Source organism: Bradysia coprophila, unplaced genomic scaffold, assembly GCF_014529535.1.
Source record: "Bradysia coprophila strain Holo2 unplaced genomic scaffold, BU_Bcop_v1 contig_193, whole genome shotgun sequence".
Classification (NCBI taxonomy): domain Eukaryota; kingdom Metazoa; phylum Arthropoda; class Insecta; order Diptera; family Sciaridae; genus Bradysia; species Bradysia coprophila.
The window spans coordinates 1,949,040-2,054,327 of NW_023503456.1; the positions used below are offsets into that span (position 1 = coordinate 1,949,040).

The 105,288-nt window shown below is 38.5% G+C and overlaps 4 protein-coding genes and 1 long non-coding RNA gene across 6 annotated transcripts; 3 read left to right on the forward strand and 2 right to left on the reverse strand.

Annotated features, from left to right (window-relative positions):
• The first annotated feature begins 3,647 nt into the window (after positions 1–3,647).
• Positions 3,648–78,423, forward strand: LOC119075216. The gene is made up of 9 exons (XM_037181601.1): positions 3,648–3,835; positions 23,390–23,543; positions 75,317–75,627; positions 75,703–76,623; positions 76,781–77,183; positions 77,248–77,450; positions 77,512–77,668; positions 77,866–78,002; positions 78,062–78,423. Exons 2-9 carry the CDS (start codon positions 23,463–23,465, stop codon positions 78,234–78,236), a joined length of 2,388 nt encoding a protein of 795 aa, XP_037037496.1. The 5' UTR covers positions 3,648–3,835; positions 23,390–23,462; the 3' UTR covers positions 78,237–78,423.
• Positions 66,735–78,916, reverse strand: LOC119075218. Its single transcript, XR_005087338.1, has 3 exons — positions 78,885–78,916; positions 66,972–66,974; positions 66,735–66,910 (listed from the first exon to the last, which is right to left on the reverse strand). It is a non-coding gene; the product is annotated as an uncharacterized LOC119075218 (long non-coding RNA).
• A 6,561-nt stretch (positions 78,917–85,477) lies between these two features.
• Positions 85,478–85,975, forward strand: LOC119075258 (large-conductance mechanosensitive channel-like). Its single transcript, XM_037181656.1, has one exon. The coding sequence runs from the start codon at positions 85,478–85,480 to the stop codon at positions 85,973–85,975; it is 498 nt and encodes a 165-aa protein (XP_037037551.1).
• A 2,090-nt stretch (positions 85,976–88,065) lies between these two features.
• On the forward strand, positions 88,066–101,135 carry LOC119075219 (probable NADH dehydrogenase). Of its 2 annotated transcripts, XM_037181605.1 has the most exons (7): positions 88,066–88,277; positions 97,913–97,919; positions 98,591–98,813; positions 99,019–99,112; positions 99,209–99,746; positions 99,809–100,425; positions 100,493–101,135. In XM_037181605.1, the coding sequence occupies exons 3-7, from the start codon at positions 98,615–98,617 to the stop codon at positions 100,581–100,583; spliced, it is 1,539 nt and encodes a 512-aa protein (XP_037037500.1). In that variant the 5' UTR covers positions 88,066–88,277; positions 97,913–97,919; positions 98,591–98,614; the 3' UTR covers positions 100,584–101,135. The 2 variants fall into 2 exon arrangements, with proteins under 2 accessions (XP_037037500.1, XP_037037499.1); XM_037181604.1 differs by lacking the exon at positions 97,913–97,919 and having other exon boundaries at positions 88,066–88,296; positions 98,595–98,813.
• Positions 93,197–94,529, reverse strand: LOC119075220 (regucalcin-like). Its single transcript, XM_037181606.1, has 4 exons — positions 94,470–94,529; positions 93,804–94,404; positions 93,615–93,741; positions 93,197–93,542 (listed from the first exon to the last, which is right to left on the reverse strand). Exons 1-4 carry the CDS (start codon positions 94,515–94,517, stop codon positions 93,311–93,313), a joined length of 1,008 nt encoding a protein of 335 aa, XP_037037501.1. The 5' UTR covers positions 94,518–94,529; the 3' UTR covers positions 93,197–93,310.
• Positions 101,136–105,288: the final 4,153 nt, after the last annotated feature.

Consider the following 105,288-nt stretch of genomic DNA (forward strand, 5'->3'; position numbering starts at 1 on the left):
CGACTATGGTTGATTCTTCTATAGATACGAGGTGCAATGTATCTACATTTGTTGAATTTTCAACCACCAGATGACTAAGTCATCAATTATATGTGGTTGAATCGAATGCTAAGCATTCAGCACATCAGCAACGAATCCGTGCCATTAGACAGGAAACAATGTCGAATCCAACATAAGACATTCGACCACTGTTTCGATCTGAGAGAAAATTTAAATACGTCTTTCGACGTTTTGCATTAATATGCAGTTCAAAAATACCATCAGGCCATCTGTCAAAAATCGTATGCGATAGTATCGCATTGCAATACATCAAATGAAAGGTATTGACGAGATGAGGCCGAATATTAGGAAAATCGAGTCGGTCGATCAGTAGTTATATACGAGAAAGCAAGCCAAACAACGTGTTTTGCTTGTTTTTCACTGGTTTTCAAGCATATCTCCGAATGTTTTTGCTCAAAGATCGTGTGCGATATGTGAACTGAAAGGTATTGACAAGTAACAGTAACAGCTATTGTTATGCTGCTTTTTAGGTCTTTTTTCTTTTAGAAAAAAAACCCTATTGTGGACACTTCATCTGTCCGTCTGTCCGTCCATGTGTAGTCACAAATCAAAAATGAGACGATAACAGTCTTGATTCAAAATTGCAATGCTACTATGAGCAAATCAACACCGGGCAAATAATAATTATTTGTTATCTGATAACCAATCGCTCGTAGTTGGCTAGAGCTTTGCGGGCGTAACTAATTTTTATGCCCGTCGACCGTGACCGATGTTAACCAGTGAAACAAATGCCCGTCCGCCCGACGCCTGACAATTTTTTGACGCCCGCCTGATGCTCGCCCATTTTCTTTTCAAGTTTTTGGCGCCCGCCTGATGACCGCCCAATTTTTTTTTAGGTGACCAAAATTGTTCAGTAGGCCTTCTTTATGCAATATTATCAAATCAACAGAATCAAAATAAAACACAACTGCCGATCATGCAATGTTCTATCGCTGTTGGTCGATTTCATTACGCAGTATTTCGTCGAATTTAATTTGCTTGCAATTGTATCCAAACAAGATGTTGTTTTTGAGAATTTATAAAGCCCGTTCTAGCCCGACGCCCGATTAATTTTCAATGCCCGCCCGAAATATAGTTACCCGTTGTTGCGCCCGAAAAATTTAGGCCCGCCCGTGCCTGGAGCGAGAGGGTGGTAGCTAAGAGCTAACTACCAATATTATAATTGTCTACCAAACGAAATTTTCGGCAGAGATGTTTACTATTCGAGAACTGCGCACTGACTGTCGAAATTATTCTGCCTGCTTGCCTATTTAAAGCTTGAATTTTTGGTAGTTGACTACCAAACTGTTAGTTGACTGCCATGCTGATAGAGAGGTGGTAGAGATGTTAACTGTTTGAGAGCTGCATACAGACTGATGAAATTATTTAGGCTGCTTGCCTATTTACAACTTATTTGGTAGTTGGTAGCTCCAGAATTGAGAAAATTGTGAGAAAGAAAAAAGACCTCACTAGGCTTATAGCCGGTCTATTCTTGTTTATATTTTTATTGCCTGCCCCATTCGAAAATTGACTATTACACGGCTGTTTACCCCCTGCGAAAGTGATCCATTACACTAGGGATATTAGGGGTTTATTTCAAGTTGACAGTTCTTTCAAGTAAAATTTGCCTTGCTTTCATTTTATCTTTTTTGTTGAATGAATCGATCGATCGAAAAAGAATGTAAGAAATGTCGCTAAAATAACATTTTTTTGGTAAAAATATTGATCGATGAACACAGTTATTTCAGAAAAACTTGTTACGCAAGTAATCTGGTTACAACATACTTTTAGAAGAATTCGCAACACAGAATTGTCGGCCATATTTATTGTAACAATAATTTTGATGTTCCGACGTAACACTTTAGGGCCACACATTTCGTTGTATTTTTCACTTGTAACACTAAATGCTTTTGCTTATAGTACACTACACTTTGTTGCACATTTTTTTGAAAACATTAAAAAGGACTAACAAAATAATAGCACAAACAATGCGTCTTCATCGATACTAACTGCGAAAAACTATTCAATGTTAACATGTCACCAACGCAATTGTAACTACTACTCGCCTTCGGCTCGGATATGCAAACTCTACACTTGCCTCGAAAACAGTTACCGAAGCTTGTTGCTCAAAAACTTACTCGTGAGTTTGCTCGTATCACAAAATTGTGTCCTTGTGTAATGAATTACTTTCGCAGCATCCAACGTAATCTACTATTAATGTTAATTTTACTGTCGTAATCCTTCTCTCGTTGTTGAGGCTCTATTTGTTTATTACGCTAATCATGTGTAATTCTTCTTTTTTTGTTAATCTACTGTTATGAAAAGTCTATGAACATTTGTATCAGAACCTACCTTGTTCTTCTGATGAATAAACCAAATAAAATTAAATTAAATTGGTGAGAAAGCAAGAGAAACTGCATATTTGTCTACTTTTCCTGTTTTTCTACACCTCCTTTGTTACTAAATAAAAATGATGAAAGATCATACTACGTTGGTTAAGACCAGCTGTTCGGAATGTTGATACATATACCCACTGGGCCTATTTTTGAGTCCTGACTTTTCTCTGATTTCCCCAAATTTTCTGGGAAATATTTTTCGAAAAATTCAAGAAAAATTCGAGAAGGAGTCCCCCAAATGTCTTTATTGTAATTCCCACATATTTTCGAGAATTACATTTGCGCATCATGACCATTCCCAATTATTTCCTACGTAAATGATGGTTTTTCTTACGAGATCGAGTACCGGTGCGTTTTGTTTAGTGTCCAAATATTAACCGAGCTATATACGAAGTCAAAGCACATACGCACTGTTTGGTGAAAAACTACTCGTGAGAGAGATTATATCAACAAAATGAGAAACATTTTCAACCGAAACTGTAAAAGAGAAACAAAAAACATTTGAAAAGCTAAAATCAAAACCGTTGTCTCAACGATATCAATTAAATGAATGGAAAGCTTTCCTCTCTCCACAAAAACCATGTGCTCCGTTGATACCTACATTATATCGATATATATACACACTTTATCACTCACATTCAGTGTTCTGTGTTTGATCTCTTATTCACTATACAATAACAATTCGAGGCATAGATCATTTTTTGTAGATTTTGCGATCGTAACAACGTTCAGTTGTTAATTTTCCACTGATTCGGAATGTTGTGCATGGGAATGTAAACTTAAATTAAAAATTAAAGTTCGAAAAAATTTTTTGTTTTTTTTTCTGTTAGTCTCAGTCATAAAATGATATAAATTCTTCCCATTCGTTGTGTACACAGTTTTTTTTTTGGATAAATTATTTCAATAAATTTGTTTTCAGTTAAATAAATTATTTTTCGAATATATTTTAACCGAAATCTTCTTTTTCATTATAAATCTGAAATGAAGAAGATGAATAAATAAACTCGCTGGATTTGTTGTTTCTGTTTTTTTTTCTACTTTCGAGTAGTTTGTTTGTTTTGCATTTGAAAATGTGAGATTTGTGATGTCTTTTTGGTGATAGGATTTAAAAAAAAATTGAATCGTTGAACATTTCAAGAAAACAATTAAGTAAAAGAAATGCATTTTGAGGAGGCGCACGAGTGACGAGAAATTTTGAGTGTAATTTTGAAAATTAAATTTCTCATAAAAACTAAAAACTATAAAACTACAAACTGTGTTACAGAAACAACTGATCGTGTAAAATGAGTGAATGAATTTATGAACGACAATCTCTAGTTTGCGCATAAACACACTGTATTAACAATATAACCACACACAAGATAATGGTAATAATATTGGATACGAAAATTGGAGCTTTTGTAAGTAAAGAAAAAAAAATTATTTTAATAATTTTGGGCCCCATACGAAGTACTTGGGCCTTGTTAGACCGCTATGTCGTTTGTAACACGTTCAGTTCGAAGCAGACGGTAAGAGTGACGATGGTTTATAGATCCACAAAAACAAGGCATCAGAACAGTCGGAGTGTTTGCTTAGCCCCGTACAACCCGTAAATCTATTTTTCCGTAGCCCTAATAAGCCCGTAACCCTTATTCGTCCGTTATCAAAATGCTTCCGTAATCTTATGGCGTACTTGACATTATTGCCTATTTTTGCAAATTAACTGTAAGTGTTCATCTTTAAAATTGCGCTTAGCGCAATTACAAAAGCCCGTACGAAGTACTTCTCAAGTATAAAACAAAATTTTACGAAGTAATTTTAGGAATCCGAATTTACAACTTTTTTATCAATTTTCTTTCGGTATTGAATTATCTGTCAAACGAAACAAAGCAAAGTTTGATGAAATATTCTCGATTTATGTGCAAAAAACACTTAGGGCCGAGTAGCGGCCTTAGTCCAAGGGCCCAAATTTGAAACTTTTTTCGCCACGTTCTTTTCGGTATTCAATTATCTCTCAAACGAAACAAAAACTAGCAAAATCGGATGAGATTTACTCGATTTATGTGCAAAAAACACTTAGGGCCGAGTAACGACCTTTGAGCCCTCCCAACAAGCCCACGTTGCATCTTACCCAAAAACAATGTTCTACTCGTCAATACCTTTCATTTGATATATCACAAGCAGCTATGGCGTGCGTATTTCGGTAGATATCGTCGAAAGACTGAAAAACACCTATAGGACCCTTGCTCTGGAAGGGCCCTACCATGCCCATTTTCGAACTTGACCTTACTTTTGTCGATACCAATCGGGGAAATTTTTTTTTTTGGAAAAATGTTACAATCGGTTCACTGGACCAAGACCTTGAGCTCTCAAAGTGACCGTAGAACGCGCAACTAGGCCGCAGAATTGCAGCGAAATCCGGTTTTCATAATTTATTTTTCGGAATTTGGAATTATTGAGGTAAAATGTGAGTTCACAAAGTTAAAGTACTTCACATAGTCCACCATCTTCTCAGTTCTAAATCTTTAGGATTTTGAAGTATTTCTGAGGTTTTTCTTGAGTTCCCTTCTTTTGGCATTACTGAGGTATTAGCTTGGTTCCCAAATTTCTGGTACCACACGTGGTTCAACACCTTCCAATTTCTCGAACTTCAGAATTTTGAAAGATTTCTGAGATTTTTTGGGTTCCCGTTCAAGAATTCAAGGAATTTGAATGATTTGTGAATGATTGCTTTTTTGGATCCATTCTGGACTTCTGGGATTATTGTGGTGGTAGCATATTGCTTCCCAAAATTCCAGCACTTCACAGGGTCCACCATCTTCCCAGTATAACTTCAGGATTTTGAGGAATTTTTCATATATTTTTTCGGTAACATTCTGGACTTTTGGTATCATGGTCGTGGTAGTAGGTTGGTTCATAACATTCATCAATATATTTAGGACCCCAAGTGATTTTTGCTGGAAAATTTCTAGGCAGCCAATAGAGTTACTGACTAAGTGTTAGGCACGCCAGTCACTCTTTGCTTTCTGCCCTAAGGATTAGCTGATCATTTTGGTAACTAATCATAGGGATCAGTTTGCTCGCCTGGAGTGGTTCGTGAAGAACGTAAGGCAATAGGTTGAGAAGGAGATGAGGTCCACAAAGGATCCCATGATCTGTGTGCACTGATCAGAAATGATCACCCTAACTGATGAATCTAGAAGTGTTAAGCACGCACTAGTATTACGCGAACGCAGTAAGGCTAAGGACGCAATAGGGTTGTGAACGCATTAGTATTGCGGACGTACTAGAATCTCGTACGCAATACGGGTCGTACGGGGCTCAGTCGCAGCTATAATTTAATTGATGGCTAGTGTTCCATAAATTCTTACCTATCGATATTCATACCTACGTGGTATACACATATTATTTCCACAAAATCAAAGCTAATTACCATGTTAGCTGGCTGATTTATTAGCTTAACGACTTAATTCACAAACTGTTTTAAAAACTGTAATGTGTATTCGGAACATAATGCCCTTGAATAACTTGTAAAATGATTGCAGAGAACTTTTTTTTTATTATTTCCAATTTATATCTACTCGCATTCTGATGGCTCTCTCGACAATATACACTACAATATTTACGCATTTTTAGTGTCATCTTATTGATGATCTTTATCAATATTTGACCCGATACACAATTTAGTTTTCAAGGCCTATCTGCTTCGCTTTATTTATATGGCTCGCACGAGATATTCATATTTGAATATTTTAAACCACCAGAACGGACTTAGCATTAACATTTAAATAATGAAATCTTCGTTAGAGTTTACTTTTTGGAATTTATGTTATTACTGTGTGTAGATATTATGTCAACGCCGTAGGACGTTTGGAGATTTAAAATAATTGGAAGACTTTGATCGTTTCTAGACTGGTTAATTAGCGCAAGTCTTCTTAATCCAGCCACGAAAAGTTGTGGAACAAAATTTTTCCGGAAAATGGAAAATCGTTTTTCCGGCCGCAAAAGAAATTCTGATGAAAACTTACGAAGTCGAATATCTCCAAATAAAAAAAGACTTTTAAAAAAAATTTTGTTGTGGAAAATATGGCTCGTTACCAAGGAAGAACTTTTTTTTTGAGTATCCCGGAAAATTCATCTATTTTGAAGCCAGGGAAAATCTTCTTCTTCTTCTTCTTTTTCAGCCTGTTTCTATCCACTGCTGGATGTAGGCCTCTCCAACTTCTTTCCATTTCGTACGATCCATTGCCATTTGCTGCCAGTTTGTACCTGCAATAGTCTTAATTCCGTTTGTCCATCTCTCTGGTGGTCTACCTATAGCTCGTCTTTTATATGGTCGCCAGTTCATGATCTTTTTGGTCCAACGTTCGTCTGTCCTTCTTGCAATATGTCCCGCCCAGCTCCATTTCAGAAATGCTATTCTTTCCATGACATCAACGACCCTGGTTTGTTGTCGAACCCATTGATTCGTCATTCTGTCTCTGAGTGTTATTCCAAGCATACTCCGTTCCATGGCTCTTTGTGTCACTCTCAATTTATCTTCGGATGCTTTCGTTAAAGTTAACGTTTCCGCTCCATAAGTGAGCACTGGAAAGACACAAGTGTCGAACACTTTGCGTTTCAGACTATTATTCATTTTGCTTTTGAAAATGAGTCTGAGTTTTCCGAACGCTGCCCATGCAAGACCAATCCTACGTCTTATTTCTGCAGTTTGGTTGTCCAGACCTAACTTCAGTTTATGTCCTAGATATACGTAGCTGTCGACTCGTTCAATGACACAGTGTCACCAATTTTGATCTCTCTATCGTCCCCAATGTTGGTCATGACTTTCGTTTTCGATAAGTTCATCTTGAGGCCAACTTTGCTCGCCTCTTCACTTAACTGTTGTAGCATAAGCTGAGCCTGACCTAGATTCGCTGCTATCGGTACAATGTCATCAGCGAAGCGGAGATTGCTCAAGTACTCTCCATTTATATTTATTCCCATTTTACTCCAGTTTAACTTCCTAAAAACACTCTGCAGAATCGCCGTGCATAATTTCGGTGAAATGGTGTCACCCTCCCTTACACCTCGACCGATTCTGAATTTCTACGTGCTCTTATGAAGTTGTGTTGGAGTACCTTGAGTCTACTCTACATTCGTCTAATGCGTCCAATATCGACCATGTTTCCACTGAATCGAAAGCTTTTTCGAAGTCTACGAATAGCAAGACTATGTCGATGTTGTATTCACGACACTTCTCAATAAGCGTTCTCATCACCTGCAAATGGTCGTTTGTGCTGAAACCAGATCTGAAAGCAGCTTGTTCAACAGGTTGGTAGAAGTCGAACTTGTTAGTGTTCCTCTTCGTAATGATTTTCATAAACAACTTGTAGAGTGTTGACAATAGGCTTATGGGTCGGTAATTTTCCAGCTTTGTTATGTCTCCTTTTTTATGCAGCAATGTAATTACCACATTTTCCCAGGCTGCTGGTACTTCTTCCCATTGGATACATTGATTAAACAAAGCCGTGATTACCTTTAATAAGGAGTCTCCACCTAGTTTAATGACTTCCACTGGCACAACATCTTCTCCGGTAGACTTTTTTTTTTAATCTCGGCTACTGCGGCCTTGACTTCATCAACAGTTATGTCGGGCATATCCTCCGATCCCACGTTTCTTATTATTGGTCTATATTCGGTTTCTTCCATTGGACTCTGTCTTGCTGAATGTCTTAGAATGACTACTAGAATCTACTCCCAAAATTTCAAGAAATTCTAAGACTTTTGGAGGAACTCGTACGGACGCCTAGTTTTTTTATAAAGCTTATTTGGAATCATTTGGATTTGAATTGTAGAGCTTTAAAAAAAACTAGGCGTCCGTACGAGTTCAACGAGCTATCACACGTTCTTGTAGCTTAAAATTTGGCCACGCAATAAATCTTCCAGGAAGCCCCATTTCCATACATTTTGATCAATTTAAACGAAATGAAAAAATCCTACGTTACTTTGTTAGTCCGTCCGTCCGTGTTTCCTATCTTCTAAAGTCTTCTTTAGAATTTCTTGAAATTTTGGGAGTAGATTCTAGTCGTCATTCTAAGACATTCCAGAAAAAAAAATTTGGGGGAAACCGGCCTCGTTTTTCAAAAATTCCAAAAATTTGTAAAAATTTTCAATTTTTTAAATTTGTTAAAATTTTTCTAATTTTTTGAAAAATTTTCAAAGTTTTTGAAAATTTTCAAAAGTTTTTTTTTTTAAATTTTTTCAATTTTTTTTATGAAAAGCATTTTAAAGGAAAATGAGATAATCGAGATTTTTATGGATTTATTTTTTTTAGGTATTCAGAAGTACTTTTGTAATTAATAGAGTGTGCAACGGTTATTTTAGACCAATAATAAGAAACGTGGGATCGGAGGATATGCCCGACATAACTGTCGGTGAAGTCAAAGCCGCAGTAGCCGAGATGAAAAACAAAAAGTCTCCCGGAGAAGATGGTGTTCCAGTGGAAACCATTAAACTGGGTGGAAACTCCTTATTAAAGGCAATCACGGATTTGTTCAATCAATGTCTCCAATGGGAAGAAGTACCAGAAGCCTGGGAAAATGCGGTAATTACATTGCTGCATATATATATATTAAGGATAGTTGTTCCGCTAGTCTAGAGATAGGTCTAGAGTAGAAGAACGCGCACGGAGGCCTCCGTTGGGCCTATTGTGCTACTATTTAGTTAAATTAGGCATACGCTACGTCTTGGAACCTTTCTGTACTCACTATGTAGTTCAGAATGTCCTTGGGTTGCATATGTTTGATCGCCTGGTATTTTATGATATAACCGCCAAAATGCTTACACCTGTTCATAATGTAAGCTGGGCAGTCACACAGAAAATGCTCGGCTGTGTCCGAGTGGTGTCCACACTGATCACAGCTTGGATCTGTTCGTAGTCCGATATTAGTGAGATGAGTATTGAAGCCGTAATGTCCTGTTACAACTCCTGTATATAGTTTCAGTCTTGTACGGCTTACATTTACTAGGTACTTGGTATTATTATTGTTGATGCGAATGCATTCTTTAGCCTGTCGGCATGACTGCACGTTATTCCAGTGTTCTTGAAACTTTAGTTTTTGTAACGATAGCAACTTTCGTCTTTTCGAAGAATGAGGAACCTTAATTATAGGTTCGGGTCCGGAAATGTTGCTCAAAGCTGCAGCTTTAGCTAATGTGTCTGCCGATTCGTTGCCCTCGATGCCGGAATGGGCTGGAACCCATACCAGCTTCACGTTGTTGTTTTTAGCCACCTGATTTACTATTTTCCAACATTCTAGTGATAAAGCTGATGTTTGTACATATGCTCTTAAGGCCTTTAGGGCGGCCTGGCTGTCAACACATATATAGACCATCTCGTCCTTGCAATCCTTATCCAACAGCGTATGACAAGCAGCAATAATTGCCCGTAATTCAGCGAGAAATATATCGGCATAGCTTCCGAGTGGTATCGATATTTCCATATTAAGCTTGGAGCAGTACATCCCTGCCCCTGCAGAGTCATTTATAACGGAGCCGTCAGTGTATAAGACAATGCCTTGCTTGGGTGGAAGATCCCCATTAAGCCATTCATTCCTGTCAGGAATGACAACTTCAAAATTTTTATCCATTGTGAAGGTTTTATTAATTTTGTCCGACGGCATAGACAAGATCGGTAGTAGTGTAGTCGCCTCAAACCAGGCCTCGGTGTGGTCAGTCTGTCTTATGACACACTCTCCTTGAGATGCTAGTCGGTCTATGACTTTTACTGCTTCCGATTGGATCAAAATGTGCAGCGGGGGAAGATTGAGGATAACTTCTAAAGCGTCCGAGGGTGTGGATTTCCAGGCACCCGTAATTGATTTGCATGCTAGCCTTTGGAATTTCTTTAGCTTCTTTTGGATATGTTTGTGTTTGCTTATGTGGTTCCAAACAAATGAGCCGTACAGTAGGATGGGTCTAATCACAGTAGTGTAAATCCAATACATAACCTTGGGAGATAAGCCCCACTTGGTCCCGTAGGCCCTTCGACATTGCCACAGGGCAATAGTTGCTTTGTCTAGGCGGTGTTCAAGATTAAGAACCCAGAGTAGTTTACAGTCAAGAATAATTCCTAGATATTTAACCCATTCGGCTAATTTTATTGGAACTCCTTTGATTTTCGGAATATATAGGCCCTCGACACTACGTTTTCTGGTGAATAGGACCATCGTTGTTTTATCCGGGTTGATACTAAGTTCATTTTTATCACACCATGCAGACACTATGTTTAGTGAAGTTTGCAACAGGCCGCATAACGTATTTACACATATGCCTCTAATGATAGTGGCTAAGTCGTCGGAAAATCCTTCGGTCTGGAGATGCAAGTTGTTCAGCTCCGTCAAAAGTTCATCTATTACTAGACACCACAAGAGTGGAGGTAAAACTCCACCTTGTGGGCATCCTTTTGTTGTGATTATACAGATAGATAGTCCATTAAAATGTACAGAGACCACCCTACTGCGCAGCATGAATTCGATCCAACCAGTGATGCCAGGGTCAATGCCGAAATTATTGCATGCTCGCTTAATTGCTCTGTAAGTTATGTAGTTGAAGGCTCCGGCAATATCAATGAAACAACCTAAGGCGTATTCATTAGATAGTAGAGACAGCTCTAAGGTCTGGACAATATTGTGCAGTGCATTTTCGGTAGATTTCCCTGGTTGATATGCATGTTGTTTTTTGTTTAATTTAGTTACTGAAAGAGGTCCGTCCCTGATGTATCTATCAACTAGTTTCTCTAATGTTTTCAACATAAAAGAGGTCAGGCTTATCGGTCTGTAGTTTTCTGCTAAGGAGTAGTCACTCTTGCCCGGTTTGATGATGAACACTACTTTTACGCTGCGCCAGCAACTTGGAATATGTTTTAGAAGTAAGCTTGCTTTGAAGATATCTATAATCACCGAATTGATGAGTCCTACAGATTGTTGTAGCATAGCAGGTATTATTTTGTCTAGGCCTGCCGACTTAAAAGGTGTAAATGTATTTATCGCCCATCTAATTCTGTCATTAGTGACTATTTCGTCAATAAGTTCAGAATTTACCTCGCCCTCCATTTCAGGTAGTGACAGTCCCCCATGAGTTTCATCTTTGCCAATAATCTTACATTCTGGGAAGTGAACCTTCATTAAGTGCTCGTACGTTTCGGTCTGATTTCTCGTATAATTTCCTGATGGTAACAGCAGCGAACCGACTGCCTGAGCAGGATCCTTCGATAGTATTTTAAATAACTTGGCTGAATCGTGGATACTGTTGATAGAGCTGCATTGATCTCTCCATGCCGATCTTTCTTTGCGTCTCAGATTTCTATTATACTCTCTTAGTTCGCTGTAGTAAACCTCAAAGTTGCCAGAAATTTTACACGCATTGAATGTTTTCCTGACGTTCTTTCGCTTAATTCTATCCTCATGAGAGTAATAAGGTACCGTGTTGCCTGCACTGTGAGAACGTATAGGACACGCTATATCAAAGGCGTTGTTCATTACTATCTGAAACGAATATGCCAAATCGTCCAAATCTTTTTTGTTTTGCGGTATTCCTGAGTGATATAACTTGTCCAAATTTTCCATTATTGCTTCTCGAAAGGCGTTCCAGTTTGTAGAGGATGGGTTTCTGAATTGTAACGGCGGTAATTCATCTAGACTGAGTTTAAAGTGAATACAGCGATGGTCAGATGTCAGAATATACTCTGTGACTTGCCACTCCGTGATGAACGTAAGAATATTCTTTGAGCAAAGAGTTAAGTCCAGGACTTCCCTTCTTCTTTTGTTTACAAAAGTGGGCTTGCTACCTCTATTAAGAATGGTTAAATCTGTTGTGATGAGAAATTCTGACAAACTGTCGCCTCTGGCATTGGTGTTTGTACTGCCCCACGTTAGATGATGGGAATTAGAGTCTAAGCCCGAAAGTAGGGACACATTATTATCCTTACAGTACTCAACTAGCTTTACAAATTCGTTTGTGGGAGGTGCACTTACAGAATCATGCGGGAAGTAGGATGAGCAAACAACGATATTTTTGTCAGCACCTTTAATCTTTATAGATAGTAGCCCTACAGCTTGGTCATTAGTACTGAGGTGATACAGTGGATGGATTGCTAAATTGTTCGAATGGTATATAGCTGCCCTGGGTTTTACATTTCCGCCTGCCTGAATAACGTTACCTCTTTTCCTGTCTAAACCCTTAATGACACTAATCCTGGCCGCGGGTTCTTGTATCAAAGCGATGAAAGAATTTTTCGAGTTCAGAAGTTGATTTAATTCAAAGGTGGGAACTCGTGATCTGTGCAGATTTATCTGGAAAAATTCTAACTCCCTAACCATGGCAGAACACTGTGCTTACCTTATAATGCCTGTCGGCTCTGTTGCTACTCTGGAGGGAACTAGTCCTGGTTGTCGTTAAGAAAATGTGCTGCTGGGCAGTGTGTAGAGGTAAACACATGTATTTGATGCAATTTGAAAAAGTTTTTATTAAAGAAATTGAGTTGAGCCTATAATCCGATGCCTTGGTTTCCTTTGCCATTATTTCTTATATTCCACTGTTACCTTAGACCTACCGGTTTCATAGTACGGTCGGAAACCAATATTTTTGTGTACAGCAATGCTACTTCATGTATAAGACTTCATAAAAGAGCACGGAGAAATTCAGAATCAGCCGAGGTGTAAGGCAGGGTGACACCATTTCACCGAAATTGGACTAAAATGGGAATAAAGATAAATGGAGAGTACCTGAGCGATCTCCGCTTCGCTGATGACATTGTACCGATAGCAGCGAATCTAGGTCAGGCTCAGCTTATGGTACAACAGTTAAGTGAAGAGGCAAGCAAAGTTGGCCTCAAGATGAACTTATCGAAAACAAAAGTCATGACCAACATCGGGGACGATAGAGAAATCAAAATTGGTGACACTGTGTCATTGAATGAGTCGACAGCTACGTATATCTAGGACATAAACTGAAGTTAGGTCTGGACAACCAGACTGCAGAAATAAGACGTAGGATTGGTCTTGCATGGGCAGCGTTCGGAAGACTCAGACTCATTTTCAAAAGCAAAATGAATAATAGTCTGAAACGCAAAGTTTTCGACACTTGTGTCCTTCCAGTGCTCACTTATGGAGCGGAAACGTTAACTTTAACGAAAGCATCCGAAGATAAATTGAGAGTGACACAAAGAGCCATGGAACGGAGTATGCTTGGAATAACACTCAGAGACAGAATGACGAATCAATGGATTCGACAACAAACCAGGGTCGTTGATGTCATGGAAAGAATAGCATCTCTGAAATGGAGCTGGGCGGGACATATTGCAAGAAGAACAGACGAACGTTGGACCAAAAAGATCATGAACTGGCGACCATATAAAAGACGAGCTATAGGTAGAGATGGACAAACGGAATTAAGAATATTGCAGGTACAAACTGGCAGCAAATGGCAATGGATCGTACGAAATGGAAAGAAGTTGGAGAGGCCTACATCCAGCAGTGGATAGAAACAGGCTGAAAAAGAAGAAGAAGAAGAAACGGTTATTGCTTTTTGGGAAAAAGTGTGATCGCGAAATTTCGCGGTTTTCGGACGGAAGACATAGAGGATATAAATTGCGACCAAATAACATAACAGAAAATCAAACCAAACTTCCAAAACAACCGATATCGCTGTAGGTGACGCATTCTGCGCTTGTACGCAAAAATTGTCAAAGCACAAATTAGGCCAAAAAAATTCTAGAAGAAAAATTTTACCAAAAAAATTTGCGTCACAAGTGGCAGCGTTTTTGACTGATCCATTTTTTCACCTGTTAACCGGAAGAATTTAAACGGTGAACGAAATTTCTATTTTTTTTTTGTGTTTTTGAAAATATCTCAATCAAAATGCCAAACACAAGAAGTTGGTAATACTCTAAAAATAGGTTTATTCGTTGATGATCATGTTGGTAATGACTGTTTCCCCTTAATGCACTGATAACAAATTCGCGTAACATAAAAAACAACAACTTGTTATTTATGGGCCACATATCTTTAAGAGCAGCGCTTTGCAAATAAATCTAAAAAATTTTGTTTACAACTTTCATTAACAGTTTTTTTTTCTCGTTTAATGAGATTTGAATAAGAAAAATGATTAATTTGACACATTCCCAGATAGTTGAATTGCTCAAATTCAATTATTATTATTATTATTACTTATGGTGTGGTGGTATGGTGGTTTTTATATGCACATAATATAAAATAATTTATTTCACTTTCTTATCAAAGGAGCGTTACATAAAATGTTACGTGCGTCGGTTCAGTACTTATATTATGCGAGAATGATAAGTTCTTATAAAATTATAGCAACTATTTATGGCCAGCATCATAACATCAATTATTTGAATGTTTGTTTTTCATTCTGCAAAGGTTTGTTTCACATTGCTTCACATTGCCATTTAACTGGTCATCTATGTGTGTCTTTTACCTCAGATACACATAAATATGTTTTATGTAATTTATGATAATAATTAGCATTATTGAGCCGAGTTAATGAGAAAATAAATATTTTAATTTTGTTTTGCTGGTTGAAACTCGATTTCTTTTTCAAATTTATCGCCAATTAAGTTCAAACATTTTACTACTTGAGAATTATAAATAAATAAATCAACCACACAGTCAAGTCGGTCCACAGAGTGGCGTGTTATGCAAACGGTTTTTATTCTCAAAATGTAGACGAAACACTCTTCAAACATTGATGAATTTTGCTCATGTCGGAATGCTTTAAAATTCCCACTAACTGATGGGTTCGGCTATGATGAGGAAATTGGTAACCGTTTCAGTTCTATTCAGTTGCAATGACATTACAATTGAACTCGTTAATTAGATGAGGTGACATAACTACACGGTCAATATCGTCAGGAACGATAGTATCGTTTAAAAAAACGATAATATCGTTTTTAAACGATAATATCGTTTTTTTTGATGATCTTCTTCTTCTTCTTCTTCTTTTTCAGCCTGTTTCTATCCACTGCTGGATGTAGGCCTCTCCAACTTCTTTCCATTTCGTACGATCCATTGCCATTTGCTGCCAGTTTGTACCTGCAATATTCTTAATTCCGTTTGTCCATCTCTCTGGTGGTCTACCTATAGCTCGTCTTTTATATGGTCGCCAGTTCATGATCTTTTTGGTCCAACGTTCGTCTGTCCTTCTTGCAATATGTCCCGCCCAGCTCCATTTCAGAGATGCTATTCTTTCCATGACATCAACGACCCTGGTTTGTTGTCGAATCCATTGATTCGTCATTCTGTCTCTGAGTGTTATTCCAAGCATACTCCGTTCCATGGCTCTTTGTGTCACTCTCAATTTTTCTTCGGATGCTTTCGTTAAAGTTAACGTTTCCGCTCCATAAGTGAGCACTGGAAGGACACAAGTGTCGAAAACTTTGCGTTTCAGACTATTATTCATTTTGCTTTTGAAAATTAGTCTGAGTTTTCCGAACGCTGCCCATGCAAGACCAATCCTACGTCTTATTTCTGCAGTTTGGTTGTCCAGACCTAACTTCAGCTTATGTCCTAAATATACGTAGCTGTCGACTCGTTCAATGACAGTGTCACCAATTTTGATTTCTCTATCGTCCCCGATGTTGGTCATGACTTTTGTTTTCGATAAGTTCATCTTGAGGCCAACTTTGTTTGCCTCTTCACTTAACTGTTGTAGCATAAGCTGAGCCTGACCTAGATTAGCTGCTATCGGTACAATGTCATCAGCGAAGCGGAGATTGCTCAGGTACTCTCCATTTATCTTTATTCCCATTTTACTCCAGTTTAACTTCCTAAAAACACTCTGCAGAATCGCCGTGAATAATTTCGGTGAAATGGTGTCACCCTGCCTTACACCTCGGCCAATTCTGAATTTCTCCGTGCTCTTATGAAGTTTTATACATGAAGTAGCATTGCTGTACACACATCGAATTGTGTTGGAGTACCTTGAGTCTACTCTACATTCGTCTAATGCGTCCAATATCGACCATGTTTCCACTGAATCGAAAGCTTTTTCGAAGTCTATGAATAGCAAGACTATGTCGATGTTGTATTCACGACACTTCTCAATAAGCGTTCTCATCACCTGCAAATGGTCGTTTGTGCTGAAACCAGATCTGAAAGCAGCTTGTTCAACAGGTTGGTAGAAGTCAAACTTGTTAGTGTTCCTTTTCGTAATGATTTTCATAAATAACTTGTAGAGTGTTGACAATAGGCTTATGGGTCGGTAATTTTCCAGCTTTGTTATGTCTCCTTTTTTATGCAGCAATGTAATTACCGCATTTTCCCAAGCTTCTGGTACTTCTTCCCATTGGAGACATTGATTAAACAAAGCCGTGATTGCCTTTAATAAGGAGTCTCCACCTAGTTTAATGGCTTCCACTGGAACACCATCTTCTCCTGGAGACCTTTTGTTTTTCATCTCGGCTACTGCGGCCTTGACTTCATCAACAGTTATGTCGGGCATATCATCCGATCCCACGTTTCTTATTATTGGTCTATCTTCGGTTTCTTCCGTTGGACTCTGTCTTGCTGAAGAAAACAAATTCTCATAAAATTCTGTTGCAATATTTAATATCGCATTTCGATCCGTTTGGATCGTTCCTGTTTTGTCTCGTAATTTGAAGATTTCTTTTTTGGCGTTTGTCATTTTTCTCCGTAGGACTTTCATATTGCAGTTAGCTTCAATTATGTTTTGAGCCAATTGGACATTATATTTTCTTTCATCTGATCTCCTTGCTCTGTTGATACTTTTAGACAGGTTCCGGTATTCCACCGAATCTCGTCCTCCGTTTTTTACCAACTCTGCTCTGCTTGCGATCAGGTCTAATGTTTCTCTGCTGAGTTTTGATTCTTTCCCTTGGACGGATTTGCATTTGGATTTCATGAAACCCATTATTGTATCGACGATTTTGGTATTCAATTCGTCCAATGTTTCACATTGATTGTTGACGTTATCTAATTCGGCAGTCATTTTCGTAGCAAATTCTTCATTTTGTGTGTAAAGCCGTTGTACGTCAATCCTTTCACTTTTTTGAACTAGTTGTGATCTTTGAAATCTGGTATTTAACGTGACTCTTGCACGAACCATTCGGTGATCACTGCCTGTTGAAAAATTGTTTAGGACCGTAACGTTCTTAACGGTTGACTTACAGCCAGTTATGATGTAATCGATCTCATTTTTTGTTGCACCATCTGCACTAGCCCAAGTCCATTTCCGTTGAGGCTTTCCTGCAAAAAATGAATTCATTGCGTACAAATTGTGTTGCTGTAGGAAGTTGAGTAAAACATTTCCACGCTCATTTCTTTGGTCGTTGCTAAAACTGCCAATAGAAACTTCGGAGTCTTCTTCTCGTTTTCCCAGCTTCGCATTGAAATCACCGATGAGATATTGGTAATGTGAAGGGTTTTCGTCCAGAGCTTTCTCGACATCTTCATAGAATCTTTCTACTTCTTCGTCATCATGGGTGGACGTGGGTGCGTAAACCTGAATTAATTTGACACTGTATCTGTTATTTATCTTCAGGCTTACGTATATCACTCGATCGGATATGCTTTTCGTGTGAGTTATGCGATCCGACCACCGCTTGTTTATGAACAATCCGACACCGTGCATCAGCATCTGACTGTCACTTCCTCGGTAGAAGAATGTATGCCCTGATTGTAATTTCAGGCATTCCTCTCCAGGTTTTCTCACTTCGCTCACTCCCACAACATCCCATTTTATCTTTTCTAGCTCTTCTTCCATTTCTTGCATTTTTTGTCTTGACGACATTTTGTTTTGATGATACTATCGTCTAAAAAACGATATTATCGTCCAAAAAAATTTCATCCAGGACGATAATATCGTCTAAAATTATAAATTTTAAAATATTTTCAGGATGATTTTATCGTTTTTTTGACGATAATATCGTCCTGGATGAAAATATCAGCTGGACGATATTATCGTTATTTTCTTTTTCTGAACAAATTTATCGTTATTTTGGACGATATTATCGTCCTGGGCGATAATTTTTGGGACGATAATATCGTTCTGGACGATAGTATCGTCCAGAACGATAATGTCGTTTTTAATTAATTTATTTTTTTAAATTTGAGATGATAATATCGTCCAGGACGATAATATCGTTTTTAATTTATTTAAAATAAAAATTCTAGACGATAATATCGTTCTGGGCGATATTATCGTTCTGGATGGTTGTTGAAGACGAAACACAAAATCTTGTAGATAAACATTGTTTTATAGAGACGGCAAATATATATTAAAAATTGGTTCATTTGGTTCCGTAAATTTAAATTTTATATAGAAAAATTACACAGACTAATTATGAGACGATGCGAGAAAAAAAAAATTAACTCCTAAGTTCCGACACCGTTCCGGCGCCCGGCTCGCATTGCGGCCCTCCGCTTCGCTCCGGGGCAATGGGCCGGATCGCTCGGCGTGTTAAAACGCTTTTTATGTACAATCAAAGTTGGTATTCATTTCGTAAAAAGATGAATTATTTAGGGACGAACTAAACGCCTTTTTTAAACACTGATGTGTAGGTGATTTCCTCTGACAATTGTTTTTCGATATTTTGGAAGAGAATTCGGTTCTTGCTGCACCTCTGAGTAAAATTGAGTCCTGGACAATATTACCACCCAAAACTAAACGATAATATCGTCCTGGGCGATATTATCGTTTTTTAAACGATAGTATCGTCCTGGACGATATTATCGTTTAAGAAAACGATAATATCGCCCAGGACGATATTATCGTTTTGGACGATATTATCGTACAGAAAACGAAAATATCCATTAGATTTTCTAGAACGGTAATATCGTCCAGAAAACGATAATATCGTCCAGACAATATTTTAGAATTTTTCAATTTAGACGATATTATCGTCCTGGATGAAAATTTTTTGGGCGATAATATCGTTTTTTTGGACGATAGTATCGTTTTTTAGACGATAGTATCGTCCAAAAAAACGATAATATCGTTCCTGACGATATTGACGGTGTGGAAATGTCCCGCCACCTTGGAATTAATAAAACTAAAACGTCAGCAAGCATATAAAAAGGACCATGGTTTTTCAACCAAAAAGTCAACTTCAAGGAATGACAGGGCACACCACATAAACTTTTCGAAATCTCTGTTGAATATACTCGGGTGATCGTGTTCAAGGTTTAACATTGAGTTTTGTTTTGGTCGAGAAAACACTGACAGAATGGAGATCTCGTCACATGATTGTGTCATTTCAAAGCAACAACACTATTTACTCTAGTCAACAGTAATGGAAAATTTTTGGGAAATCATTTACTCAAATTTTCAACTGACAGTTGCACAAAACAACGCTAAGTCTGAATTCACAGTCATCCGTTTTGCCTCCGAGTACATGACATGTGACATTACAAACAATAGGTCACATAAGCGTTAAAATGACTAGCTGTGCGGTATGTTTTGAAATAGAAGGTGCACTTACGGCCTGACTTAGGAATAATTCGAGAAAGCTTGTGAAAATAAGCGAAAATGTTTTCCCAAAAATAGGTGTTGAGACAAATAGAGCCGGCGACTTTGAAATAAGTTCGTTTCAGCGGTTTTTCAGCTGGTCCACTGATACAAATAAAACTTCTATTCCGCTTTATACGGTTTTATCGCGTGTGCATAAGTATCGTATCGTTTCAACCGTAAAAGCTTTATTTTCATAAATCCAAAATGGCGGCTTTTAGCCATTTTGTGAGGGAAAAAGATTATCCTTTTGCTATTTTATTGCTATACTTTTCAAATAATCCTGTCAAATTTACTTATTTGATGGGCGAAAAGTCCTTATTTGTAGTCAAGTTATACTGAAAACTCGGAAAATTCTTACGGAAATTTGAAAATTTAAGAATTCCTAAGCCAACAAAGAGTGGGGATCAATACCTTTAATTTGAGCCATCGCACGCTATCTTTTGTTGCACAGAACTCGGTTAATACAAAACCAGTCTCCGTTCACCAACAAAAATCTTGAAAATGGATGTAAATTTCATTTTATCGTGTGACTTGTGGCCCTCGCTACGCTCGAAATGAAATTTCCAACTTTTCTTCCCTCTGTTAACAAATAACTATTGTTTATATGAGTGGTTCAGCTGAAGAACGGCTGAAATGAGCCATGTATTTCGAAGTCACCGGCTGTACTTCTTCTGTAAAAAACATCTCTGAACCATTTTGCACAATATCAGGGCGGAAAGGCGTTTTAAAAAAGTCAAACGTAACATTCGACCCAGTGTGAAGGTGGAATATGAATCGAAAATTTCGCGAAGTTGTTTTTGACTGACTTCTTCTACAACCAGATTTTATGACAATTTCCTGTGTGAATTAATACATGACTCGGGAACAATGTCTATAATCTGCTAAAAGTGGTGTAGGCGTCGCTTCTTGTTTATGTTTGCAAAATCAAAAGAGAAACTGAATACACAATCAGAGTTTACAAAGTCAATTAACGACTCGTTAAATGTGTTTCTATGTTCATCACTTTTGATGAATCAAACAATCGCAAAACAATAAGCTATTATCAGACGCAACGACGCACTGTTTCATGTTATTTATAATTATCCGATGATTCTATCATAATTCGTCGTTTCAATTGCAAATAGAAATGAAATATTCCGCCTTGATACTTCCAGCTAAAAGAACTAAATAATTTTTACAGCTCCAGAAAATTGCGTCAATTAATATTTTTTTTCGTTCTGTTTGCTTTTAATTTCTCATGAAAGTAATTAAAAAATAATTTATTTTTACGTACGCAACGAATGTTCTTTTTATAGGAGGACAAACCAGCGAACATTATACTTTTTGTTGCATATAAAATTCAAAGCAAAATTTCAAAAATCGCATCATGTCGCGGTGGATTTATAACTTATAGAAGTTTGTTTCTCGCATATGACAAAAATAGAACCGCTTTTCTATGCGAACTCGCATTTTCATTTAACATCAAAATGTTTGATTTTATAATTTTGATTTTTTTTTGTTGTTAAATAGTCCAGGTGCTTGTGTCAGAAAAAGTAGCTCCGCTCGCAACATGACTTTTGAGTTTTAGCCCCGTACGAAGTACAAAGGGGTTTATAGGATTACGATGCCGTGTGTAATTGATGGAATTCGAAGCAGACGGTAAGGGCAAAGTGTTTGCCTGTGTTCATAGATGACGAATCCGCAATAAAAATTTTGTCTGTCCGTCCGTCCGTCCCGTCGATATCTTGAGTAAATCAAATCCGATTTCGAAATTGTGAGACTAAGTTCGAAGATAGGCATATTCGAGTCGGCCCCTCGTGAGTTAGGGCCATCTAAGTGTTTTAAGGTCTTTTGGGGATATCTTCGGCATAATAAACGATGGAAATGTAAATGAAACGGCAAACGATAGGTATTGTCGATACCAAATCAAGGAAAAAAAAATTCATTAAAATCGGTTGAATGGACCGTGAGTTAGGGCCCGAGTAAAAGGCTACTTGGCCCTAAGTGTTTTTTGCATTTAAGTCGAGTAAATTTTATCCGTTTTTCCAAATTTTTGTTTCATTTGAAAAGGAATCGAACACAGAATAGGATGTTGTTGAAAAAAAAATTGGGGTCTTGGACTAAGGCCTCTACTAGAGTCCTATGTGTATTTTGCATATAACTCGAGTAAATTTCATACGTTTTTCCTAATTTTTGTTTCATTTGACTAAGGTTGCTACCGAGGGGTAATCACTTTCTCATATAATCCCATGTAATCCTTGTCATAAAATCAGTGATTTACCCCTCAGTTGCTACTAGGGCCCTATGTGTATGTATGCTCAATAAATCAAAATTTTAAGGCTATTTGAAATTATTGTTACATTTGAAAGTAACATCGTACGGGGCTTCGTAATTGCGCTATGCACAATTTCTAAGATGTACACATTTCATAATAATTTTGCTTTAACTGCATTAACGGGCGCAATAGGCTTACGATCAAAGTAGGGTGAAATAATAATTATCTGTTATCTGATAACCGATAGCTCGCAGTTACCAATGCAATTTGAAAATTTGGTAGTTGGTAGCTAACTACCAAGGCTAATTGAACACCAAGCGTAATTTTTGGAGAACAACACGACGACTGACAAAATTATTCTACATGCTAGTCTATTTAAAGCTTTATTTTTGGTAGTTTACTACCAAACTGGTAGCTGACTACCAAACTGGTAGCTGACTACCAAACTGGTAGTTGACTACCAAACTGGTAGTTGACTACCAAACTGGTAGTTGACTACCAAACTGGTAGTTGACGACCATGCTGATAGAGATGAAATTATTTAGGCTGCTTGCCTATTTATTTATAATTCGATAATTGGTAAAAGTTGGTGGAGATGTTTGTTTTTCAACAGCTGCATATCGACTAATGAAACTATTCTTCCTGCTTGCCTATGAAAAAATCGAGAAAAAGAAAAAAAAACCTCATCAGGCTTTAGCCGGTCTATTCTTGTCTTTTTTCTGGAATAGTTGATCCAATACCGATATTTTGTGGAACAACTTTTTGTTCGATAAAATAAAATGGCGGCGATATTGAAGTTTCCTAAAAAAGTCACCTGGAAAATTCCTTGGAGAGTTGATCACTCTCCATCCCGAAATCTTTAGTTATTTCTTCCCTGTTCAAGAACCTAGAAATTTGACGAATCTTTACCAGATTTCTTCAAAAAATGCAATTATTGAGGTCAGTTTCTATGAGTTGATCACTCTCCATTTCGAAGTCTTACAGTTATTGGTCACATCTAGCGCACAAAACCCCCCATTTACTAACTAGTCAGGAAAATAGCTATTTATCGAAACTCGAAAGTTACTCTGCGAACGGAATGACACATACAGCCGTACTATAGATGAATGGGGGAAAAATAGCTGTAAGTTATGTTATGTTATGATAATATGCGGTTTTAACGTTTCAATGTTTTTGTCTGTTTCACTTGCAGAACCGTGTACTTCACATCAAACAAACCATCCAGTGACCTTCAATGTCTTTAATCAAACAAAAGAAATGCTCTAATGATGGATTACAAAAACACAATAGCAAGGATATTACATTTATTGATGATTATCACACAGATTACAGCTGTACGATATGAGGTGAGTTTATTATTGACCAAAAATTTTTATTTTTATTTTTCAATTTAAAATCAATTTATTAGAGATCACTGTCACTGTTATAATCAAAGAAAAACCAAAATGCTTAGACAATTGTATCTGATCGTTATTCCAACAAAGCATTCAAATAAACATTTCAATTCTTATACAAAAGACATTATTCAAATGTTGTTGGTTTTGGAGCTTGTTCCGGCTTTATTAACCATATCAATATGTAATGACTAAATTAACAATTGTTGTTTCGATAAAGAAGTAGAAAGGAAAGTATAACTCAATCAATCGTTGATTTACTGTGCTTTTACATATTCTTGGGTTAAACACCAAGGTTTTTATGTGGTGGTTACGCAGTCCGCCATTATTTCACTGGGGTCGTTGTCGTATGCAAACATGTTTCTCTACACGTACCTCTGTTTATTTTTCTAATTTTGATTTTCTGAGAGAATAAGAATAAGAATCCATGAAATAGTGCCCTAATCATATCATGTCCGGAGCGATAGCGGAGGACTTGACGCAGTCTAACTTCCAAAAAAAGAACAAAGAAATTTTGTTGAGACGCGGCAACTATATATATCCGAACATTTCAGTTACTGTCTTTGGTTTATATCACCACAAAACATATTCTATCATATTCTCGCTTCAAATACGAGCAAAACGAGCTATCACTCGACTATGCAGGTTTAAAATTGCCGGAGATACATCGTTTTGAAGTTGGTCATTATTCGTAGAAAATACACCAAATTGACTTTTCCCAAACAATCAAAATCCTTCAACTTACTCTGTACGGTTCTGTCTATCTATCTATCGACGGTCGATCTCGGAAACTAGTCAGCCAATCTCCATGAAATTTTGCAGGAACCTCAGGGTGGGCATAAAAATGAAAATGTGATACGCCATTACCCCAGGAAAAACCAGAATTTTGGTTTATTGGCCTCGAAGTGGTTTCTGAGTGTGATTTTCGAGGGTCGGGAACGCGTTTTCGGCTGTAGCTGAGCTGTTTTGAAACCTACTGAGGCGTGAGACTCATCAAATGAAAGGTATTTGCCACACGAAGTGGTCAGAGTGACCAAATTTTGAGCTACTCGAGCGTAGGATGAAAGGACTAATATTTTTTGGCTTATGATAGATAGAGAGTTACTTTCTTCGGCAAAGTCTCAGAGTTTTACGAGTAGAACAGATTGGCATATGTGAAAAATGACAAAAATTGGAAATGGGTGGGTTAATTAGGATTTTAGAGCAATTTCTTGAATGGTTGCAGATAGAGAATTACTTTCGTCAAATTTTCGAGATTCGTCCAATTTTCTTCTCCTTCTTCTTCTTCAGCCTGCTTCTATCCACTGCTGGATGTAGACCTCTCCAACTTCTTTCCATTTCGTACGATCCATTGCCATTTGCTGCCAGTTTGTACCTGCAATATTCTTAATTCCGTTTGTCCATCTCTCTGGTGGTATACCTATAGCTCGTCTTTTATATGGTCGCCAGTTCATGATCTTTTTGGTCCAACGTTCGTCTATCCTTCTTGCAATTTGACCCGCCCAGCTCCATTTCAGAGATGCTATTCTTTCCATGACATCAACGACCCTGGTTTGTTGTCGAATCCATTGATTCGTCATTCTGTCTCTGAGTGTTATTCCAAGCATACTCCGTTCCATGGCTCTTTGTGTCACTCTCAATTTATCTTCGGATGCTTTCGTTAAAGTTAACGTTTCCGCTCCATAAGTGAGCACTGGAAGGACACAAGTGTCGAAAACTTTGAGTTTCAGACAATTATTCATTTTGCTTTTGAAAATCAGTCCGAGTTTTCCGAACGCTGCCCATGCAAGACCAATCCTACATCTTATTTGATCTCTCTATCGTCCCCAATGTTGGTCATGACTTTCGTTTTCGACAAGTTCATCTTGAGGCCAACTTTGCTTGCCTCTTCACTCAACTGTTGTAGCATAAGCTGAGCCTGACCTAGATTCGCTGCTATCGGTACAATGTCATCAGCGAAGCGGAGATTGCTCAGGTACTCTCCATTTATCTTTATTCCCATTTTACTCCAGTTTAACTTCCTAAAAATACTCTGCAGAATCGCCGTGAATAATTTCGGTGAAATGGTGTCACCCTGCCTTAGCCTTACACCTCGGCCAATTCTGAATTTCTCCGTGCTTTTATTAAGTTTTATACATGAAGTAGCATTGCTGTACACACATCGAATTGTGTTGGAGTACCTTGAGTCTACTCTAAATTCGTCTAATGCGTCCAATATCGACCATGTTTCCACTGAAGTCTATGAACAGCAAGACTATGTCGATGTTGTATTCACGACACTTCTGAATAAGCGTTCTCATCACCTGCAAATGGTCGTTTGTGCTGAAACCAGATCTGAAAGCAGCTTGTTCGACAGGTTGGTAGAAGTCGAACTTGTTAGTGTTCCTCTTCGTAATGATTTTCATAAACAACTTGTAGAGTGTTGACAGTAGGCTTATGGGTCGGTAATTTTCCAGCTTTGTTATGTCTCCTTTTTTATGCAGCAATGTAATTACCGCATTTTCCCAGGCTTCTGGTACTTCTTCCCATTGGAGACATTGATTAAACAAAGCCGTGATTGCCTTTATTAAAGAGTCTCCCCCTAGTTTAATGGCTTCCATTGGAACACCATCTTCTCCGGGAGACTTTTTGTTTTTCATCTCGGCTACTGCGGCCTTGACTTCATCAACAGTTATGTCGGGCATATCCTCCGATCCCACGTTTCTTATTATTGGTCTATCTTCGGTTTCTTACATTGGACTATGTCTTGCTGAAGAAAACAAATTCTCATAAAATTCTGTTGCAATATTTAATATCGCATTTCGATCCGTTTGGTTCGTTCCTGTTTTGTCTCGTAATTTGAAGATTTATTTTTTGGCGTTTGTCATTTTTCTCCGTAGGACTTTCATATTTCAAATTTTCGGTTTTCGTTAAATTTTCAAATTTCGTCAAATTTTCGATTTTCTTCAAATTTTCGTTGACTACACTTCTAATACGACTGATATCCCAACAAAAATCTCTTAGAGAAAAGTGTGACGCAGTCTTTGAAGTACAATTTCTAAAATGAATGATATCGCTATAGTTGACGCTTTCAGCTTCGTTACGCAAAAATTAAATTTTACACCCAATTTTAGTTCAAACAAGCTGGCTTAGTTTTTCTCATCATCTGCCAAATAATTTTTACCAAAAAAAATTTGACTGGAAACAACCAACATTTTACCAAAACGAGCCGTCAGAACAGTCGGAGCGTTTGCTGCGACTGAGCCCGTACAAATCCGTACATCTATTGCGTACGTGACCCTAGTTCGTCCGTCGCCCTACTCTTACCGTAAGCCTACTGTGCCCGTAAACGTCGGTAAAGTAAAATTCCTATGAAATGTGTACGTCTTAAAAATTGCGCATAGCGCAATTACGAAGCCCCGTACGACGTTCCTTTCAAATGTAACACAAATTTCGAATTGACCTAAAATTAAGTAAGTATCATTTTCACCGATTTATATTGATTTTATAAAAATCTAAAATGGCGGCCGACGGCCATTTTGTTAGGATGTGGAAAGTAGTACGGCTGCTTTACATTCGTTAGTACCTTTCAAACAAAAAAAAATCATGAAATTCGGTCAAAATTTACTCGAGATATTGACAAAAAACTCCACGTTCACTGTACGGCCGAGTAGCCACATATAAGCTCACTCCAAGAGACCTAGCTCACGCTCTGGTAAACCGAATTTCATAAACTTTTTTTTCCCTGATTGGTACGGTCAATACCAATCTAATAAAGCAAAATCCATCTAACTCCGTTCAAATTTGGCCAACCTACAAGCAAAAACGGCTTGCCGCCCTGTATCTAGTTCACACCAAGCGGTCTAACTAACGAGTCGATCATCCGATTTCCATAAACTTTTTTTTGTCGATCGGTATTGTAAATACCTTTCATTTGACGTATCACTTACAAGTGTATTGCTTAAATGTCTGGAGATATCGTCGAAAAACAGTTAGGCACTTATTGGTCCCCAGCTCCGGAAGGGTCGACCCAAAATCGCCCATCTTCGAACTTAGCCTCACTATTTTGACTATCTTTCAGGAAAATTTTTGAAATCGGATTTGATTTACTCAAGATATCGACGTGACAGACGGACGGACAGACGGACAGACGGACGGACAAAATTTTTATTGCGGATTCGTTATCTATGAACATAGGCAAACACTTTGCCCTTACCGTCTGCTTCGAATTCCATCAATTACACACGGCATCGTAATCCTATAAGCCCCTTCGTACTTCGTACGGGGCTAAAAATCTGCGTCGCAAAGTGGCAGATGTTCAGGAACAGACCAGCAAGAAAATTTATCTGCCACATGCGACGCAGATATTTTTGGTAAAATTTTGGTCGTTTCCAGTCAAATTTTTTTTTGGTAAAAATTATTTGGCAGATGATGAGATAAAACTAAGCCAGCTTGTTTGAACTAATTGGGTGTAACGAAGCTGAAAGCGTCAACTCTAGCGATATCATTCATTTTAGAAATTGTACTTCAAAGACTGCGTCACACTTTTCTCGAAGAGATTTTTGTTGGGATCGTCTATACTCAAAAAAATCTTAATTTTAGTCCCTGCCGTCAACTGCATTTCAATATAAAATTTCAACTGAGCTCAAATTGTGTTAAACGGCACCTATGTACATTGTACAGAGCCTTAAAAGCAAAAACGTCTAGTATGCATGAACTTTGTCACAGTGATTTACACAAAAATGAGCAGATCTCTACAATAGATCTGTTCCGAGTGCAGCTTACTGTCAAACGTCATCCATAGAGCTATAACCTCAAAGCTTTTCTATACATTTTGTCAACAATTTTGTTTGGTTATGGTCGTTATGGTCATCTGTGGGTGACGTTTGACATTTCGATGTTGGACATGGAACAGACCTATTACTAACATACCTTCGGGGGTTTCCCCGGCTGGCTAGTAAATCAAATTCAAATCTTCGATGTACTGCATCAAATAGTTAATAATTTACGAAAGGCGAAAATGGTAAAAACGAGGTGTATGTGCGATTTGCAGAGGTGGCGACGAGTAGCGTAATAAATATCGTTCCCACAAAAATCAATATTGAACATAGAAATTATCAACATAAATTCGTAGCGGACCAATAACGTCACTAAGAAGTATAAATCATACATCGAAAGCAGTGGCATCTGTTCGTGACAATCGGAAATCGGCAATATTACACAGATTTCTGAAATATAAGCCTTTCCGTCTAGTGTACATCTCAGTCAGCTTAAATGATAAAGAAACCATTTTGACAGAGAGGTGATAACAGATGGCGTTGATTCCGTACCGCAGAAGCAAAGGTCATCTTTTATCATCTCTTTGCCAATATTGATGTCAAAATAACAGTCAAAAGAAAAACGAAATTCGAAATAACAGATTTGTTGTAGGCCTCGACTACCGGGCAACCGTTGACTTATCATGTGCGACAGACTCTATTTTTTTGTTTTAAACCGAAACTAACGAAAACGCTTCTTCCATCCACATTTTGTCGCAGAATTCGTACGCTAGCAGATTCAACCAATGAAAGTATAAACCAGGTATGGTCTGTTCATACAAATCGCTATGTCCTCTGCTACATACAAAGTTTGACATTCGACCATACCTTGTGTCGACGTTCATTGGATTCAACACGTCCACAATCCATCATTTCATGATTTGTATGCATCTTTATGTGCGACGCACATTGTGCGTGGCAATAATTTCCAAAAATTTGGTTTGAGTCGAGGCACCAAAAAATCGTTGCTCCTAAGCAATATTTACAGTTCGGAAAACTCAGACTAATTTTCAAAAGCAAAATGAATAATAGTCTGAAACGCAAAGTTTTCGACACTTGTGTCCTTCCAGTGCTCACTTATGGAGCGGAAACGTTAACTTTAACAAAAGCATCCGAAGATAAATTGAGAGTGACACAAAGAGCCATTGAACGGATAATATGCTTGGAATAACACTCAGAGACAGAATGACGAATCAATGGATTCGACAACAAACCAGGGTCGTTGATGTCATGGAAAGAATAGCATCTCTGAAATGGAGCTGGACGGGACATATTGCAAGAAGGACAGACGAACGTTGGACCAAAAAGATCATGAACTGGCGACCATATAAAAGACGAGCTATAGGTAGACCACCAGAGAGATGGACAAACGGAATTAAGAATATTGCAGGTACAAACTGGCAGCAAATGGCAATGGATCGTACGAAATGGAAAGAAGTTGGAGAGGCCTACATCCAGCAGTGGATAGAAACAGGCTGAAAAAGAAGAAGAAGAATATTTACAGTGAGTTATGCTTTCAGCACCACTTAACCCCAAGAGACATATATGACGGATATTTTTGAATTTCGTTTATTAAACAAAAAGTCTTAGCAAAATGTTGGAATGGAAAACGAAGCGATCAAAGTTTTAACTATAAGTCATGGTGACCATGAAATCGTAAATAGAAAACGTTGCGATGGATTCAACACACAGTGTTGTGATTAAATCGAGGATTACCATTGTGTAGTGAAGAGATTAAAATTACTAAATTTAACGGAAGGTCAGTGAGCCGATCAGAGCAAGACCATATGGCCATATGACACTTAAAAGTGTTCCGTTAAGGCCCGTCGCGTCATTGGGAAATGACAGGACAGTTTCCCGAAAATGTATGGAAAATATTATAACAAAAATTGACCGAAAAAATTCAAAGAAACTCACCTCTAATGCTTTCCATTGTATTCGGGCATAGTCTCTTTAGGTCGCTAAGGTATATTTGAACACTAAACACTTTTTACTCGATGCAAAAACAAAAAGTTTTTTTTGTTTTGTCGCGACAAAAACACAGAAAATATTTCGACACAACTGTGACACTCCGCTATTATAAGGACTAGAATGAATGTTTGCAATTGTTTGCTGTGTTCACTTCGGCGGTAAAATATTTTCATTCAAAAAAGTGTCCAACACTTCAACGATGGTAGACATTTATTAAAATTGTAGCCTCTCCCACTTCTTTAGTAAGCTAACAAGACTTCGCTGAGTCAAATTATGCCACCTCTTTGAAGAAAAATATCGGCTGAGTTCTAATAATTCCCCGCTGAGCTCTAATAATTCTCCGCTAGGCTTCAGTAAGAGTCCGTCAGACCTTAGCACGTTGTAGTAAGGCAATGAAGCTAAGCGCACCCTCAAGAAGCATCAGCGGATACCTAATAATTGTTGCTATGATTTAATAAGACTCCACTCGGCTTTGGCAGATCTCCGCTGAGTGTCTGATTCGCTCCATTAAGCCTTCCTGCAAATTGCTTAGGCCTAACGGACACTTCCTGAAGCCTAGCGGAGAATTATTAGAGCTCAGCGGAGGAGGTTTGTTAAAGCTCAATTTTTAATAAATGCTCTCCCATCGTTGAAAGAATGTCCGCTGAGCTCTCGTAACGCTTTAAAAAATGGTCGATGAGCATTATTAAATGTATACGCTACCCTTTGTCAACCGTTTGATGATTGTTTTTAAATGACCGACACTTTTTTGAATGAAAATATTTTACCGCCGAAGTGAACACAGCAAACATTTATTCTAGTACTTATAGTAGCGGAGTGTCACAGTTGTGTCGAAATATTTTCTGTGTTTTTGTCGCGACAAAACAAAAAAAAACGTTTTGTTTTTGCATCGAGTAAAAAGTGTTTTAGTGTTCAAATATCTATGCCTATGCCTGAACACAATGGAAAGTATTAGAGGTGAGTTTCTTCGAATTTTTTCGGTGAATTTTTGTGATAAAATTTTCCATACATTTTCGGGAAACTGTCCTGTCATTTCCCATAAGAAAGGACAGAAATTGCTGCTGGTGTATGTAGATCAATTTCTTCCTTGTGGGGCGGAAGCAACGCCATCTGTTATCATTTCTCAGCAGGCGATGCAAAACAATCAAATTGCTTTTGGTTGCATAATCAAATCCAATTTACTAAACTTGTATCTGATGAGCACGATACCATTTCATGAGCGGCCAATTTTCAGTACTGATTTCTAGTCGTGAAGCATATAGCTCAAAGACAAAAACTGTAGTTGCTATTGCGAGTCCATAGCCCAAGGCTTGGAAAACAAAAACCAATTGTTTGAATTTTATGGCCGAGCGATGTGCGAACAGCCGTTGACTATGTTTCAATTTTGTGTAGACGTTAGTTACCTGCTTCTCCCAATAGTTGAGTATGCCACTTTCTTCCGATATTCGGAGTATTTGATTGATCTGATCCAGAAAAGGAGATCCTTGCCGAACAAAGTAACATACTACGAAGGGTACGATACACTCGTCCATTGTGTAATAGACTGGTGCACCGCGGAAAGTTTGAGTATTTTCCAAATATTTTGCCACTCTTCTGCGTAGAATGTACGCGTACTTGGTTCGGTTTCGGTTCGAACCGTCTCGCCGTCTCGTATATTGCTTCATGTACTGCGAATATTCGACCACCCTGAAGTGGCCTTTGATTGGGGAATTGTTTATAAAATATTCCGAAACATTGTAGAAGGTATTGCTAACTAATATTTCGTGATCACGTGATTCCAGTAGTTCGGAAATTGTTGATATTCGTGAGTCCTTATTTTTGGCCATGCTGGTGTACATCAAACCCTCAAAAATTGTTTTAACGACCAGCGAATACATCAGACACGAAGCAATGATCAACCTAGGTGAAACTTTCTTTGGCATGTTCGTTAAGCCTTGGTTCATATGGAAACCAAACAGATCGAATAAGAAGACATGCCTCCATGTGTTATATTGTTGAATAAGAGACTGAACCCATCTAATTATGAATAAGCTGATCCACGCCTGAAATATTACCGCTACCATTAACATCCACACGAGTGGGTCGACCATTCTGTATATGATTTCGAATGTGTTTCGAATTCGAATGTACGGTAAAAGTATGCAGATATCGTCGCGTCGCACTATATTAGTTTCTTCTACACCAGCCCCTAGTATTGCACCGATTTCGTAACTCCTTCCATTTATTATTAAATCTGCTGTCTCAGAGTCTTCAATTCTAGATTCCTCGGTAAAAGGATCTCTCAAAATGAGCGTAGCATTCATTGCCGATGAAATTAGATCGGGAAGGAATACGTCGTAATCGAAATTTATCGTTTTCGATACATGCAAACTTGTTACTGATGTCAACAGGTCTTTGTGCATGACAATATGTAAGGGACTGCCAAAAATGTTGGAATTTTTCTTTATAAACAACTCGCTTCGCTTGTACACATTATTCGGTATCCGCATGGTTGTATTGTTGAATGGATTGTATGTGCTTACAGTCGGCTCCGAACTACCACTTTCCACAGCCACAACCACTGCATTCAACAAATTGTAATTCTTGTACATTTGCTTCAGGAGACTCTCATGGTGGGACGAAATTATCACTTCAGAAACGATCATGTAGAACAGTTCGAAGTTCGACTTTTTTCGGATGTGGATCAGTTTCGGGAACATCGACTTTTCGAAGTCGAATTCTTTCGCTATTAGCATGATTAGACGAGCTCCATCGCTGGTATTGGTTGGAACATTGGCGCCCTCTCTATCATATCTGAAATTGAGTAGCTCAGTTTTGTAACGTGCGAGCAAACCCTCAAACGCATTCTTTGAAAAACAGGGAAATGATAACAGATGGTGTTGCTTCCGCCCCACATCTGCTATCATTTCTCTGTTGGAAACGAATGTTCAATCGTCAATCATTTGGTCGATATCAAAACTTACGTGATAATTGTTAACGTCGGAGGTACACATCTCGATGATTCAGCAACAATACCATCTAACAATTTACCTGCAGATTCCAGTTCAAAGTATATGTTGGCATACTTCAGATCGATTGTGCATAGTACTGACGACAGGTAGTTAATTAGCTTGTCCCGATTCCAGCCTGCTTCCATCTCAAAATTCTTATAATTCAATGTTGACACAGTTGGTGCCATGAGCAATATTGCAACGAAGAACACAACAATGCTATGCTGGTGTGTCATTGTCAGTACACGTTGTAAAATACTAAAACTGAGATGTGGTCTGCTCTATAGCTTGATTGTTACTGTGCCTTGCTCTAGGGAAATACGGTAAATTGAGGCAAGAGGCATGGATTTTCCAGGAACTTTCTAAATTTGATTTGATTATACAGCTTTGAAACATGCATCAGTTCATAGAAATTCGATTGCCCATAATGTTTTTGTCTACTATAATTTCGAATACCTCGTCAAACTTAACTCAAAATTGTAAGATTTAACCTTTCACAGACGGTAAGCATATCGACAATCTTACTATCGGATCTATTACTTCATTTGAACTAAGTATTTTAAATCTATTACTTTATTGTTTAAAACATGATTTTTGCTATATAATAACGTGTTAGACAGACATTGTCGTTTATCAATAACAGCTGATAAAATGAGGATGAGGGAGGTTGGTGATTTTGTGTGGGTAACATAATTAAGTTATGCTTTTCAACATATTAGCGAAAAGAAGAAAAATGAAGAAACTAAAATTTTCTTCATTTCAATGTGCTGCACTTAAAATCTTTTCAGCTTGTAGGTGTCCACGGTATGGTGACTTTACAGAATAAGATAATAGGACACTAAATGAATCATTAAATACTTACTATCCGGATATGTAACTAGGTCCCACCTGTTGGGTGGGTCAGATCCCTTGACTGTCTGAACCTGAGCTTCTTAATAGATTTTATATTGGTAATGATTTTTTGGGTTATTAAGAAGAACTATACTAGAACGGAACGGTCTAAATTTCTCATTAATAATTTAATTCTGTTTAGTTTTACTGAAAATCTTCGTGAAGTTACAAAACGATATTATTTTTTATTCACAATTTTGATTCGTTAACGTGGTGAACGTGGTAACCTACGGGTGTATTTGTTTCTGTAAAACCCATGACTTACAGTCAAGGGAATAACGTTTTACAGAACAAGATATAGATATAAAAGAAGGGCCTATTATTTGGGAATCGATTTTGGGAATATTTGGAAATATTTGAGAATTTTGGGAATTTTTGGATTATTTGGGAATATTTGGGAATTTTGTGAATATTTGAGAATTTTGAGAATATTTGAGAATTTTTGGAAATATTTGGGAATTTTTGGAAATATTTGGGAATATTTGAGAATTTTTGGATTATTTGGGAATATTTGGGAATTTTGTGAATATTTGAGAATTTTGGGAATATTTGAGAATTTTTGGAAATATTTGGGAATTTTTGGAAATATTTGGGAATTTTTGTAAATATTTGGGAATTTTTGGAAATATTTGGGAGACAATTCTAGCCCATAGCCGATCGATTCCGCGTAACTCTTTTCAAAAAATAACTATTCTATCATATTCTCGCTTCAAATACGAGCAAAACGAACTATCACTCGACTATGTAATAATGTTTACCAAAAAAAAATTTGACTGGAAACAACCGAAATTTTACCAAAAAAATCTGCGTCGCAAAGTGGCAAATGTTCTGGAACATACCAGCAAGAAAATTTACCTGCCACATGCGACGCAGATTTTTTTGGTAAAATTTTGGTTGTTTCCAGTCAAATTTTTTTTTTGTAAAAATTACTTGGCAGATGATGAGAAAAACTAAGCCAGCTAGTTTGAACTAAAATTGGGTGTAAAATTTAATTTTTGCGTAACGAAGCTGAAAGCGTCAACTCTAGCGATATCATTCATTTTAGAAATTGTACTTCAAAGACTGCGTCACACTTTTCTCGAAGAGATTTTTGTTGGGATATCAGTCGTTTTAGAAGTTTTAGAACACTGCTTTTTATAACAGTTTATAACAGAAATTCGGAAATTTGATGAAAATCGAAAATTTGACGAAATTCAAAAATTTGACGAAATTCGAAAATTTGACGAAATTCGAAAATTTGACGAAATTCGAAAATTTGACGAAAATCGAAAATTTGACGAAAATCGAAAATTTGACGAAAGTAATTCTCTATCTGCTACCATTCAAGAAATATCTCCAAAACCCCAATTGACCCACCCATTTCCAACTTTCGACATTTTTCACATATGCCCCTCTGTTCTACTCGTAAAACTCTGAGACTTTGCCGAAGAAAGTAATTCTCTATCTCTCATAACCCAAAAAAATATTAGTCCTTTCATCCTACGCTCGAGTAGCTCAAAATCACTCTAATCACTCTAGCTCAAACAAATCTGCCCCGATTTTTTTAATTATTTTTTTGTTCGAATCGTGTTACGAATACCTTTCATTTGATGGGTCGCACGCCTCTGTAGGTTTCAATACAGCTAAGCTACAGCCGAAAACGCGTTCCCGACCTCGAAAACCACACTCAGAAACCACTTCGAGGCCAATAAAACAAAATTCTGGTTTTTCCTGGGGTAATGGCGTATCACATTTTCATTTTTATGCCCACCCTGAGGTTCCTGCAAAATTTCATGGAGATTGGCTGACTAGTTTCCGAGATCGACCGTCGATAGATAGACAGATAGATAGAAACATATAGAGAAAGTTGAAAGATTTTTATTGTTTGGGAAAAGTCAATTTGGTGCATTTTCTATGAAAAGTGCCAATTTCAAAACGATGTATCTCCGGCAATTTTAAAGTTACATAGTCGAGTGATAGCTCGTTTTGCTCGTATTTGAGCGCGAATAAGATAGAATAGGATTTGTGGTGATACAGGCCAAAGGGCAGAAACTGAAATGTTCGGCTATACATAGTTGCCGCGTCTCAAAAAAATTTCTTCGTTCTTTTTTTGGAAGTTAGACTGCGTCAAGTCCTCCGCTATCGCTCCGGACATGATTGAAAAACTAGTGAAAAACCAAACCAAATCACTGTTCCGTTCCTGGAACTTTCCTCCGAATCTCTGGTGTCTCTTTCGGAGCTCTGCCCGTTGAGTTTCGATAACGTCGGAACACAGCGGATTTGCTATAAGTCAAATAATAGATCAGAAAATGGTCTTTGAAAGTTGGGTTCGTGGATCGATAGCCAGGAGTCATGACAACAGCGGAGTGCCACCCAAGCTTTGGTCGCCATACCCAAAATTAGAAAAATCCGAAGACAAATTTTTTTAAAAGTGGCAAATTCTAATATTTGTCGCATCTGAATTCTGAGGGAGTCTATTGTTGTCACAATTTGAGTGGTTAAAAATGGAGAAATTTACCGTGTAGAAGTTTGTCGCCACCTTTTAAAATCTTGGAAGAATGTAGTTTTCCTGTTTTCCCGCACCTTTCTGGTCTCCTAAGTCCTGTCACGGTAGCCACGTAAATTTATAAGTGAACTACACTCAACGGTTGTCTTTACTTAACTGTTTTATTAGTCGAAGTTGCTCACCCTGTGCAACTTAATTATAAAGAGGGCGTATACTCAATTGACTTATTTTAGTCAGGGGACCTCTACACGCGAATACAATTACAAACGAAAAAGTTATAAATCCTCGGGTTCCCATCGGAATATAATTTTTATTTATTTTGTATTCGCGCGTATGCATTCGTTTATAATAACGCATTTAGTAGACCAGTTCAATAATCTACTATTTCTTTTGTTGCAACCCTGTAGCTGTTGGTGCAAAACACTCACAAATCTATTTGATTCGCATCCGAAAAAAACCAAACCATTTTGCTACTTTTGTTCTAAGCCCGATTTTAGTAAGCCTTGAAGCATACCACTCGAATAAAAAAACGATCGTGGCTATTGCAAGTCCGTAGCCCAAACCTTGGAAAACAAAAACCAGTTGCTCGAAATTTATGAAATTTATGGCAGCGCGATGAACGAAAAACCGTTGATTTTGCTTCAACTTGTTGTAGGCGGTACTTATCTGCTTCTCCCAATAGAAAAACAGTCCACACTCTTCCGATATCCGGAGTAATTGATTTATTCGATCGAGAAAAGGCGAACCCTGTTGAACCAAAAACCGTACCACGAAAGGGACAATAGACTCGTCCATTGTATAGTAAACTGGTAGGCCATTAACGATGTCAGTATTTTCGAAATACTTCGCCACTCTCCTTCGTAATACGTACGCGTACTGATTTTGATTCGATTCAACATGCTTTATGTATTGTCTGATGTATTGCGAATATTCGACCACTCTGAACTGGTTTTTGATTGGGGAATTGCTAATAAAATATTCGGAAATATTGTAGACGGCACTGCTCACTAATATTTCGTGTTCACTTGATTCCAGTAGCTCAGCAATTGTTGATATTCGTGTGTCCTTATGTTTAGCCATACTGGTGTACAGTAAACCCTCAAAAATTGAGTTAATGACCACCGAATACAAGCCAAGCTATAATCAACCTTAGTGGAGCTCCGACTGGCATGTTAATTAAACCTTGGTTCATATGGAACCCAAACAGATCGAATAGGAAGACATGCCTCCGTGTGTTAAATTGTTGAGTAACCCGTCTGATCACAAATAAGGTGATCCACGCCTGAAGTATTACCACTATCATCAACGTCCACACGATGGGGTCCACCATTCTGTATATGATTTCGAATGTGTTTCGATGTCTGTAGTACCGCAAAAGTATGCAAATATCGTCGCGTCGCACTATGTCAGTTTCTTCTAATCCTGCTTCCACAATTGCACTACTGTCGTAGCTTCTTCCATTTATAGTTAAATCTGCGGTCTCAAAATCTTCAATTTTAGATTCCTCCGTAGAAGGATCTCTCAAGACGAGTGTGGCATTCATTCCCGACGATATTAGGCCGGGAAGGAGCTCGTCGTAGTTGAAATTTATCTTTTTCGATCCATAAAGATCGGCTAATGATGCGACCAGGTCTTTATACTGAACAATATGCAAGGGACTGCCGAAAATGTTTGAATTTTTATTGACGAACAACTCGCTTCGCTTGTACGCATTGTTCGGTATCTGCATGGTTGTATTGTTAAATGGATTATACGTGATTACTGTCAGATCCGAACTATCACTTTCCCTAGCCACAACCACTGCATTCAACAAATTGTAATTCTTGTATAGTATTTTGAGGAGATTCTCATGATCAACAGACATTTCCATTTCAGAAACGATCATGTAGAACAAATCAAAGTTAGACTTCTTTCGGATGTGGATCAGCTTCAGGAACATCGATTTTTCGAAGTCGAATTCTTTCGCTATTAGTATGATTAGACGAGCTCCATCGCTGGTATTGGTTGCAACACTGGCGCCGTCTCTATCATATCTGAAATTGGGGAGCTGAATTTTGTAACGTGCGAGCAAACCCTCAAACGCATTCTTTGAAAAACAGGGAAATGATAACAGGTGGTGTTGCTTCCGCCCCACAGCGCAGAGACATCCAATGAAAGTGTAAAACAGGTATGGTCTATTGTCCGCCCGGAGGACATAAAAATTTTATTTTCGTACTTAAACGCACTCATTTTCATATTATTTTGACATAAAATGTGAGTGCGTTTAAGACAAATTCGCCGATCGACCATATCTGTTCTAGACTTTCATTGGAGACATCTGCTATCATTTCTCTGTTGGAAACTGATGTTCAAAACGTACGTGATAATTGTTAACGTCGGAGGTACACATCTCGATGTTTCGGCAACAATACCATCTAACAATTTGCCTGCAGATTCGAGTTCGAAGTATATGTTGACATACTTCAGATCGATTGTGCATAGTACTGACGTCAGGTAGTCAGTCAACTTGTCCTGATTCCAGTCTGTTTCCATCTCAAAATTCTTATAATTTAATGTTGACACACTTGCTGCCATGAGCAATGTTACATTGAAATACGCTGCAATGCTGTGATGGTGTTTCATAGTGAATTCGCTTTATACTAAAACTGAAATGGATCTGTTTTATATTCGTTTCTATTCCATACTCTAGGGAAATTTTGTATATTGAGCAGGTGTTTTCGTGGACTATTTTTCAATTTGATTATCGAAATAAGTGTGGCATCAAGTGATGGGAAATTGGAGTTTCTAATGCTTACTACAATTTCGAGTGTAGACGCAAAATACGGCCCAAAATGAGCAACCTTTAGATGTTAGGCTTTACTCCGTGTGTCCAGTATTGGTATTGGTGACAAGTATGTGCTCAAGAGAGACTATTGTCTTTGCAACCCGTCGGCTATTCATCTGTTATCGATTACGACGACAAAAATACCGACAAGCTGTGAATAAGATGGTCATTTATATGGTAAAATGCATGTTAAAAATATTGAAGTACAAGATTTGAAATCAACAGATTGAAAATACTTTGATCGATGGAATTAAGAGACCCGATAATAATAATGGTTATATGCTTGCCGTCTGTAAAAGGTTAACAAATTCTCTTTCTTTTTGGATGTCTGTCTATCTTATCCATGAATCTGAGTAAAAATAAAACTAATTTTCCGAGACCTGCCTCTTTGTTTCGCTCACCTTGAAGTTGATCAATATTCTACTTTTCACGTTTCTCCCGAGTGTTCTCAAGTCTGTAACTGTTTTCAATAAACCACTTAACCAATATAAGAAGGGATTTTCAAGCTCTGTTTGAACCAAGCGAAAATACAATCGAGTACTAACACACAGCACAATTATTAAATAAAATATTGTGACGGCAACTAGAGTCATAAAAATTTTCACAAAAGGTGCCAGTGGCGGTTGAATTTTATTGATCCACATGTTCCTTTATGTAAAAATGTCGAGAAATGTAGAATGTAAAAATAGTCAGGGAAGCTCTAGATCTATTGCTGGGCAGTCAATGAGTTTTACGATTAGTCTGGGTCGTCTTGTCGAGGAAAAAGTCGTCCCACTCGGTCTCTCGAAGGTTTTAACGCAATCTGACAATGGGATGTTGTAGAGGAGAGAAAGATTTCTAACAAAAAAAATCCAAGCGATAATGAACCAATAAAACTCGAATATCTCGATAAATACTTGTGGTTTTTGTCTCATCATGTCCGGAGCGATAGCGGTGTATAGCCGAGATTTCTACTTTCGCCAAAATGCCCAAATTATTTTTAAAACATTCTCATTGGAAATACAAAGAAAATGAGCTATCACACGCCTACCAAAGTACTCGGTAACCGTTTTGTGTTGATAGTGTTGTGATGATTGTTGCGAAGTTGGTTGTAATTCGGTCGAAATTTCAAAATTCAAAGTTTTTGAATATTATGGTTTACGTGGTGGGCAATTAGAAAAATTTGATAACTTTCGGGGTATGTTGGGTAGCTGGAAAAATTTGGTCAATTTCAGGGTATGTTGGGCAGCTGGAAATATTTTGTCACTTTCAAGTAGCTGATTTTCGTACAATTTTCGATTTTCGTCAAATTTTCGATTTTCGTCAAATTTTTCGAATTTCGTCAAATTTTCGATTTTCGTCAAATTTTCAATTTTCGACAAATTTTCAATTTTCGTCAAATTTTCAATTTTCGTCAAATTTTCAATTTTCGTCAAATTTTCAATTTTCGTCAAATTTTCAATTTTCGTCAAATTTTCAATTTTCGTCAAATTTTCAATTTTCGTCAAATTTTCAATTTTCGTCAAATTTTCAATTTTCGTCAAATTTTCAAATTCGTCAAATTTTCAATCTTCATCAAATTTTCAAATTTTCGAATTTCGTCAAATTTTCGGTTTTCGTCAAATTTTCGGTTTTCGTCAAATTTTCCAATTTCGTTAAATTTTCGATTTTCGTCAAATTTTCGAATTTCGTCAAATTTTCGATTTTCGTCAAATTTTCAAATTTCGTCAAAATTTGGAATTTTGTCAAATTTTGGAATTTCGTCAAATTTTGGAATTTTGTCAAATTTTGGAATTTTGTCAAATTATTGAATTTTGTCAAATTATTGAATTTTGTCAAATTATTGAATTTCGTCAAATTTTTTAATTAAAACTGTTCTAAAAAGCAGTGTTGACTACACTTCTAAAACCACTGATATCCCAACAAAAATCTCTTCGATGTAAGTGTGACGCAGTCTTTGAGGTACTATTTCTAAAATGAATGATATCGCTAGAGTTGACGCTTTCAGCTTCGTTACGCAAAAATTAAATTTTACATCCAATTAGTTCAAACAGGCTGGCTTAGTTTTATCTCATCATCTGCCAAATAATTTTTACCAAAAAAAATTTGACTGGAAACAACAAAAATTTTACCAAAAGTATCTGCGTCGCATCTGGCAGATAAATTTTCTTGCTGGTCTGTTCCTGATAATCTGCTACTTTGCGACGCAGATTTTTCTCGTTAAATTTTGGCTGTTTCCAGTCAATTTTTTTTGGTAAAAATTCCTTATAGAACTCGCTTTCAGTGCTAGAACTCGTGCAAAAGTCTCATGGGAATGGGACTCGTGTAGCACAAGAGCTTGAAGAGCTTTCGGTTTATTACCGCTGGAAATAAAAAATGGATTGGAAACTTTTACCCTTTCACATTCCGTGGTCAATTTTACTTTGAACCTTCGAGAGAGCGGAATGACCCGTAAATACGTATAAAGTCAAGTTGTTTAGAGGAATATGGTACGTTACCAACCATTTATAAGAAAAATTTTACAGACGGCGTTGTCGTCTATTATGGACAACGATGGCGATACTAAATGTTCAGCTCTAGCTAACGTCGTTTGACATTGCATACATTTGTATGTGAAGACAAAGATTTTATTTTCAATCTGGTGAAAATGCGCAGAACAAACCTAGTAGTAACACATTCGATAACTCTCCTAATACTTGCCTGAAGTTTTGCGAAGGTGACGTTAATGTTCACATTAGCAAGCGATTTGAGTTAAATGGGGAGTGCATGGAACACAATAATATCATTCCAAACGTTCACAAATAGCCTGTGTAACTTTAAGTGCTACAAACCAGGGTCAAATTACCGATTCCGGTGCCCTGGGCCTCAAGACTTTTAAGAAGTGATGAGGTGACGGCGAACGAGAATATTTTACGATTTTACGAAGCATAATCTTGATTGATTGATTCGCATCCGATGAAAACGACAACATCTTCCTGTAAACCAATTTTTAGTACCCGCCTTAAGCCGTGAAGTATACCTCTCAAAAACAAAAACTGCGGTAGCTATTGCTAGCCCGAAGCACAACGTTTGAAAAACGAAACCCAGCTGTTTGAAATTTATTGCCGAGTGATGTACGAAAAGCCGTTGATTTTGCTTCAATGTCTTGTAAGCGTTACTGAGTTGCTCCTCCCAGTAATTAACCAGGCCACTTTCTTCCGATATTCGGAGTACGTGATTTATCTGGTCCAGATAGGGAGAGCCTTGTCGAACAAAGTAGCTCACTACGAAGGGTACGATGCATTCGTCCATTGTATAATAAACTGGTAAGCCGTTGACAAGCTTAGTACTTTCTAAATACTTCGCGACTCTCCTTCGAGCTACGTATGCGTAATAATGTTGGAATGAGTCAAGACGTTCCATATATTCTGAAAAATCGACCACTTTGAACTGATTCGTGATTGGGGATTTGCTTATGGAATGTTTCGAAATGTTGTAAAAGCCATTGCCAATTAGTATTTCGAGTTCATGTGATTCCAGTAGCTCAGCAATTGTTGATATTCGTGAGTCCTTATTTTTGGCCATACTGGTGTACAGTAAACCCTCAAAAATTGATTTAATGACGAGACAATACATCAGACATGTAACAATGATCAATCTGGGTGGAACTTCGATTGGCATGTGCGGTAATCCCTGGTTCATGTGGAATCCAAACAGATCAAATAAGAAGACAGGCCTCCGCCTTTTAGACCTCTGATCGGCCCATCTAATCACGAATAAGCTGATCCATGCCTGAAGCACTACTACTACCATCAACATCCACACGAGTGGGTCCACCATTCTGTATATGATTTCGAATGTGTTTCGAATTCGCATGTATGGCAAGAGCAGACAGATGTCGTCTCGGCGCATGATATTGGTTCTCTCTATTCCTGTTCCCATGATTACGCTACTTTCGTAGCTCCTTCCATTTATAGTTAAATCGACAGACCCGACGTCACCGACTTGATGTTCCTCGCTGAAGGAAGGATCTCTTAATATGAGTGTGGCATTCATGGCATAAGCTATTAAGTCGGGAAGGAGTTTGTCGTAGTTGAAATTGATCATTTTTGATCCTTGGAGACGGGTTAATTTTGATATCAGATCCTTGTACGTGACTATACTTATGGGACTGCCGAAAATGTTGGAATTTTTATTTATGAACAACTCGCTTCGCTTGTATGCATCGTTTGGTATCCGCATGGTTGTATTGTTAAATGGATTGTACGTGATTACAGTTGGTCCCGAACTACCACTTTCCATAGCCACAACCACTGCATTCAACAAATTGTAATTCGTGTACATTTGCTTAAGGAGACTCTCATGGTCGGCAGACATTTGCACTTCAGAAACAAGCATGTAGAACAATTCGAAATTAAATTTCTTTCTGATGCGAAGCAGCTTCGGAAACATCGATTTTTCGAAGTCGAATTCTTTTGCTATTAGTATGATTAGACGAGCTCCATCGCTTGTGTTGGTTACAACATTGTCGCCTTCGTTTTTATATCTGAAATAAATCTTTATTTGCCACCAGAGAAATGATAAACAGATAGTGCTGTTTGTCATTTCTCTGATTGTTATATGTCTCCGAACAACGGACTTTAAGTATGTCACTGTGTGAAAATGGAAATTTTCATACAAAATTGTAATCTGTTTGACAGCTGTCACTACAGTCACTCACGCTTGCAGTACGTTGCTCAGATGAATTTTTTTTGGAAAATGATGTTAATTACTCAACAAAACGTACTCTGTGAAAGATCGAGCTGTCAAGTAAATAAGGCAAAAATTGAAGAAAAAAAACAATTTTGTCTCTCACACGGAGTACTTTTTTGGAATAAGTGGAAATCGAGCCTTAAATCATGAAACATTTTTCTGATGTTCAAAACTTACGTGATAATTGTTAACGTCGGAAGTACACATCTCGATGTTTCGGCAACAATACCATCTAACAATTTGCCTGCAGATTCGAGTTCGAAATATATGTTGGCATACTTCAGATCGATTGAGCATAGTACTGACGACAGGTAATTAGTTAGTTTCTCTCGGTCCAAGTCTACCTCCAATTCAAGATTCTCATAATTCAATGTCGACACACTTGTTGCCATGAGCAATATGGGCATTAAAAACACACCAATGCTATGCGGGTGCCTCATAGTCGGTCCACTTTGTGAAATAGTCAAACCGAAATGCTTTGTGATCTCCATTCGTCTAGCTTAATCGTGTTTCTATTCTGTTATGTACTCTGGGGAAATTTCGGAAATTGAGCAATTGTTTTCCAATTTGGTTTGATTACACGGTTGGTTGTGATTTGGAAATTTGCTCTTTCTCTAATTTCGATTATATCTACACTTGGTTCATATTCAAATGGAAGTTCTGCGCAATAGATGTGAACATTTTCCACCCGAGGCGGGGCTGAAGCTAACAGCACATTGTACGAGCAAAATTCCAGTTTAGACGCACACGTTGATAGCACTACTCAATTGATTTTGGCGCCAGTTTTGCCGACCTTCTGTTCTTCTAGTTCCCAAACGGTGAGCTCAGGTGAAAGCGTGAAAGCGTTAAAGGAAGCGTTGAACGCGAAGTGTTCTTTCAAATGATTTGAATATAATTAGGCTGCTTTACTACACAGCAACTGACATTTATTCAAATGAAACATTTAACAATCCCACAAGGTTTCTGAATTGTTTGGTGTAACCAATTAAACTAACATACGGACTACCAGAGAAATTATAACAGATGGCGTTGCTTCAGCTTCCGCCACAGAGGGTCAGCGATATATGTTATCATTTTTACTACTCTGAGGAAGGTGCGGGAAAGCTGGGAAAGTCTGAAAATATGCAGTTTTGTTTGTTTTCTCGCCTATTAATGTTGTACAGACCTTTTCTTAAAAATTAAAAAATTCTGGTCACTAGTTTTTCCAGCATATCTCTGGATGTTTTCGCTCGAAAATGGTGTGCGATAAGTCAAATGAGAGGTATTGACGAGACGAAACAAAATATTTTATTTTTAGAAAAGCGGGTCTCACTGAGAAAAAAGATTACGTCTGACACGTATAAAGTGTGGTAAGGTAAGGTAAGGTACACCAGTCACGTATGCGTACTTACACACGACACGTATTTCCATTATACAAGACGTACGTATAACAATACGTGTCGTACGTTAGCTCGTACGTTAGCACGCATACGTGTCTGGCGTATAACTTCCTTACCACACTTTATACGTGTCCGACGTAATCTTTTTTCTCAGTGCTGTACAACATTACTGTAGGCGAGAAAGCAAGCCTACTTTCCTACTTTTCCTGATTTCCCGCATCTACCCGGTTAGTTCTCTGTTGCGTTGATTGTTTCGGCCGACACAAACTATTAACGGTATAAAAGTCGACTGCGGTTCAACCGAAAATTCTCAAGCAACCATATTGTACTAAAAGTTAATTTTCGGTACCAAATGGAAGCCCTGCACCAAATGAATCAAACACTCCGTGACAAAAGTTACGGTGGCTATTGCGAGTCCGTAGATCCATGTCTGGAAAATGAATCCGATATGTTCCAAATTTATTGCCGTATGACGTCCGAAACGTTGCTCGATTTGCTTCACTTTGTCGTAGACGTTTCGCAGTTGATTCTCCCCGTAGCTGAACAGTCCACTTTCGTCTGATATGCGGAGTATGTGATTGATACGGTCCAGAAACATTGAGCCTTGCCGAACAAGGTAAGATGTCATGAACGGTACGATGCATTCGTCCATTGTGTAATACACCGGAAGACCTTCGATCATGTGGACACTTTCCAGAAATTTTGCACCACTCTTTCGTCCCACATATGCAGAATGCATTTCGTTCGAGTCAATGCGTTCGACGTACTCCAAAAAGCTGATCACTTTGAAACGGCTTTGAATCGGCGATTTGTTCAAGAAGTTTCCCGAAAAATTGTAGAAAATATCGTTCACCAATATTTCGAGTTCATTCGAATCGAGTAGCTCGCCAATTGTCGATATTCGTGGGCTCTTATGTTTAGCCACACTGTTATACAGTAGGCCCTCAAAAATGGATTTTATGACAAGGCAATAGATCAGACATGAAGCAATGATCAATCGGGGCGCAACGTTATTCGGCATGAGCGTCAAACCTTGGTTTACGTGCAGCCCAAACAGATTGAATAAGAAAACGGACCTCCACTTTTTACCGCGACGAAAACGAGGCTGCACCCATCTGATTATGAATAAAGTAATCCACGCCTGAACCATCACCGTAATCATCAACATCCACACGAATGGTTCCACTGTTCCGAATATAATTCCGAATGGATTCCGATTTCTTTTGTATGGCAGAAGTATGCAAATATCGTCCCGTCGTACCATAATGGTTTCCTCAACTCCTGCCCCCAGATTCGTATCAACCGGATAGCTTCTTCCATTTATAGTTAAATCTACTGCCATTACATCCTCGATTTTCGAATCGTTCGTGTATGGTGTCCTCAAGACCAGTGTCGCATTCATTGCGGACGATATTAAATCGGGGAGGAATGCATCGTAATTGGAATTGAACATTTTGAGTCCCTGACGACAGGTCAATGTCGATACTAGGTCTTTGTACATGAGAATGTTCAGTGGGCTGCCGAAAATGTTAGAGTTTTTATTGACGAACAACTCGCTGCGCTTGTACACATTGTTCGGTATCCGCATGATTGTATTGTTAAATGGATTGTATGTGATTACAGTCGGACCCGAACTACCACTTTCCCTAGCCACAACCACTGCATTCAACAAATTGTAATTCTTGTACAGTATTTTGAGGAGATTCTCATGATCAACAGACATTTCCATTTCAGAAACGACCATGTAGAACAAATTGAATTTGTGTTTTTGCCGAATCTGAAACAAGATGGGAAACATCGGCCGTTCCAATTCCAATTCTCTCACCAACAATATTATCAGACGGGCACCGGTGCTTTTACTGGTTGGAACGTTGTAGCCGTCTTTGTTGTGCCTGAAATTGATGTGTTTATTGTAATGGATGCATCAATACGTATTGCCTGAAGAAGGACATTTTTCTCGTTACCACAACTTACGCTGTAATTTTTATAGACGGAGGTACACAGCTCATGGTTTCAGCAATGATTCTGTCTACTAATCTACCCTCTGACTCCAGTTCATAGTGAACGCTAACAAATTTCATGTCAATTGAGCACAACATTGTTGCCAGGTAATCGATCTGCTGTCTGCGGTTGTTTCTTTCCAATTCGAAATGTTCATGTTCCAGCGTTGATACACTTGCAGTGCATATGAAAAATGTTATATTCGAAAACGCTGCAAGGTTATATTGGTACCTCATTGTGTTAAGCCGCTTGTTAACGTACTGGATATGGATTGTAATCTTTATTGGCCTCGTCTAATTGTTGCTGTTTCGTGTACTCTGGGGAAATACTGGAAAATGACCAAGGGGGCTTGATTTGATTGTGGCTATGAAAAATTTATGGAAATTTTCTCATTTCGTTTCTTTTACTTAATTTACGAGTACCTTTGTCGGAGAGACGATAAAAACATTTTTTTATTACTTCCACGCAATGACAATAGTCATGCACATCACGTTCAGTTTTTCCATGCATTTTATCGATTCGATACAGTCGATGGTGCCCAGTAATACTACTGAAATACTTGAAACATGAAAATTACCGCTTTGGATGCATATCACGACAATTCGTTTAGTTAGTAATACTCTAGGTCTGGTCTCGGGCTTTAATTTCCTGGTACATTACCAAAAGCGAACGAGATAAATTGTTGTTGTTCTGATGGAAATGGAACCATTTTCAATTGCATCTTCCCAGATCCAAGATCAGTCGCGTCTAATTTTTCAAAATCTGTTCAAAATTTTCTACGAATTATAGTCCAATGAAACACTCAATATGGTTTGTACGTACGTACATTCATCAGCGACTCATTGTTGCATTGATTTCGATGATAAATTACTCGTTGCCTCAATACGAAATAACACTCAAATTTTGTCTTTTATTCATTTGTAAGTCTTCAGCTTCATATCCCTAGGTGACTAGGTAACTCGTTATTCTTCTTCTTCTTTTTCAGCCTATTTCTATCCACTGTTGGATGTAGGCCTCTCCAACTTCTTTCCATTTCGTACGATCCATTGCCATTTGCTGCCAGTTTGTACCTGCAATATTCTTAATTCCGTTTGTCCATCTCTCTGGTGGTCTACCTATAGCTCGTCTTTTATATGGTCGCCAGTTCATGATCTTTTTGGTGCAACGTTCGTCTGTCCTTGATTTCTCTATCGTCCCCGATGTTGGTCATGACTTTTGTTTTCGATAAGTTCATCTTGAGGCCAACTTTGCTTGCCTCTTCACTTAACTGTTGTAGCATAAGCTGAGCGAGCCTGACCTAGATTCGCTGCTATCGGTACAGTGTCATCAGCGAAGCGGAGATTGCTCAGGTACTCTCCATTTATCTTTATTCCCATTTTACTCCAGTTTAACTTCCTAAAAGCACTCTGCAGAATCGCCGTGAATAATTTCGGTGAAATGGTGTCACCCTGCCTTACACTTTTTCCGATTCTGAATTTCTCCGTGCTCTTTTATGAAGTTTTACACATGAAGTAGCATTTCTGTACACATATCGAATTGTGTTGGAGTACCTTGAGTCTATACACTACATTCGTCTAATACGTCCAATACCGACCATGTTTCCACTGAATCGAAAGCTTTTTCGAAGTGTCTATGAATAGCAAGACTATGTCGATGTTGTATTCACGACACGTCTCAATAAGCGTTCTCATCACCTGCAAATGGTCGTTTGTGCTGAAACCAGGTCTGAAAGTAGCTTGTTCAACAGGTTGGTAGAAGTCGAACTTGTTAGTGTTCCTTTTCGTAATGATTTTCATAAACAACTTGTAGAGTGTTGACAGGCTTATGGGCCGGTAATTTTCCAGCTTTGTTATGTCTCCTTTTTTATGCAGCAATGTAATTACCGCATTTTCCCAGGCTTCTGGTACTTCTTCCCATTGGAGACATTGATTAAACAAAGCCGTGATTGCCTTTAATAAGGAGTCTCCACCTAGTATAATGGCTTCCACTGGAACACCATCTTCTCCGGGAGACTTTTTGTTTCTCATCTCGGCTACTGCGGCCTTGACTTTATCAACAGTTATGAGGTAACTCGTTGCTCATAAGGAATGTCGCCGTTCGCGGATTTGTAACTATCGTAGGAGTGGTAACTTAACGAAATCTTGAGAAATTTAACGAATTTCATAAATTTCTCAAATTTCACAAACTGAAGCTAACGTCTTATACATCATTGAGAATGACAGTAGTTCTGGTCAGGGCCAGTCATTTCCCTGTTTTCGATAAGAAGTCGTTAAGGCATTGATGATGGTAAATCCTCATCTCGGAGTTCACCCGAAGTTGTAAAACCTGATATTGCTGTAAAGTGGACAATTCCTAAGGATAATTAGGTACACCAATCTCAGGTGCCAGATAGGGTCGATGGACCGAACTACTCTGTATGGTCGTAAGCTTGCAGTGGTTTGTGATCGCACCAACTACTCGTTTCCGATCTCGTAGGTTTAAAGAATTCATTACTCCAGAATTTAGACCGACAATAGTTGTTGATGTACTTGTTGCAGCCATTTTGCAAACCAAAGTTTTCCCAGCTTCTTTTGACAGCTCCAGTTTCGGCTCCGGTCTAGAGGTGAGCGGGCCACCCGAAGTTGGCCAAAAGCCCGGCCCGACCCGAACCCGAACCCGATTCAATTTTAACGGGCTTCGGGTTATCGGGTTTCAAAAATTTAGATCGGGTCGGGTTTGGGCGGGTTCGGGTTTTAAATTTAAAATCCAATACCGACCCGAACTAAAATTTTCTATGTAAAGTCATCGCGTCGAACACTTGCAGTGCAACTAGTTTAGGCAATTTTCTTTTACTTGGAAGAAATTCAAGAAACCGTTTCAAAATTAAATTATTTTTTTGCGTTTTCTAAATATTTTCGAAGTAGCGCGTTTCAATATCTTTCGGGTTAACGGGTTTCAGTATCTGTCGGGTTTCGGGTCATCGGGTCTCAAAAATTTAATTCAGGTCGGGTTCGGGTCGGGCCGGGTTTCAGTATCTGTTGGGTTTTGGGTTCTCGGGTTTTGAAAATCGATTCGGGTCGGGCGCGGGTCGGGTCGGGCTTTGAAAAAACCTCGTACCGCTCACCTCATAAAATCACTGTCCGATCTTAGATTGACGAGCTCGCTCATCAGTTATTTCATTCCCAAGAATCCCACGATAATTTCTGGGCAATAGTATCGCTTCCAGGGTGACATTATCAATTTCTGGACGATATTATCGCGTTCTGGACGAAAATGATCGCTTTTCCCCATCAGCAGTTTAGGATTCAGATTTAATATTCTACTAAAAGCAACATCATTTCGGGACATTTCGATCTCTGAATATCTCTTGTGCAGCGAAATCAACGGAGGTCTTTTACCTTCTTCTTCTTCTTCTTTTTCAGCCTGTTTCTATCCACTGCTGGATGTAGGCCTCTCCAACTTCTTTCCATTTCGTACGATCCATTGCCATTTGCTGCCAGTTTGTACCTGCAATATTCTTAATTCCGTTTGTCCATCTCTCTGGTGGTCTACCTATAGCTCGTCTTTTATATGGTCGCCAGTTCATGATCTTTTTGGTCCAACGTTCGTCTGTCCTTCTTGCAATATGTCCCGCCCAGCTCCATTTCAGAGATGCTATTCTTTCCATGACATCAACGACCCTGGTTTGTTGTCGAATCCATTGATTCGTCATTCTGTCTCTGAGTGTTATTCCGAGCATACTCCGTTCCATGGCTCTTTGTGTCACTCTCAATTTATCTTCGGATGCTTTTGTTAAAGTTAACGTTTCCGCTCCATAAGTGAGCACTGGAAGGACACAAGTGTCGAAAACTTTGCGTTTCAGACTATTATTCATTTTGCTTTTGAAAATTAGTCTGAGTTTTCCGAACGCTGTTACCTTCGGTGACAATTAAGTCATTATTTTAGTGAACGGAAAAGTTTCGGAGAAATCTGCACAATCTAAACGTTTTGTTATCTTTGTAATCCATTAAAATGCGGTGTATAATTTTGGCCAATCATAAAAAATAATTTGCATTTTCAAAAACAAACTGAACCACATATTGAAGTTATGAATCAAAATTTTATGGCACATTCGCTGAATCAAAATTTTGTTTTTTTATTATTTTATTGCCAGAGATACTAAAAGACCGATATATCGATGGCTGGATGGATGGAAATAGTTTTGATTACAAAATTAACACTTTTTATTAATAAAGAAGTTATTACATTTGAATTATTTATCGATTTAATTTATTAAGAATAATTTTCGGCATATTTCCACTGTATAAGTGATGTTACATAAGGTATGGTTTGGATATATGTGTCGTATATTGGAAATTGTATAGAGCTATATGGTTTTCATTCGAACAATATAATTGTCTTCGGCTGACATCATCTCACAATACACTCAATCGCCGATGCGATATTATAGCTTTTATGGCTGATTTATTGAACTGAATGACGGTTTTAATATAAACTGAAAATTAATCGATCAAAATTCCGTCGGTAGTTTATATTGATTGAAAGCTGAATGGACCGTTCGTTATTAATATTATTATTTGAAATAAAAATATGAAGAAATTGGCTTCATATTCGACGATTAATAAAGAAAAAATTTAATTTTTCTTTAAACTTTTACTTGGCATTTATTTACATTATTATCTGTCCGACCGTGTGTTCTGTATAATGTTCGGGCCAGCGAATGAAAAACAACATTCATAATCAAAATACCATTAAATTACAACTCAGCTAATATGCCAGACTCAATTCAGAACATTTTTCCGACGATATTTATGACCGATGGAGGATGTTTAAAAATGGTGTATACTATACACATCCATGGGAGTTGCGGGAATGACCCAAGCAAACCACCTTTTCGACCATAATTTTGTGATATTTTCGTAATTTATTATAATTCCTTTAACTGAAGAGTGGATGTGGTGTTCCTCTTTCATCTAAATGAATGTGTAGTATTCAAAGACTATTCTTGTACGTGTCGATCGGGATCAAAAGTCGGATTTTTTCCATCTGTCAAAGTGACGTTTTAAACGGCAAACGAAAAGATATTCAAAGTTGTCAGAAAATAGTTTCTTCTTCTTCTTTTTCAGCCTGTTTCTATCCACTGCTGGATGTAGGCCTCTCCAACTTCTTTTCATTTCGTACGATCCATTGCCATTTGCTGCCAGTTTGTACCTGCAATAGTCTTAATTCCGTTTGTCCATCTCTCTGGTGGTCTACCTATAGCTCGTCTTTTATATGGTCGCCCAGTTCATGATCTTTTTGGTCCAACGTTCGTCTGTCCTTCTTGCAATATGTCCCGCCCAGCTCCATTTCAGAGATGCTATTCTTTCCATGACATCAACGACCCTGGTTTGTTGTCGAATCCATTGATTCGTCATTCTGTCTCTGAGTGTTATTCCAAGCATACTCCGTTCCATGGCTCTTTGAGTCACTCTCAATTTATCTTCGGATGCTTTCGTTAAAGTTAACGTTTCCGCTCCATAAGTGACCACTGGAAGGACACAAGTGTCGAAAACTTTGCGTTTCATTTTGCTTTTGAAAATTAGTCTGAGTTTTCCGAACGCTGCCCATGCAAGACCAATCCTACGTCTTATTTCTGCAGTCTGGTTGTCCAGACCTAACTTCAGTTTATGTCCTAGATATACGTAGCTGTCGACTCGTTCAATGACAGTGTCACCAATTTTGATTTCTCTATCGTCCCTGATGCTTGGTCATGACTTTTGTTTTCGATAAGTTCATCTTGAGGCCAACTTTGCTTGCCTCTTCACTTAACTGTTGTAGCATAAGCTGAGCCTGACCTAGATTCGCTGCTATCGGTACAATGTCATCAGCGAAGCGGAGATTGCTCAGGTACTGGTACTCTCCATTTATCTTTATTCCCATTTTACTCCAGTTTAACTTCCTAAAAACACTCTGCAGAATCGCCGTGAATAATTTCGGTGAGAATGGTGTCACCCTGCCTTACACCTCGGCCGATTCTGAATTTCTCCGTGCTCTTATGAAGTTTTATACATGAAGTAGCATTTTTGTACACATATCGAATTGTGTTGGAGTACCTTGAGTCTACTCGACATTCGTTTAAAAAATAGTTTATTTTTGCTTAATTCTATTAGAGAATCGTAATTGTGGAAAAATAAGCAGCTTTTTTACCACATCGAATATCTTTTTCGTTTGACGCTTGACGTCACTTTGACAGTTGGAAAAAATCCGACTTTTGATCCCGAATAAGCTACATACCATACATGTATTTGAATGTGTTAATAAACTTACACTAACTTAATTAAAACAAGCTAAGCACGTCGCTGGTTGCACTAAAGATTTTGAAAGATTTTTTTCTTGATGTTTTTGTAACGCTTCCCTTTGTGCTGCAACTATGGAACATAATAAAAATTTCGCCAAATTTTCGATATAGCTTCGCTGCAAGCTTTATTTCATTTCCACATTTCGTGGCGAGGTTTTTCTAACGAGTCCTCATTCACGAAAGTCTGAACAATTTTAGATGACATTTGAGGATGTTTTCGACATATTTTGCCATTTGGAAGTGTTATATCTGAAAACTCGTTCTTGCTTGAAGCATTTAGTGCAATCAGAGACGTGCTTAGCTTGTTGTAATTATGTCAGTGAAAGTCTACATAAGCCATTTAAATAGAACTCTTGTGTAAGAAGAGTATTTGATTTATGAAAGAGGAGCACCACTTACAAATAAAATATCTTTCACCTATGACTCCAGCCCAATTAAAGTAGAATTATCATAAATTATGAAAATATTGAAATAATGGTCGAAAAGATTGTTTTGTTAGTCCATTCCCGCAGCTCCCATGGAATGGATAATTAAAGTTTAGTGTTTCGTAAAAGACAAAAAACAATAAAGAAACGAGAAATATTGAAGGACGAAAATAAATCAATTTTCCATTCAAGAAGAAAAAAAGAAAAAGAAAAAAGAAGACGAAAATGTCGGTCTGCAATTTGTATTTCCATTTTGAAGTGGCTGATTAATTAGTTTAGAGTTTACAATTGAGATAACTATGAGAATTTCATCATTATCGTATTAAGTAAAAATGAGATAAACCAAGTCCGTAAGTGTATCGTGCATATAGAGGCGAAAATAATTAACAAAAATATTTCGAATTGTATGCAAGGAAATATTATTATGAATCATTCATCTGAATCATGATGTTTTCTTTGCTGGAATGTTCGTGCTGTGCAACATTTGATAGACTTTATAGACAGGCAATCAAATGGGCAACATTTTATGTCTTATTCCTTTTTTTGACGACGTAAGGTGTCGACGAATGAACGTTAGCAGACGTATGTCTCGGACGAGTCTTTGCAGGTTCTTCAGCCAAGGAAAAATATTGATAATTATGTCACCACATATCACTAAAAGAAGTCGTCAGAACATTTGATGCGTTTGCTGTGACTGATGATCCCGTCCGATTCTTAACCTTATTGCGTCCAAAATTCTAGTAGCTGCGTAACACTATTGAGTCAGTTGAGTCTATTGCCTACATAGCGCTAGTTTACAGAAATTTTTTATCTTATAAATTGCGCACAGCACTGCTCCTAGCATGAACAGTGGACTGACAAGTGTCAAATTTGTAGGCTTTAGGGATAAGATCTACCGCTTAGGATTGTTTGTATTGTATGCGTGAACTCATACAACGAAAACAAGTCTTCTACAAAAGAAATGTAGTGCCTTCTGTGATGTCATCGGCTTCCGAATATATTCTATTTTCATGCTAGAAGCAGTGATGTGGCACAGCGCAATTACGTACGAAGTATCTTTCAAAAAGAAACAGTAGCAAAAATCACATGGGGGCCTCAGTTAATTAAGGAACCAACCTACTACCACCATTGAAAGTCCAGAAGCGAACTCAATAAAAAAAAATTGAAAAACTCATCAAAATCCTGACCATCCTATGAAGCCCTGAAACTAGAAAGATGGTGCTGACATTTTGGGAAGGAATATGCTACCACCACAATAATCCCCAAAGTCTAGAATGGATCCCAAAAAATCTCACAAATCATTCGAGTTCCTTGATTTCTAGAATTGGGAAGATGCTGGACAGCGTCAGATAATGGACAGCGTGAGATGCTGGATTTTTGGGAACCAACATGCTAGTATACCTCAATAGTATCGAAAGCTCAAAAGGGAAAAAAACCTTCAAAATCCTACAGTTGAGTAGAATTGGGACGATGGTGGTATATTTGTGAAAAACCTTCATAATATCTTCAAAATATCGGTTGAAAATGGGTCGACCTGAAAATTCAGGTCAGGTCTGGTAATTTTATAAAAAACGAGCCATCGCAGTACAGTCGGAGCGTTTGCTGCGACTGAGCCCCGTACAAACCCGTATATCTATTGCGAACGTGACCCAAGTGCGTTGTCACCCTTGATTTTTGTATGGATAAATGACAACGAAGGGCTTTTTGAAAAATTTCTCCATACAACGCCCGAAGGGCTTTTTTGAGCCAGTCCGGCACTGTGTGTACATCTTAGAAATTGCGCATAGCGCAGTTACGAAGCCCCGTACGACGTTCCTTTCAAATGTAACAAAAATTTCAAATAGCCCTAAAATTTTAATTTATTGAGCATTCATACACATAGGGCCTAGTATCGGCCTCAGTCCGAGGACCCAAATTTAATATTTTTTCAACAACATTCTATTCGGCCTTCGATTACCTTCCAAATGAAACAAAAGTTACGAAAAACGGATGAAATTTACTCGAGTTCTATGTAAAATACACATAGGGCCGAGTAGCCTATCACTTCTAAGGCCCTAACTCACGGTCCACTCACCCGATTTTAAAAAACTTTTTTTTTCCTGGATTGTTATTGACAATACCTATCATTTGCCGTGTCATTTACATTTCCATCGTTTATTTTGCCACAAATATCACCAAAAGACCTTAAAACACCTAGATGGCCCTAACTCACGAGGGGCCGACCCGAATATGCCCATCTTCGAACTTAGCCTCACTATTTCAACTACCTTTCAGGGGAAAAAAATTTGAAATCGGATTTGATTTACTCAAGATACGGACGTGACGGACAGACGGACAGAAAAATTTTTTATTGCTGATTCGTCGTCTATGAACATAGGCAAACACTTTGCCCTTACCGTCTGCTTCGAATTCCATCAATTACACACGGTATCGTAATCCTATAAGCCCCTTCGTACTTCTCACGGGGCTAACAAACCTGACCTGACCTGAAGCTGAATTTCTGAAATACCTGAAATTTTCATGCAAATTTCGGGTATACCTGACAGCGCGCCTGACAAATTTCAGGTAAGGTTGGACCTGATCACCACATTCAGGTTTCAGGTAAATTCGAGTCAGGTCAAAATTGATTGAATTAGGTTCAGGTCGAAACAGGTCTCAGGTAATTCAAGTCAGGTTCACGTAAAATGTGACCTGTTCTGAACTTTTGCCGTAGATTTTCTCGGAGAAATTTAGGCTCGTATTAAATGAGGGTTTTCGAACGCGGTACTACAGGTACTTTCATGAATGGCCTCTATACTTGTTACATCGTTGAAAAAGTAAAATAGTTTCTGAAGTTATTGCGAACCGTTGAAAGCTTACATCATTCTCAAAATAATGAATGGAGATGATTAGTGACGATTATAAGCACATAAAAATCACTACGCAAAGTCTTTGTGGGAGCATTGATTGTCGGAAGATGATGTGAATATAACTCCCAGAAATATCCGAAGTTTTTCGAATGGTTGCGATTGGGATCAACTATTAAATCCAATTCTCGTCTCATGTAACGTTAACATTGAACCAGAACGGAATGAATAACAAATCAGATAATGACCTTCGAAAGGTCTGAAATTAAAAATCGAATTCGTCATCGATTGTGGGTCTTTTTTGTGTTGTTGTGTAGCGGGCATACGCAAAATATGTTCGTTCATTAGGTACATGAGTAGAGCAACGTTATAATAGAGAACTTTAGCAAATCACACAATAACGACAAAACCAATAATTTCCAACAATAACGAAAACGATATTGACACGGAAAAATTTTATCATTGTGAATGAGGCGGGATGGGTAAATATGTTCACAAATCATGGTGTGTTATGTGGTGGCAGAATTCAAACTTCTTTCATTTTGAGTTTAAAATTTTTGAATCCAATTATTCCAATTTTAACAAGAAAGCTTTGAAACAAAATTTTCAGTTATAGTTTTACCCTGATGATGACAACAGTCGTTTGTCGAAAGCTTGGTTAATAAAAACTTTAAACCACTAAACCACTAATCCAATTATTCAAAAAATCATCCGATTGATTTGACATTTTCAAATGAAAGTCACACAGAGGATATAAGCGTTTCATGTGAAAATAATAAATTTATATGAATCTCTCGATGGACCAGCGTTGACAATAAGTGAATTTCGAATTTTGATGAATAAATTCTAGTTTTAGTCTTCACAAGTTGTCAAGGATTTACTTTGAATTAGCACCTCCAACTTGGGAGAACTTATAAATGTAAAATTGAATCCTTGTGAAATAAAATCGCTGATTTAGCCTATCGGTTTAATCAATGGGAATTTTTGGAAAAAAAGAAAGACAAACGAGAGGAAACATCACCAGTCTTCAGTTTTAGGACGTGTGCTGAGAAAATCACTTGTTGAGGTAGAAACAACGATTTATGCACAGGACAACTGAAATAGACAAACGCCCAAATGAATCAAGACTCGAATTTATGCTCCAGTAGATCATGTAATCCAGTATAGCTCCAGCAATCCAGTATATTTGAGTTTATTCGAGTATATCCTATCCGCTATATTGTATATAAATGTGTTGACAGAATCGTCAGATCGTTGATTGTTTATTTAATTTAGAATTGTTGTCTACAACGTGTGTCTCTGAACATACATAGATTTATTGAAATCTGTAGACTAGAACATTCTGATGCTAGTGGAAATGAGATGGAAAAATTAGCTTGCCTTTTGACGACATAATTTAGAGAACAAGTTGTGCTGTGGTGAGCATAACCTCACAAACAGCACGTGGAGCACATGCTCACCCGAAACACATTTTGAAATTCATTCGCTGCTTTTCAGATTTTTTTTTCTTTCGTGTAACTCCCTGTACCATCCAAATAGACACGTTTTAGACAAAAATTCTAAATTTTTCGAACCCTCTGATTGGTTGCGCAATTTTTGACTCTCAATAATAATTGTCTTACAACTGGAAATTTTTAGCCATAAACAAGAAATTAAATAAGATTGTCCACATAACAGATTTTTATGTTAGTACACCCGCTACTCGTAAAATTCACCAGCAGTCAAAATGAGCTATCAATGGAAAGCTTAGATAATGTAAGTTACAACTAGCATATTAGGTTCACATTAAGCGTCGTCAGTACCAGCCCAGATCTGTCAAAAGTTCACACAGATTTTGAAAATTTTTGTTGTAAATTTTTTCCAACATCTATCAATGAATCTAATCAAACTAGGCATGCCCCGAAAGTATTTGATGAGCCCACTCTCACCCGGAACGATCGTTTATAGCGGCAAAAAACTAGGTTAAAAAACACCCTTTTTCCATCTTCGGATATCTTCAACCAGGAACCAAGTGTAGCTCGAGACTGTGTGATGCCTGTTTTGTGGTCTACTGGCAAAGACCTTTCAAACCATGCGTATATTCATCCCAGACGAAATAATAGCACTTTTTCACTGCTATTATTTCACCTAGGCTTAGATAAATGTTTTAAAGATGAATATCTGCTGTTAAGAAAGTTGTCCGGTGCACAAATTATATTTTTCTACTTCAATTTAATTTCATTTAAAGTACTTCAGAAAAATTTTGAATTCTGCCACCACATAACACACCATGATTTGTGAACGTATTTACCCATCTCGTTCCATTCACAATGATAAAATTTTTCCGTGTCAATATCGTTTTCGTTATTGTTGGAAATTATTGGTTTTGTCATTATTGTGTGATTTGCTAAAGTTCTCTAATGTCTAGATAACGAATTTGAAGGCGTATTTAGAAAATGCATGAACAGTGAACACAAACAATTTTTTTTATTTTGATAAAATGAGTTGTATCCATCGCATATCCATCAATGGATGTTATACAATTTACATGGTCAAATGTGTTGTGTACTGTGCACATATATACAACCAAATTGTATTGTTCAAAAAAGCCGTACTGAATTGGATCGCTTGATTTAATATTTGAAATTTATTTAAATTCCCACGATATGTCTTCTGTAATTTAGTTATGTATAACCAACGGAATGAATTGAATTCGACCAGTAGAAGGTTAAAAATGGAATTCTATTTCTGATGACGACGATTGATGAATCCTTTTGTGGCCTGGCCTGAATTTACATGAAATCCGAAGAGAAACAAACATTTTGGGATCAAAAGTATGTCTATCACATCTGTCAAAGCGACTTTTTAGACGTCAGATGAAAATAAATCTTACAGGTGGTTACAAAATCGTTGATGTTTCTTTAAAGCTAAGTCTGAAAACACAGTCATACGTTTTTACTCCATGTAAGTGACAGTTGACATTTCAAACAAAAGAACATATGATGAGCATATTGCTTGAAATATTAACTGTCATGCACACGGAGACACCACGTTAAGTATCTTAAGTATATACAGTTAGCAGAAGAAGAAGAAGAAAAAAAAGAATAGAGTTAGTCACAAAATTAAATTTTGAAAGAAAATGACGCTAGTAGTGAATTTTTGACAGATAGTTCATACATTTTCATTTAATTTCTGATTAAGTATACAAACTTAGCTAAGCACCGATGCCTCTTAATGATTACTTCGAAGATTTATTTTCATTTGACGTTTAAACCGTCACTTTGACAACAGTCACAATGCTGTGATTTTTTTCGATTTACCCGAATTTTTATTACTCTTCAGATTTCAGGTAAATTCAGATCATGCCACTTCAGACTCAGATATTTTCAGGTCAACTTGAGTTTCAGATCAATTGATACCTGTCCTGTTCCAAGTATTAAAGTCAGGGACTGTTTTCTAGATAACATTTTCGGAAATTTCCTAAAATCGGTCTGGTAGGAAGATGTTGAAAAAAAAAATCTAGGAAAATGTGGGAAATTTCGTGAAAATAATTTCTTTCACCTTGTGATTGTCATGTGATTGATCGAAGAGTTCTCTTTAGGATTTTTCATCATTAAGATGTTCGTGGAAAACCTTTGGAAAATTCATCGGAAAATGCAAAATGTTGACATAAAATGTATGAGCCATCTGTCAAATATTTTTCATGGTTGATGTGAACGTGATGTAATAGTACTAAAAGTATGCATTTTGTTGAACCGAGGCGTAGCCGGTGGAGACTCCTTATTAAAGGCAATGACGGCTTTGTTTAATCAATGTCTTCAATGTGAAGAAGTACCAGAATTGGTCTTGCATGGGCAGCGTTCGGAAGACTCAGACTAATTTTCAAAAGCAAAATGAATAATTGTTTGAAACGCAAAGTGTTCGACACTTGAGTCCTTCCAGTGCTCACTTATGGAGCGCGGAAACGTTAACTTTAACGAAAGCATCCGAAGATAAATTGAGAGTGACACAAAGAGCCATGGAACGGAGTATGCTTGGAATAACACTCAGAGACAGAATGACGAATCAATGGATTCGACAACAAACCAGTGTCGTTGATGTCATGGAAAGAATAGCATCTCTGAAATGGAGCTGGCCGGGACATATTGCAAGAAGGACAGACGAACGTTGGACCAAAAAGATCATGAACTGGCGACCATATAAAAGACGAGCTCTAGGTAGACCACCAGAGAGATGGACAAACGGAATTAAGAATGTTGCAGGTACAAACTGGCAGCAAATGGCAATGGATCGAACGAAATGGAAAGAAGTTGGAGAGGCCTACATCCAGCAGTGGATAGAAACAGGCTGAAAAAGAAGAAGAAGAGGCGTAGCCGAGGTCAATTAACACACTAAAACGAGACTACCCCGAGGGCGCATTAGATTTGTTTGATTGAAATATGATGTGTGGTTTTTCGTAAAATGAGTGTTCGCCTCGAACCATTTACCATTCCTCGAACATAAAACACCCTTTATAGTTCTTGTAGCATAAATAACTATTACATGCTTGGGGGTTCGATAGTGCTTGAAAAGTTCGTTTTTCGACGCATATAACATGAAAATAACTTTGGGGAGGTCACGCACATCGTCATTTTTTTAGATACGCGGGAACACGCGTTAATTTATCGTCAATTTTGGTGTGTAAACCGAGTATCTGCATCTGCGTGACCTGACCAAAGTTTACAGCCTTGAATGAAGTAACACGACTCATTTTTCGGGAGTGAATTTCTGCTTTCATGTACCTATTTCGATCGAGTGCCCACACTTTTTTCTTACTTGACCTCAAATTGGATACATATCACCACGTACTGCATTACAAATCCGAAATACTGAAAGAAATTATGGATAAATATGGACAGTGTGCTGGCAATAGAAATAGTCGAACATCTTACGCCAAATAGTAAGATATAATCAATGTGGAACAACTGCACTGCATTTATTTCCTGATGTCGATGAAGTGCTTTCAATGCAAATTTTCTGGTCTAAAAATATCCGCGTCTTACAGTTCTGAAAATAATATGTTTTTTTGATTTGTATTTCGGTAACGAACCAGCGATCTTTGCGTGATATTCCGAGATATTTCCATCTCTTCGATGATGAAACCAATTTTGCGAATTTTATTTTTCTAGACACCAACGACAAAATCATGTTACTCTGAAACTGAATCACACTACAGAACATCAATGAGCTAACCTTAGATCGAATGCGTTCACAGAACGTACACAATACGAATACTTTGATGATGTGATTGCACAGACCGAAAATTGTCATAAATTCACCTAATGTCATCGGTCTAGTGAATAAAATGTACCAGCCGTGAGCGAAGGAAATAAAATCCTTAGCAACCTCTACCAACATGGACCAACCGAAACAACTGTTAAAGATGGCTACTAGGTTACAAATGGAGTCGTAATATTGGTTGAAGTCGCAAATGAATGTTGGTTTCGGTGGATGATTCCAGAGATGTCTGTAGATGTGCAACGAATCCAAACGCAGCTCCATTAAAAATGTACAGAAAACAGTCTGCGTAAGGTTTATGGCGGAGAGTGAGTTCACCAGTAGGTAAATTGAAAAATTAGCAAGATAAGTAGGTCCAGGTGGAAGACCATTCACAACGGCGTACAAAATTTGTGGAACGAGAAATATGACGAAAAATGAAAATGTCATCAGAACCTAGAGATACAAGACAACCCATTTTCGTTCAAAATGTTCTTGGCAAACGTGTCCGTTCGAACTCACAATGTATCTCCGAAAGTTGTACGCAACGTGATAATTCAATTTCCGTAAAATTGCATCCGTCTCATCCATTCCTTCGAAAAACTTAATTTTCATCGAGGAATTGAAAGTCGATTCGATCAAACACACCACCAGATGCAAAAAGGCTCCGATGAGTCGTGCCTGTGTCATAAGTCCTTGGAACGTATTGAGTGGTACAAGTGGAACTATGCACATTCTTGCTAGTAAAATACCGTCAAAGGATAAAATCAATAATGATATTATAGTCCATTTGCGGCTGTAACTGAACTGGATTCGCGTGTTTGTAACGTTTTCAATAATGTCAATTTGCATAGGACAAAATCCACACAATCGGAACAAAATAAAGATAAATTTTAGCGGTTTCAGTGCTGCCCGATCTGCCATTTTGTCAATACACTTTGTAAATGAAGTAAACGAACTGTTCAACAATAATGAAAGTATTGTGTACCGTGTATTCATCAATTTTATTCATTTGTGTTCTAATTCCATTACGATAATGAACGTGATAAAGTCGATTTTCGACACATTGACGGAAAAAAATGAAAAATCGGAGGGAAATGGCTGTTGGGAAACTAAAGCTTAAGTGATAGATTTTTGTGTGATTCTATCGCAATTCGTAGTAAAGTCACTTATGCCAGCCAGCGCTTCGTTTCTTTCTTAGCCAACTTCACTACTGTGATATTTCATAGAGTCACTAGAAAATCTCTTCTTATTCTTCTTTTTCAGCCTGTTTCTATCCACTGCCCCTCCAACTTCTTTCCATTTCGTACGATCCATTGCCATTTGCTGCCAGTTTGTACCTGCAATATTCTTAATTTCGTTTGTCCATCTCTCAGGTGGTCTACCTGTAGCTCGTCTTTTATATGGTCGCCAGTTCATGATCTTTTTGGTCCAACGTTCGTCTGTCCTTCTTGCAATATGTCCCGCCCAGCTCCATTTCAGAGATGCTATTCTTTCCATGACAGCAACGACCCTGGTTTGTTGTCGAATCCATTGATTCGTCATTCTGTCTCTGAGTGTTATTCCGAGCATACTCCGTTCCATGGCTCTTTGTGTCACTCTCAATTTATCTTCGGATGCTTTCGTTAAAGTTAACGTTTCCACTCCATAAGTCAGCACTGGAAGGACACAAGTGTCGAAAACTTTGCGTTTCAGACTATTATTCAATTTGCTTTTGAAAATGAGTCTGAGTCTTCCGAACGCTGCCCATGCAAGACCAATCTTACGTCTTATTTCTGCAGTCTGGTTGTCCAGACCTAACGTCAGTTTATGTCCTAGATATACGTAGCTGTCGACTCGTTCAATGACAGTGTCACCAATTTTGATTTCTCTATCGTCCCCGATGTTGGTCATGACTTTTGTTTTCGATAAGTTCATCTTGAGGCCATAGAGCACGAAAAAAAACTGAAGTACTAGTGGCGCCTTTACAGGACAACGGCGGTTTCCTATTGACATACTCATCAAACAATTTTTATTGCATTGGGAAAAACTAGTTTAGGTAGCCGTTGCGCAAGATATCAGACGGCTTTGCTAAGCATCTCTTAAATAATAGAGCAACAAAATATGAGCAACCGTAACTATAAAAATGGTTTTTTTACACTTTCCCGCGGCTTCGAATTTCTTGTTTACATATGGCTTTGTCATCTGTTATGCGGTCTTATAGCAAAACGTAGTGTTACGACAGTTGAAGCAAAAGATTTTGCTTCTGTATATTAGGAAAATGCATAGATCAAATGAAGTAATAGACTCGATAATTGAACGCTTGAAGTCTCTGAAAAATTAATTGCTAACCTTTCGAACGAAAAACCTAACGAACAATGCTCACCTCTTCCGTAGAACGCATATAAATTGAAAAACTGCCACACATTGACGTCCCTGATGAGTTCCCCAATGTGTTGGTCTTCACTTTACATTTCACGGGAATTGTAAAGATGAACTTAGAAGTTCGAAGAATTTAGCGGAACGAAACGGTGTCTCTAGGGATAATGTTACTTGAAAAACTTATTTTCGTCGTGTTTTTGTCGCGTAATTGACTATGACAAAGAATTGGCCCTTATTGTCGTCTTCGAAAGTTTATTTTCAGCTAAATTAGTCTGATTATAGAGTTTGGTCGAACATTTTCATATAAGTTTTTGACGTATCCCCTAAGACCAGTTAAGTAACTGGTCCAAATTGTATATTTCCTTCTCTATCACTATAACAGTCTCTCGCTGAATAGAGTGTTATGATGAAAGAGAAGAAGATATTTTGACAAGTACCCCGAGGCAAGTTAAAATAAACTGGTCTTCTGTTCTCTCGCTCTCAACGTACCACGTTGAAAGAGAAGCAAATACTTTGACAAGTACCCCATGGCAAGTTATAATAACTAGTCTTCGGTTTTCTCGCTCTGATCATAACAGTCTATGTGCTTGTAAAACAGAAAATGGAAAAGTGCGAGCCGATAGTGAAACATTGTCACAGAGTTCTAGCCACGTGAAATAAATTAGTTTCGATGATTCGGGGAATACTCTTCGGATTGGATCAGTTGTTTTAAGTAAGCAGGCTTTAAAACAGCTGTTCCAATCCGCAGAATATTGTCAGCATCATTCAGACAGATGATAACAGATGATGTTAAGAATTTTACATTCTTCTTAATTCGTCGGTCGGCCGCTGCATTGACGGTTCTACTTTACTATTTGTACTGGAGGGATATTCTCCCCAACACGCATGTGTCAGCACATCTACTTGAGAGAAACTCGTTACTTAGGGCATATTGCCCGTTCAGTAGTTGTGTTTATTCTGATTTGTTTCCATACAGATTCACTGTATTTATACCCTGTTTCAAGGGTTGCTCGATTTGTTTTAATTGAATTGCATACTTGATTCATTATTTTCTTAGAGTGAAATCACTCGCCGAACTCTTGATAATATTTTCGACAGATGACGTTGCAAGCATACCGTTGCAATATTAATTTCGGTGTTTTTCGATGTTTTTCTTCAGTTCAAAAATATAAAATCTCAAAATAAAAATTTGCGCGTTTGAATGAACCCATTGAAAACATCAGACACATCATTTCCATGTGGGAATGCAAAGTTCAATAAAATCAAATTTTATTTGATTTATATTCTCATCGGATCTGTCTGTACACTTATAAATAACAACATGCAATGAATCTAATTAAAGCAGCTGAATGAATATGTTTTTTGTTTTGCCGGTTATCTTTTCTGTGCATTATACACACACGTTTTTGCACAAGATGTGGTCTAACCGTAAGGAGTTACCAAAAATAAATGTTTAGAAAATTATACTAAAAACAAGAATAAATGGATGCGACAGACGGTTTTATACACTTGCAGCTAGACATGTGACACCAGGAAAGTACATTAATCACAAAAATGTGTGCTGCTCAACGATGCGTAAAAATGTGTACACAAACCAAACTTTTATTAAATATTCACTCGTCATCGATTGCTTCGGCACGACTTTGCTCAACAGAAATTTTATTCCTACAAGAACTGTGAAGAGAAACATTAGCGGGAGTATTCGGTTTTTGTACTGATTGGAGTGAAATTTAGAACGCTAGTAAAACGCTCGGCAAAATTAGTTCAATCGCCATATAGAGACGCGATAGCGGAGGACTTGACGCAGTCTAACCCCCAAAAAAAGAACGAAGAAATTTTTTTGAGACGCGGCAACTATATATAGGCGAGAATTTAAGTTTCTTTCCTTTGGCCTGTATCACCACAAATCCTATTCTCGCTTCAAATACGAGCAAAACGAGCTATCACTCGACTATGTAGGTTTAAAATTGCCGGAGATACATCGTTTTGAAGTTGATCATTTTTCATACTAAATTGACCAAATTGACTTTTTCCAAACAATTAAAATCCTTCAACTTACTATGTATGTTTCTGTCTATCTATCTATCTGAGTGTGGTTTTCGAGGGTCGGGAACGCGTTTTCGGCTGTAGCTGAGCTGTTTTGAAACCTACTGAGGCGTGAGACAAATAAAAGGTTTTTGCCATACGAATCGAACACAAAAATATTTAGAAAAATTGAGGCAGATCCGGTTGAGCTAGAGTGGTCAGAGTGACCAAATTTTGAGCTACTCGAGCGTAGGATGAAAGGACTAATATTTTTTTGGGTTATGAGATTTAGATAGTTACTTTCTTCGGCAAAGTCTCAGAGTTTTACGAGTAGAACAGAGGGGCATATGCAAAAAATGTCAAAAATTGGAAATGGGTGGGTCAATTAGGGTTTTAGAGCTATTTCTTGAATGGTTGCAGATAGAGTTACTTCCTTCGTCAAATTTTCGATTTTCGTAATTTTTGATTTTCGTTAAATTTTCGATTTTTGTCAAATTTTCAATTTCTGTCAAATTTTCGATTTTCGTCAAATTTTTGATTTTCGTTAAATTTTCGATTTTCGTCAAATTTTCTAATTTCGTCAAATATTCATTATTTCGTCAAATTTTCGAATTTCGTTCTAAAAAGCACTTCTAAAACGACTGATATCCCAACAAAAATCTCATCGAGAAAAGTGTGACGCAGTCTTTGAAGTACAATTTCTAAAATGAATGATATCGCTAGAGTTGACGCTTTCAGCTTCGTTACGCAAAAAATAAATTTTACACCCAATTAGTTCAAACAAGCCGGCTTAGTTTTTCTCATCATCTGCCAAATAATTTTTACAAAAAAAAATTTGACTGGAAACAACAAAAATTTTACCAAAAAAGTCTGCGTCGCATGTGGCAGATAAATTTTCTTGCTGGTGTGTTCCTGAACATCTGCCACTTTGCGACGCAGACTTTTTTGGTAAAATTTTGGTTGTTTCCAGTCAAATTTAAAAAAAATTATTTGGCAGATGATGAGAAAAACTAAGCCAGCTTGTTTGAACTAAAATTGGGTGTAAAATTTAATTTTTGCGTAACGAAGCTGAAAGCGTCAACTCTAGCGATATCATTCATTTTAGAAATTGTACTTCAAAGACTGCGTCACACTTTTCTCGAAGAGATTTTTGTTGGGATTCAAGATTAAATGTATATTTAAACCGGGTTAAATCAGGTTGACCTATCGGGTTGAACGAGAATTTGACGTATTCCGAGCTTTATAAGCAATCTAATGAACATTGGAACTGTAAAAGGTTAAACCAGAGCATTAGATGCGGCATTGACAGAAATTCCTAAGTCAGCCGTTCAAAATCGTAAAGCGCTCCTCCATATTCGAAGTAATTAATCAAGATTAAACTTTCAAATCTTTCTGAATAAAAATCCGTATTGATAAAGAGGTGCAATAAATTATGTAAAATTTAGAGGAAAGAGCGAGAAAAAACGACGCCACAAATTACAAAAGTAATAAATTTGTCCGAATCATCATCCCAACCTGTGTGTAACGATAATTATGTAAATATTTTGCTACAAGTTGACTCTAATCTTTCCAAATTATTACGGATCAAATATGCGCACACTAAACACTGTTTTATTCATTAAGTGCCAAGAAATGTATATTTCAGCTTTACGATTAGCTTAACATTTTGTTTGTTTGTTTTTTTTTCTTCTCTTAGCATCTCTAATAGCATGCGTAAAAATTCTCGAAGAGCTTATCTAAATCAACTAATTCGTAAACTTTTTGCGAAAAAAAACGTTTTTGTTTCTTGTAAATCCTCCGATAAACTTTTTTATTATTGGCATTGGCATTCGGTGTTTCAAAAATATTTCTTAGACTCTTTCGAATGTGCTACGGTTTAGATAAACGTTTAAATGCAATAAAAATGCTATAAAATGCGTATAATAGTGGGCCTAACGTCTTGACTATTTGGCGAAAACAAATATTGCTAAAAGGTTTTGTGTAAATTTTCTCAACAATTTTTTTTTTTTAATTTTTCCTCGTATCTCACTCTTTTTAATGGTACGCACTTAATGATGGCGTTGTCTAGTCGGTGCGGCACTGACAGTCGAAAAATATAATATTGGTTCGTTCATCAGTAATAGAGCAACGCACAATCATCGGTATGATGGATACCGGAATATTACTGTTTCGCTTTTAATCTTTTACCTGCCATCGACAATAACGACAAGAATAAGCGATTAGAAAAAGTGAAAATGTATGATCGACATATTGAAGTGCTAGATTTTGTATCAAACGCTAAAGGAGATTAGTTTACACAAATGAAGTAACAGATTCAATGATTTTGTTGCGATACACACTCGTCGTCCCGAAAAATGAAAATATGTTTACAATTCACGATTCTGCCTTGGACGCATTGAAGTAAATATTTATGCTTCTCGACCGTGTCTGGGAATCTGAGGAAGCAATCGGTTCGAATGACGTTGTGTGTTGTGTTTTGTTAGCGTAATTAAACGGTTTCTTTCAAACTATAAGTATTATGTTCGACAGTGGTTGGCTATACAAATGAACTTGATCTGAGTGACATGGGTGAAATGAATGAACTTTATTTGTATGCGCCGATGCGCCGGAAACTTGGTGTATTTTCCAACATGTTTTTTCACAAGAAACCAGTAAATCACAAAAGGTCCAGGACTTAAAAAAGAATACAGCCAAAGCACCTAGCATAGTAGTAAGATATTGTCTTTGTCAAATAGAGGAATATTTACACTAAAGGCATGACCTTGAAACAGTGTAACAATTGAAAACTACAATCGTACGTCTAGAAATCTGGAGTTTCATTCATCATAATATTTATAAATCTCTCGTGGGTGGGATTCTTCACAAAATTGAAGCTACATTTCCTTTTTGAATGGCGATGCTGTTTCTTTACTTCCAATACTTTTTATCAAATCCATTCCAACCTTTCCTATGATACTTGATGTACGTCTTCTTCTTCGCACATATATTCTCGTAATTTATTACTCTATTTGACAGAAGCAATATGCTACTGCTACCTTCTTTGGGTTTTCTGAGAAAATCGTTGTATGCAACTCGGTAAATGGTGGTCATTTATGACGTCGAGTTCAAAGTAGGTTTTTTATTAGGCAGATATCGAACATTATGTTGAGGGAGGTGCGGGAAAACAGGACCTTCAAAGAATTTTACTATAAACTACAATCGTTTCATCTGAAGATTACGGAAAGGAAATTATAACAAAAAAAAGTTTGCGTCAAAAAGTGGCAGATGATTTGGCTTTCTTCCGTTTGAATTTCATTCTTTCAAGAAATATATTTCACAATTTTAAAAATTTTCCTTCATCAACATCTCCCACTTGTGACGCGAATTGTTTTTGTTACAATTTTCTTTCTAAAATTTTTCTCGTACTTTCCTCATCAGCTGCCATTTGTGACGCATATCTTTTTGCGTGTCGAATCTGTAAGCGTCTGATTCGGCTACTTTTGATGTGTACATTCTTTCAGGGCGTATTTTTCCCTATTTTAACAATTTTCTTAATAGTACTTTCCTCAACATCTGCCACTTTGTGACGCAAAATTTTTTTGATAAAATTTTGTTTCTAGAATTTTTTTGGCCTAATTCTCGGCCTAATTTTTGCTTTGACAATTTTTGCGTACAAGCTCAGAATGCGTCACCTACAGCGATATCAGTTGTTTTGGAAGTATGCCCAGGGACTTGCGTCACTTTTACTCTTTGAGTGTTTTTGACTGATATCAGTTGTTTTGGAAGTTTGGTTTTTCTGTTTGGTCGCAATTTATATCCTGTATATCTTCCATCCGAAAACGCGAAAACCGCGAACACACTTTTTCCCAAAAAGCAATAACCGTTGCACACTTTATTAATTACAAAAGTACTCAAACCTCAAAAAATTAATCCATAAAAATCTCGATGATTATCTCATTTTCCTTTAGCTTTTTATGAAATTTTTTGAAAATTTTGAAAAATTTTCAAAAAAAGTTTATGAAAAATGTTAATTTTTTTTAAATGTCAAAATGGTTCAAAATTTTCAAAAATTAAAAAATTTAAAAAATACTAAATTTAGGAAAAAAATTTGAGGTGAGCAGAGTTTACCAAAAGCGAACAAATTTGTTCTACCATACACACCAGGGCCTATTTTTAAACATGTTTCTAAAAGTTTCTTAAATGTTTTTCAAAGTTTCTCAAAAGTTTCTGAAAAGTTTCTCGAATTTTTTCTTGAGAAATTTTAGAAACATTTTTAGAAACTTTAGAAACTTTGAAAAACATTTGAGAAACTTAACAAACTTTTAGAAACATGTTTCTAAAAAATAGGCCCTGACACACACACACACTTAAAGGTGTTCTAATATGGGGCTTATATGGGAACTTCGAGGAGCCCTAGCTCCCACACGAGGCCCATTCCCCCCAATTTTTTTTTCTGGAATGTCTTAGAATGACGACTACTCCAAAAATTTCAAGAAATTCTAAAGAAGACTTAAGAAGATAATAAACACGGACGGACGGACGGCCTACGGAACCACAAAGTAACGTAGGATCTTTTCATTTCGTTATAAGAGACCAAAATGTATGGAGATAGGGCTTCTTGGAAGATTTATTGCGTGGCCAAATTTTAAGCTACAAGAACGTGTGATAGCTCGTTGAACTCGTACGGACGCCTAGTATTTTTTGAAGCTAATTTGGAGTCATTTGGATTTGAATTGTAAAACTTCAATATTTGCTGTATATATTGGTTCTGCAGTCTACGACAAAAAAAAATGAAATTTTTTCTAGTAATAGGACTTGCGTCACGGGCGCTATGCTAACGCGCGCCCATGATTGAATGAAAACATTCTTCTTACAAAAAGCTATACCTTTCTGTTTGATCTGAACCTTCCAGCTTCCATTCGACGTCCAGAATACGAATAAAATAAGTGGGGAGTAGTAGGAGTGAAGGGGGAAAAGTCAAAAAGTTCGTGTATATATGTTCCTCAGTCCTGCAGAAAAAAAAATTCTCAAATTTTCTCAAAGGGCGTCACGGCCCTTAACTAACGTAGGGCCATGATAATTGAATTCGCCGTCGGGACTAATTTGTCCATAAAAATTTTTCTTTCAATTATATGTTTACAATCTGCCAAAATACGGTGACGACATGGATTCAATGTGAACAATGTTGATTATCCAACGACTTTATTTACCATTTCATAAAATAATCGAAGAAGAAAAAAAACTTTCTTCATTCATTAAGTTCCACACTAAATTTTCATTAATCGCTATTTGATTAATGTAAACACAAATGCGCATTCAAAATGATATGCAAATAAAAAATTTAATTTTCTACGATTATGGCGCTTTAGTTTTGATGGACGACGAAATCTCACACATTAATTTTGATCATTTCTTTTAGTTGCTGTGAAATATTTTTGTTTTATTTTTTTTTTCGGTTTTTTAATTTACATTAAAATGAATAATATGCACATCAACATCATAACACACTCATTATGTTCCCGGCTATCATTTACATTTATTACAGTATTTGTATCACTTTCCATTTCGGTTTCGGAACATTTATAGACGCACTTACGGATCCGTATGCGAAAATTGACCATAGTTTAGTTTCTAGGTTTTCTAGGTCGAACAAAACACGTAGCTTATTATGTACGTTCGACCAAAATTAAATGTTTTTTTTTGTGTTTTGTTTTGTGTATCATTTCTTTTCGGTGGAAACACTTCTTTATTGCTGGCAAATGTTGAAATTTTTTGAACATTTTCTGTTTAAATTAATCAAAACAAGCAATAACTCTTGCCGAACCACAATTATGTGTGAGAGACTATATGTCTTATGTAAGAAGATTTATAAAGTGAAGAAGGTAGACACACTTCTTCGGAACTAAAAATCGTGATTGTGTTAATGAAGAGTTTCTAATACCTCTGTGACCGTTAGAAATTATGTGTAATGGCATGATAATGAACCGAACGATTCAGTGGATCACACGTGTTATTATAATTGCACCATATCCAAGATACTATCTATATTGAAGAATGTTGCGGCACTTCAGCAGGGCATCGGGAAATACCTAATGTGCAACTCAGTCCGATCACATCTTGGAGAAACATAGCTGGTCAAGTTCACTCAATTTTAGTATACTCACGCCATGTTGTGATGTCTCTAGGTTTGCTCCAATAGATCATTTTCATTATACGGTACTCATCAACGTAACCCCACTTAATTTTTCGTCAAGTATTCCTTAACCTCAATTAATTGCCGATAGCTGTGTTCAATTTACTGGTTTTTACATGAAAATCATTCGTTCAATTCATTCGATATTTTTCGACATGTCTGACAGCTGGGATCGTGTCTGACGTTTACAAGGTCATGAAAATGATGTATTAACTGTAAACCCGAACTTTGACAACACAAACGACATCGATTTCATCCACATAGATGAACATAACCTTAACGTCAACAAATTTCTTCTTAAATTTTTCAGTAAAATTTTCGTCAACTTGAACGTTGTGGTTGATTGTTAATCAGCATAATCAGCATACTGGAGCTATGCGGTTTTTATGTTCGATGTGGAGTAAAAATTTGTTTCTAACCATTTCACACAAATGAGCATGCCAATCGATAAAACTCCATAAAAAATGAAAACCTAGCAAAATCTGGCTCATATTCTTCAAAAACAACGGAGATATCAACGTTTGAATGTGAATTTCCATACAAAAATTCAAAATATCGGATTCGACCGCTTTTTTATGTAGCGCTTTCGACCATACCTGTTGTAACTCCAACAGCAAGTCGATCGCAGCCGGCGATTAAAATGTAAACGATCGATTGTGCTTTGCAAATAGGCAGAATAAATACAAACGTTGAAAGGGCAACACGCCCGAATTAAGTGTTTATCCTCAAATCCCCCAAAGTCCACATCCTGTTCGAAGAAACTAGAGTCTAGCTGGTAGCTAGTCGTACTGGTTAGTGTTGAAGAATCAACAATACCACTAAACGTGTGGATTATTGACTATAAATTGGCAAGGCTGTAAACTTTGGTGAGGTCACGCAGATCGCCATTTTATTAGATACGCGGGAATACACCACTTTTGAAGATTTTTTATATAAACAAAATTCACCACATTCGTCACAGTAGGTGAATTTTTGAATGAAATCCGTCATTTTATCGTCAACTGTGTGTGAACTGCTTGTGTCACCCGCGTATCTGTATCTGCGTGACCTCCCCAACGGAAATTCTCATTGACATTTCAAAGAAGCTATGCACATCTATATAGAGTGTTTAAGTGAGAGAGATGGCGAAACGACAACCTATCCACATCCACGCGTTTAGTGGTATGGTAAAAAGCGCTGCATAAAAAAGCGGTCGAATCCGATATTTTGAATTTTTGTATGGAAATTCACATTCAAACGTGTTGTTTTGCTCCGTTGTTCTCCGTTGTTTTTAAAGAATAAGAGCCTGATTTTGCTAGGTTCGCATTTTTTATGGAGTTTTATTGGTTGGCGCTTTTTTATGCGGCGCTTTCTACCATACCACTAAACGCGTGGATTGTTCCATCTCGGGGTCTGCTGTCAGATTCTTTTGTATTATCGATGACATCCAGACCCCAAGTTGATTTTCCATCTCGTTCTACTTAAACACCGTATACAAATTTGTTGTTTACATTTTTCTATTAGGGAACGTCAGATTTCCTGAACAGAAAATCCAAACGGAAAGGGCAAGCTTGACCGATTCACTGAAAAATGATTGAATTTTGAATTCGGTAATTCGATCTATAACTCAAATGTCGGGTCAAATTTGTACAACGTAAAAGTACAAGTTCTCTTTAATATTGACAAAGTGTTGTATTGCTTTGACTTGACCAAAAATTGTTGAAAAAATTTCTTTTATTCAACGAAGGGCGAACGAAACGTGTTACCGTTTACGATTCGTTTTCAACAATTTTTGGTCAAGTCAAAGCAATACAACACTTTGTCAATGTTGAATTACTGACCAAGCAATACAACAATCTTATTAATAACTCTTTAATATTTGCGCAAATTTCTCTCCGTGTTCTGACGACTACTTTCACCCGTGGACAAATAGTCAGTAACATGAAATTTAGGGTATGGACTGCATTGAATGTGTTTTTTTAGATTCTGTTAGTTATCGCTACGGAAGAGACTATTGGCACCGGGTGCCAATAGTCTCTTTATAATACTGTGGCTAATGGCACCGGGTGCGATTAGCATTAGTATAATAAAGAGACTATTGGCACCAGGTGCCATTAGCCACAGTATTATAAAGAGACTATTGGCACCCGGTGCCAATAGCATATTCGTATCGCTACGAATTCTTTCTTTACAAATTTGAATTATGTCCCATCAAAGTCAAAGGCTCATTATGTCAAGTAAACTTTAGACCACTATTTAGCGATAAATTTTCCACCACTCCGTTAAGATCCTACTTAAAAACTCATTCCATTTCAGGATGCAACGATAGAAACCTCCATTCAAGATGATGAATTCAGTGATAGCATAACCGACTCCACAATTAGTTCCACACTGCCGTTCGGCGAAAATCCGAATCGACGAGAGTTCGTCGAGGTGAGACGAGTACAGGAACCACTAATATTCAGCCGATCGAGACGATGGAGTCCGAGAAGAAAACCGTTTACACGATGGACAGCTTGGTCCACTTGTGATTCGTACTGTAAGCAGAAGCGCGAACGCTACTGCAGACTTCGCGGAAAATGCGGTAGAATGAAGCAAATGGAGGAGAGAGGCTGTTCGGACGCATAGTAAGTCATTTGGAATCAGGTGGTGGAATGTGTGGATGTTTGTTGATTGTGTTTTTCGTTTATTTTCATTCTCAGTTGCGTTCCACAGCAGCGTAGTCATTTTTCTAGTCCACATTTCATTAGTAACGTTGATGATGAAGACGACGACGATCGAGATTATTTTATTGTTAGGAAAAGGCCAAAGGTTCGTCCGAAGAAGAAGAAAATTACGATCGAACTGGACGATTACGACGACGAAATGAAATATGAAGATAGTGCCGATGAAGCGTACACACCTCCGCATATTCCCTTTAAGAAACGAAATCGTTTAGCCAAACAACGGTTACGAACACGATACTTAAGGGGTAGAAGACGCGGCAGAAGAAAACCAAAGTACCGGCTGAGGAAGAAGCTGATTTGGGATCGGAAATTTGGCGAGCCCGATGATGCCGTGGACGATTATGTCGACGAATCGGATGATTTTGTCGACAGTGATAGCGGCGAGGAAGTTTTATTACAGACAAAGGATCACAACTCGATGAGATTGGATGGTCTGTATGGGAACATACCACAACATTCGCTCGACAGAAATTATGGCACAATGTTTGACAATTCGAATGCTCAGACATTGGCCGGCAAAAGTAATCGACGCATTCCCGGTGAATATTTCAATAGCGCTGACCGGGACGATCAATTCAATCAAAATACCGAAATGTACATGAGATCTGAGAACATAAATTTCGATGACAACAGTAACCGAAGATGGGACACAAGTGTGACGGAGGAGTATTCCGGACGGCAGCTGAAGCCACCGATAATTTCATTTGACGGTGATAGAGACAATAAGACAACGACAACAATAGCTAGACGATCGGATGTTAACGTTGGAAAAACGGAGGGTCGCAAATATGGCAAAGAGAAGGCTGTCTTTGATATGCCCGGTCGCTTTCGAAGAATCTATTCCAAATGGAGTAAATGGTCGAAATGTTCAGCCAAATGTACAACCAGAAGATTCAAGTAAGTCACCACCATCCCACTTTTGCTTCACTATTAAAGGGAAATGATAATAGATGACGTTGCTGCCGTCTCGCCTTGCTGGCAACAACGCCATCTGTTATCAGTTCTCTGTCGTCACTAGCGTCGAACATTGCTCAAAACTGGATTTAAATTTCAGACGATGCAAGGCGAAGGACATATGCGGCAACGAAGTGATCCGAGAGATAGCCTATTGCTATACCGAAGGCAGTTTCTGTCAAACTTGGATCAACACACAGCCACCAAATCAGAAACCCGTCACATCAACGTTTGTCGCCCAGAAACCCATTCGGAACAAAGTGCAGCCGAATGTCTTCCAGAGACGAGATCCCCCAATGTCAAATGCCATCAACGGCAACATTTTCTACAATTCACGGACTTATAAGCCACCCGCATACGTCCCACAGAATTTACAGTGCGGCTTCCCGGCCATCCGAAACAAGCCGAAACATTATTTGTGGGGAATGTTGCGGATAATTGGCGGTAAAACGTCCAGAAAAGGACAATGGCCGTGGCAGGCTGCAATTCTTAATAGATTTAAGGTCAATGTCGACATAGCACTCCTCGTTACCTTTGCACTCAGAACAGTTTTGTCCACTCTTTCAGGAAGCATTTTGTGGTGGAACATTGGTCTCACCGTTATGGGTTCTAACGGCAGCGCATTGCGTTCGTAAAAAACTATTTATTCGTCTCGGCGAACACAATTTAGAAGTAAATGAAGGATCTGAAATAGAGTTTAGGGTCGAATTAGCAATAAAACATCCGAAATACGATAAGAGAACGGTTGACAATGATGTCGCCATGTTGAGGTAACAATTTCTGGTCTTGTCTTCCGGCCACTCCAAATTCAAATCTCTGGAAATGTTACAGACTACCACAGGAGGTGTCCCCGTCGACATACATAGGATACGCATGTTTGCCACTCAGCTACCAACAACTACCGAAAACTCACCAATGCACCATAATCGGATGGGGAAAGCGACGGAACACGGATGACGCGGGTACGAGTCTCTTGCATGAGGCTGAGGTATATGATCGTTGTAAACCGTTTTGTTGTTGTGCGAAGTAATGCTCGAAACGGGTCCGGCTCGGGTCGAGTTCGAGTTGATCAACACTGAAATGGTAAATCCGGGTACAACCTGAATGGAAACCGGTCAACTCGAATCCGATCCGAGCCCTACGTGCGAAGAGAGTCGTCACAGTTTTTGTCTCTCTGGCCCACAGGTACCGATCATCTCCAACGAGGATTGCAAGCAAGTCTATTTTGACTACACGATAACGAAGAACATGTTTTGTGCGGGACATAAACGAGGCCGAATCGATACGTGTGCTGGCGATTCCGGTGGACCGATTTTGTGCCGGTATAACCGTTACACACCACTCGCAGTTTCAAAGTTTCAAAATAATTTCCGAATTTCAGTGACACAACCATACCGAATCAACCGTGGACGATATTCGGTATAACCAGTTTCGGTGATGGCTGCGGCAAACGCAATAAATTCGGTATCTATGCCAAGGTGCCGAATTACGTGGATTGGATATGGTCGGTGATAAATTGCAATGGCAATTGTAATGCAACATATTCGATTTTTTGAATAGTTGAAGAGAGTGTTTCGGTCGCCGCCAAGTTGAGACCGAGACAAATATGGAATTCTTTCGAACGTGATGCGACTGATAATTAAATGTTTATGTTTAAGTGTGTAACCACCAGTTATACGGTACCGTACATTTTGGCTCTATTATTGTAAAATGTGTTAATGAGAAGAGAATATATTCATAGACAAAACAACAAAAATGAACGAAAATATTGTCGTTAGAGACAGGGTCCGACCGGCCATATGGTGAAATGGGCTAGTCAATTGGTCAAGTTTTTTTTTTAACGAAATTATAGAGCGCACAACGATTATTAAATGGGGTACTGACCACACTAATCGAAAAAAGGACAATCATGTCCGGAGCGTTAGCAGAGGACTTGACGCAGTCTAACTTCCAAAAAAAGAACGAAGAAAATTTTTTGAGATGCGGCAACTATATATAGGCGAGAATTTAAGTTTCCTTCCTTTGGTTTATATCACCACAAAATATATTCTATCATATTCTCGCTTCAAATACGAGCAAAACGAGCTATCACTCGACTATGTAACTTTAAAATTGCCGGAGATACATCGTTTTGAAATTGGTCACTTTTCATACGAAATGCACCAAATTGACTTTTCCCAAACAATCAAAATCTTTCAACTTACTCTGTATGTTTCTGTCTATCCATCGACGGTCGATCTCGGAAACTAGTCAGCCAATCTCCATGAAATTTTGCAGAAGTCTCAGGGTGGACATAAAAATGAAATTGTGATACGCCATTACCCCAGGAAAAACCAGAATTTTTTTTATTGGCCTCGAAGTGGTTTCTGAGTGTGGTTTTCGAGGGTCGGGAACGCGTTTTCGGCTGTAGCTTAGCTGTATTGAAACCTACAGAGGCGTGCGACCCATCAAATGAAAGGTATTCGAAACACGATTCGAACAAAAAAATAATTAAAAAAATCGGGGCAGATTCGTTTCAGCTAGAGTGATTAGAGTTACCAAATTTTGAGCTACTCGAGCGTAGGATGAAAGGACTAATATTTTTTTGGGTTATGAAAGATAGAGAGTTACTTTCTTCGGCAAAGTCTCACAGTCTTACGAGTAGAACAGAGGGGCATATGTGAAAAATGTCGAAAGTTGGAAATGGGTGGGTCAATTGGGGTTTTGGAGATATTTCTTGAATGGTGGCAGATAGAGAATTACTATCTTCGTCAAATTTTCGAATTTCGTTAAATTTCGTCAAATTTTCGATTTTTGTCAAATTTTCGAATTTCGAAAAATTTGCGATTTTCGTTAAATTTTCGAATTTCGTCAAATTTTCGAATTTTGTCAAATTTTCAATTTTTGTCAAATTTTCGAATTTCGTCAAATTTTCGAATTTTGTCAAATTTCCGATTTTCGTCAAATTTTCGAATTTCGTCAAATTTTTCGAATTTCGTCAAATTTTCGAATTTCGTCAAATTTCCGATTTTCACCAAATTTTCGATTTTCGTCAAATTTTCGAATTTCGTCAAATTTTTGATTTTCGTCAAATTTTTGAATTTCATCAAATTTTCGAATTTCTGTTATAAACTGTTATAAAAAGCTAAAACTTCTAAAACGACTGATATCCCAACAAAAATCTCTTCGAGAAAAGTGTGACGCAGTCTTTGAAGTACAATTTCTAAAATGAATGATATCGCTAGAGTTGACGCTTTCAGCTTCGTTACGCAAAAATTAAATTTTACATCCAATTTTAGTTCAGACAAGCTGGCTTAGTTTTTCTCATCATCTGCCAAATAATTTTTACCAAAAAAAAATTTGACTGGAAACAACCAAAATTTTACCAAAAAAATCTGCGTCGCATGTGGCAGATAAATTTTCTTGCTGGTCTGTTCCTGAACATTTGCCACTTTGCGACGCAGATTTTTTTGGTAAAATTTTGGTTGTTTCCAGTCAATCTTTTTTCGGTAAAAGTTATTTGGCAGATGATGAGAAAAACTAAGCCAGCTTGTTTGAACTAAAATTGGGCGTGACACTTTTCTCGAAGAGATTTTTGTTGGGATCCGTTTATTTGAGCATGACGTAGAGAACTCAGATCTCTTGCTATTCGGTCGTAGAATGACAGTTGATGTTTTCTGCTTGTAACTGAAACATAAACCTATTTTCATATTTTGCCGCTTTTGGAATTATTGAGGCTCTCATGTTAGTTCTCGAAGTTACACCACTCCTCATGGTCCACCATCTTCCCAGTTCTAGATCTGTAGGATTTTGAAGCATTTCTAAGGTTTGCTTGGGTTCCATTCTGGACATGCTGTATTATCGAGCTAGTTCCCAAAATTTACCACTTTACGCGGTCCACCACCTTCCCAGTTCTTGAAGACATTTGGTATTATTGAGGTATTGGCATGTCTAGCACCCCACATGGTTCAAAATTATTCCCATTCAAGACTTTGAAGGATTTCCGAGGTTTTCTTGGGTTTCATTCTGGACATGGACATCCGGCATTATTGTGGTGGTAACATATTGATTCCCAAAATTCTAGCACCTCACATGCTCCACCATCTTCCCAGTTCTAGAGCTTCAGGATTTTGAAGGATTTCTGAGTTTGTTTTGGATTTCTTTCTGAACTTTTGGTATTATGTTGGTGGTGTAGTAGGTCCGCAAGATTCTTTAATAAAATTAGGGCCCAAGCGATTTTCGCGAATTTTACTTCGTATGGGGCGAGGGGTAAAACACTGGCCAAAAAAGTGGCAAATCAATTTCTAATTCCTTTTAATTCCGTTTAATTACCTCAATTACCGGAGCGACTCGTCTAATTGCCGTATTTCCTTTCAATTCCCATTAATTCCTGTCAATTCCATTTAATTACCTCAATTACTGGATCAATTCATCTAATTGCCGGATTCACTCTACTTCCTTTCAATTCATAATTCCGTTCAATTCCTTTCAATTCCCTTTCAATTTCGAAAGCTACTTACTGTCAATTTCTTTCAATTCCCTTCAATTCCCATTAATTCCTTTCAATTCTTGTCAATTCCGTTTAATTACCGGATTTTCCGTCAATTCCGAGAAGGGTGTGTAATCAATTACCCGAGTGGGTAATCTGCATCATTCATAAGATGAACAATTTCTGACAAAATTTTACTTTTCGCGCTGGGGCTATGAAGGCAATAGAGTTACTGAGTTAGTAGGAATAAGCACGCACTAGGACTGCGGACGCTCCGACTCCTTCGACGGATTGTTTTTAGTTAAAATTCCTATATCTTGCCTTCCATTGTCCTTTGCTTCTTTTGGTAGCCAGTGCGGCCCTGGTTGGAGAACCTCCCTTTTTAGTGGCATATGGCGATGATGTCGAGTTTATTTATATCAATTCAAATGAAAAGATTTTATTGGCGCTTGTGGCTTCTTTTTGTTGATTACATGCAAAATGGGTATGCTGGAAGTTTTGGTACTGAGCCAATTATTCATATGGAAACAACTCTCTGTACTAGCTCTATCGCTATGGTTATAGTGCACAGACATGTTCGTTGGTGCACTTTCAGCATTACATCATCAAATTCCTGATAGGCTGGCTCTACATAATATTAACGTTAATAAAGAGCTCTGGCACACTATCTACAATATAATTTCTTCCGTAATTATATCGTGACAATAAGCCATGCGTCATTCCGTCCAACTATGGTGATTGCGATTTTCCGATCCCTTTTTCGTCTGATGTAATGTTTCTTGGTTGCGCGACCTTGGACATTTTTCAAACGAATAAAACAACAAAAGAAATTTTGGTGTCATGCTAGCCGAATCTACATATACCAGCCTACAATAACGACGATCCCAAATGCTAATTCGTATAATGTTGGTGATAGATTGTAAGTTCGTATTGATATCACAACAGTAGTGTAACGTTTTATCGCAAGGTCAGATTGCTTGAGGGGTTATTGATACTGGACTAAATTCAGTGCCGCTTTTAGCATTTAGACGCCATCGGGCAATTGGAAAAATAGGCGCCAATTTAGTAAAAATAATTTTTTTAAGGACCTCGGGCGCCATTTACTTCTGCTCCACTTCGGGCGCCACGGGCATTGGCCCATATGGAAAAGGCGGCACTGACTAAATTATAGAATGCCAGAATGGACAGGTCTGGCAAGGCAAGCTTTAATTACAAAGAACTCTTTGTAATCGTATATTGAGTGAAAGTAACAGCGAAGAGACGATTGAGCGATTACAAAATAGAGAGAGTTCACTGTAACTGGTCTTCGGTCTAATTGTAAGTCTATTCGTTGAGATGCGTCCCTTGTGTCTTTTTACACTTGCATAAATTATCGGGGCGTGGAACATTGACAGGGCCGAACTGGCTACCAAAAGGTGCGTCGGGCGAATTGTCTAAAAAAGGCTCGGAGGCACCTAAATAAACTTTATTGGTCTGAGTGGCGCTAAAATGCAAAAGGCTCATCGGGCACCGTCTGATCGCCCAGTATAGCCAGTTCGGGCCTGAATATTGAACACTTTTAGGTTTGTAACATCTGAATTCCTACCGCCTGAAGGACCTGAAGGCATAGAAATGATAGATGTGAGAGGATGTAACAATGTGTGTAATTCTCTCCCATTCTATTCGATATATGTCAGCTGTCATTCACATGTTCATTGTAAGTCACCAGAGGGTGTACCAACTTATCATTTCTCTGCCTAAATGACTCAAGCTCAAAATTGCGAATGGTAAGGCTTGAATTCCACTTACCAAAAAAGTACTCCTTGTGAGAGACGAAATTGAATTTTTTCAACTTTGCCTTTGTTTACTTGACAGCTCGCTCTCTCACTGCACTCTCAGGGAGTTTGTTGAGTAGGAAACCATACTTAAGTATGGGTTTCAAAATCTCTGCCCCTACCAAGGATCCATATGCACGTGGACTCTCGGTCTATAAGAGTTTACAGACGTATCTTTCGATGCTCATGATTCACAGGGACTTACTAAACGGACTACGAGGTGTGCCATGTCATCAGTCGACACCTGAAAAGCATAACTTTTAGAAGGATTTCAGCCTCACACTTAATTCGCAAATTAACATTGTCCTGAAATTTCGACGACATGAGTATTGGTGACTTCCTGAAAAAACGGTGACTTCCTGAAGAAACGACGGGAAGAAACGGTGACTTCCTGAAGAAACGACGAGAAGTAACGGTCACTGAAGTCGCCGTTTCTTCTCGTCGTTTCTTCAGGAAGTCGTTGTTTCTTCTAGTCGTTTCTTCAGAAAATCTGGGGAGGCGTCATTACATGTCGCCGTTTTTTCTACCTGAAGAAACGACGAGAAGAAACAATGACTTCCTGAAGAAACGGTGAGATGAAACAACCTCTGATTGCAACGAACTGAAGCAAATAAAATAAACAGTTTCATATTTTAATTTAAATGAATTAAATGTACGTACAGTGGATTATTTTTTAGTTGAGCTGGAATTTCGATTTCGATTCCTAATTTTCTTCTCGCCGTAAAGGAGTGTAGTTCGTCCCTACAGAATGCATCTTTTTACGAAATGATTTTTTTTTTATTTATTTATTTATTGATCGGTGTCGGTAACTTAAGAGCTAATTTTGTTTCTCGCGCATCGTCTAATAATTAGCCGCATAAAAAGCGTTTTAACACGCCGAGCGATCCGGCCCATTGCCCCGGAGCGAAGCGGAGGAGTTAATTTTTTTCTCTAGCATCGTCTAATAATCAGCCGAAACGGTGTCGGTATCACGGTGGGGTTGAACAGAACTTAAATAGAGTCGCGACACCACCTCTGATTTTTTTTATATTCTTTTTGAGGGACTCGAGTACTATCAGGAACCACATTCAGTTCGCAAAATTTTCCAGCCGTTTCGGAGAACCGGCACTCATGGCCGTGCGGGACCGATGAGTCAATTTGAATACAGATTGTTATCGCAACGGATAGAGGGACTAATTCTAAGCTAATTCGTATCGAAATGGCTCCCCTCGACAACTTGACCACGTAGCTACAGCCAGATAAAGTCGAAAATTCGACATCTTTGAATGGTGATATGTCCAAGACGAAAAAAGTTTGAAACTCTTTGAATGGCGATATTGGTAGAGGATCCCATGCGCTATTAAAAGCCGAGAATGGATTTTACAAAATTTGTCTGAACTGTACAATATTTTGAAAATTTTTATTTTCACCATCCTCGGCGAAACTAGGACTCATCTGCAATACACAGGTTGACCCTGTCTGCAACAAAACAATAATGCCTGATCAGCCTGCAGTCTAAGTTTTACAACGATACCACACTCGCCATACCAGCCACACAACAAGCATCTGTTACGACATTTTGTTTGCAGCAAGGTCACTCTACGACGAAATTTTCAGTTTATAAGGATAAATACAGCAATTTGTTCAGCCATAGGGAATTCATCCATTTACGAAATGTATCAAAAAGCAGTTGTCAGATAATTTGTCTGTAACTTTAGTATACATGCTGAATTTATGGACAACGTTCTCTCCAAACTTTCGCCTGACTCCACTCCACTTCTAATTGTTTTTTTTTGTGCTTCTTCGATCTCACTTCTTCAGAACGTCACAGTTTCTTTAGAATGTCACCGCTTCTTCGAAATCGTTCACTTCCTGAAGAAACGGCGACTTCCTGAAGAAACGATGAGAAGAAACGGTGAGTTCCTGAAAAAACGACAAGAAACTTCCGTCTCCGTTTCTTCAGGAACTTGTCATTTCTTATAAATTCACCGATTCTTCTCGTCGTTTCTTCAGGAAGTCATCGTTTCTACAGAAAGTCGTCACTTTTTACAAAAAATGGCGACTTGCTGAAGAAACGGTGACTTCCTGAAGAAACGGTGACTACTCGCCGTTTCTTCAGGAAGTCGCCGATACTAATGTCGTCGAAATTTCAGGACAATCAAATTAACCGAGATTAAACTGAACGAACTACTACACTGGACAAGTGGGAATCGAACGATAATAAGAGAAACTGAATAATTCTTCGATAATATTCACTGGTTTCCCCCTCGAGTCCATTATCCTTTTCCTGAACGTACATATATATTGAAGCGGTGGTGTGGCCATTATACACGCAAATGTATTGAGAGTGTTTATGCGTAATGTTCATGCGAAATAGTTTACATTCACACGCATGCACATCATACTCTCCCCCAATATATATGCCATGCACAAAGGGAAAAACAGAAGTAAAAGTGACATCAAGCAGGCAACAACAACAGCCGGCGATATCATAGACGTTATAGTAGTGAAACCGACAAATCGATAACATCGAAAAATGGGCGGCTTCAAGGAGTTCTTATTCCGTGGTAATTTGGTTCAGCTCGCTGTAGCCGTGGTTATTGGTGCAGCGTTTGGAAATTTAGTGACCGCATTCACCAGCGGTCTAATCACGCCGCTGTTGGGAATATTCGGACAAACTCCGTCATTTAAAACGCTGTACTTTTCAATCAACGGAAGTGTATTTCTGTACGGCAATTTTATCGACGCCTGTCTCGTATTTTTAATCACCGCATTGATCATCTATTATGCGGTTGTTGTACCGTCCACATGGGTTATGGACAAATATAAAAAAGTGGAAGAGGCTGATCAAACGAATTGTTCGTACTGCTGCAGCAAGATTTCGAAAAAGGCGACCAAATGCGCTCATTGCACTGCCACTGTAGAACCGGTGCCGGAAATTGAAGTGTTGACACAATCGGCTGAACACTTGAACGGTGATGCAAAGGCAAAGAATATTGACAAAAATCACGTTGCTCCAGAAGATATTCAGTGATGGGAAGAATGAAACGCTGCTTTGCGGTAGACAAATTGTGCAAATTATTTTTTTTAAATGTTCGTGACCATAGGCAACACTTGCACCGTTTTCCTTTGATCTTTAAAGATTTATTGGTGTTTAATTCGCTTCTGTTACAATAATCGATGTGCCTGATAAAATTACATTAAAGTTTACACTGGACGTGTGTTGGACGAAAATTATATTCCAAAAAATAAAAATAAATTTTTAACGAAACAGTTTTCCTCTCACAATAATTTTTGTAAAATTTCTACGTGAAATAAATTTTGAATAAAAAAATAATTTTTGAGAATATTTCGAACTCTTCCGTTTTCTTCCGTTCAGTACATTTTTCAACCATTTTCCTAATAATACCTTCCTCAACATCTGCCACTTGTGACGCAAATTTCTTTTTGTAAAATTTTCTTTCACAAATTTTTTGGATCAATTTCTTGTTGATAAAACTTTTGCGTACGGCGCACAATTCGTCACCCTCAGCGATATCACTTATTTTTTAAGTAAGATAAAGGTTTTGCGTCATATTTACCCTTTAAGGGTTTTTTGACTGATATCACCACTTTTGTAAGTATGTCAACAACATCAAAAAACCTTGTGCGATCTTGGAACACCTCACTTATATCGAAAAACCCAAATCCATCAAAAAATCCGATGGAAGTTAGGAAGTGCCAGAGGAATCATCTGTCATTCCAAAATTTAGGAACCAACCTTGGAACACCTCACTCATGTCGAAAATAACCCAAATCCATCAAAAAACCGATGGAAGTTAGGAAGTGCCAGAGGAATCATCTGTCATCCCAAAATTTAGGAACCAACCTTGGAACACCTCACTCACGTCGAAAATAACCCAAATTCATCGAAAAATCCGATGGAAGTTAGGAAGTCCCACAGGAGTCATCCCAAAGTTTAGGAATGAACCTTGAAACACCTGACTTATATCGAAAATAACCCAAATCCATCAAAAGATCCATTAGAAGTTAGCAATTCTGTAATATTCTGTAATATTTTGAAGTGGACACAATCCTGCTTCACTCGACTTTCAAATCTCAAAGTGAATAGTTTTCTGATTATATTAGAATCAGTTCTCAGTGAAACAACGTGGTGCTATTATAAGGCAGAACTTATCATTTACCTTTTGTTTACTCGGGTTTGTATTGTATGTTTTAACTCACACATCGAAGTCATCTATCTATCTATACAAAAGAAACGCAGTGCCTACTGTGATTTTTCGAGCCTCCGAATATTTTTTATGTTCATGCTAGTAGCAGTGCTATGTTCAAATCGAAGTTTAAATAAAATCTTCGTAATAGTTAGGAGGCATTGCCATTTCGATTCGAAACGGCGTCCACACACTCGAAATTATCACTACGTTTTTATTGCATTTACTTAAAAGACCGTTTGCAAATTTATAGCATACATTTTGTAGGAAAAATATTCGTTTTTTTGATGATTTCCCTGAACCACAATCTCTCTCTCTCTCTCTCTCTATCTCTCTCATTTTCGTGTGTTAACCCTATAAATTCATTTCTTTTTAAAAAAAAATTTTGGGATGCAAAATCTTGTGAAAGATGCCTACAGGATGCAGCAAAGATGCAAAGGGATGCAAGCTGGGACAACAGGTATCCCAGTCGGTCTCATCGGGTTAATGGACCTCGGCTAGCCTCGGATCAACAAAATTTACACGAAAGATAACTTTTCATCTTGCAAAATAGTCATGCAAAATACTATCCTTTAGATTGACTTTAAACACAAATAAACCCACAAATAGCCTAAACTGTGAACGTTTGAATGTGAATTCCCATACAAAAATTCAAAATATCGAATTTGACTGCTTTTTTTCGCAGCGGTTTCTACCATACCACTAAACGCGTGGATTTATTTTCCATTTGTTCATTCACTGATTCACCCAAAGTTCAAATTGTGAAACGCACTTACTGCGTGAATTGCAGATAGTTTCCCACACATTTTTTTAATCAAATTTAAAACATCGAATCGAACACGAAGCTCAACGGATCATTTACGTATGAAACATCGAATCATTTAAAGTGAAGAAGAAGAAGTACATACAGAAACGTCAGTGTTAAAGTGACACAACATACATTTCACGCGATTGTTTTGTAATTTCTCCAGAATTTGTGATCTTTTAATTCGGTTTGATGGAAAATGTGAAGAAAAGTGAAGTCAATATAATCAAGTTGTGATATGACTGAGAAAGTGACGCTACGAAAAAAATTGAGAATCAAACATTAAATCACATTCATTTCGTCTTATTGTTTTCGTTCATCCATTATCGGCTAGGTCAGGTAAGAGTTTGTCTTGGTTCAGAATTTTCATCGTATTTTCAATGTTGAAACGATAATAAACTGATGGTGGTGGTAAAAAAGAAGTTGTCGATCGTTCGACTGACAAAATTCTTAGAGTCGGTGACGAAATCATGTGAAATCATATGAAATCTATCTGATGAAATTACCGCACACCTGGCGCAATACATCATTCATCATAAAATGTTGTTTACATTTACCCGTTATTGCGAATCCCGTCAAACATTTACCGACGACGCATGTTCAAAAATTGAAATATTTGAACCGATTCGGTTTACTAACTGAAAATTTACATGTTTGAGAATCTGATTGTTATTCTTATGTTCAGACTTGCATCATTTCTGGCGAATATCATGTTTTGCCTCAAACCGTTGAGGGTCGAAAGTCGTTCTTTTCATCGAATGTCATGAACTTTTGACAACCTTAACATAACATATAAAATCCGTTACAAAACTAGTGATAAAGGTGTAAAGTCACGTTTTCGTGTGTTTATTCACCTCGACTGCGCTTCGGATCAACAAAAGTCACACGAAAACTGACTTTTCAACTGGCTTTCACTTATTACACCATGCAAATGACAATTTGATTTGCCATTATGCAATACCCTCTCAAGTAAACAAACTTCGTTTTGACACTGACAAAATACCACCTTAGTACACTGTTGACTAATTTCTGATTTTGCATGTAAAATCAACGCACTTCAAGCAAAAGTGGTACTCTAAATAGTGTACTAAAACTTGACAGTCTTCTTCTTCTTCTTCTTCTTTTTCAGCCTGTTTCTATCCACTGCTGGATGTAGGCCTCTCCAACTTCTTTCCATTTCGTACGATCCAATGCCATTTGCTGCCAGTTTGTACCTGCAATATTCTTAATTCCGTTTGTCCATCTCTCTGGTGGTCTTTTATATGGTCGCCAGTTCATGATCTTTTTGGTCCAACGTTCGTCTGTCCTTCTTGCAATATGTCCCGCCCAGCTCCATTTCAGAGATGCTATTCTTTCCATGACATCCACGACCCTGGTTTGTTGTCGAATCCATTGATTCGTCATTCTGTCTCTGAGTGTTATTCCAAGCATACTCCGTTCCATGGCTCTTTGTGTCACTCTCAATTTTTCTTCGGATGCTTTCGTTAAAGTTAACGTTTCCGCTCCATAAGTGAGCACTGGAAGGACACAAGTGTCGAAAACTTTGCGTTTCAGACAATTATTCATTTTGCTTTTGAGAATTAGTCTGAGTTTTCCGAACGCTGCCCATGCAAGACCAATCCTACGTCTTATTTCTGCAGTTTGGTTGTCCAGACCTAACTTCAGCTTATGTCCTAGATATACGTAGCTGTCGACTCGTTCAATGACAGTGTCACCAATTTTGATTTCTCTATCGTCCCCGATGTTGGTCATGACTTTTGTTTTCGATAAGTTCATCTTGAGGCCAACTTTGTTTGCCTCTTCACTTAACTGTTGTAGCATAAGCTGAGCCTGACCTAGATTCGCTGCTATCGGTACAATGTCATCAGCGAAGCGGAGATTGCTCAGGTACTCTCCATTTATCTTTATTCCCATTTTACTCCAGTTTAACTTCCTAAAAACACTCTGCAGAATCGCCGTGAATAATTTCGGTGAAATGGTGTCACCCTGCCTTACACCTCGGCCAATTCTGAATTTCTCCGTGCTCTTATGAAGTTTTATACATGAAGTAGCATTTTTGTACACACATCGAATTGTGTTGGAGTACCTTGAGTCTACTCTACATTCGTCTAATGCGTCCAATATCGACCATGTTTCCACTGAATCGAAAGCTTTTTCGAAGTCTATGAATAGCAAGACTATGTCGATGTTGTATTCACGACACTTCTCAATAAGCGTTCTCATCACTTGCAAATGGTCGTTTGTGCTGAAACCAGATCTGAAAGCAGCTTGTTCAACAGGTTGGTAGAAGTCGAACTTGTTAGTGTTCCTCTTCGTAATGATTTTCATAAACAACTTGTAGAGTGTTGACAATAGGCTTATGGGTCGGTAATTTTCCAGCTTTGTTATGTCTCCTTTTTTATGCAGCAATGTAATTACCGCATTTTCCCAAGCTTCTGGTACTTCTTCCCATTGGAGACATTGATTAAACAAAGCCGTGATTGCCTTTAATAAGGAGTCTCCACCTAGTTTAATGGCTTCCACTGGAACACCATCTTCTCCTGGAGACTTTTTGTTTTTCATCTCGGCTACTGCGGCCTTGACTTCATCAACAGTTATGTCGGGCATATCATCCGATCCCACGTTTCTTATTATTGGTCTATCTTCGGTTTCTTCCGTTGGACTCTGTCTTGCTGAAGAAAACAAATTCTCATAAAATTCTGTTGCAATGTTTAATATCGCATTTCGATCCGTTTGGATCGTTCCTGTTTTGTCTCGTAATTTGAAGATTTCTTTTTTGGCGTTTGTCATTTTTCTCCGTAGGACTTTCATATTGCAGTTAGCTTCAATTATGTTTTGAGCCAATTGGACATTATATTTTCTTTCATCTGATCTCCTTGCTTTGTTGATACTTTTAGACAAGTTCCGGTATTCCACCGAATCTCGCCCTCCGTTTTTTACCAACTCTGCTCTGCTTGCGATCAGGTCTAACGTTTCTCTGCTGAGTTTTGATTCTTTCCCTTGGACGGATTTGCATTTGGATTTCATGAATCCCATTATTGTATCGACGATTTTGGTATTCAATTCGTCCAATGTTTCACATTGATTGTTGACGTTATCTAATTCGGCAGTCATTTTCGTAGCAAATTCTTCATTTTGTGTGTAAAGCCGTTGTACGTCAATCCTTTCACTTTTCTGAACTAGTTGTGATCTTTGAAATCTGGTATTTAACGTGACTCTTGCACGAACCATTCGGTGATCACTACCGGTTGAAAAATTGTTTAGGACCGTAACGTTCTTAACGGTTGACTTACAGCCAGTTATGATGTAATCGATCTCATTTTTCGTTACACCATCTGCACTAGCCCAAGTCCATTTCCTTTGAGGCTTTCCGGCAAAAAATGAATTCATTGCGTACAAATTGTGTTGCTGTAGGAAGTTGAGTAAAGTATTTCCACGCTCATTTCTTTGGTCGTTGCTAAAACTACCAATAGAAACTTCGGAGTCTTCTTCTCGTTTTCCCAGCTTCGCATTGAAATCACCGATGAGATATTGGTAATGTGATGGGTTTTCGTCCAGAGCTTTCTCGACATCTTCATAGAATCTTTCTACTTCTTCGTCATCATGGGTGGACGTGGGTGCGTAAACCTGAATTAATTTGACACTGTATCTGTTATTTATCTTAAGGCTTACGTATATCACTCGATCGGATATGCTTTTCGTGTGAGTTATGCGATCCGACCACCGCTTGTTTATGAACAATCCGACACCGTGCATCAGCATCTGACTGTCACTTCCTCGGTAGAAGAATGTATGCCCTGATTGTAATTTCAGGCATTCCTCTCCAGGTTTTCTCACTTCGCTCACTCCCACAACATCCCATTTTATCTTTTCTAGCTCTTCTTCCATTTCTTGCATTTTTTGTCTTGACGACAATGTTCTGGCATTATATGTGGCAATGTATAATTCGTTGTGGCTTCGTTTGAAGGTTTTTAGCATTAAAACACCACGCTTGCTACTGCGGGTTGGTGAGTATGAAAGCTTTACTTTGCTCGCCCCCGGTAATCCCCGAGCTCTGACCCGCGCATTTCTGCACGTACCGGGACCACAGTGCCTATCAAAGTGCACAGTGCCCGACGGGGTAGTGTTACTCTTTTTGAACATTCTTTTCCATAAAGCTTTGCCCATTCTTTTGAACCTATCTGAGCAAAAGGTTATTGACGTGTTTTAAAGGACGTCGTTGAAAAGCTTAACCTAGTAGCTAATAAGAATTCTGGGATCGTTCTATCCTTGGGCTTCCTGATCGTGTTGTTTCGCCTCAACGTTGGTCCCTTAACCCCAATTCTTTCGGCTTCCAACTCACGATTCATTCAGCCTTAAGATTGATCTATCTAATCCTATCTTATCTACTGCTACGTCCTCGTTAAACTTCATTCCCTCCACTCTTTTCCAAACTGGCTTGGGACAGTCTTTGGCGGTGTTCACTTGACAGTGCTCCATACAAAATTTTACACTGTAAAAAGAGTGGGGATAAAATTTCATACAAAATAGTACTCTATTTTTCCGGTGTCAATCGAAGCACGTTTGCTTGAAGTGCGTTAGTAAAATGCAAAGGCTAATTATTTATCGCCTCAGAGCCAAACAAGGTTTCACAAAAAAATATAATTTTCAACCGTACCATTTGGTGCAGCGGAATCCATGGCACTGGCAGATACAGAAGTCGTGGTGGCAAAATGATCGGGTTGCAAACGGTAGAACTCTGGACTTCTGATAGAAAATTATACAAAATATTGGTCCCATATGGGTGCAAGGGAAGCAGGAAAGAAGGAAGTTTCTAAATTATGATTTTTCGGATGGTCGTCTTGGTGGAAATCTTGCGAAATACATTTTGTAGCGAGTGATATAAGTAGAGAGCTAACTTGTAAGAACATTTACAGCGAGTCCATTGTTTTGACCGTGCCCAACTTGACTTGCATTTTGGTAACAGACGCATTAGAGGTTTGTCGACGTATTAGGGCTCCGGGCGTATTACGGATACGGACGTATTATGGTTACGGGTCGTACTGGGCTAAGTCGCAGCAAACGCTCCGACTGTTCTGATGCCTTGTTAAGTTTTCTTTAGGTCTTGAGAAAACCTTGAATATCGACACTGGTACTGGATCAATTAAGGACCAGAGGAAAAAGCGTCAATGACCTTTGCTTTTCTGTTCTATTTGGAGTTGTTTCTGATAGAATTTGGTGGTTGAGTGAGCACTGTTTGTGTTTGATGGAGTTGAAAGTGAATTAAAAGAGCAAAGTTTTCGGCTGCACATTTATTTCGTTCTCTTATGTGGTATCTTACAGTCTCAGCTGTAAATCTGATGAACGTGAATCTCTACAAGCAAACTTTACGGTCACAATGTCCTCGAGCGGATGTGGACAGTCCTTTTATCATGTACAATTTTCCGTCGCTGGGAGTAATTGATTCTTTAGCTATACTGCCAGTGTTCGTGTCCACTGCAACGTTTCCCGTATTAACACACAACGAGTCTAACAGTGGTCCACAAAATGTTATTGAAGTCGGAAATCTTGCCGGTAACATGTATGTCTCTACAGTTGTTGATGTTCTATGACAACACTCGACAGATTTTAATTTTAAATTCAAGTCAATTGTCGTGCGGCGCACTCATATTTCATACCTGGGATCTATTTTTACGACAGACGATGCGTTGTACAACGTGACATACAACATTCCAAATTTATCGATAACCATGCCATTAGCAACGCTAGTTTCATTTGTGAATTGAAATATCGAGCGACCATTGGCTAACGAAATGAAGATAAGAGGAAGACGATTCCGAATGCAAAATTGTTCACAAAATTCTTACTCAATTCACCAGTGAACGGCGACCATTTGTATTCCATAATGTTGTGCTGACACACGTCCTTGTGATAAAAATGACCCGTCAAGATATTCCAGTCCATTGCGGACGATGCCCTCAATCCACCGAAATTTCTGACCACACCCTGAAGTCGATCGTATCGGTACAATGACGATTCAGCTGGCACTTTGCCATCACAATACGAAACTTGAGCCGTCCCGCTGAATAGGCGTCGTTTCGGATCGGCCTTTGCATACGTTACAACATGGTTGGCGAAATTCTGATCAACGCAAAAGATTTCACGGAGTTTGATTGCTGTCGCTGAGAACCCGTCCCAATATACTGCGGCCGCACAACTACCAAGTACAGCCACGAATTGATTCGGTGCACAGCTCATCGGAATCAAATTCGAAACGCCACCGCTGTATCCCTGAATGCTGGCTGAATAATGTATATTGGCCACCCAATCATAGCGGAAGAGCACCGGTCCTGTTCCACTACCGAAATAGTCGCCGTAGTACACGTTCTTTGTGACACAATCCCAAAAAGTCGATGCACTAGCGCCGATCAACGGTGACGACGAAACCGGAATCACTTGATAAGAAGACTAACGAACATTTTGGTTTTGTTATTTGTTGGTGAGAACGCGTCGACTAAGTTGATTCTACTTACAACCGATGCACAGCCGAACAATATACCGACAATCAATGTGTTAAACATTTCAGAGCTCGATCGGTGTAAGAATACGTTGCGTAGATGTGTTTCGCTTCGCTTAAGTACTAAATAATTCAGACAGTAACCGTTACGCAAGCGAACCATTAGCATGAGGGCCGTATTTGCACTAGTGCTTCATTGTGTGACTAAAATGAGTTCTGTTTTCTGGAGCATACCGGAGCTACGCGGTGGATTTAAGTTAAGGAATTTGTTTGGAAATAAATCAAATTGAAACAGGCCGCCACAGGTCTGCAAGTATAGCGATGAATTGAAATTTCATTTCAGCTATGATTCGCTAGACTTGTTCGTGTGCAAATTGGTAAAGTGTTCCTAGAGCATTACACTTTTACTGGATGTAGGCCTCTCCAACTTCTTTCCATTTCGTACGATCCATTGCCATTTGCTGCCAGTTTGTACCTGCAATATTCTTAATTCCGTTTGTCCATCTCTCTGGTGGTCTACCTATAGCTCTTCTTTTATATGGTCGCCAGTTCATGATCTTTTTGGTCCAACGGTCGTCTGTCCTTCTTGCAATATGTCCCGCCCAGCTCCATTTCAGAGATGCTATTCTTTCCATCATGACATCAACGACCCTGGTTTGTTGTCGAATCCATTGATTCGTCATTCTGTCTCTGAGTGTTATTCCAAGCATACTCCGTTCCATGGCTCTTTGTGTCACTCTCAATTTATCTTCGGATGCTTTTGTTAAAGTTAACGTTTCCGCTCCATAAGTGAGCACTGGAAGGACACAAGTGTCGAAAACTTTGCGTTTCAGACTATTATTCATTTAGTCTGAGTCTTCCGAACGCTGCCCATGCAAGACCAATCCTACATCTTATTTGATCTCTCTATCGTCCCCAATGTTGGTCATGACTTTCGTTTTCGACAAGTTCATCTTGAGGCCAACTTTGCTTGCCTCTTCACTTAATGTTGTAGCATAAGCTGAGCCTGACGTAGATTCGCTGCTATCGGTACAATGTCATCAGCGAAGCGGAGATTGCTCTTCCTAAACTTCCTAAAAACACTCTGCAGAATCGCCGTGAATAATTTCGGTGAAATGGTGTCACCCTGCCTTACACCTCGGCCAATTCTGAATTTCTCCGTGCTCTTATGAAGTTTTATACATGAAGTAGCATTGCTGTACACACATCGAATTGTGTTGGAGTACCTTGAGTCTACTCTACATTCGTCTAATGCGTCCAATATCGACCATGTTTCCACTGAATCGAATGTTTTTTCGAAGTGTCTACGAATAGCAAGACTATGTCGATGTTGTATTCAAGACACTTCTCAATAAGCGTTCTCATCACCTGCAAATGGTCGTTTGTGCTGAAACCAGATCTGAAAGCAGCTTGTTCAACAGGTTGGTAGAAGTCGAACTTGTTTGTGTTACTCTTCGTAATGATTTTCATAAACAACTTGTAGAGTGTTGACAATAGGCTTATGGGTCGGTAATTTTCCAGCTTTGTTATGTCTCCTTTTTTATGCAGCAATGTAATTATCGCATTTTCCCAGGCTTCTGGTACTTCTTCCCATTGGAGACATTGACTAAACAAAGCCGTGATTGCCTTTAATAAGGAGTCTCCACCTAGTTTAATGGCTTCCACTGGAACACCATCTTCTCCGGGAGACTTTTTGTTTTTCATCTCGGCTACTGCGGCCTTGACTTCATCAACAGTTATGTCGGGCATATCCTCCGATCCCACGTTTCTTATTATTGGTCTATCTTCGGTTTCTTCCGTTGGACTCTGTCTTGCTGAAGAAAACAAATTCTCATAAAATTCTGTTGCAATGTTTAGTATCGCATTTCGATCCGTTTGGATCGTTCCGGTTTTGTCTCGTAATTTGAAGATTTCTTTTTTGGCGTTTGTCATTTTTCTCCGTAGTTCTTTCATATTGCAGTTAGCTTCAATTATGTTTTGAGCCAATTGGACATTTTCTTTCATCTGATCTCCTTGCTTTGTTGATACTTTTAGACAAATTCTTCACTTTTCGATAACTTCGGTCTGACAGAAAAGTTATAAAGTTTTTTGCGGAGAACAAAGTTGGCGAAGAGACTTTATTTCCATCTCTACATCCAGAGGAGCTAAAGAACGAAATGGACTCAGACAAGAAAAAAAAACGGAATCTCAGGGACCTTTCGAAGAAACTACATTCCTGAAATCAATTGAGAAAGAACGTCGTAAAAAGATTTTCCCCAGCTGCGGTCCTTACGCTCTCAGGGCGAGAATTGTAAGATTTTGAGCGATTTTTCAAGGTTTTTTTTTTGGGTTTCATTCTCGACTTTTGGCATTATCAAGGTAGTTGTGAGTTAGTTCCTAAAAATCAATGATTCACCATCTTCCCAGCGCGAAAATTGAAGGATATTTTAGGGATTTGTGAGTTTCGTTCTGGACTTTTGGGATTATTGGAGTGGTGATTTGTTGGTTCCTGAATTACCGTGATAAGGTACGATAAAGAAATGATCGAAGGACGGGATTTCGTGTTATCTAACAAAAGATGGACGCCGAATCATTTGACATAATGTGTTACCATAGCGATATCAGTTTTTTTTTTGAAGTAGAGTCACAAAGACTTGCGTCACGTTAAGGGTTAATTTTTAACTGATAGACAATCCTGACTATGTCGTGTTGCGATCATAAATTGTCACAACATTCGAATCAGTTTTTTTGCAGTCCCCCCAGTCTTCATGAACATTTCTGCTCCACAAAATGTTTCTAAACTGCTCCATTCAATAATGAATTGCCTCCAGTTAAAGCTGATTCGTTAAGTAAAACATTTCGAACCGTCTGGCATTGTCTCCGTCACAATACAGTTCGGATATTTATTCAACTCATCAATTCAATGGATCTCCATCGGAATTCAAATATTTCTTGCGATGATATGGACATTATATTACCTGTAACGGGTCTACACATGTTCAGAGTAAATTTACTGTCTTTTGTCCATATTAACTAGGTATTGAGACCAATTTGAATGACCTGTATATAATTCGGTGCACGCACAATGGATTGAAGAACGGATTAATCAAAGTCTTGTGTTGCTTGTTTTAAAAGAGAACAGCTAACCTTAAACCACACAATGATATCGTTACGAAAGTGTATTCGGTCAATAAAAGAGTGTGGCGTTCAATGAACAAGTCTTACTCTCATCTGATTGGGTGTTTTCAATATTTCGTTAAGATCAATGGTACTGCTTGCAGTCAGCTATTATGTCATTATTATTATCACTAGCCATGCAGTCAGATGCGGGACATGTGGTCAAGCTATCACAAAGCTGCTGCATACCAACAAAAACACGTACGAGTATTGTGCATGGCTAGTCTCACTAAGCGATGAAGCAGAATGAAGTTTGCTTTCATTTCGCTTATGATTCGCTAGACTTGTACATGCAATATGGTATGACTAGCCATTTGTTGTTAGTTGTTTCCTTACCACTGTCGCCATAGCCTGATGAGATATTGGCAAAAATAATTCTTTAAAACTTTTGAGTGGTTATGAAATTGCATTGCACTCTCTCAGATAGAAACAGTGCCGTGGCAGAAACCATGTCGCTAACTAAACATATACTTTGATTCCACGGTGACGAAATGTGAAAACGATTTCTGACCAGCTCTGACATATGCGGTGTGATATCCGTCGGTGAAAGGGTAACTTCGCGAATTGTCGTTTGATTTTAAAGTGAGCGGAAAAGTGCACATCTATCAATGCCCAAGGAATCACAGGTTACTAAAATCATTTAACTCAGTTTCATATTTTGTAACCAGAGTGAACGGGTTTTGCGCGCAGTACGTTTCCCCTCGTTCAAATGTATTTATCAATTTGATCGAAACCTAATCTTATCAACGTTAGATTGTGGTTAAGTAAATTTGGGTCAGTGAGGTATACCGTCAGTTTGTTGTTTCGTTTCGACATTTGTGGCTGCACTGCCGCAGCAACGGGATAGCTAATGAGATTACTTTGAAGATTCTACCGGTTTAACGTATGTTGCCATCTGATTGCTAATTTGGCAACGTTTTCACAGGAAACGAATTCCAACTAGCAGAGATTCTTCAGTCCATTCAGTTTTCCCCTTTTCTTTCAGACGCAAAATCCTATACTACGATGATTGCCGCTCAACAAGGATGCACAATCGTTAGAAGCATTACGTTGTCACCAAGAATGCATTTCCGGTTAATCTCAACTCTGTCACTTCCATCGAATCTCAACGCATCGTCGATTACGAAACGCTCATGGACAACGCCATTTATCGATTGTCGTATTTTGCCGAACCGAGGCATTCGGTCACTTGGAAAGGTTCAAGGTAACAACAATAACTCACGCCGTAAGTGCGCCTTCCAGACATAACGCAGATTCGGACATTTTAACGCACAGCTTCTGACATTTGTTACATGAAGTCAGCGGTATTTCGTCCAACTGTCAGTTGGAAATATTTAAATTTTTGGCGCACTTATGGCGCGTATTCAAATTGGATGAAAATTTATTTATTTCTGACGTTGATTGTATAGGACGTGTAATGATCCTCGGATCTGGCTGGGCTGGATTCAAACTAGTTCGTGAAATGGATAAGCGAAAATACCAAGTGGTGTCCGTATCACCGAGGTACTGCAAGAACATTTCTTCTTTGTCTTCTTAGACGATCAGAGGAAACTCTAATTTATGTTTTCTCTCTCTTCCTCTCTCTCTCTCTCTCTCTAGAAATCACTTCGTTTTCACACCATTGCTTGCCAGTACTTCCGTGGGCACTCTCGAGTTTCGCTGCATCACCGAACCGGTGCGTGGCTATTCGTCCGACGTTGAATACCACCAGGCTTGGTGCGACGAAGTGAATTTTCAGAAAAACAAAGTTTCCTGTACACTCAATCTACCGCCGACATCGCAGTCCTCATCGAGTTCGCGTCCATTCGATGTGACATACGATCATTTGATCATTGCCGTCGGTTCGTATTCCAACACGTTCGGTATTAAGGGTGTCAAGGAGCACGCATTTTTTCTGAAAGAGGTGGCCGATGCACGCCGGATTCGTACCAGAATATTGGAGTGTTTTGAACGGGCTGACATGGCAACGACGGACGATGAGAAAAACAACATCCTGCATTTTGCCGTGGTTGGCGGTGGGCCAACTGGAATTGAATTTTCGTCGGAACTGCACGACTTTGTGCGCGAAGATTGTTCGCGATTGTTTCCGTCACTGATGAATCATGTCACCATTGCTGTGTACGATGTCGCTCCGACAGTAAGTTTTTTTGCTTTGTCTCGTCGACAATGCGTTTTCATGCGAACGACTTCTTCGTTTAGATTCTGGGGAGTTTCGACAAGTCTCTGGCCGAATATTGCATGACCAAATTCCGTCGACGAAGCATTGACGTGCGGACTGGAACCGTTGTCAAAGAAGTACAAGATGGAAGGCTCATACTGCAAGACGGAAAAGAAATTCCGTTCGGCTGTTTGGTATGGTCGACCGGTCTAACCGAGAACCCGATGACAGCGTCACTGGAGGGCAAAGTATTAAAATCGGAAAATCGTCGCATTTTGACCGACAAATATTTGCGCGTTCTAACACCAGATGGAAAACCAATGCCGAATGTTTACGCACTGGGCGATTGTGCCACCATCAAGGATCATCAATTACCGCAAACGGCCCAGGTCGCCAACCAACAGGCTATTTACCTGCGAAAGGCTCTCAACAAACTGGCAAAACGACCCGAATTAGACTTTACCGATGTGACCGAACCGTTCGTTTTCAAGAATTTCGGCACAATGGCGTACATTGGCAGCTGGGAAGCGGTGGTGGATATGACAAATATCAACGAAAAGGCGAAAGAGTCCGGTACGTTCGCTTGGATCTTTTGGCGGTCGTCTTATCTGACAATGAGCGTGTCACTGCGAAACAAAATGTTGATACCGATGTACTGGTAAGTAGCTTCCCAATAAGGTGGAGTTGTTTTGAAACAACAAAGTGTTTCCTTGTCCTTTGAACAGGTTCATGACGTGGGTGTTTGGTCGGGACATAAGTTCGTTCCAAGATTATGATCGTCAGAAGCGCTCTGTTAGTGCCAGCAAATCGCAATGAGATGCCTTTTAGCAAATTTCGTTGGAAATGGATTCGTTCAACGGACACTTCCATGGAACAATTTTAATTCTGTGTTCAACGGGCAGTATTCATCAAAAAAAAGTTTTTTTTTTTAAATTTATTTATTCCGATGAAGAGTGGTGCTGGCTTGCCATGAAAATAATCGGTTGCATGACAACCAAAATGAAAATGTTGAGAAATTTTGCAGGGTCCCGGTCCATTCGATTGTAAGTTTTCCGATAGATGATAATATGGCGGCTGGGACGTCGCTTCGACATACGTCCCAGTCGTCATATTATCATCTCTCTGTAAGTTTTATATGCATACGAAGCGCAGATAAATACTGAGTTGCCAGCACTGCATGGGATTCATGTACAAAAGGATTTGTTCTGTGCAGTGATGTCTCGTCAACTTGGGATTTTTCTAATTAGCGATTCTTTTGAAAAACAACCTACCCGAATCGGACGCATTTTCCAGTGGACCATTTTATGTGTGCCAAGAAAACCACTTTCAAAATAAATTCATCGCAGCTGGTGTGGCGGGTGGAAGGTGAAAAAACCGACAACACGCACTTTTTGCACAGAAATTTCTTGAGGTACACGAAACGTACAGGGTCATGTGGGGTGTCATTAGAAACGTGATTACTTGAACTTTCGGGGCAAATAGGGTCTTTCGACGATTCTACGATGAAATATAGGAACTTAAATACTTCTCCTGTTTTATCGTAGATGCTTCCGAACCCCATAAGACCTCAGTTGTCCCTACCTTTCAAATGACATCACACACGACCTTAGATTTAGATTTATCAGGGTGGGACGATCACCTAGGTGATCTTGAAACACAGATCTTGTGATCCTTTGTTTCCTTCCCGGTCATCATTTAAATCAAGACAACCTTCCGGTCGCCGCCAGGAATCTGTTCAAAGTGGCAGGTCCCAGGGCGACAACTTCGGAGGGTTGTACGACGTAATCTCCAAGGAGCCTGCGTCTTAGTTTCTTCTTCTAATCCGCAGGAGCACCAAGGAGTCGCCGAGAGCCTTAGCTTATTGAGGTGCCGATTCAGCCCACAGTGTCCAGTAATTGCACCAACCACTCTCCTTATGCATCTCCGGTCCATACTGAGCAAATCTTTGGCCCATCTAGCGTTCGGCCTCGGGAAGAATCGCTTCGTGTGAGCGCCTCCCTCGTACGCATTCCAGCGCTCCAAGTGTTTACCCTCCACCCATTTCGGTCTCGCTTTTGCGCATATCGAATCGGGTATAGGTAGGTACGGTTCGAGCCCGTCTACGAGAGCAGCAGAGCCTGTTTTGGCAAGCTCATCCGCCTTCTCGTTTCCATCCACGCCAGAGTGTGCGGGGACCCAAACCAAGCAAATCTGGTTATTTTGACCCACCGAGTTTAGGTAGTCTTTACATTCCTTGATTAGCTTGGAGATCGTTACGGGTGACGATATTGCTTTTATCATCCCCTCGTTATCGATACAGACCGTTACGTCCTCTCGTTGCGTTCTCAAAGGCAGAGCTTCTTGAACTCCTTTGAGCACTGCGAAGACTTCCGCCTGGGGGACACTGCCAAACTTACCCAGGTGGAACCAGCTGCCTTCTTCGCTTTCTGGTCTGAAAACGCCGGCTCCGGTCCCTACCGAGGTTTTAGATCCGTCGGTAAATATGACTTTACCTTCCCTATACAGATCTGTGGGCCAGCCGTTTAGCCAGTCCTGTCTGCCCCTGCAGGAAATTTGGCGTCCACCAGCCATTTTGCGCTAACCTGTCTGCTGTGGCAGACGCTCAGCTCTGACCTTAATTACCAGGTCCAGAGGTGGCAAATTTCCATGGCCGTAGTCGCCGTGGTTTTCATGGCTCCAGTAACACAGATGCATACTAGCCTCTGAATATCACCCAGTTCCTTCCTAGCTCTTTCGATGTCGAATCTAGGCCACCACACCACACACCGTGACACACGACCTTAAAAGACCTTGTACACTTCGTGTACCTGGAGAAATTTCCACAAGAACAGTGCATGTTGTCGGCTTTTAATCAAGCCACACAACATTCGACGAATTATGCGAAAGTGGTTTTGGCTTCTTGAGTCGAATACCCTTCTTGGCACACTGGAAAAACAGATTTCGGTGGGTCGTTCTTAAAAATAATCGCTCAGTACGTTCCAACAGTACATTTGTGTGCGTATATTGGATGGGCTCCACTGAATTGATTTAAGTAAATAGTTTAAGTTGAGTTCACACCGAGTGAACACACAACTGATTCGAAATATAATTTTCTGTGAACAAAGTTCACCCGGAAAGCTTTTGTATTGTAAATTGTAAAATATAACCGAAAATTTATATTAAAAGTTGTTTGATGTTGCAATAACGTTTTTTCGTTTCGCATTAGATCGTGACACATGAGAGAAACCAGCACATGAAAAGTGAACGCATCCTAAGATCTCTCTTGAGAGAGAGTTGAATTTCTGAAATAAAAAACCGCACATCTCTGGGATCGAACACGGGCCCTCTCACACATCAGCTTATGACAATTCATGTGAGCTAAATCGTTCTTACATGAAGTACGGTAATTGTCGAATAGTATTTATCTGGGCTCATTGTACCAATTACTTTTATTGGTTTTGGATGAGAAGGTAGCCTCGGATCGACGTCTTCTACCTCATGAGTCCAGGACTCCTGGCCCGAGATACAGCTTCTAGAATTTTTCATCCCATACAAAGGACTTTGTTTCAGAGCTACCAGAAGTCCGCCTTGGACTCATGTCTTACTATACTCAATCGATAGCTACTAGTGCTAGGCTAATACTGACAAAAAATTGTATGAGTCCAAGATTCCTGGCCCCAGATACAGCTTCTAGAATTTTTCATTCCATACAAAGGACTTTGTTCCAGAGCTACCAGAAGTCAGCCTTGGACTCATGTCTCACTATGCTCAATCGATAGCTACTAGTACTAGATAAATACTGACAAAATATTATATGAGGCCAAGACTCCTGGCCCGAGATATTTTGTCAGTATTTATCTAGTACTAGTAGCTATCGATTGAGCATAGTGAGACATGAGTCCAAGGCTGACTTCTGGTAGCTCTGGAACAAAGTCCTTTCTATGGGATGAAAAATTCTAGAAGCTTCCTTCCTTCTCATCCAAAATAAAAGTAATTGGTACAATGAGACCAGATAAATACTATTCGACAATTACCGTACTTCATGTGAGAACGATTTAGCTCACTTAAATTGTCATAAGCTGATGTGTGAGAGGGCCCGTGTTCGATCCCAGAGATGTGCGGTTTTTAGCCCCGTACGAAGTACAAAGGGGCTTATAGGATTACGATGCCGTGTGTAATTGATGGAATTCGAAGCAGACGGTAAGGGCAAAGTGTTTGCCTATGTTCATAGATGACGAATCTGCAATAAAAATTTTGTCTGTCCGTCTGTCCGTCTGTCCGTCTGTCCGTCTGTCCGTCAGTCCGTCTGTCCGTCTGTCCGTCTGTCACGTCGATATCTTGAGTAAATCAAATCCGATTTCAAAAATTTTTTTTTCCCTGAAAGATAGTCGAAATAGTGAGGCTAAGTTCGAAGATGGGCATATTCGGGTCGGCCCTTCGTGAGTTAGGGCCACCTAAGTGATTTAAGGTCTTTTGGTGATATTTATGGCAAAATAAACGATAGAAATGTAAATGACACGGCAAATGATAGGTATTGTCAATACCAATCCAGGAAAAAAAAGTTTTTTAAAATCGGGTGAGTGGACCGTGAGTTAGGGCCTTAGAAGTGAAATGCTACTAGGGCCCTATGTGTATTTTACATAGAACTCGAGTAAATTTCATTCGTTTTTCGTAATTTTTGTTTGATTTGGAAGGTAATCGAATGCCGAATAGAATGTTGTTGAAAAAAAATTAAATTAGGGTCCTTGGCCTAAGGCCGCTACTAGGGCCCTATGTGTATTTCAGTATTTCACATATAACTCGAGTATATTTCATCCGTTTTTCGTATTTTTTGTTTCATTTGGAAGGTAATCAAAGGCCGAATAGAATGTTGTTGTAAAAAAATTAAATTTGTGTCCTTGGACTAAGGCCACTACTAGGGCCCTATGTGTATTTTACATACAACTAGAGCAAATTTCATCCGTTTTTCGTTGTCATTTGGGAGGTAATCAAAGGCCGAATAGAATGTAGTTGAAAAAAAATTAAATTTGGGTTCTCGGTCTGAGGCCGATACTAGGGCCCTATGTGTATTTTACATATAACTCGAGCAAATTTCATCCGTTTTTCGTAATTTTTGTTTCATTTGGAAGGTAATCAAAGGCCGAATAGAATGTGGTTGAAAAAAATTTTAAATTTGGGTCCTCGGACTGAGGCCGATACTAGGCCCTTCAAAAAAATAAAATTTTAGGGCGATTTGAAATTTTTGTTTCATTTGAAAGGAACGTCGTACGGGGCTTCGTAATTGCGCTATGCGCAATTTGTAAAATGTACATATTACATAATAATTTTACTTTAACTACATTAACCGGCGCAATAGGCTTACGGTCAAAGTAGGGTGACAGACGCACTAGGGTCACTTACGCAATAGATATACGGGTTTGTACGGGGCTCAGTCGCAGCAAACGCTCCGACTGTTCTGATGGCTCGTTTATTTCAGAAATTCAACTCTCTCTCAAGAGAGAGCTTAGGATGCGTTCACTTTTCATGTGCTGGTTTCTCTCAT

Bases quoted from the DNA above. Each gene is read 5' to 3' on its own strand.
- LOC119075216 (XM_037181601.1), top strand. From the start codon at position 23,463: ATGATGGATTACAAAAACACAATAGCAAGGATATTACATTTATTGATG. The intron at 75,628-75,702 runs GTAAGTCATTTG...TTTCATTCTCAG, and splicing joins AGAGGCTGTTCGGACGCATA to TTGCGTTCCACAGCAGCGTA. The intron at 76,624-76,780 runs GTAAGTCACCAC...TTTAAATTTCAG, and splicing joins TGTACAACCAGAAGATTCAA to ACGATGCAAGGCGAAGGACA.
- LOC119075258 (XM_037181656.1), top strand. From the start codon at position 85,478: ATGGGCGGCTTCAAGGAGTTCTTATTCCGTGGTAATTTGGTTCAGCTC.
- LOC119075220 (XM_037181606.1), bottom strand. From the start codon at position 94,517: ATGTTTAACACATTGATTGTCGGTATATTGTTCGGCTGTGCATCGGTT. The intron at 94,405-94,469 runs GTAAGTAGAATC...AATGTTCGTTAG, and splicing joins TGTTCGGCTGTGCATCGGTT to TCTTCTTATCAAGTGATTCC. The intron at 93,742-93,803 runs GTAAGAATTTTG...TCATTTCGTTAG, and splicing joins GCCGTTCACTGGTGAATTGA to CCAATGGTCGCTCGATATTT.
- LOC119075219 (XM_037181604.1), top strand. From the start codon at position 98,615: ATGATTGCCGCTCAACAAGGATGCACAATCGTTAGAAGCATTACGTTG. The intron at 98,814-99,018 runs GTAACAACAATA...TTGATTGTATAG, and splicing joins GTCACTTGGAAAGGTTCAAG to GACGTGTAATGATCCTCGGA. The intron at 99,113-99,208 runs GTACTGCAAGAA...CTCTCTCTCTAG, and splicing joins GTGGTGTCCGTATCACCGAG to AAATCACTTCGTTTTCACAC.